This window comes from Podarcis pityusensis (genome assembly GCF_964106645.2).
Source record: "Podarcis pityusensis genome assembly, chromosome: 6".
Classification (NCBI taxonomy): Eukaryota; Metazoa; Chordata; class Lepidosauria; order Squamata; family Lacertidae; genus Podarcis; species Podarcis pityusensis.
The window spans coordinates 31,784,229-31,886,133 of record NC_138030.1 but is presented as its reverse complement, the minus strand read 5'-3'; the positions used below and the strand labels follow the sequence as shown (position 1 = coordinate 31,886,133).

The 101,905-nt window shown below is 42.4% G+C and overlaps 4 protein-coding genes across 23 annotated transcripts; 2 read left to right on the top strand and 2 right to left on the bottom strand.

Annotated features, from left to right (window-relative positions):
* The first annotated feature begins 10,813 nt into the window (after nucleotides 1-10,813).
* Nucleotides 10,814-20,910, top strand: LRIF1 (ligand dependent nuclear receptor interacting factor 1). 9 transcript variants are annotated; one of them, XM_081009827.1, is made up of 5 exons: nucleotides 10,814-11,008; nucleotides 14,232-14,392; nucleotides 15,315-16,797; nucleotides 18,264-18,509; nucleotides 20,350-20,910. In XM_081009827.1, the coding sequence occupies exons 3-5, from the start codon at nucleotides 15,463-15,465 to the stop codon at nucleotides 20,797-20,799; spliced, it is 2,031 nt and encodes a 676-aa protein (XP_080865953.1). In that variant the 5' UTR covers nucleotides 10,814-11,008; nucleotides 14,232-14,392; nucleotides 15,315-15,462; the 3' UTR covers nucleotides 20,800-20,910. The 9 variants fall into 9 exon arrangements, with proteins under 9 accessions (XP_080865953.1, XP_080865957.1, XP_080865956.1 ...); XM_081009825.1 differs by lacking the exon at nucleotides 10,814-11,008 and adding an exon at nucleotides 11,029-11,185; XM_081009829.1 differs by lacking the exon at nucleotides 10,814-11,008 and adding an exon at nucleotides 11,262-11,537.
* A 1,763-nt stretch (nucleotides 20,911-22,673) lies between these two features.
* On the bottom strand, nucleotides 22,674-38,964 carry DRAM2 (DNA damage regulated autophagy modulator 2). Of its 5 annotated transcripts, XM_081009909.1 has the most exons (9): nucleotides 38,837-38,956; nucleotides 37,754-37,880; nucleotides 33,483-33,640; nucleotides 31,023-31,090; nucleotides 30,058-30,197; nucleotides 29,044-29,221; nucleotides 27,556-27,638; nucleotides 25,493-25,585; nucleotides 22,674-23,373 (listed from the first exon to the last, which is right to left on the bottom strand). In XM_081009909.1, the coding sequence occupies exons 3-9, from the start codon at nucleotides 33,611-33,613 to the stop codon at nucleotides 23,266-23,268; spliced, it is 801 nt and encodes a 266-aa protein (XP_080866035.1). In that variant the 5' UTR covers nucleotides 33,614-33,640; nucleotides 37,754-37,880; nucleotides 38,837-38,956; the 3' UTR covers nucleotides 22,674-23,265. The 5 variants fall into 5 exon arrangements, with proteins under 5 accessions (XP_080866035.1, XP_080866033.1, XP_080866036.1 ...); XM_081009907.1 differs by lacking the exon at nucleotides 37,754-37,880 and having other exon boundaries at nucleotides 38,837-38,964; XM_081009910.1 differs by lacking the exons at nucleotides 37,754-37,880; nucleotides 38,837-38,956 and adding an exon at nucleotides 38,801-38,825.
* Nucleotides 38,965-39,023: 59 nt separating this feature from the next.
* CEPT1 (choline/ethanolamine phosphotransferase 1) lies at nucleotides 39,024-65,471 on the top strand. 8 transcript variants are annotated; one of them, XM_081009875.1, is made up of 9 exons: nucleotides 39,024-39,165; nucleotides 40,965-41,374; nucleotides 47,497-47,644; nucleotides 50,085-50,226; nucleotides 58,576-58,660; nucleotides 61,995-62,126; nucleotides 63,270-63,428; nucleotides 63,785-63,910; nucleotides 64,395-65,471. In XM_081009875.1, the coding sequence occupies exons 2-9, from the start codon at nucleotides 41,036-41,038 to the stop codon at nucleotides 64,512-64,514; spliced, it is 1,251 nt and encodes a 416-aa protein (XP_080866001.1). In that variant the 5' UTR covers nucleotides 39,024-39,165; nucleotides 40,965-41,035; the 3' UTR covers nucleotides 64,515-65,471. The 8 variants fall into 8 exon arrangements, with proteins under 8 accessions (XP_080866001.1, XP_080866003.1, XP_080866002.1 ...); XM_081009877.1 differs by having other exon boundaries at nucleotides 39,030-39,165; nucleotides 40,969-41,374; XM_081009876.1 differs by having other exon boundaries at nucleotides 39,165-39,295; nucleotides 40,969-41,374.
* A 2,224-nt stretch (nucleotides 65,472-67,695) lies between these two features.
* Nucleotides 67,696-101,542, bottom strand: DENND2D (DENN domain containing 2D). Its single transcript, XM_081009869.1, has 12 exons — nucleotides 101,337-101,542; nucleotides 94,425-94,606; nucleotides 90,123-90,235; nucleotides 88,637-88,706; nucleotides 80,905-80,982; nucleotides 80,236-80,376; nucleotides 73,104-73,252; nucleotides 72,361-72,538; nucleotides 71,297-71,338; nucleotides 70,129-70,213; nucleotides 68,771-69,010; nucleotides 67,696-68,204 (listed from the first exon to the last, which is right to left on the bottom strand). The coding sequence occupies exons 1-12, from the start codon at nucleotides 101,398-101,400 to the stop codon at nucleotides 68,143-68,145; spliced, it is 1,404 nt and encodes a 467-aa protein (XP_080865995.1). The 5' UTR covers nucleotides 101,401-101,542; the 3' UTR covers nucleotides 67,696-68,142.
* Between the last annotated feature and the right edge of the window lie 363 nt (nucleotides 101,543-101,905).

Here is a 101,905-nt window from a genome sequence, read left to right as displayed (position 1 = left end):
GTTTCTATAACCACCATATCAGTAGTTATAGAAATGCTTTTGTACAACACTAAAACATAAATCACCTTTTAAAAACTACAAGTAATCATTAAAGTGACTGGCTAATCAAGAAACAGTTGCTAATTAATTGCAGCAAGAAGGAAGGAAACCTAAAAAAAACACAAGCAACAGCAATTCATCTGTGGTGCTTGGGAGAAAGATTCTGCATATTAAGGAGATGTTTAAAAACGAAGCAGAAAACTAGATCATGAGGGATGAATTATGCACAGCTTGAAGAAGCTGAAAAGCAACACTATGAAGCAGACCTCAGCTGATATTCATCCGTACCCTTTCTGATCTACCATAAGCCTCTTGCACTCAATCACCAGTCTGTTCACCACTGCACACATTTGGGCCTAGTGTTCTTGGACCTCCAAGTTAGTGCCCCCCAATCTTGCCACTGTTCCCTTTTGTGTTCCACCCACTATTTTATAGCAAAGAGAGGGGTCAGCCCTTCAAGCATAAGGGGAGATGCGGGGTTCTCTAGAGTTGTCTGTGACAATAACCTCCCTTTAATAGGTGACCAGTTGTCGACTGAATTGGGAGAGGGAAGGATGTGTTGGTTCTACATCCACCAAATACTTCATTTCATCACCAATCCATCTGGAACACTTGCAACTACCCATGTAGAGACAAAAAGTATGGACAATGGCATTAATGGAAAAACTCACCAAGAATTAAAGTCATGTGCGGCAAACAGGAGGGACACGGGTGGTGCCTCCAGGCAATGGCGGAGTTCCTCCGATCGGGAGGAATTTGCTCCGCAGAAATTAGGGTCTGACCGCCACGGCGAAGGCGGAGACCCATTGAAATCACAGGCGGGAGAAGCCTGTGAACTTGGGATTCGGCTGGCACCCTTTGTGCCTCCCCTACTCGCGGGGAAACCCTGATTTGGGGATCTGGAGCGAAGTGGGGTGAGCGGCGCGGTGCTTCGAATTGACTGCTTCTTTCACGGAGTGAAGCCGCATCGCTGTTGCCGGAGAGCGCTGACTTTTTCCTGTGGACAATTGGATTTTAAACAACTACCCGTGAGTAGAACGGAAAATTAGATCCTTAAATTCATTAATTTGGCATCGAAACGGGAAGGTTCTAAACAGGAAGTCCGCCTTCCTTTTTTGTAAACAGATTGAAGCAAAGAAGTTGCAAGTTAAAGCCTTGGAAAGTTTATTTTTGTAAAGGATTAAATCTCCATCGGTTAAAACTATTAAACCCCCCTTGGAAGCAGGAGAAGAGGGGGAAAATTTTGGACCTAGTGAGCCTGCAGGAGAGAGTGAAAAACCAAATTACCACTGCTCCGAACCTGGAAACGGGCTGCCAGAAAGAGTGACGTTTTTTGACAGCTAGCTAAATAAGAGAAATATATTGTTTCCATTGTCCTCATCTGTGTTTAAAAAGTAGGAAAAGTAACTGAAAACTGAAACTAACTTTATAGTTTAAATTGTGTTTGAAAGGATTGATACAAGTGGAGACTGTTTCCCTCTAGAGGGAGCTTTTGAAACTTACAAGAGTGGAGCTGGGGTTTTTCCAGTTGCAAGATAAGAACTGTGTGAAATAGAGATTGACCTTGGACTTTAAGAATGTTGACAGAAGGAGCCTTAGTGACTGTATTATGTAAGATAAGCTATTCGTTGGAACAGCTCCACAAGAAGACGGACGCTATGAATACCAAACTTGAGAACTTGGGAGAAAAAGTGATTAATTTGGAACAAAAAGTGACCATTAATACAGAAATTGTTCAGGATTTGACACAGGAACCTACCTTGACAGGACAAACTGGGGAGAAGACGAAGGAGAATGTTGGTGTTGTTGAACCTAAAATAATACAAGTGGAAGCCCCAGTCTTACAGAGGCAAACTGAGGACTATAAGTGGAGGCCTTTTATGAATGAATATAGAAAAAGTCAGAATTTGAAGATTGGAATCCTGCTTGGATTGAAGAAGGAAGGTTGGATAGACTCTTTCATGCAGAGATTTACTGACCTTTGGGTCCTGAATCTGGGTCAGGAGGTGATTGGAGTTGTGGGGGTCTTTGGATCTGGAGGAGCCTTGAAACAATATTTGAGATATTGTATGGACACTGGTTTTAGCTGTGGAGAGTTGGTTGGTCTGTCAAGAGGGAATGGGGGCATGGTTGGGTCGCCCCCCCCCCAAGACCTGCGCTTCAGCATCAAAGAATATGAAGGAAAACTGCAGAAGGGACTTGGAAAAGATTTAAGAGCCTCGGACAGAAGATCTCCAGGTTGATGAACTATATGGAATGGACGGAAATGACTGGCAGAATCCGAGACCAGGGAGAAGAGGTGGTGGTAGAAGATTGGGAAAGTTTAAAGTTTATATATAGAAATATTGTAAATTTAATGAGTGTTAGAAAATTGTTGGAATGAAACTTTATGGCTTTAGCAGAAATGTTATAAGGAGTTAGGTATAAATAAGTATTTCAGTATTAATGGAAAATAAGGTACAAAATATGTTAAGATATTCATAATGATAAAAATAGAGAAAGATGGAAAGGAATTGCTGAAACAAGTAATAGAAGTGGAATACAAAAAGGGAGGTGAGAGGAGGTCGATGAAATAAGGGAATGAAAGATAGAGTAATGAAATGGTATGGTATATGTTTTTAAATTGTTGTTGTTTTGCTTTGTTTAGTTTAGTGTGTTAAGGTTGTGTTTTGTATTGTTTATTGTATTGTTTTTTCTTTTCTCTCTCTTTTTTTCTTCTCTGCTCTATTTTGTCTTTCTCTCTCGCCTATTTTCTTCTTTTTTCTTTTCTTGTAAGTTTTAAAAGCAATAAAGATTTTTTTTTTTTTTAAAAAAAGGAGGGACGCGGGTGGCGCTGTGGGTAAAACCTCAGCACCTAGGACTTGCTGATCGCATGGTCGGTGGTTTGAATCCCTGCGGCGGGGTGCGCTCCCGTCATTCGGTCCTAGTGCCTGCCAGCCTAGCAGTTCAAAAGCACCCCCGGGTGCAAGTAGATAAATAGGGACCGCTTACCAGCGGAAGGTAAACGGCGTTTCGTGTGCTGCGCTGGCTCCCCAGATGCAGCTTGTCACGCTGGCCACGTGACCCGGAAGTGTCTGCGGACAGCGCTGGCTCCCGGCCTCTAGAGTGAGATGAGCACACAACCCTAGAGTCTGTCAAGACTGGCCCGTATGGGCAGGGGTACCTTTACCTTTACCTTACGGCAAACAGGATTGAGATTATTTTATAGATATATGCTACTGTTTCATAACCTTTTCCACTAACATGGCACCCCCCACATTCACATGAGCATTTTTGTATTTAGCTGAAAATGTGGTTCAGTTCCTACTCTAGAGAGCAGGGGAAGGAGGGAGGGATGTTGGTATTCCACTTACCTATTCATACCATAGCAGTGCCTTTATTCTGATGTCAGTTTGAAAGCCTAATAAAGATATGTTTCAGTGAAAGAACAGAGGATGAAATATAGCCATGCAGTACTTTTAAGAGCTGTTGATTTTAGTCGGAGAGGTGTTCTTAACTTCCTTCATTGCAACACGAAAGCACCTAAAATGGCTGCTGTCAGAGCTGCTTCCAGATCCTAGCTCACAGAGGATCACGCTAGCCAGCGATCATTAAATAAAAGTCTTTATTGAGTTACAGTTTCCATTCTCAAGCTGCTGCGTGCAACTCTACGTCTCATGGTTAGATCGGCGAAGCCCCATCTGAGTCTCCGCCCCTTGTACACCAACTTAATATCCTAGCCTTGCTCCACCTTTTCCGCCTGACTGTTCTTCTCTGGGTCCCTCTGCCCCCCGGGGTCTCTTCCTTCCGGGATTCCTCTGACGCTGACGCTGACCCCCCTGACTCTTCTCCCTCCTTTCGGCGGGCTTTAGGACCTGGCTCCCTTTCCGGGCTGCCTACTGCGCCACCTTCCTGTGCATTTGAACTTGGCACGCGCGCCCAACCTTCCACCTTCCGTCTGACCGTTTCTTCGCTCCCCGATGGAGGTGTGGCCACTCCTGACTCGTGCCCTCCCCCCTGTTGTGAGCTGCCAGCGCTTGATCCCTGGCGCCCTTCCTCTTCCCTGCTCTCTGGCGGTGACGCTGGTCCTGATTTCCAACTGCTCCCCTCTGAGTCCCCTCTGGCTCTATCTTCCTGGGGTGTCCCCCTAGGCTCCCCCCTTGCCCTGGCCACTGGTGCTCCTTTCTGTGAATCTTCTGATTCACTGGAAAGACTCGGAGATCTCGGGTCGTCGTCATCACTCATCTTTTCTTCTGCCTCCTCTCCCTCGCTCTCTGTTTCCTCCCTTGCCCTTGCCTCTGCTCCTGAACCCCTGACAGCTGCATTTCCATGTCGCAATAAGCTAAGACACCTAGTTTATCTGGTTTGCTGTGAACAAACCGTGTGCTAGGGCAAAGAGCCTCTTTCCTTCTGCTTTGCTCTGAATGAGAAGCTTTCATTAATTCGGCTTCCCATGACATGTCAATCCAACATCCAGGTTTGTTGCTTCCAAATTAGCCAGGATCATAAACCAAACCCTGGCATGTTTGAGTGCAAAGGTTCTGTGTCAAAAATACTTATATCCTCCCACACCCTCTCAACCAATAATTCTCCTTCAATGAATGACAAAAGTGTATGCATTTTTTAAAAAAACCAAAAACAAATTCTCACACGTGAGGTGGAGGACTCTGCTTACTTCACTTTTGAGGTGGACAAAGGGTGTTCATGATTGATTTTCATTCCACAAATCATTGCTTCAGTGCCCAGCATTCAACAGCCTTCCTGTGTATCCTCAAAACCCCATAACATCCATTGATGTTTTCTGTTTTTTTACAATCGAGCAGTGTATAAAGTTTATGAAATAATTGTCATGAAATTCCACTTGATACTGATCCAGAGCAGAACTCTGACGTATAGATAGCAGAGTAAAAACTTAAACATGTTGCAGGATTCCCCCAAAAATAGACCAGAGGCAATTGTATTCCATCCAGCAGAGCTTCACTGCTATTGCAGGCAACATGAGCATAATGGTCACAGATCCAATACATTCAGGATTGGCACTGTCTATAAGAAATCCAGTTGCAGCAGACTTAAACTTACAATAACTTATAATAAGTCTAAACCTTAACACTAAGCATACTATATACAGAACACCACACCAGAGGAAAAGAGAGATAGAAAGAAAAAATGAAACCCAAGCTCCTTCTGGCCTCAATATTACAGTCAGCATGACCTTGACAGAAGAGATAACAGAACCAGTTTAAGGAAGCTTGAAGGAATATCCCAAACATGGACCTTCTCCTTGTTTCTTTCAAACAGAGAAGCTTCCAGAGCCCTCTTGAATTAATTAGACTAGGAAAGATCTCTACACATTAGTTCAATACTTTCTGTACTAAGAAATACAAACTGACAATAATAATGTTAGTCTTGTAATATTTTCTTTTGCTGCTAGTTCTGATCATTCATTCATTCATTTTATTTGTATGCTGCTTTTCCACAAAAATCGTGCTCAAAACGGCTTAACAAAGAAAATAGGAATACATTTCAAACACCACAAAATCAATTTGATAAAAACAAAACAACAGTAACCATAATAACAGTAACAATTTCATAATAATATACGGTAGTTAAAGCTATGGTTTTCCCAGTAGTGATGTATGGAAGTGAGAGCTGGACCATAAAGAAGGCTGATCACCGAAGAATTGATGCTTTTGAATTATGGTGCTGGAGGAGACTCTTGAGAGTCCCATGGACTGCAAGAAGATCAGACCTCTCCATTCTGAAGGAAATCAGCCCTGAGTGCTCACTGGAAGGACAGATCCTGAAGCTGAGGCTCCAATACTTTGGCCACCTCATAAGAAGAGAAGACGCCGTGGAAAAGACCCTGATGTTGGGAAAGATGGAGGGCACAAGGAGAAGGGGCGACTTGAGTTTGACCAAACTGCGGGAGGCTGTGGAAGACAGGAGTGCCTGGTGTGCTCTGGTCCATGAGGTCATGAAGAGTCGGACATGACTAAACAACAACAAATACCCAATAATAATAATAATAATAATAATAATAATAATAATAATATAAAAAAGCCACATTTCAAGACTATCAACAGAAGAAGATTAATTTAATTAATCCAAGAATAACACAGAAGCCTTATAAGAAGCTGCTGCAGCAGAAGGACTGAGCAACGTCGTGGGAGGGGTGTTTCCAGGACTAAGGTGAAACCGTGAAGCTCCCTTGTTAATTTTACCATTGGATGCTACATTTGCCGCCCTTTAAACATTTGACCAAATAACTAGTGGGTATCGGAAAATGTTCTCTTTTAACATATTTATTCAGCTTTTTTAGGACCCAGACACAGCCATAGATGCTTATCTTTTTTCAGGACTATGACTAGAGAATTAACCCATTCTGTGGGTTCTTCAATACAGTATTCTCTATTTTTTATATTTAGATTTTATTGAAACTTTTCAGTAGAGAAAGAGAATTAAAAGGTGAGGAAAAGTGAACACAAAACAAAATTAAACAAACAAAAAGAAAATTACTTGAAACTGGTATAATACAATCTGTAAATGTGTGTGTGTGTGTGTGTGTGTGTGTGTGTGTATGTATATGTATGTATATGTATAGAAGTATTACAATTATTCTAATTAGTATAACATCATTATGCTTTTCTGTAAATGGATTCCAAATATCCTTATATTTATCCATACACAATCTACGTCTACAAGCAATCTGTATGTTGCAAGTGTAGGAATATCCATCGTTCCAAGGGAGCCATGGTATTATCTTTCTAATGTATCAATATCAGTTTTCTAGCAGAAGCAAGGACGCAAAAAGTCCATTTATGTCAACCCACTGCCAAACCATATATAGTTGGTTTAGAACTTACATCTGACAGTTTTTAATTTACACCCAAAGTAATATTTATCTTAATACATTCCTCCAAAAATTTATAAGCATCGGACATTGCATAAAACGTATTTTTCAAAGCAGCATTTTCCTTAATTCACCTGCAGCAGATTGCTGTTACTGTTTCCAGTAACTAGTATTTGACAATAAGTAAGCTTGGTGATATAATTTCAATTTTGTAATGCCAAATCCTCCTTGTTTAATTTGTACTTGCATTTTTAATAACAATAAACTTGGGAGTTGAAGAAGCCCATAGGCATTTCCTTAATAAGGAGTTTATTTTTTAGAACTATTTTCTCAGAATATGAACTGGAATTCCTTTCAGAATATAGTTTAATCTGGGAATAATATTCATTTTGAGAACATTCACCCTTCCCCAAAGGGTAAGGGTTAGTTCCTCCCATCTATTAATATCTAAATAAAACTTTTTGATTATTTTATTAATATTACATAACTGCGTTATGTCATTTGGTATTAAAATACCTATATATTTAATGGATTTTGAACAAATATGGAATTTTGTTTTCTTAAAAGAGTAAGTGAGCACCTTTTCACCTATTGGCATCAATTCTGATTTAAGCCAGTTAATAGAGTAGCCAGTAAATTTGACCAAAAGTATATTGTTTGCCTCAGCCTTAGTATACTAGTGTGAGATTTTGTAATAAACAAAAGTACCTATATCTTCCACAAGTAAAACAAAATTATATTCAACTGAGTTGTGAACTGCTCTGCAAATCTCACTAAATTGTCTAATACCACAGGCCAAATGTTCTAAGCAGATATTAAACAAAAAGGGGGATAGGAAGCATCCTCATATAGTTCCTCTATATAGGGGAAAGGTTTTGGACATAATGCCATTTGCTTTAACTTGATGTAGGTATATCGTATGGTATCATGATCCAAGGGAAACCTGATTGGTTCAAAATTGGGAAAGGAGTACGACAAGGCTGTATATTGTCTCCCTGCTTATTTAACTTGTATGCAGAATTCATCATGTGAAAGGCTGGGCTGGATGAATCCCTAGCCGGAATTAAGATTGCCGGAAGAAATATCAACAACCTCAGAAATGGAGGCAGTGAGGCAGGGAGGCCATGGCACGACCCTTGGTGACATCAGGGGGGAGCCTATAGTTGGATTAGCATCAACAGGCTCCACCTACTGGTGAATAAACCCACGTGTTTTAGAGATCCAATGCCTAAGCCAATACCTTTTCACTGCTGTAATCAATAAAGTTGTGGCCTTTCCATGCCCATTAACCTTATATCACGTGTCCTTGTGTATTCATTTCACATCGCGGGGGTCGGGTCCTCGAACCACAAAGACTCTCCTCCCTGGAAGAGAGGGGAGTTGTTGTGGGCGGGAGCCCGAGCACCGCCCCTAGCAGGGGGCGGTTGCCCCCTGCCTCCACCTCACCTGGCTGGCGCCCACGCCCCCTCTGCAGGCATCCAACCAGGTGCCTCGGAGGGGGTGTGTTCAGCAGCCTTATGCTGCGGTGCCAGCCTCTCCCTGGCCTCATTCTTCGCCGTCGTCTCGTCGCGAGTCACCCACCCTCCACTCCCTTAGAGTTAGGGCTTAGGTCATTGGCCTTGCTATGGACCTTAGGTTGGTCGCCCTGGTTGTCCAGGGGGCCTGGTAGGAGTTTTTCCATTTGGCATTAGGCTTTTTGGTTTTTTCGCCTACCTCGTAGCAATCGTCACAACTTTTGTGTTATTGGTGGGTAGGTTAGGCATTGGAATAATGTGTTGTGGTGTGTCGAAGGGCTAGGTGTGGCCATCGCCTGCACCTTCAATTTTTGGGTATTACGTTAAAGGAATCTGGCGGTCGTGTGTTCTGTCCGATGCCTGCTTGGCGGGAGGCCATGGCACGACCCTCGGTGACATCAGGGGGAGCCTATAGTTGGATTAGCATCAACAGGCTCCACCTACTGGTGAATAAACCCATGTGTTTTAGAGATCCAATGCCTAAGCCAATACCTTTTCACTGCTGTAATCAATAAAGATGTGGCCTTTCCATGCCCATTAACCTTATATCACGTGTCCTTGTGTATTCATTTCACATCGCGGGGGTCAGGTCCTCGAACCACAATTAAGATTGCCGGAAGAAATATCAACAACCTCAGAAATGGAGGCAGTGAGAGATTTTACTTTCTTGGGCTCCATGATCACTGCAGATGGTGACAGCAGCCACGAAATTAAAAGACGCCTGCTTCTTGGGAGAAAAGCAGTGACAAACCTAGACAGCATCTTAAAAAGTAGAGACATCACCTTGCCAACAAAGGTCCGTATAGTAAAAGCTATGGTTTTCCCAGTAGTTATGTATGGAAGTGAGAGCTGGACCATAAAGAAGGCTGATCGCCGAAGAATTGATGCTTTTGAATTATGGTGCTGGAGGAGACTTTTGAGAGTCCCATGGACTGCAAGAAGAACAAACCTCTCCATTCTTAAGGAAATCAGCCCTGAGTGCTCACTGGAAGGACAGATCGTGAAGCTGAGGCTCCAATACTTTGGCCACCTCATGAGAAGAGAAGACTCCCTGGAAAAGACCCCGATGTTGGGAAAGATGGAGGACACAAGGAGAAGGGGACGACAGAGGATGAGATGGTTGGATAGTGTTCTCGAAGCTACCAACATGAGTTTGACCAAACCGCGCGAGGCAGTGGAAGACAGAAGTGCCTGGCGTGCTCTGGTCCATGGGGTCATGAAGAGTCGGACACGACTAAACAACAACAACAACACATAAAATGTTTATGAATTTTATCAAAAGTTTTTTCAGCATCTAATGATAAGATAACAAATTGGTGTCTATTTTTAATTCTATTAAATCTATTACTGGTCTAATATTGTATGATGTTTGCCTAGTTGTTTTTTTTATAAACCCTGCCTGATCATTTCTTATTATAGACAATATCAACTACATGTACCCTATTTGCCAACATTTTTGTTAAAATCTTTATATCAATGTTGATCATTTACAAAATGAGGAGTTTCTGTTAAAGGAAGCTCTCCCATGAGAGGTGTTTATTGTTCAGTTTTGTAGGCGACAAACCTATGCACACATATTTGGTAATAAATGCCATTTTCTTTCCTCTTGCCGCACTATTCATTTGTTATGGATACAAAAATATACAGCTATGTTTACCACCTGCAGGATCAGGACCAGAGCCAGATCAAGACCATAAGAGGTCCTGAGCACCAAAAAGCTTATGGTGCCTCTCAAATATAATTCAAAATAAAAACAACACTAAACCATAAAATAAGATTTTATTGGTTACATTTCATCCTCTTATTTCAGTTATATGAAACTAACATGGCAGGCTAAGGCTGTTTAAATCTCACCAGTTGTAATGTGGAGGGCAGTGAGGAATGAATAAATAGAAGTTGATTCATTCAACAGATAATTTTTGGTGTGAACTGGAGTTAATAGTACAATTAAGATGAATTTTGCAAATCATTGCTCACTGTTCAGAATGAAAAGATGAAGTAATGATTGTGCTATAATCATTTCCCCACTGGTCATGGGCCACTGCTTTGGACTTTATTTATTTATTTTCACCTTTGATGCTTGAAATAAAGACTAGGTAAGTTCAGTGACTACTAAAGCCTCTGAATGATGGGAACTCAAGGCACTGGGTTAAATCTGAACACATTATTTGTTAAAGAACTAATTAGCTGAGTTTAATTGAGTATACTTTATTATGAATCTTTTATACCAGAATGAGACACTTAAAAATTGAAATTTTACTCTTGTCAATTATGTCCATCTTATAGGTTCCTCAGCCTTAGTTAGACTTGAACCTAGAAACAAGGACACCAGGAGAAAGTAGCACAACACAGAGCCAACAGTTCTAGTTTTAAACTAATATCCCCCCAACAGGAAGTGCTAGCTGCAACCCGGAAGTCATTCTGGCGACTTCCCGGAAGCTGTAAACTGACACGCTCGGGCAAAAAACCTCCTACTTCCGGTGGCGCGTGGAAAGGAAGCAAGAAGGAACGTGGCGGAAGTTGATAGGGAAGAAAGCACCTGCTAGTGGTGCCTAGGAATAAGCGCACCGGAGACGGATCCAGTAGCCTCGACGGAAGCTCCCAGAAGCCGGAAGTACGTCACAAGGTTGGGCTCAGACTAATACACTAGCGGCGGGGGTAGGGGGAAGTTGACAACGGGGAAGCGACTGAGGCACTGGGTTTTCCTCGTCGTTATGTCCCGACTGCCTCAGGGGGCAGCTCAGAGCGAGGACAGGAAGGGCGAGGGGCACGAGGGGTCTGGAGCTTCCGCCGCCTCGCCCTGGTGAGTAGCGGGCTTCGCAGCTCCCGCAGGTCTGCCTTGTTTGGGGGGGGCGGGCGGCGGGTTAGAGCGCTTGGAAGTATCGGGTTCCGGAGCCTTTCGGCGGGGGAGGGGATGCCCGCGGCGGAGACGTGAAACTGAGGAGGGGAAACAAAGCCTTTGTTGCCGCGACGTCGTTGTCTGGCCCTCGCGCTGTAACTACCACAGCGCCGCGTAGCGTTGGGTTCTGGCACTGCGCGCTCTTGGATGCCCCCTGGCGGCTTCTTGCGCTTAAAACAGCTGAAGCAGGAAACCCGCCGCTCTTCCGCTTGCCTCGGTGAAAGCGCGACCAGCCTTTTTGGGTGGTTTCCCCCAGGTAAGAGTTACGGGGAAGGTTCTTGTCCTTCGCCACCAGACAGAAAGAGAGAGAGAGAGAGAGAGAATGAATGAATGAAGGAATGCGTGTGAGGCAGTAACAAGGCATCACAGGCTGTCAACCAAAATTGTGCCCTGCCCCAGCTCTGCTGGTAGTGGTTAAGCAAAATAATAGTGGATAAAAAATTTATCTTGACTTCAGTGGTGTCATAAAACAGGAGACTAGCCTCTGAAACTGGTTTCATTACCTTGCTCTGATTTCTTGTTTTGTTACACTGTTTCTATACCGCTTAATAGATAGAACGTATCTCTAAGCAGTATACACAAGAAGACTGAAATAACATTTTTTTAAAAAAACAAACAAACTATACTTAATTACAAAAATACAGTTGCCATATAACTGGTAGCATATCCACTGAGTCCTCTGGTCAGGAGGTGCTGTTGCTGGATGCCAGATCAGTCCATAATAAAACCATAATAAAACAATTTGATTGGGGATGAGCAGGCTCATCTGGCTTGCATTACCAAGACTTGGGTGAGTGAGTTGTGTGGACTGGACCTTACCCAGCTCTGTCCACCTGGATTTTCAGTACTGCTCCAAGCAGACCAAGCAGGGGGTCAAGGTTGGGGGAGTTACCCTTGTCTATAAGGACACCATCTCCTTGACCAGGGATGGCCAAGGAGATGGTTGGTGTTGGGATAGACAGATTGGTGATGCTGTTAGTCTACTGACTGCCCTGTTGCCCAGCAGTATCTCTGATGGGCTGGCTAAGGGTAGTCTCTGGGATATTGTTGGAAAACCCTAAAATGATAATTCATGGTGACTTCAGTATCCACATGGAGGCTGCTGTCAGGCAAGCTCAAGACTTCATGGCCTCTATTGCAGCCATGAATCTCTCTTAGATGGTTATCGGTCCAACACACCAGGTAGGGCACACCTTTGATGTGATCTTTATCCAAATGATATGAGGGATGGACTGAAGATAGGGTGTGTGCAATACACTCCACTGTCATGGTCATACCATTATATGGTTAAGTTTGGACTGACAATGGCAGTTCCCTGCCCTCCGTAAGGGTGGTGGGCCCATTTGAATACCCCACCCTTGGAGACTGATGGAACTGGATGTGTTCTGGAGTGCTCTGGGAGATTTTCCAGTGGAGAAAGCTGGTGATCCTATTGAAGCCCTGGTTTCGCTATGGAATGGTGAGATGAAATGGTTGACACAGTGGCTCATTTTGCAGCTCGTATCGTGTCCTCTACTAGCTGCCCAGCTCACACAGTCTAGAGGTGACTAACTCCCTGTATGGGGAAGGGACCTCTGGAACCCTTTGAGGCGAAAGTTGGTAAACTTTGGTGTGATATTGACTCTTCACTTGCTGCAGCTCTGGTTGTAGTACCCAGTGTTGCTATTGAGGATGTTTTGTGGGATCAGTGTTACCTTATGCAATCAGTTGATGTGGACAAGGTGCTGGTGGCAGTGCCTCTGACCATGTGCCACCTCAACTCCTGTCCCTCCTGGTTTATCAAATCTACCAGAGGGGGATGACTAGTTGGGTTCAGAGTGTGGTTAACGCTTGCTATGTGAGGGGGTGGTTCTTTCTGCCTTGAAAGAGGCAGTGGTGTGAGTCACTCATGTGACCACTCCTAACAAAACCAGCTCTGGCCCTTCCTTTCAGTGTTAGAAACTGGGATAGAAAAGCTAGGAGCCAAATGGCTTCTGGGACCTGGGTTATAGGCGCCAAAACAGAATGTCTAGTCATCATGGGGTGGGTGGGTTGGCAACACTTTTTATTTATTACTTTGAGAAGCATGAATTAATACGCAAGTCACATAAGTGACACATTTTTAGCAGAAAATGTGAACACATGTTTAATATAGTGTTTACAATAAAAATATTGGTACCATACTTTTCAAAACACTCTATACTCTTTATTGTTAAACTCCTTAACTTATTATCTTTTCTTAACATATACTTTGAGGCTTCAAAGCATAAACATTTCAGTAATCCTTGAGTGTCAGCCAGGTGCAAAAAATGGCACCCAGACTTTTTGAGGTGCTTGCAAATGGAAAACCTTTAGGCGCAAAATGTTCCTGGCGCCCTGCTAATTTCAAACCCTGAACTTCCTTTAGATTGGAACAGCTATCAGCCAATTGCCAATTCCTGTTTTGGGGGGAAGGTGCAGATCTGCACTGTTTGCCCATTTGCTACTGGGTAAAGTTCAAGGTGTTACTGTTAGTATATAAAGTTCTTAACAACTTGAGACCAATTTGCCTATGAGATCGCCTTGCCCTACATGTGTTTACTTGACCACTTTGATCCGTGGAATTGGTACTACTACAGGTGACAAATAATACCCGTTTCACATTTGTAAGGACTCTTTGGTGTGGCAGCGCCTACATTTTTTAACTCCCTGCCTATTGAGATCAAGCATGTGCCTTCACTATGCTATTTTCAGTGCCTGCTAAAAACATTCCTGTTTTGACACACTTACTCAGATGCTTAGAAAGCTGAAGTAATTTTAATTTGTTTTAGTATGTTAACTTACATTTTAAAATAGCATTGTAATTTGTTCTTGATTTGTGTTATCGTTTGTAATCTGCTTTGAGGTTGTTTTTAATCAAGTGGTGTATAGATTGTATTAAATAAATAAATAAACATTAGCCACCCCTCTACTCACACTTCTTTCTCCACAGTTCTGCCCCTTTCTCCTCCAGCTGCTTTATTGCACCATAGAGAGGGCTTGCTTTTATGGAGAGGCACCAAGGGAGATGGCATTTCCTCGGCTGCCCACAGTTGTGCCCCATTAAGCAGTCAGCTGCACTCTCCACACACAGCTTCAGGTTCAGAAGGTTTGGTGAGTTTCCCAGAGTCCCAAGGATGGAAAAAGGACACCTCACCAGCCCCGTTTTCTCTTCAGCCTCTTCCCCTTCTCCAGCTGCTTTCATTCCATTCTCTTGCTCTAGTAGTGCCTTGAAGATAACAGGGGCTTCTCAAGTGTGCAAGAACATTTTTTAAAATAATGACCTCCCAGTGTGTTTCAAGACGTGTTGTTCCTTAGGAGCACTTTTGAACAACTAGTTTGAACCTGTTATCTACACACTGTTGCAATTGACTGTTCAAGAGTGTCCCTGAGAATATATTGGATCCATAAATAGATCTTGAACACTTGGAGGTGGTCTTCCTTCTTTTTCCTGCAATTGATACCTTCCCATTTTTCTTTTCTGCCTCAAAAGTAAATGGCAAACTGAATGAGGCAGGTGAGCATCTTTCTTTGGAAAGGGGAGCCCTTCCTTTCTGCACCTTTTATTAGGGTGTGCTTTCCCCTGTTGCTTCAGTATTGTAGATTGAATGAGTGAATCTGTTAGGCTTGGTGTCTTTTTCTCGACAGATATTTATGTGCCTTCAGCAAGGGCACAGAGGGCAGAAATTATCCCATCTCTAGTAAGGAGCACCTTTTAATTTTTTTACCTGGCATGTAGCTGTATAAAGGCTTCCATTGGAAAAAAATCTGATGACCTTCAACAGCTAATTAGAGAGAAAGTGGTTCTCCTAGTGATCAGTGATGAAGCATGCCATGTTGTTATGACTATAAGCTAACAAATAACACAAATTACACTGGTTTTGCCTTCCAAATTAGCCAGGATGCTTTTCAGTTGGCTTTTCAGATAAGCCTCTGATATGTTCAGTGTAGATGTACCATTCACAGTACATAGTTTAATGCGAAATAATAATAGAGTATGAGTGATAGTTATTTACGTGACGTTTTCCTCTTCAAGTGTTGCAGGTCATATATACAAAGTAGTTCACACTACTGGTCTGGATGGAAAAAACCTTCTGGAATTGCTTCCACTTTCTAAACGTATAGGAAACATTGTGTCGTTGGTTCAGTCACCAGTCATATCTGATGCTAAAGGGGAAGACTCCATGTCTGGTCATAGTCATCTTAAGGACCTGTTTACAAATATAACTCCGTCTTCATTTGTTAAAGCTCCTGAACTTAATACAGCTACTCCTGGAAAATTAATTTTACCAAAGCCATTGGAAGAAATGGAAAATATGGAAGTAGCTCCTCTTGCAAAAGAGAACCCAACTACGCCATCAACTTCTACCATTCACAGCAGTTATCATTCAGCTGATAATTCCTGGGAAAAGGATGCACACAAGAGCAGTGCAGAATATGTACCTGTGAATAAAAAACTCCCAGTTACTGTGAAGAGTCCTGTAGTGCCCTCTGGACATCACCTCCAAATACCAGCGCACGCGGAAGTAAAATCTGTCCCAGCTTCTTTTTTGCCTCCAACAATTCAACAGAAGATACTGGCCACAGCAGCCTCAAATGCCTTTAGAACATGTGAAGTTACAAACGCATCAACTGTTATATATGTGTCGCCAGTAAATACAGTGAAAACACATTCAAAACCATTGCCAATTTTATGTCCACAGCCTGTCGGGGAAGTATCAAAATCTTTGGTGCTGACAATGGCACAAACAGCAGCCAGTAGTTCTGCCCTGGCAACGTCTGATAGCCTGGGAAACCAGTCATCTCCTATGAAGTGGGTTGTCGAAGAAAACCCACAATCAGCATCCTGCCTTGTTCCTGTAAAGTCGTCAAACAGCATGGCATCAAATATCTTAAAAACATTGGTTAATCCTGAAGATGGAACAAACAACCCTGCCAGTATTCTGCCTACTTGTTCGAACAACCTGAATGAAAGCCAAGCAAAAATGCCCTCGATTAATGATAATGCTCTGGTGATGTTCAATGGGAAGGTGTATTTACTGACTAAAAAAGAGTCCACTGTGACATCAGCAAGCAAATGTGGCAGCCAAGTATCACTCGGTGCTGAAACACATTTCAGAAAAAATGCATTACCTTTCATTAATTCAGCTGCAGATAGTACAATAACCAACCAAGTTGTCAATTTAGTATTGTCGAAGAACAAAGGAATTGCCCCTTATACAAAGGATCCAAAATCCAGTGAGAATATGAGACTTTTCCCACAGTCTGAAGTAAAGGATTTTAAAGTTACGTCTCCATCTCTCACACCACCACATGGGAATCTGCAAGTAAGCAGCACGAGCCAACCTGAGGCAGTGTCCACACCGGAAAGCATCCTAGCTGGAGGAAATGTTGCTAAAATATCAGTCACAAAAGAAAGGATAATGCATTGCTTACAGAAAATTATTCCTCCAAAAGTACCTGCTGCTGCTTTAAAGCCATCTACAAGCCATGGTACTTCTGAAGACCAAGATCAAAAGGTAACTTTCTCACTAGAGTAAATTGTACCAATGGTACAATTGTCTTTGATTTGAAGTGTCAGTTGCCTTAAATGAGTACTGTTACATAATTATTTTGATAGGGATGATTTTAGTAGGTTATCTGACAAGTGAGAGTAAAAAAAAATATGAAACTGGTTTTCATTGCCTGCTGCCTCAAGCCTTTCACTGAAAAGAAATAAAATCTGAACCATCAGCTGTTGTAAGGTTCTGTGTTTCTCCAGCAAAAAATACTTTGTTGATGTCTATAGTATTAAGATACAGAAGCACTGAAATAGAGCTACCATGCAAGCTACCAAGCTGTTGGGGCTAGGTCTACTGCTTGCCCTGGACAATTTTGATATTTAATCCAAAGGGGCAATGTTCTGACAGTTCGGAAGGGGTCCTGTTTGTTTACTTGGGGCAGTATTGAACTAAATAATTGTTCAAACACAAGGATTATGATAGTGTAACAGGACTTCCACCCCTCTCCTCCCAGTACATGTACCCTGCACTGTCCCCAGATCTGTTCTGGAAGGTTGTGGAAACCACTAAAATATATTTAAGAGGGGGAGCGCATTCTGTTACATTCAATACAACCCCATAGCTATTTATTATTTATACATATATATGTGGAAGGCAATTCACAAATACACCCCAAAGCAATTTACAGTCATATCCTTAAAAAGAGCTAACATAATTTTTAAAAGCACACAATAGACCTTTCCATCTAGCTGGAAAACCTTGTCAAAACAAAAATGCTTTCATTTGTTTTCAAAAAGTACAAATAGATGCACTGGAGAAGGAAGTTAAAAAGAAGTTAGTTTTCCTTAGGCTACAAACCAGCATTCACAAATAGCAAGTGTCCAAGGCTATCCAATTCTAGGGCTATCACTTACAGCAGGACTGGGGAACCTGTGGTCCTTCAGATGTTGGACTGCCATCATTCCCTGATGACTTGGCCATGCTGGCTGGGTCTATTATGAGCTGGAGTCCAACACCACCTGGAGTGTCACTGGCAGCTGTTAATGCATTAAGCTTCAGTATATGTTCCTTTGTAAACTTTTTTGGCCACAGACAATCTTCCAGGGGCCATATACCAGTGGCGGGCAGGTTCAGAGGTAAACTGAGTGGAACCAGAAGCAAAATGGGCTCAGTAACAGTTGTTACAGTAGTTACAGTCTCACCACATAAAAGCCAGAGGTTTCTACATGCAAACATTTCTCCATCCAGGTGAGCAGTAGGCATTATCATTGCTCAATTACATGTTCCTGCCAGACAAAACCACTCATGAAGGCTATGGAACAGGGCTAGTAAGGGGTCTGGCTTGAAGAGGAGCATGACTTGGGAGAGTCCAGAGTGCTGGATTGAGAGTCCTGGAGCCCCCCCAAAATTAAAGCTTTGTGTACAATACCCTTAATCATTGTGATGTTCTGGCAAGCTTATATAATGAACGTTTATTATTTCAGATGGAGAGGATACTTGCAGGTGTGGCTGCTCAGATCAAACAAAGGAAACAGAGAAAACTCTGTCTTGAGTTGAGAAAAAAATTTGGCCTGCATAGAGAAGAGAGAGTATATCTGCAGAGAATTCCTTTATCAGTTATTCTCAGAAAATCAGAAGTGACTGTGTGTTCCAACAATGTACACATGAGTGACTCTTGCAAATTGCCACTGGAAGTACCTATTAAACCTGGACCTGAGGAAGAGGAAGAGGTATGCGAAATGTTTATGTGTCTCACCATACCATTTTGTTGTTTGAATTATTTTCATATTCATCGGTATTGTTACTCAGTCATTGAAGCTTCTTGCAATGACTGGCTGAGCTATTGTTATGTCGCAGTGTTTTCAAAATATTCTAACTGCTGAGCAAGCAGACCAACTTCTGCTTGGTTTGGAATAAACTAATAGGTATAGAATGAGCCATGTGGACACGTAGTAAAGCAGAGAAAAATGAATGGAGAAGGGAGAATGAGTATGCTGTGTACAAAAAGAAAAAGAGGATCCTGAGAGGATGGGTGGAGTAAATTGGGAGAGGGAAAACAAGTCCAAGAAAGGTAGAGAAAATGAGAAAAGGTATTGTGAAAAATCTTCATGAGGCCCCAGCACTCAAAAGTAATTTCTATGATTATGTTACCTTGGGAAATATTTTGACATATATTTAAAAGCTACAGCTGGTGCAAAATGCAGCAGCTAGGTTGTTGATTACGACACTCCATCAACACCATAGAAAATATCGGTTGAGGGAGCTGCACAGGCTGCCAATATGCTAATAAGCGCGGTTCAAGGTTTTGTTGTTAGCATTTAAAGCCTTAAACAATTTGGGACCAGGGTATCTAAGGGATCAGGGTATCTAAGGGACCACCTTGCCCCAGAAATGTGCTTTTTTACAGGCGGTGACAATTTTGTGCGGGGTATTCTGTTCACAGCCCCCACATGCATCAGCGGAGCACATATAAGTGCTTCGTACCCCACCAGGTACATAAGGACCCGCATGTCGGCGATCACACATCAGCAGGACATGCCTAAAATGGTCATTACATTTACTAGAAACTGGACTTTTAGTGTTTTGGTTTCAACCCTCTGAAATCAGTTACTAGCTGAAATTAGACAGCCTAGTGTCATGATGTTTACAGTGGTACCTCAGGTTAAGTACTTAATTCGTTCTGGAGGTCCGTTCTTAACCTGAAACTGTTCTTAACCTGAAGCACCACTTTAGCTAATGGGGCCTCCTGCTGCTGCTGCGTCGCCGGAGCACACTTTCTGTTCTCATCCTGAAGCAAAGTTCTTAACCTGAAGCACTATTTCTGGGTTAGCAGTCTGTAACCTGAAGCGTATGTAACCTGAAGTGTATGTAACCTGAGGTACCACTGTAGTTGCCTACTTAAATCATTTTTAAGAAGCTGTTCTCTGAAGTCACTGGTTGAACAATAGTGTATCTGAATAAATAGCTTTATTGTTTTTAAATTTTTGGAAATATTTTAGAAGAAATGGCTTTAATGTTTTAGAATTTGTAGAGATTGTATTGTTATTTTTGGGAATGATTTGTTTTTAGAACTCATGTTTTATTCTGGTTTTTATATTGCACACTACTTGGATGGCTTTATGCTATGAAGTGGTTTATGAATTTGTTAATAAATAAAATAAAATAAAATAAAAACCCAAAATTGGTAAATGTTCAGTAGATTTTAGGAATGTAGATCAGAATTTTAGGAAAATCCAGCCCAGTATTGTCCAGGGATTGGTTGGGACTTTTTGCGTGCTCTACCTCTGAGCCGCAGTCCCTCCTGAGTAGGGCATATTCCACGATGCTAGGTGGATATTTTCATACAAACCTAACCCACTCCTTTTCCATTGATACTGAAAACTTTCATTGGCTATACTGTAGAGGTATATACAATCCCAAGGCATGGAATACATTGGTGGTAGTTAAGCAATTAGAATAGTTCAAGTTATAAAATAGCTTTGTGGACTATATATTTTATTTTTTTGAATTATTATAATGTCGCAATAATATAGTATTACCTAATATTCTTCTCTCCCCCACCCCTTACAGATAACTGAGGAACAGGAGGAAGAGTTGAATATAAAGAGGAAGGCAAAAATGCTACCAATACAAGAAAATACAAAGAAGCAGAAAACAGAAATACAATCTATACCAAAGCCAAATTTGAAATGTGGCAACTCAGACTCAGTAGTGGATAACCCGAGTAGCTCTTACACACAACCTGTATCAGAGCAAGGAAATCCTACAAGCATTCTGCAGTTCTCTGAAAAGGTGGACCCTCACTCAAATCTATGTGTTCAAAGTAATGAAGAGAACAAAATTTCAACTTCTGCTTTACACGACAGTGAACATGAAACTCCTTTAAGCAGAGATTTTTCATTTAACCCTCCAGATCTGGAAGAAACAATAAGAGATGAAAAAATAGCAAAGCTTAAACTCATGCTGAGGGAACGAGAGGCAGCACTAGAGGAAATTCGTAAAAAAATGCAGCAGACGTGACAAGCCTAGTCCTTACTTAGCCCCAAATTTTGCTGCAACCCCTTTGCAACTTAATGTTATTTCTTGTTTCTTGCATATAAAGCGAATAAAAAATCTAGTTTTTTATGTTTACATATTGAGTGCAAGTATAAACATTTTCAAGCCTAGGAACTTATGTAGCAGAGTATTGTTTGCAGAATGTGATACTTGTTAGTTCAATATATTCTCTCATTATTTCAGTAAATGCAGTTTATATTCTTGTTGTTTATTGAGGTTTCATAGAATGAAATGTAAATGATTTTTTTTCAGTTTTACGTTAAAAGGAACAGCTTAAGTTTGTTTCGGAAAAATGAAATTTGTTCTAGAAAAATTGCTAGTATTAACTTATTTGAATTGGGTACTCGGAATCAAATGTCAATGAATGGGGTAACAGTACTGAATTCGTCAAGTTTCTTTAGTGATAAAACAGTTTGATTGAATTTCCTTAAGTCAACTTGAAAAAAATCAACTCTTTAACTTCACCCAGTTCAGTTTTTAATTAGAGCAGGTGAGATCTGCAACAAAGTGGTGTGCTGTAATGATCGTATTCAGGATGCCTGACAGCCAGCCATGCTCTTTTCTGAGGTACCTCTCTCCCTTATTTGTAAAGCTCTTGCCCTCATTGAAGTGTATGTATCTTCTGGTTTAGTTTGAATAGAATACTTACTGGTCTAATTTGGTATGTTTTATATCATGTTGGAACATATTTGACGGTAAAAATGTATTCATCAAGGCACTGCATATGTAGATTTCTGCCACAAAATGTTCCAGTAGTGTTCTTGGTTTTTGTTTTTGTTTTGGCACTCTCAAAATTTGGCTGCATTTAAACCATTGGCCACAATGCCATATAGAATATGTTCCCTTAGCTAATTATTCTTGGTAATCCATTAATAACCAGCTACCTTGAATTGTATATGAATACAAGTGGTTTAAATGGTTTTGGTTGTCCTAAAATATATAGAAACGAGTTCATCTCATAACAATCTTTTGTTTTATTCAGTTGCCTACTGTTCAGTTCCCTCTTACTATGTAAGAGAAGACAGCCCCATCACCTGGGTTCCATTGACACTGGCGGTACCATAACCTTACTGTTTATGAAAACAAAATTTTAACTTGTCTGTCTTGTTGATACCAGTATGATCTCAGAATATGTGTGGGATATAGAAAATGTTTGTTCTTCTAAAAGACAAAGGGTTCTGATTTTTAAAATCCACTCAAGTTTAGAACAGACATATCCCAACTTGTCCTTCTCTCATAGAATTGTAGAGTTGGAAGGGTCATCTAGTCCAAACCCCTACAATGCAGGAATCTCAACTAAAGCATCCATGACAGATGGCCATCCAACCTCTGCTTAAAAACCTCCAAGGAGAAAGAATCTACCACCTTCCAAGGGAATCTGTTCCACTGTGGGAAAGTTCTTCTTGATGTTGGTATCTTCTTTCTTGTAACTTGAATCCATTGGTTCATGTTCTGGAGCAGGAAAAAGCAAGCTGGCTCTCTTACATAGTTTCTAAACATCATCCAAATTTTGTTAAGCTGCAGGAGAAGTGATACCATCAATTTTGGAAGGAAATTTCCACATGTTACTTAGCAAAGAGAAGGTTTCTGTTTGATTCAGAAATTCTACAAAGTAGTATGAAAATACAATTATGGGAGGAGCTGTGCAATGACTGTACCTCCTACGTCTCCCCCCTAACGTGGCAACCATGTTGTGGCTGGCACCCACAGAACTCTCAAAATTCCAGGTGTGCCCACTGGCCCAGAAAGGTGGTTGACCCCTAATTTAATCTCTACATGGAATTTTTTCAATCCCATCTCCTTTCATGAGTATGCAGAATTCATGGATTTCAGTCAGCAAACTTTAATCTGTATTTTATTATTCATTTTATAAAAATCTAGAAGAAATGTTGCAGGCTGCTACTGGCAGTATTACTTCATATTTCAGAATTGCATTGCTTTATGGCTTAATTAAAAATATTTTCACATAAGTGACAGATTTCATTAACAATCCTTCATCAATATTTGCATATAAAATGACACATTTTTACTGCTTGCACAGAATGTGCTAAATCTTAAAACACATTTATAGAGTTGTAGATGTGGTTGATGACAATGAGACAAAGTAGGCATCTATCTTGTTAGTTGCATATTATGACTGATGGCATAACTGAGTAAAAACCAACGGTGTCTATGCTCAAGAGCAATGGCACTTCACTTTACTTAGGTGACCCTCCAGGACAGATTTGGGGAGAGGATAGGGAAGTCCCATTGTGAGCAGAAGTGCACTCAGGCAACATTGGATTTTTAGACACAAAACCAACACAGGTTCATCAGATATTAAAAGCCAGTGTTTGATCCAAAGTTTCCCTTCTGACAGAAAAAGCCATTCTCTGATGGACGGATTCCACCTTTGGATCCAAATCATACTCATTCTCCATTGTTATCTTCTCATATATTCCCTGTGGTTGGCATTCCTTGGTCATCTGCTAGTAGCTGCTGTTGTGTATAATAAAGATTGTGCCCATGCAGCAGTGCTTCTGTACGCAAGGAGATTTTCTGAAGAAGGGAACAGTGGTGGAAAAGAATGAATAAGGTCTGTCAATCCATTTTCGCAGAGCAACAACCGCAACATCAAACAGTTCTCCACTAGATCTCCTTCACTAGGTGGTGATGGTGGAATTGATGGGTCTCACTGGTTTGGATTACTATTGGCTGTTGTTTTTTAATTCCATAGATGTGTGGTGGGATTTTTTTCGGCTCAATGGCTGCATTTCCTCATGGGGAACATTCCAGCAGCTGCATCCCAGTAATAGGTGGGCTAGAGGTAAAAGCGGGTAACAAATGGATATAACTCTTACCTATTTACGGTAGGCTACACTCCAGCTATACAAGCCCCACATCTCTCAATCCACATAAACCAGAGGAATTATCACAGTTTAATTATTATTATTACTGACACATTCTAGCAAGGCAAAAGAACTCAAGGAGGGTATTGAGTAGGGCTGTGACAAGGACTGGATAGAGAAGCCTTGAGAGCTGTATCTAACCTGCAGGGCTGAGGTTCCCCACCTAAGCTACAGATGTACCTGGAGAGATTTAGTTGAAACACTTAAACCAGGGGTGGGATACCTGTGGTCCTCCAGATGTTGCTGAACTCCCATAATATCTGACCTGTGGCCATGTTTGCTGGGGAGGATGGAAGTGGGGAGTCCAATGTCATCTGGACTTCCTACCTGGCTTAAATAGACATGAACAGCTATGGCAAGGCACTAAAGGTGTCCTAATCCTCAAAAAAGGGTGGTGGTGGGGAATCACACTTTTAAGGGGAAGGTAGGGTATAAATTCATCAAAAGAATAACATTCTGCAGTGCGTAGCAGAAATGAATTTTTAAATGGTTTTCCATCACTAAATCCAGTGATCCATGAGACATTTATAAAGAAAGGTTTCGTGCATTTCTTTGTAATTTGGTATTGGCTCATAAGCAAGGATTATACTAGGACCTAAGTGCCCATGCAAGTCAGCAGCTGGCCTCATTATTAGCATAAACTTGCCATTTATCAATGTATCCAAACCAACCTGAAGAAGACATAACAAACCGAAGACTATACATGGGAGCCTTGTTGCCAGAGTCCTTCATGTACACAGTCTTATCTAGAAGATTTACTACCTAGCTGTACTCTTGATCTCGGTTATATTGAATGGCAAATTGCAAGACTGCATACAGTGGTACCTCGCAAGACGAATGCCTCTCAAGACGAAAAACTCGCAAGACGAAAGAGTTTTTCGTTTTTTTAGTTGCATCGCGAGACGAATTTCCCTATGGTCTTGCTTCGCAAGACGGAAACCGGAAACGTCTTGCAAGTTTGTTTCCTTTTTCTTAAAACTGTTACAGTAATACAGGGTGCATTGCTTGAAGAGGTGCAGTTGCGACTTGACTTCGGGGGAGCAACTCATAGCACGCGGTGTGGTAGCCTTTTTTGAGGTTTTTGAAGATTTTTTTGAAAAAATTGAAACCGTGCTTCGCAAGACGAAAAAACTCGCAAGACGAAAAAACTCGCAGAACGAATTAATTTCGTCTTGCGAGGCACCACTGTATATTCTTGTCAAGTTCTTTGTGACTACATACATGCCTTGTGTGGATTTTATTTTGAGTCATACTACCAATTGCACTGGGACTTTCAGTGCATATTATACTTTCATTGTATACAGAGTTGTGTTTGTTTTCATAAGCAAGGGAGACAACGCAGACAAAATGTTGTTCTTCATGCTTAAAAACAGATTTCTGAAAAAGGTAATATTGCAAGGCCAGCAATAAAGTAAACTATGCTTGTATGAAGTGTTCTTTTTTCTCTTGTAGCTCAGAAAAACAGCCATTTTAATTTCTGTGCTCCATCTAGTGCACATACTGTCTTAATAGTGGCTATCTAGTGTGCATACTGTCTTTAACAGTGGCCAGTCATGTACGTCAAAAGAGGAAGTTTACAGATCAAAAGCCACAAGCTTTTAGCATGGGGTGATATTTACCTTACACGATTTGCCATGGAAATTCACATTTCATATTATCCCATGAAGTGCCTTCCTTGTTGTGTTAAGCCACCCCCCAAAACTTCAGGATGGTTAAGGATATCTATTATCGCTTAGAAGCTATTCAACTAAAAACTCGCATTGGTTTACCTGGAAGTCACGAATGTAAGTAAGGAAAAAGCTGAGGAAAGAGAAAGCCAAAGACCACTCAGAGACTGTGCTCATGATGTGAAAAGTGTAACCCTGTAGAAGACAAAAACAGATTTCTATGAGAATACATCTTAGTGGTGAAAGATCACTAATAGCAGTTAAGTGACTGTCAACAAGTAGTCAAAACAAGAGGGAAGTATCAGCATGCCCAGGGGAACCCTACAGATTGCAAAAAGGTATGAATTGTTTTTGAAAAGATGAACACTTAAGGGGGCAAACCCTATAAAATCAGCTCATGGATGACTAAGCATGCTCAGTAGGCATAGCCTTTAAAGTAATAGTTGGAAAAGAAAAATGGAACAGATGGGGATGAGTTGAATACTGTATTTAGAGGAAATTAGGATGGGGGGATGAAACCCTGAATGCAAACCACCCTTTTACAACTGGGGATAAACTGCAGCATTTTGTTGCAGGTTTCTCTTGTTCCTTCTAAAATAGTCTCATAGATAATAAGTGTATGGAAAGTGTTATGTACTGAGTTGAATAGGATCCAAACTGCAGCAGTCTGATTGGTCCTAGAACAATAGGATCCAAAATGCAGCAGTCTGATTGGTCCTAGAACAATAGGATTCAGAATGCAGCAGTCTGATTGGTCCTAGAACAATGCAGCAGTATGATTGGTTGGCAGGAACCACCCAATCATGCTCCAGATAGAAGTGAATCCACAACCTGATTGGCTTACAGTAGAATTCCGGAATTAGCCAATCATGTGCAGCCCATTGTGTAAATAATGTATATAAAGCAGATACTGTGAGGGGGCTTTCATTCATTCCTCCTCACCACTATGAGCTGAATAAAGAGCATGAAATCACTTTGCGACTCTGAGTATATTTCAGAAAGTGTGTTGAGGGCTGATTTTCCCATAGCCACCTATTTGGACAGTATACAGAATGGCAGTGAATGAGTTCTGATTTGCGCTCCATACATTTTTGTTTGGTTATTTCCAGGTTCAGAGGCAATAGGCCAGTGAATAACCATGTTAAGGAGGAATGCTACACAATCATCTAGTGCTATGTGAATGAGCCTAGGTTCCTCATTCATATAGCACTAGACACTAGCTTTTTCTTTCCCTTAACTATGGTTTGTCATTTCATCCAAAAAGCTAAGTAAGGTTTGTTAATACTAATTACAGTTAATTTCAAAATAAGCCTCCTTCAAATAAAGATATATCGTGTTAAAGCTAACCATAATGTAGTGAACCACAATTCACAGTTCAGACAAAAACAGGCCAGAGTTAAGGAAAGCAAAAGCCTCACTTTCATGTGAAAGAAAGGAAGGGAAACATGCAAGCCTAGGAGGAGGCTACACTTATTCATGTAGCATAATGGGAGGAAACCCTGTTTTAACAAGGCCAACTTTGACCCCCCTGGTGGGTAAAGTCTGGCTCGTGAGCTGGAGAATCTCCATCCCTGTGCTTAAACCATGGTTTAGCACTATAACTGAAGATGGTCAATGCCATTTGCTGAAGAGTAACTGGGGGCTATTACCTTTATACCCTGCTTGTGGGCATTCCACAGACATCTGGCCGACCCAACTGAGCTCTTCTTACACATTTCTCTAGACTGGACTGGCATGAAATGGGCCGCAATATTTATAGAAAATGTGAGAAACACTTGTCTCATACTATTTAGGGTTATGTTTGTTAATTTATGTGCTACTTTATCTGTGGGGGGGGGGGGAGCTAGCAAATTGGCAGAAGCTCAGGCAGGGCAACTGTCATGCAATCTGGTTTTTAACTTTCCAGGTACCTTCTGGTTCAAATAGTCAAGCCAACAGTGGGTTTTAAGCTCCCTACATCACCACTGCCTTACTTTTGTATGCCCTGGTAATTTTTTACTGTGACTACTTAGCTGTTTGTTTTTTAGGGTGTGTGTGTGTGTGTGTGTGTGTGTGTGTGTGTGTGTGCATAGCTCTTCCCCCCCCCCCCAATATATATATGCTACAATGCAGAGGACCAATTTCCATTATGTCTTCAATTTTTCTCCTAAGAATATGAAACTTACGTTCTCCTGGGGGTCCCAATGCAGCTTCTGTACTAAACCTGTTCCACACAGGCCACTGTACAAAATGACTGAAGAAATAAACACTTTTAGCAGGTTAAGGAACACCCATGAGGCATACGGAGCACCCTCACTTTACATTCATCCTTGCTTGCCTTTATTTGCTTTTTCTCTGATCTAGGAGCTCTCCGGTTTATTGGCTGACTCATATCAAGAAATAGAAGAGATATTATTTTTCCTGGTATGGATCTTCAGTTTTGCTGGTCTCTTCAGTTTGTCCATGTCCTTTAAAAATGTGATAACCATAAACTGACCAAATGCCTCAGGTGAGATTTAGGGAGCAGTCCAAATCCAAGATCTGCCAGGATGAGTGGAGTTTGGAACAGGTGTATCTCTGGGCTAAGCCTAAACTCAGCCGGCTGAAGACCCTCAGTTTGGCTCAACTGGAGAATACTCTTCCAGCCAGCACTGGAATGAGTCCTGAAAAAGTTGTGTTCTGTGGAGAAGCAGAAGACTTGCCTCTTTTCCAAATTCAGCTCAATCACATGATTTAACTGCTCAATGGTAATCTTACTTGCAAAAAGGGTGGTGGAAGACAAACTCTATTTAAAGACTTGTTTTCCCTCTTCAGGCTTGGGCTCACTCAGTCCTACTCCTGAATGGAGTTTGGAATAGGAGTGAATTAACAGCAGCATAATTTACCCCAGTGCAATTAACACTGGCTTCCGACAGGTTTGATTGCTCTCCCCATCAATGCCAAACAGAATATTTTTCTTACCTCTTGTGAAATGTATACCAATATAGTTGAAATTTAGAGACTCACAAATGGATTTCCTTTCAAATACCTCTTAACATCTGCTTTGCGCTTTCAGCATTTGAGAAACCATTCAACTTTATCTTAGTCATTTATTTACGAAATAGATTTGCATCCTAGTCCCTATGCAGAGAAGTATGAATACATTCAGCATGTTTTTGAATAGCAGCGGCAGATTGTGATGTGCAGGAAGGGAGGCTAACCATTTCTTTCTGTGCTGCAATCCCTATGAAAATCCCTATGCTTTATTTTTCCTGGGAGGGAGGCTGTAATTGGCACCAGTGGCATCAACGTAATGTTGTTATACAAATATATGATGCAGCGGCATTTCGAATCCTACATATACTTAAATAAGCATCACAGAACTGGGAAAGATGCATAAAAAGAACAAAAACTATCTGAGGGCTTGAGAACCTTCCATAGAAGGAAAGGCTAGAACATTTAAAACCTTTGGGTTAGGAAAAAAGTCAGCCGGAAGTAAAATACTGGACTAGATATACCTTTGGTCTGATCAAATAGGGCTCTTCTTATGTTCTTATACTAACACCCACTGAAGTCACAGAGACTTCCAAATAGAACATGGATGAGTTGAACTGCAGTCTTATGTTCACATTCTACTATTTGAATATAAATTATACATGTTTACTGTTTTAATGACATTTCACCACAAAGGATACTACTCACTATGCTCGATGTACACCACAGCAGAACTGTCAGTCTGATCCAAAAAATGCCCTTTCCATGAATCCCTGGTTGCATCTTGTAAGAAAGAACTGTTTGAACCAGAATGTAAATGGCTCCTATTCCAAACGTGAGACAGGCTCCGGTTACATGCATAGAAAATAAAGTGCTTTTCTGGAGGAAAAGAACACAGGTTTCAAAGCTGGTTTGACCAAGTAATATTTGAAAGCTGAACAATTCAGTCAATAAACTGAGACTTTAGAGGGGTGGCTCCCAAGGAGAGTTAACATTTTCAAAAAAATGTGGTTTGATAGCAAAATCATATACCTATTTCTTACATCTGTCTCCCAGACTTAATTCATGTTTTGTATTTTTTACACTTACAACATTTTTACCCTACTCTTTAGTGGAAAAGAATAGTTTACATGCTAGTTTTTCTCCAGGAAGCTCAAAGTAGCACACATGTGGTTTCCAGATAGTCTCTCACCCAACTACTGACAAGACTCAGATATGTCTAGCTTGAAGGTTGCTGGATTATGTGTGTCTAGAACTCTGATAGCACTTTAACCTCAACAACTCTTAGAAGGTTAGGCTGAGAGACTGCAACCAGCCCAAGGCCATCCAATAAGCTTTGTGCCTGAGCATTTCATTTCATTTCTTAAGACTTATTAGTCACTTGTCACCTGAATATCTCCAAGCGGCTTACAGCAAAAAAGGTAAGTTTTGCTTAACAAATCATGTGTAAATATTGAAATTCACACCAATAAAACAAAACAGCACTAATTGCTACCAAGTAAATGTACAGCAAGGTCATGGCAATCGTACAATTGTGGCCTGACAACCAAAGCCCAATTGTAAATACAAACCTATTATGAGATGAAAAATTGTGTTTCATGTGCATTCACTACCCAAATTTATGCTGGAAGGCAATCAGTAGGCAACTTCTCTGGAGAGAAAAAAAAAGCCTATCATATCCTATATTCCAAAACAATTAAAGATGAAGTACAAACCTGGAAGTTTGCAATGACGCAAAGCCCAAAGCAACTAACTGTTCCTAACACAAAGCCAGCTTTATTTAACCTGAAGATCTTGGGGTTGTCAGGATTCAAAGCATCAACTTGTTTGTATCGGACATACATGGTTGCCATGCCTGTGAAATAATCCAAATACAGCACAGTAAGACTATGGTATAAAAAACTGCCCTTGGAATAAGCCAAGTATAATTGGTGGCCACCTAAAACTAGCTGTCAGGTACTCAAAATACAATAGGAGGGAAGAAAGTCTGTGAATGCAGCCCTGAGGGCAGATGAATTTTACTTATATGACGTAGCCATGTTAGTATGTTGCAGCAAAAAGAAAATGGCATCTTTAAAAGACTTAACAAATTGATTAAGGTAGAAGCTTTCGTGGACCTGTTCACTTTGTTAGATGCATGAAGTATTCTCCTGAGCTATAGGGATATATTCACATGGTTTTGCAGGAGCAAAATTGTAAACAGTATGGACAGAAGGAAATGCAATGCAGGAAGCACAAAACAGTGATAATCATATATTAAGAGAGAGAATTCACAAACAGTTGTTTATAACAAACATCCTGGCATTGGTATGGCTATTAACTATGTAGTATCTCAAAACCCTTTGTCTTACACTTTAATGCATTTGTAAGTTTTTAAGCTGTCACAAGATTCTGTGTCATATACAATTACTTGTCTACTATGAGACAGGCAGATTTAGCAGGATTATTTATGGAATAATGAATAGTCAATAATCATATTGCCACCTGTATTTGCCATGGCAATCTTTAAGGACAGTTGTTGTGGTGTCCTTGTCTCACTTCCATCAGTGCACCTTTTCCACATGGCAAGGGCATCTCAATAGCTATGCTACAGATACAGAATTCCTTCCCTTTGGAGTCTCACAAAGCCTATGTCTAAGCATCTTTCAGAAGCCTAGGATTCTTTCCCCCCTGTACTTACCCAAAAGAGCGGCAATGTTTAACATTATCCCAAACAAACATCTTTCAGGGGGTGTTGTTCCTGTGTCACTGAAAGAAAAGCAATGTAAGATACAGTGACTCTAAAACTAACCAAATGCACAACTAAAAAATGGGAGACATTTAAATTTTTAAATACCAATTTGTAAGTATCAAGAATAAGCAGTAGATGGGGAAAAATACAACTATCAAAAGGGAAGCAACCAAAAACAAATCCATGCCCATGCAGTACTTGAGGCACAATTCATTTGGTTTTTGTATTATTTCAAAATGCATAGAGTAAGTTTTTAATGCTGGAAAATCTAGCACAATTATATTTATTAAAGGAACAAGTTTTTTAAAGACTTATAAAAGGTTGTTTGTCAAATATAGAGCCTTTTTATTTATTTATTTAATATAGCCAGCTATGCATGGCTAAAGTTTACCAATGTCTGACAAATTTTCTGACTCCAAGTCATTTAAGAATTTCAATACATGAATAATGGCAAAGTTCTAAAAAGCAAAGTGCAGTCTTATCAGGCTGCCTATATGCTATCTCTATGTATTCATCCAGAAACGTAGACCTTCACTCCCACCCCCTTGCAAATTATCTGCTAAAAATATTTGCTAGTAATCCTTTCTCTTGCTCACAGCATGCTGGATCTCTGATTTTTAACACTGCCCAGTGAATTACATAACGCAGGAGCAGGGAACCTCAGGCTGGCAGGCCAAATGTGGCCCTTGGAGCTCTCCCTAGGCCACAACACCTCACCGGCCTTGCTTCACACCCCAACAATTTTTGCCAGGCTAGGATGTGGCCATGTATTCTGATAACGCCTCTTGCTTTTCTGCATGGAGATACAGAGGGGTGTGTGAGTATGTGCAGAAACTAGCCTTTCATTGCTCAGCCTCTAGTTCTCCCTAACACTAGCATGTGGTCCTTGAAAGGTTGCCCAAAAGGGGATGCAGCCCCAGAACTGAAAAAAGGTTCCCTGACATCAGGCATGACAAGGCCTAGAAATGGATAGCTCAGTTGGTGAGAGCATGGTGTTGATAACACCAAGGTTACAGGTTCGATTCCTGTATGGGACAGCTGCATATTCCTGCATTGCAGGAGGTTGGACTAAATGATCCTCTGGATCCCATTCAACTCTGCATTTCTATGATTCTAAGGTTTATCTGCCACCCCAGACATACGGCATTACGAATAATGAAGCAAGGACCCTGAAAATATATGAAAGGGGAGAGTGTTCATATCAGCGATATTATTTTTCTTCATCTGAACACATTAGATTACCTTTTTCTATAGTACTAATATTATTTATTTATATTATTTATTCATCTTTATATTTATATGCCACATTTCCTCCATGGAGCTCATGGTGGAGTGCATGGTGCTCCCACTTCCTCATTTTATCCTCACAACCACACTGTGAGGTAGCGTAGGTTGAGAGGCAGTGACTCTGCAACACTTCCCCCACAACAGTTTTCTTGTAAAAATGTATACTTATCCAATGGCATTTAAAACTCTATATTTAATTAAAACAGTAAGAAGCTCTTATGGATGTTTGGTTACAAGGAATATATGCATCATAGGAAAGAGATCTAACTGACCTGCTCTAGGACCTGTAGCTGGCATGTTAATGGAGAAAATGGATAACTCGGATGCAGGTTTCTCCCTGCCTCTTGGTTTCCAGTGATCACAGCAGCTACACCCACATTGCCTGGGAATAGCCAAATAGGAATCTGTATCTTAGTCAAAATGTGTACGCGGTTTATTACAGCTGCAGATTCTTGCAGTCTCCTATAGTTAAAACATGGCTGCAGGCAAGTTATAACCTATAACCATTTATTGATTTTGCCATACTCCTCTGTAAGAAATTGGGAAGTATACAAACTTCACCGTCCAGCAAAGCCGAGGGGAGAGGAACAAGTTTTTCAGCATTCAAAATAAAAAAAATCCTTCCAGTAGCACCTTTAAGACCAACTAAGTTAGTTCTTGGTATGAGCTTTCGTGTGCAAGCACACTTCTTCAGATACCACTTCTTCAGATATACCTTTTTCAGCATTGTTAGATAGAAATGAAATAACTTTAAATTGGTATGCATATGCCTTTTTAAAAATTAGGAGTTCCACACCCCCCAAAGGGGGAGTGCTTTCCTATGCAGTGATCTTTTGTTATACTGTACAGTGGTACCTCTGGTTACAAACTTAATTCATTCTGGAGGTCCGTTCTTAAGCTGAAACCGTTCTTCTTCTGAAGGGCGCTTTCGCTAATGGGGCCTCCTGCCGTGCGCATGCTTCTGGTGCGCAATTTCTGTTCACATCCTGGGGCAAAGTTCACAACCAGGAGCAGCTACTTCCAGGTTAGCGGAGCTTGTAACCTGAAGTGTTTGTAACCAGAAGCGTCCATAACCAGAGGTACCGCTGTATGTAACAATGCAATAGTAAAAGTCTTACTGACCTGATGTAGGGCACCAAAGGGTCAACATGATGTAAGACGACTGCAGTAATGTATGAGAACACAAAGGAAGCAGATGTCCAAATAACGAGGGCAGAAGGCAAGATGCTCAGACCTTGCTGAAACCACCACATCTCAAAATCATCTTCCAAGTCCAAACACTGAAGAATGAAGAGATACCATTAACTATGTTTTCTCTTCCCCTTCCTTGCCATTGAAAGCAAACAATTCTTTTCGTATGCAGTCTTCTTTGTGTTTAGAAACACACCCAGGCAAACAATTTTACTGACTCAAGACCTTTGTCCCAAGAGATTAGCTTGTTTCACTTTCCGTGCCTGCACTGCAATACCAACACAAACCAGGAAACAGAAAGTTATTGCAATACAGAAGCTGAATGGAAACTAGAAAGCAGAAATGTATTTTGAATATGTGCAAGACTAATTTTTTTTTTTTTTAAAAGGAGATGGGGGCATGGGAAAGAAAGAATCTAATAAACAGTGTCAAATCTTCCTAGTTTTCTTGACTGTTTCATCTCTTGGCAGAGATATAAAAATGATCACTGTTTTACCAATTATGTGCAATATCGTAAAAGCATAAAAGAGATGGATGGCATGACAACAAATTCCACATACAGTGAAAAATAATCTTCTAATAAACAATGGGAACATATGAAAACCTGCATAACTGTTAAGAGGATTAAAAAAAACCAAATACCATGACTAAAGACTGGAACTAAACACATTAGAAAAGAGCAATTATTGTTTCCAAGAGAGGAGCAGGCTGATACTACTTGGAATAACCTGGGTCAATCTCCACCTAAAGTTGGAGAAAAATATGGGCATTGTAAAAGTGGGGTCCTTTTTTATCTAACTGTGAGCATAACGTCATGTTTACACAGTAACAACAGCAATCCCAGCCTTAGATATTGGTTTATCCAGCTAATGCTGCTCAGATTTCTGCTTAAAAATGGACAACACAGTGTAGGGGAGCATCATTGGGCTTGAAAAGAATGCAGCTTTTCCTTTCTACACTCCATTATTTGGTAATGTGCTGGAACCATCTAGCTTTACCCTTAATATTCTTCTGAATCTGTTCCAAGCTCTGAAACAGGGGTCGGCAACCTTTTTCAGCTGTGGGCCGGTCCACCGTCCCTCAGACCATGTGGTGGGCCGGACTATATTTTGAAAAAAATAATGAACAAATTCCTATGCCCCACAAATAACCCATAGATGCATTTTAAATAAAAGCACACATTCTACTCATGTAAAAACACCAGGCAGGCCCCACAAATAATCCAGAGGTGCATTTTAAATAAAAGGACACATTCTACTCATGTAAAAGCACACTGATTCCCAGGCCATCCACAGGCCAGGTTGAGAAGGCGATTGGGCCACATCTGGCCCATGGACCTTAGGTTGCCTACCCCTGCTCTAAAATTTTTTGTAAGAATATTAATTTTAATATTACCAGCATGCTGTTTTTATTTATCCAAGATAAGAATTTAAACAGGGAATCCAATTCATTCCTGTTTGAAGCCTTTCCACTGCTATGTATTTTTTAGAGTAAACGATGGTTGAATAGCACTGGACACTGCTAATTGATGGTAGGGACTATTTAACAAATGGGACTATTTAACATTTCTTAAGCATTAACAGTGGCGGGGGGGCTCTATATGGGCCTCTGACTATTCTCAGATACTGATACTTCTGCACAAAGGCTAAGTAATGCTTTTAGATGAGAAAAGCATATATTATTGGATTCCTCATATCCCGCAACAGCAGGTGTCCCACAGAAAAAGAGTTAACACATTCAGCACCAGAGACAGAGAACATTCAGAAGACCTGTAACATGGTTGTGCTTTCCTGGATTTCAAACCATAGATTGTAGGTAGATGTGTTCAATTTCCAAATTCATACAAGTACATGAAAATGTGGTACATGGCATTGTGGGCAGAATTCAGTTTGCTGAGAGCCTCACCTTTCATTTTAAAAAGTGTTTCCTTCCCTTGTGGTTGTAAAAATAGGACACAAAGTATGTGAGCAATACATGATGAGTCTCAGGTGGGTGGAGGAGTATTTCCGGGGGGGGGGGGGGGCAGAGATTTAATGCCTTGCATGGATCTTTACACTTCTCCATAAGAGGTCGAAGCGGACTACATTCTAATCTGAATAAATTATATAGATTAAAGAATTAAAGAGTTTAACACAGCCACAGAATTACTCTAATAGTGAACATGGAAATCTTCTCAGCGGCTATTCCAGCAGGTCACCAGTTATATAACTTTTAAAAATTAGTACTTTAATTTGTTTTCCCCTTCCCTTTCCACTCCTTTTCCTTTACTATCATGTCTACTGTAAACATTTGGGCAGTTTTTTAGTAAATGTGCATCACTTTAAAGTGTTAGAAGTTGTATAAATTATAAAGTAGTAACGGAAACAATTAGAACTTGGCTTAGGTCTTATCCTATCCCCCTATTTGCTTTTCATATCAGCACTCTACTTTGTCAGGGCCACTGACCCCAGGTTACAATGGTGAAACCTGCTCTTTGACTTTGATCTGATGCACCTATCTAAGGGCGGGAATATATTGCAAACACATAATATCCATAGCAAAACTTGAGAACTGCTTTCCAAAGGGAAAAACTAGATGCAGGAGAAAGATTTGAAGCAGAGAAATGGTGAGGTAAGGGGAAAGGGGCTGTTAAAACCTCTCTCTACCTACCAGTTATTCACTCCACACCAATCACCCTTCATTCAAAGCCACATTTCCTTCCCCCAGGTTTCCATACGCTTGCATGCAAAATGTAGCCAGGTCCTAAATATGGCAGTTTCTCTTTTAACCATCCTGTGAACTCCAACCACATAGCTTTGGATATTTTGTATTTTGAAAATACTAGGAATCCTGAGAGCTCACTGACAATTGGATCTATTGGGAACAGAACACAAATCCTCACTTTCCCACAATGGAAAATCCTCACATATCCTTAGGTATGGCATTCTAGTTTGGCAAATAAGCTCTCGCCCCTTTCTGCTGCCAACACTTGGACTCAAGAGCCTATTAATTCTATAAAGAGCAGGATGTCCATTCACAAAAATACTGGTCATACCACCTACCAAAAACACTTATCATCAGCTGGAACTGTCAAATGTAACTACAATTTCTACCATTGTGTGGTGAAAGATTTATTCTAGCTGGAGTACTTGATCATTACACTTGATATGCTGAAGCCACAGGAGTACTGTGCATGCTGTTTTTAGCTCACAAAGTCTAACTAGAAAGTAATCAGGGACCATAGCACAACTCTTTGGCTGCAGTGGATACTACTAAACTACTTCCCCATGCACCCCACAGCTTAGCAATACAACTCGTAAGGAAAACAGTTGTATGTAGGATGTAGCTTAAATCAACTACGGTATACACATAGCGCCAACCAGGATCAGATTCTCAGTGTCTATGATAAAACTCCCAATTCTGTTGGGTAAAGGAAAGTTTAGGGTATAGGAAAGTTTAGTTATTGGGAATAGCGACAGGATTTTATCATTTTAAACTGTTTATAAAGTTTCTATATTGAAGGCTTCTGGGGCTCCACATTGGGCATAAATTTGATAAAATAAATATTTTATTTTCCCTGAAATAAGTATGACACACACAACATAGAGTGGAGCTGCAGGTGTTAGTGCAGATTTCAAGATATGGGAGATACATTCTGATGAATGTGGATGTGTCCGACTCTATGAAAAAGGAAAATTAGGTGTTTCTGAAACTAGTTGCAGATAAAAAATACTGATGAACTCTGGCAGTAGGTCACATGCCATTCATGAGAAAGGGTTGCAACATTTGGGACATTTTCTTTTAGAGAAAGGCAAGTAAGAGGTGGCATGGTGGAGAGAGAAAAGTTTACTTCCTCATAACACTGGAATTTGTGGACATCCAGTGAAGCTGAAAGTTGGAAGATTCAGGGCAAAAGAAAAGAAGTACTGTACTTATTCATGTGGCACATAATTAAACTATGGAACTCACTCCCACAAGAGGCAGTGATGGCCGACAACTTGGATGGCTTTTAAAAAAGGATTGGACAAATTAATGGGGAATAAAGCTATCAATGGCTACCAACCACAATGCCTATGCTCTGCCTCCATGGTCAGAACAGTATCCTTCTGAGTACCAGTTGCTGCAAACTACAGGAGGGCAGAGTGCTCTTATGTTCAGGTCTTGCTTTTGAGTTTCCCACAGGCATATGGTTGGCCACCGTGAGAGAAAGTTTCTTTAGTTACCTCCCATTTTTCTTTCTTGTTGGAATCGTCTGCATTTGCACCTTCAATATTACACTTTTAAGAAACATCCATCCATTTTGGACTCTCTTCTCTTTGAGTATTTCAGACTATGGGATCTCACCTGCATCTTTAAGTTACAATGGATAAAAATTAAACTCCTTTTCAACATTAAAAGCTGCAGTATTTAAGCTGTATATCTATAGTAGGAAATTCGGTTTCTGAAAGTTCCATAGCTCCCAGATTTTAATTTAAACTGATGTTGCTACTATTTTACTCTTCCTCCTCAGCTATTTCATTGGTTCAAAACAAGAAAAAATGCTACAAGAAAAAAAAAGATTTGTGGCTTTCTAGTCAACAAAGACAGCTTCAAGCTGGACACAACTGCAGAACACAGCACAGAGCTAATGCCCTACCCTCTAAGAGTGCAAAGAAGGATTCTTCCCAGCACAGTCATTCGATTACAAAGCAGAGCCCAACTAATTTAGGAGACACAAAAAAAGCCTTCATTGGGACAAACAAAGGCATAGTCATAATGATAATTTCGTCTTCTCAAATGCAGGAAGTCATACCTCAAATGAGAACGTCTTAACGTTTGCATCAAAAAAAAGCTACCAGAAAGTTACCATTCTCGGGCAAAAGAAAAAAAACCCCTGAAAAATAAACACTCTTACCAGCCACCAGCTCTCTTTAGGCTGAGAAAGGGGACAACAGCAGTTGCTACCTCTCCCTCCACTTTCCCGACTCGTGTGCCTTTAACAGCTACCAGAAGTTCAACCGGGGGGGGGTATTCTGCGTATGGGGCTGTGTTTAATGGGGAAACTAAATCCGTTGAACGTCTGCCTGTCATACGGCTGTTAAAGCCACAGTCCTTCCCTCCCTCCCTCTCTCTCGGGGCGGGGAGAAGGTGCCCTTGGCACGGAAGAGTCGTTTTCATGCGACCCTCCTGAGGAGGAGGAGGAGGAGGAGGAAGGCGGGAGGCAGGCGCGCTCCCTTTCCCCGCCCGCGGCACCTGAGGTGACCCTGTCCCCCTCACGCCAAAGTACACACTTTGATATTCGACCCTCCAGGGAGGTGTTAATTTACCGTCTCGCTCTCTCCCTCATCTCGCTGCCCCAGCCGCCTCCTCTCTGAGGGGGGAGCAGCGAAAGGGCGGACGCGAGAGGAGGGAACGGGTCACGGGCGGGCGGGCGCGACGCTCCCTCCTCCCTCAGCCAACCCCCGCCTTCCCTTCCAGGCGCGTCCCTGGAGCCAGCCAAGCAGCCTGCCGCCGGCCCGCGCGCGCTCCCGCCGGCTCCCCGTTAGGAGCCTCTGCCCGCTCGCGCGCCCGTCCTAAGCAACCACCAACCCGGCCTTGTTTACGGCAGCCGCAAAAGGGACGTAAAAGCGCCGCCTGGGCGAAGAGGCTGGTTGAGGTAAATGCCGGGTGTTTTTCGGCGCGGTTCAGGGCGATGGTCTCTGTCGGGCGGGGGGCGGTGTTGGTGGTGGGAACTCGGGCTTCGACGGCGCCGGGTCTCCTCCGGGCCCAGCGGAGAGTTGGCTAACGTGAGTTCTCCCCCCACCTCAGCCACCGGGGTCCTTCGGCGAGTCGGACCGCGGGGGTCTCTTCTCGCTCCCTCAGCCTGCGGGGCATCTGCGCAGGGGATGGTGGGCGGGTGGCTTGCGCTAAGCGGACCCCGGAGGCTGCCCTTGCCGTTGGCTCCTCTCCCTAGCCGCCGCGCCTGGGAAGGTGCGTGGCTCCCGGTGCCAGAGAGCGAGAGAGACAGGAGGCTGGGCTGCCGCAGTTCGTGTCATGTCAGTCAGTCCTTGGAGCCGTGTAATCGGAGCGGGTGCCACTGCTGGGACAAGTCAAAACAACCACCCTCCGCGCTACAAACACACACGCAGGCATGCCACAGTTTGCGTCAGGTACAGGCGTGGCAGGCTCAGGACAAGGCTGCACCTAGTGTCTCGAGACCGCGGGAGGGTCAGCCTTGCATGGAGTCCAGAGCGTTAGCCCAGGTAGCGGCCCTTCAAGGTCTCAGGTATAGTTCTTTCAATCAGCCTCGCCGCCTGCTTCCCTTCAGCCGCTATGGCATCCCTGTTCTCTTTACAGGAGGCTTACATGCAAAGTATGTGCCCTGACAGTGAAAGAGTGGTGCTTTCACTTCCCTAAGGGCAGGTGTGGGATTTCCTCATCCCCTCCCCCCATCCTTGGAGTAATTTTTGCAGCCTGGTGACCAGAGAGGAGACTTTGGACTGGATCTTGGCACTGTGCTTTTTCTTTAGTTTGTGACTGTTGATACTGTATTGACTCAGTGCTTCTGACCTGCTTATTTAACTGAAGTGAATTATTAGCAAGGGTCTGGCAAGCTTCTGTTGTACTTTTAAAGGACAGATGATTTCTGGAACTCTAGGCAATCTGAGGGAGTTCAAGGAAAAAAATGCTTTCATTTTGTGTCATCCGTAAGACTTGAGTAAGATTTCTTCAGTTTTATCTCTTTATCTTCTATTTATTTTGCTGAATCCTGTAAAAGTTTTCTCCTTTCCTGTGCTTCTTGTCACTCTTTGCAAAACTACTTCTCATATTGCAGCAGATGGATGCTTTCTGCTTGTATTAATAGCAAGGAACAAATAAAAAGGTGTTCTTTGAAGTACAAACTTAAGTTTCAGTTAGAGAAATTGGCATGTCCAAATGCCCCCAATCAAAAAGAGACCATTTATTAAACTTGTTCCTTGTATTTACTCTCAGATAGTTCTAGTCCTTGTTCTATGTCCCTGTATATGTCCAGATTCTCCTAAAGTAGCTTTTAGTTGTGACAAATGGCTGCTAAATGCCATGTTGGTGGCCACAAACTAATAGCAAGTCTTGGCTGATCTGTTTTCTCTATCCCGAGCCAACTTGAAGAACAGCATAGCCTGGAACAGGCACTGTGGCCATGCTCACATGTCATTGTAAACTGTAAGCCATGGATTACCATGCATGAGCTGATTGCACATCCTTTGCTCACCCCAGCTGGGAAGAAACTAACCATGACTTCTGCTGTCTTCATTTTATGGTTCCTGTCTAATTGTAGTGGGGGCACTTTTTCTGTCACGTGAATCTCTGAGCACTGTTTGTTTTGTTTGTGAGTAGGCTTGGGCCTTCAAATATCTCATGTTTTGCTATGAAACACTCGAGACATTCCTGACAGCTTTCCACCTGTTACATTAATCTAAATACTTTATGTTCCAGATAGACCAGGATCTTGAGATACTTTACAACGGTTAAAATCTGTCAAATACAATATCAAGGCTAATAAATCCATGAGTGGGAATCGATCCGTGAAGAAACGATGTGGGGAATTGCAGTTGGAATCCCCTGTGCGCTATGGTCATGTTCCTTCAGCAGGATGTACATTAAGCAAACTGCTTCAATTGCCTACGCCACCTTTGACAAAACATCAGCTAAAACGGCTAGAAGAACACAAGTATCAAAGTGCTGGACGGTCCCTGCTTGAACCATTAATGCAAGGTTACTGGGAATGGTTAGTTAGAAGAGTACCAGCTTGGATTGCCCCTAATCTGATTACAATAGTTGGACTGATAATAAACATCTGCACAACCATAATATTAGTGTGTTATTGTCCGACAGCTACAGAGCAGGTAAGCTAAATATCTCTTAACGTTTCTTTGAGGAAGGGATTGTACTCCTGTTGAACGGCTCAGTATTATATTTACTTTGGTGTTCTGTTAACAGACATATCTGGAGTTTTATGTATGTAATTTTTGCTCTTAAAGGATCTAAATTATGTTTCTAAAATTCCCAATAATACTTTTGCACAATCCTTAATTATTTCAAAAAAAGATACATTGTTCATTTTCACAAAGGTTTTCATAATATCATGAGCACTATGCAATGCATGTTGACTGATGTGTGACAGAATGTGAGAATGATAGAAAGTTTAGCAGTGGAGCTCATAAAATTTGTAACAAGGGCAGAGATATCAAACATAAACATGAAAAATATGAAGAATATCAAAATGCCTCTCTCCCAAGGTCTGATACTACCAGGCTCTTGTCATTCTCTGAGATCTGGAGATTTAAAATGTTTTAAAATATATGTGGGGGGAAGCAAAAGTTGAGCTGTTTATTGTTGGAATTCAGCTATCAAATATTGGAGGACTCTGCACACATCACACCATTGCAATAGATCTCTTTTCCTTAATTCAAGAAGCTTTCTGTAGTACACGATCTCAGTTTTCCTTCCATCTGTACTGCTGTGAAATATATATGTAATAAGCTCTAAGTGACTCAGCACCCTACTAATGAAACTTGCTTATGCTGAGATACTTGTTTTTCTGCCTTTACTTATGTAGTGTTTAGCAGCTGCTTAGCAGGATTCCTGCTTGAAAACTTATATGTGAAAGGGATTACTACTGATCTGTATTGTGCTTCGCCAGGCACCTATGTATATCTATATAGATAAAGTGAAGATTATATAAATTTTTGAATAAATAAAATATAAATAGCATGTTAAAAATAGAATCTTAAGGTTTGAAAGCATCATCAAGTATTACCTAATTAATCTCTCTTCTTCTAAGAAAGGAGCAGGTTCACCTTAAGTTTCTTGACAGATGCCTGCACATAATGGAGATTCCCCAACTTCTCAAGTAGTTAGTTCAGTGACTGTTCCAAATATTAGGGAATTCTAATTATACCTTCCCGTATTTTGACTCTAATCAATAGGTAAATAATCCCCCCCTTCCTTCCCTTCCTGCATCTTGGTTCTTTCCTAGGATAACCATACTTTCTTCTTTTTACTCTTCTGGCAATTGATCATTTTTATAGCTCTTCACTGGATCTTTTCCAATTTTTGCACATGGTACTCCAAATGAGGCCTTATATCAGGGTGGAAAACCTCCATCCTGTGAGCCTAATCTGGCCCACCAGACCTCCCCATTTGGCCTGCCACACCATTTTGGCCAAGGCATGCCCAGCTGCCTTGACTTCATATACAGTGCTACCTCCGGTTACAACTTAATTTGTTCCAGAGGTCCATTCTTAACATGAAACCGTTCTTAACCTGAGGCGCTCTTTCGCTAATAGGGAGTCCCGCTGCACATGCGCCTACAGTGCGTGACTTCCACTCACATCCTGGGGCAAAGTTCGCTTCCAGGAGCACCTATTTCCGGGTTAGCGGAGCTCATTACCTGAAGCGTTCGCAAGGAGGATGGTATGTAACCAGAGGTATTACTGTACGGTGTCAGGTGTGGGAAGGTAAAAAGGTGGTTGGGTTGGGCCAAAGGTAGCTTTTGAAGCACCACTGTTAGTTGGTTGTCAGGACTTCAAGCACAACCTCAGCAGTTTTGCAAGCCTCTTTGCAATCCTCAGCTCTGCTAGGAATCCCAATGATCAGCTGGTCATCAGCACTTTGAAGAGCTCTGTGCAGTGCATTAAAGTCCCAACAATCAGCTGATTGTCAGGGCTTCAAAGCCCCGTATCACTCAACATCATTGTAACATCAGGTGCTTGAGAGGTGGGCAGCCCCACCCATGTGTCAAATTTGGCCCATGAGTTAGAAGAGATAAGAAACTGGCCCATTATCTGGATGCAGTTTCCCACCCCTGTTGTTGTTGTTCATTACATGTATTACTTACCCTTCATGAGCATGTCCCAGTGTGGGTTACAACAATTTTAAATTCAGTGTTATAACTGTTAAAATTGATTACAATCAAAGGCATAAAGTGGGCCCTGAAAACACCCATTTCAAGTATCAAAGGCCAGGGTAAAGAGGTGAGTCTTCGGCATTTGCTGGAAGCTATATAGTGAAAAAGCCAGTTTCACCTCTGTGAGGAGGGAATTTCACAACAGAATTCTCTTTTCCAGGCCGCCACCACCCTGAACTTCTGAGAGGTAGAACTACTAAGATGGTCCTTTCTGCTGATCTTCACATTTGGGGTGAGGGGGTGTCTGTAGAGAATGAGGCAGTCTTTAAGATATTTGAGTCCTAAGTCACTTAGGGCCTATAGGCTCAACAGAACAATATTATTGCCTATGGCAGGGGTGAGGAACCTCAGACCCAGAGTCTAAGAGAGGAATTCAGCGTAGCACTAAGCAGATTGCTCCATCAGCGCAAGCGTTACTATTTTCCTGATAGAATGAACTGTCTTCTTCCCACATGTGCTGTTCTGGGGTTTTTTCCAACCCTCCCCCAACACCTGTTTGTGGGGCCATGGGGGGAGGATAGGGGGCTTCTGCTTATGGGACTATTTAGTGAAACTGAGCCATAGATATTGCTCTCCAGGCCTCTATCTGCAGCCCATGGGACTCTCCACAGACCACCCAGTCTTCCTAGGCCACACTTCTTAAAGGCTTTGCCTAACACTTCTTCATGTGTTTTTGTCTGGTTGAAATGTGACCTTAAACTGTGATGACACCTCTTGCTTGCCTGGATGAAGGGATGACTTGCTTTGCATGGTTGAAAGGAAGAAAGTTAAGAGTCACTTTACTCTGCCCCCTTTTACTTCTGGACCCTTGTACAGCTTGGCATGTGCTCCCCCGAAATATTCCCCGTGAGGTAATGCAGGCTTTGGACTAAAAAAGGTTCTCCATCTCTGGTTTACATAGTCTTTGAGGAATTGCTTCAGTAATAAAAGTAAGCATTTCATTGTCTCTTTTGATTTCAGGTCAGATTGTTGACTTGTGCTAATTTTGTTTTTGTTAGTTACCAAAAAATCTTTAGTAATGCTACTGCTTGTCTAGATCTTGTTTTCAAAACTCACACTTTTCTCTATTATAGCTTCCTTCCCTTTGAATTTTGAATTTTTGCAACAAGTGTTGGCAATCCATCCTAATCTGTGGTTTTTTGTGTATTTGCTGTCCACTTCTTCATCCAGATAATTAATGAGGGCACAGGGCAGCACTGTGGCCTTTGCATAACTCCACTTAATACTTCTTTCTTATATTTAATCTGTCCATTAAGTACTACATCTACCTTTTAGTATTATTGAGTATTTCCAGTTGCTGCTCATCCAGACAAGAGCAAAATTAGGAGTACAAATAGTCATAAGATTTTGGGGATCAGTACTTCTGGACCTGCACTGTACAAGTAAAAGATCCCATGGATCTGGCATTTTAGAAGAACCACTTTATTCATAAGCACAGTTAAACTCTGCTATCAATAGAGGCATTTTCCTCCTGACAACAATCCAGTGTGAGTGTTGTACTTTGTATCAGACTCTCAGAACACAATTGGGAAGGCCTTGAGACACATCCTTTATCTTGTAATTCTTGTTTCCCTAAATATTTAAGGTACTTCTTGGAAACCCCATATATGCTGAAGTTACTTAGTTACATCTGTCTTGTTTATTTATTTCATATGTCTTCCTCATACTCATTTCATAAATATACATGTGTGATTCAATGTCACCTTCTAAACAATGAGCAAGAATGCTGCTTTACTACTACTACTACTAAGTTATTCTCAAGTAGTACAAGTATGTAAGATAGTACTTTGCAAACATCCAGCTGATTAGCAATCCTTGAGAAGTACAAGTTGAAATATATTGAGTTACAGTTAAAATCCTGCCTCAGCTCTTTGAGTAACTATCTGTATATACACCCTGAGACATGCACAGAGTTGTTTCTGTAAGACAGGGAAAGAATATTTACTTAGGCTTCTGATGATGTTTAAATAGAGGGGGAGGAGAAAAATAGAGCAGAGAAATTATAGTTCGAGGCGACATTTTAGGGGAAGTGTCATAGAAATATATAAAATGACTAGCAATAGTATTTATTACAAAATTGAGATTAATTGATACAGACTTAGGCATTGTTGCTCATCAAGGCATTAAAAATCTAGATCAGCATTTATGATATACTGCTGTATTGCAGAGCACTGTTTTGGTTTTCCTTTTGAGAGTGGGATTGATGGCTGGATCAGCATATTTTTTGCATAATATTGTTACGGCAGTATACAACTTATATTTTATGATCACCCAGTAAAGCAGACAGGCTTCATACCTTATAAGAAATTATTATTTCTTTGTGTAAAACCAAAAAATGGCAAAAAACAGAAAAAATATTCACCAAAACCCAAATCACTCATATCTATATAGCAAAGGTTTGTTGAAATTTTCTCCCCTTTACTGCAGTTATCTTAAATACACATTGGTAGTTAAATGTTAACTATTTCAAGAATGGGTGCCAGTTTGTTTCTAGGGTGGTATGCAATAATAAAATGCAGGAATCAAACATTCCCACTTGACATGGGGCCTTTGAAATTTCTATGCATTTTTGAAAATGTATTGAAATAGTGATTTAGATTATTTGAGGCTTTGGCCCAAATGAGCTCTGAAAATTTCCCCATTCCTTTGTGTATCTTAAGCATGGCCAGAGATTGCCTTTTTACATTCTTGGCAAGTAGGATGCAGTGTTTCTAGTCCTGGTAAGAATCACCTATAGGAAAGCTAATGTAGTGCTCAAAGCTGGAGAAGTAATTGTGTGAACAAGTTATTTACTGAGGGCTTTATATAGTATTGACATTTTAAAAATCTAAGAAATTTGGGAAGTAGCCTAATCCTAGACATTGTAAATGTTTGGTAAAAATGTGTGCCATAGAATCTGTGCTAAGGGTAAATTTTGAGAGAATTTGTTTCTTTCCAGTATGTTACATAAACTGTAAAACTAAGACAATAACAGTGCATAGTTTGTTATTATTTTATTTATGTGGCACCTTATACGCAAAGATATTAAAGTGATTTACATAGTAAATAAATATGAAAAACTTACAAGTGATCAAACATTCCCACAAAGTTGCCAAAGTACACATGTCCTGCTATAAAACTATTACAAGCCATCACAATAACACTGCAAGCAGCTAAAAAACCACCCACTGAGAGTGAGTAAGAGACAGATGTCAACACTCAAGTGTTTGGGTGTATAAAACAAAGTCACCACCTGGTGCAGAAAATATTTTGGGAAAGTCTGTGGCTCAGTGGTGGAGCTTTCATTTTGCATGCAAAAAGTTACAGGTTCAATATGTGGCATAGCCAGGTAGGGCTGGCAGAGACCCCTGTCTAAAAATAATGCAGACCTACTGCCAGTCAGTGTAGATAGTGCTGTGCTAGATGGACCAATGGTCTGACTTGGCATAAGGCAGCTTCTTATGTTCCTGTGTTATGCTTGGAGCCAGGTATGCTTTTCTGGGATGAATGTACCAGAGATCCATTACAGAATTAGGACTTGTTGGACTTTGAGACTTATTCTCAGGTATCCTGCACAATACATGGGTATTTGGGAGTGGGACCTATTGAGCAGAGTAAAACTAGCTTCATGTGTCAGATTAAACTGTAAGAGTACTTGAGGCAAACCATGTCATCACAGCTAGGTTTTCCACACTCCAGAAAAGTGGGAATATTTATAACCTTTTACAGATACAGTGGTACCTCGGGTTAAGTACTTAATTTGTTCTAGAGGTCCATTCTTAACCTGAAACTGTTCTTAACCTGAAGCACCACTTTAGCTAATGGGGTTTCCCGCTGCTGCCGCGCTGCCGGAGCACAATTTCTGTTCTCATCCTGAAGCAAAGTTCTTAACCTGAGGTACTATTTCTGGGTTAGCAGAGTCTGTAACCTGAAGCGTCTGTAACCTGAAGCGTATGTAACCCGAGGTACCACTGTAGTTAAAACTGGGAATAAATTTGCAGCATGGGAGAACCACATCTGATTTAAGACCCTGTAAACTTTTTATTGACATTAACTGCAGTCACATACTTTCTCTCTTAGGCACCTGCTTGGGCATATATTGCATGTGCTTGTGGCCTTTTCATATACCAGTCTTTGGATGCTATAGACGGGAAGCAAGCGAGAAGAACCAATAGTAGTAGCCCTTTGGGAGAACTTTTTGACCATGGCTGTGATTCACTGTCCACAGGTATTATGTCATATATTACTGAAATATAAGGGTCTGTTAAGTGGTTTATACTTTGAAGGATACTTGGGATACTGAACTGCTGCTGGGAAGTTTCTGCCTTTGCACATGAGTCTGGGAATGTTCTGATCAGTTCACATTGAGTTCATGAAACAGTGTACCCTGACAGAAAGAAAAACTTTTGGCGCTCTGGCAGAATGAAAATAATGTACTCTGATTGTATAATCCTGTGCCATCTTTCAAGGTTTAGCTAGTACGTTTAATACAGAATCAAAATTTCACTAGGTGATTTTAATTTCTTAGTAAATAGTTTAAATTCTTATTTTAAAATGACAGTAAATCTGAAGTATTAAAATATTTGAAATATGATTGGGCATTTAGATTTTTAATCTACCCCCTGTCCAGATTCTTTGAACAAAGATGCAATAAAGTAGAGCTGAGTACCTTAAACTATAGTTAAAAGAAGTGATGGTTTAATGTGAGAGTGCAGCATGCTTGCACATACCACTGAAATCACAGGCACTTCACCCCTGCACCTGCCATGTTGCTGGAAAGCAGACCATACATAGTCTGGTTTAGTCTTGCATCCAAACCTGGACTCATGAATCCTTCCCACCCCACAAAAAAACCCCACAAACCATAAGTGGTTAGCATACCTTGGTTTTTCCACGTGTTTGGAGAGAAACAAACCACAAGCCCAGGTTCTGGGGTAATGCATTCTATGCCACTCTGTGGTTTGTTTCCTGGCTGGAGCACTTAGGATGCTACACATTCACATTAAACAATAGCTTATTTGAATTATGGTTCAATGTGATGTGCAAACTGATCTGAGTCTTTTAGTTTCATTCTCACTTCATTATTGTTGAAAAGCACCATGGTTTTCCAGTTCCCCTGGAATTTCAAACAAATCCTAGACATCAGAAGGGAGTTTATGAAAGATTATAAGGTTGTTTAATAAGATGCCAGAAATTGAGTTAGCCTACATGCTACAACTCAGGGAAGCTCCTGAGCCTCAGGAACAAAGGCTTTGTGCAATCCCTCAACTTGTCCAACCAAACTTGAAGCCAAGTGCACCTTAGGCAGAGTCTCTCTGAGCTCTTACCTGTGTCCATGTGATGGACCTCCCTTAGTCTCAGCCCTGTTCCTGTAGGTGGAAAGGACTTACAGAGATTATATGTCGAAACACTGCTTTGCTTTAACTTGGTCCAGTCCCATTCACACATGGTCAGTGATTGCAAGTGCCTAAGACTCAGAAGCTTCACAAACTGTCCTGTAGGCTAGCTCAGGGATTGCACAATTCCTTGAAGCCCCCAAAGTAGCTTTAACAGGTTTTTTAAAAACATTATCTAAGATGTGACTAGTGTGCAAAATTTGGGTACAAAGCACACACACACACACTGAAACTGTATGTGTAATTTTCTTAGCTGTTGGACCATTTTGTCAAACTCACTGAACATCCAAATTTTGACATGAAAATTGAAATTGTGATATTTTAGCACAGTTTTGCTGTAAGTTGGATGTTAAATATAAAATAGAATAAAACTTTTAGTTAAGAAATAATGTTTAGTAAAACATTATTTAGCACCCCTAAACCTACTAAACAGAATAAAACATGAAGAACCTCTGATAAAAACACTAAACAGTCTCATCCAGTTGCAACCAAAATTAGCTGTGCTGCTTAAAGTGATGCTTAATGCTATGATACATTAAGTACCAGTAGTTGAGTTCCTGTCTAACAACCTGTGTACTAAGTACTTTGCTACAAAAGGGCAGCAAAGTGAGCAAAGCTATTTCAAATACTGCTTCATCAATTTCACGCTCCTTTACCTTGATTAGGGGAAGCAGGAGGAATTATAACACAAGAAAAGGAAACAAATGTGCTTAATCCTAATAGTCAGATTTCTCCTCTTTCCTATTATGTTTGCAGAATTACAGTATCAATCTAACAATTCTGGATCTGCTGTAGTGCCACATTAACTTAACCATAACAGAATTGGGCTGCCCAGTGGTTATGAAATGTTACTTACCATGCAGTTGTCTTATGTGTGTCCGCTTGGAAGTAAATCTCACTCCATTCAATGAGACTTACTCCCAGACAAGTGTGTTTAAAATTTGCAATCTAAATCATGCAGTTATTAAAACTCAATGGTAATTTTATTTTCATATTTAAAATGTGTAACAGTATAAATTCTGATGGAACTGAGAACCCACCAGCTTTCTCTAGTTTAGTTACTTTGACTGTTGAAATTTGTTTCTGACTATACTTTATGCATATATTTGATCTTGAATCTTAAAATTCTTATGACCATGCATCAAAAATACAGAGCAGTAAGTAAAAGAGAGTGCCAACTGCGTACTACAGACTATTGAACACATTTGTTTGTTCATTCTTTGCTTTTGAAATCTGTAATCTATGCTCATTTTAACTGATTTTTTTCTGCAGTGTTTGTGGTTTTGGGAACGTGTATTGCTGTGCAGCTGGGGACAAATCCTGACTGGATGTTCTTTTGCTGTTTTGCTGGAACGTTCATGTTTTACTGCGCACACTGGCAGACATATGTCTCTGGAACATTGCGCTTTGGAATGTAAGTAAACCACCTAAGAGAGAAACCTAATATTGCCAAACATTACACTGCTAAGTGATTAAGTCAGTCAGAAGAAACATGCAAATCTGTAATCTATGGAAGAGTATATTGAAGCAATGTTTTGGCCTAAACAAAAGTAGTGCTAATTAAATTGTTCTTTCAGTTAGGCACCTTTTCATCATAGTGAATAATCAGGTTGAAAATAATCAGATGCAGAGGCACCAACTTGCACCAGAGATTGGGGCAGTGTCACACACATGATGTCAGGAGGCGGCTCAGCATGGTGCTGAGTGCAGTGCAGCTTCAGTGGCCAGTGGCTCCTCTCTCTCATGTGGCCTCTTTCCGTGGGAGGAGGAGGAGCTGGCCACTGAAGTGTGCCATGCTCGGTTCCACGCTCGGTCTCCTCCACCCTCTCAAAATTGGGGCCCCCAAAATAGCTCGGCCTCCATGGTGTCCCTGATCATAGAGTTTATTAACAGCACAGATTGATTAGGAATAGTGTAGGAATTAGAGACATAATTAGGTGCCATAATTAGCTGTTTTTTCCATTTTAGACCACAGTCCAAACTCCCTCCTCTGGTTAGCAGGGCTTTGTTAAGCCGTGGAGCAACTTTTGCACCTGCTGCTCATGGTGGCCATCGTGGATGGTGGGGGCAGGGAGGGGGAGAACTTTAAAAATTATTTTTAACCTCTCTTGCAAGCCTAAGCTCATTCTGAGTTTTGGCCCACCAGACGTTCCCTGCAACTGTTGGCTACTCGGGTATACTCTTCCTTTGTGATTTCCCCTTTCTTCCATTTCTTATACATGGCCTTCTTAAAACTGAGTTCATCTGTAAGCTCCTTATACAGCCATACTGGTTTCTTTAGATGCCTCCCGCTTTACCTGCTTTGGTATGCAGATACAGGCCAGAGGAGAGGGAAGAAATGAGTGGGAAAGTTTAATGGAGTGCGCTGGAGTTCAGTGTTGCATAAAAACATTGCAACACTAGCTTTGAAGGGCAAAAGTAATTCAAGCAAACAAGAGTGTTGGGTAAACTTTAAAAAAAATGGGGAAAGGAAGGACAGTTGCCAGGATTAATCCCTTCTGTCTCTCAAAATTACAGTGGTGTGTTAATTACTTAATATTAAAATTAGTGCCTCAGAAGGGCATTGCTTTCTTGGAGCATTAATAATATCATACATCCAGTAGAAAATAGACAAATGTAGGCCATTCAATTGCTAGTATAGAAGCTAAAGTTTCTCTCAGGCTGAAGTGAGAGTTTCTCTCAGGCTGAAGTGTTGCAGCCTAACTTTCTTTCTGCAAATTCTAAGATATGCTTATTGGAATCTGTGTATATGTCTATTTTTTCTATTGCCCACCCTTCTCCAAACTCAAGATAAATGTTATGTAGCTGTTTTATGCAGTGATTTCATGCAATTGTCTTTGACCCACAATTCTGGATTTTGGTGAGCTCACTGAACTCCAGCTTAGGGAGTCACTAGGCTGTCACTGGGTTAGTTAGTGCATATCATGAAATGAAACCCAAGCTTGAGTGTAACACGAGGTGAGACATAAGCTTAGCAGCTTTGCTGGCAAAAAGAACTACATAATATTAAATAACACATCTTTAAATATATGCTATACATTTACATTTTTACAGTTTGAAATGTACACTAATTAACCAAGTTTGTTTTATTTGACAAAGCAAGAAAGAACAAGCATTCTGTTCTGTAACCTTTAAGAAAATGTGTTATACACTTCGAAAAATATGATTAGTTCATTTCAATCTGGTAGACTGTGCTAGTTCAGCTAGCTTTGTTTCATTAGGTCTTCTCTTTTATTTAAATGCAAATGTTTTATTATAATGGCCTAAAAATGGACTTGAGTAGCTGCGCTGAGTATAACTAATGCTGACTATTACCCAAATGTTTAAACACAGCATTCAAAAAATCAGATGCATTGCTTAGATTGCAATAATTGTTTACTTTGCATGTTGAATGCTGTCGTTATTTTTTAAAATGTTCCTTTCTTTAGCTTTACCTGTCATGGAATGTTTCTCCTTTCCTAAATACAATTCACGTTTTAGTGCCTATTTTTAATATAGTGGTTACAGATCACTAGTTAAGGATTTAGCAGGTTTAAAAGGCAAAAAAAAAGAAAAAAGTATTGTTTCTTCCTAAGTTATAAATTTACTGACTAATCAAATCAGAACATGCAAATTATTGTCCACACCCATCTCAAGGGTAGGAAGCTTGTTTAGCAATAAGTGACCTGACATCTTCTCGCATTCGGCTTTTCTGTCTCCTATCCTCATTGCGGTGCTACAAGGTATAATGCTAGTGTCACCAGTTACCATTCATACAATTTGAAGAGTACATTTTTACTAGATTCAAAGCTTCATAGGTAATGTTAAAGCAGGAATGATAGTTGGGGGGAACAAGCCTTAACAATACATGGTGACCGAAACTTTAGCTAAATTTGAAAGTAGACTGTCAGCCTTAACGTGGAATATTTTAATAAATATAAAATAGATGCACAGCCCCCTTACATTCTTCTTACTGCTTTATTTACAAAGAGACCAGTGTAAGTGCTTAAAGAATCTAGTGTGAGTAAAGCTTCCTTCTTATAGCTGCTTTTCCTGAGTACAGTGGTACCTCAGTTTCTGAACTTAATGTGTTCTGGAAGTCCGTTCTTAAACCAAGGTGTGCTTTTCCTAATGAGGCCTCCCGCCACCGGTGCCCTTCCATTGTTCGGCTTCCGTTCGTAGACCAAGGTAAAGTTTGCAAGCCAGAATGCTACTTCCGGTTTTGCGGAATTCATAAACCGAATAGTTCGTAAACAAGACTGTTCGTAAACTGAGGTACCACTGTAAAAGCAAAGTTTACACACAAGTTTAAGTAACATGATTGTAAACATATTATCTTTATTTGCATTCATTGGGTTAAAATATTACTGTTACAACTGACATAATATTTAGTTTCAAATTTCATTGTATTCAGTATTGTTATTGAAAATGTAAATCTTTAATTTCAATTTCTGTGGTGTTTGCCTAGTAATTTGTATTTGAATTATGTATGCTTTTATAATATTTTCAGACTCCTTATGAGTACAGTCCAAATCCATTAAACTCAATGGGCACTTTACCATTGACGTCAGTAGGATTGAATAGAATTGTATGGGATGTGGATTTACTACTGCTTTTCATTTCTCTCTATAATTGTAATTGCAACTGTCATAACATTCTGAAGGAGATTACCCTGATTTAAAGTCTGTATCCTTAATTGTGTGTGAAAATCTGTTCTTATGGAACTATTAAGCTGAAGATTTCTAAGCAAGCTGTTTTTAAATGTTTCTTTCCCTCACACATAGATTTGATGTTACAGAGTCTGAACTCTGTCTTGCAATAATTCAGCTTCTCACAGGAACTCTGGGACCTGGGTTCTGGAATAACACGGTAACAGATACAAATCAGTGTTACCCAATGAACAATGGCATGAAATCTCTAGAAGCAGCACCTTTTTGTCATGCACAGAGTAACTGCAAAAATGCCAATTGTTTTCCTGGTGATATTTCATGGACATTTGTTTTAAAGGCAACTCATAATGACTGAATGAAAAATAAAAACTCACTCAGATTATCGAACTTTTCCGCCCCTGTTTACTTTAAAACAAAACAAAAAAAGCTTTGTTTTGAAACTCTGGTGTTTTCTCCCTTATTGGCTACTGTAAAATATACAGAACTGACTTCACCTCTTTGAAGAGCAGAATGCCAGAGTGGTGGAACCATCTCTGTACATAAGGTCTGGATTAATTTTGTTGGAACACCTTTGGAATATTTCCTCCCTTTTTTGCTAGAAACCTTTCCACCAGGAAAAAGAATTGTTTACATAGTTAGCTATCGTGAAATATATTGATGTTAGAAAAGTATTTTTACAGGGCAATCCTAACCATTTCTACTCAGAAGTAAGTCTTACTGAATTCAGTGGGACTTATTCTCAGGTAAGTGGGGTTAGGATTGCAGTTTTAGTCATGTTTTAGAGTTCCTTGCCCTCACGCTTAGGAAAGAGCGCTATAGGATCTTTCCTAACCATCTTTGTAATAGTGATGTAATTTCCTCATAAACCGAAGTTCCATTGCCAGCTTCCCTTTACCTAGATATTAGGAAAGTAAATTCAAGCTCTTAGAAGGGGTTTTGAGCTTTCTGTTGCTTGGTAGAATCCCGTATGAATATGTTATTTCTTCAAGATGACATAATTCTAAGAAAGCAACTAAACTTGGGTCTTCTGAATCTCTCAATATCTTGCTTAACTTTGCTGTCCTTTTCTTGCACCTCTTTCTATTAATATTATATGTGAAAGCAAAAGTCATTTCACACAGAAAGATTGCTGGAACAACCTTTCTCAGTCTAATTTGTACCTGTTGCCAAGTAGCATATGGGTGTTGTTTTTTTCAGTACTTGCTAAACTTAGGGATTGAAGTCTGTTTCACTCCTGATACCGTCAAGCGGGGTTGGGTTGGGGAGTCCCATTCCAAACAAGACTCTCAGGCACATGGGCATGGGAGCTAGCTGTACTCTGTTCATACCGAAAGGAAATACTGATTACCTTGGTCAAGCATAACTGGCATATTGTATGAAGCAGCATAAAGTTTGGATGACTTGGTGTGGGGCAAAAAACAAGCTGCAGAACAGACTGCTGGTAAGTTTGAAACAGAGAGTCAGCTGTGCCGGCATGTAGTATCAGTAAGGCGGGGGGGGGGGGATAGCATTTATATCATGCTTTCAGCTGTTCAAATGCATACATGGGGTCTGTAATCCTTATAGCAACAATGTAAGGTCCTGAGGAGGACAGATGCTGGGGCATAGTAGCTTCGCTGAAACCTTGTAGTGAGTAGTGGTTGAGGTGGCATTTGAACTGAAGACCTCCTGGTTTGAGGGATGCTCATACCGTAATAAAACTCAACAGGACCCTGAATATTTTTTTCACGAGTTTTACAACTAACTTGCCCCAACTCTGTGGAGCGGCTGTCATTTTTATTTCTATTTTCATATATGCATCTGATCAGATTTTCTTAAAAAAGCAAGACAAAATGAGTACATGGCGAAATGAGGACTGAGGTAGAATGGCTCCTGGAGTTGCACATAACTGACTGAGCATTTTGTGGTAAATAAGCTGCACCCGTGAAAACTATTAGACAGAAGGTGTCCCACTTGGTTTCAGAGTATGCACCACCACGTGGTCTTTCGCAGGTGCAATCTTTTAAAATTCCCCATCTCAGTCTAATAGAGCTGCGTTCCACTAAATAGAAAGATTTAAAAGCTTGCACCCATGAAAATAGTTTTGGAGGGAAACCCAATGCCCACCTGAACACCCTTGGGTTGGCAGCATTCTTTGTAGGGGCTACCTGCCCCCGTTGATTTTTACACATACTGCCATCAAAGACACAGGCATTAGAAAGGCCTGCAACTCTCCCTGACCCTGGCTACCCTTGACAGCTTTGTGCAGCCAGGAGATACCGTATTTTTTGCTCTATAAGACTCACTTTTTCCCTCCTAAAAAGTAAGGGGAAATGTGTGTGCATCTTATGGAGCGAATGCAGGCTGCGCAGCTATCACAGAAGCCAGAACAGCAAGAGGGATTGCTGCTTTTCACTCCGCAGCTCTTTCTGTTCTGGCTTCTGAGATTCAGAATATTTTTTTTCTTGTTTTCCTCCTCCAAAAACTAGGTGCGTCTTGTGGTCTGGTGCGACTTAGAGAGCGAAAAATATGGGTATATATATCCCAGTGGGACTTCTTCTAGTTGTACAAAGTTGTCATTTAGTAGGTGGTGTGTGTGTGTTGGGAGTAAGCTAGAAATTCTGACTCAGATTTTATCAGAACCAAAGAATAAGTTGGTGATTTGCAGTATGTGCCTCTTTCAGGCCAGTAATATGGCCTGCAAGTTCATATCTGAACCTGTGCCTGGTGAGTTTAACTGGCACCTCAGCTTTGTACATTTAATGTAAAAAAGTTGAGATCTCACATCTTAGATTTTAAAGATGTAAATGATGCATTTAATACCTTCAAACATAAAATAATGGTTAATAAAATCTGAATTAAAGCAAAAATAGTAAATTGAAATGCAGACATTATTTCTTTCACAAAGTCAATTTATAATAGGGATCCTCCCTGACACAAACATAATTGATAGTGCAAGTGTGGTCCTGAAATGCTGATCATATGTGGGACATAACATGGATTTAACACAGTTTGTAAGTATTTGAAGGGAGTGTTTTGAAAATGTTATAGTCTCTCATTGTAAGACTTCATATGTTAATCTATTATATTTTCTCACAAACCCATCCTGTTCCCACTTTCAGATATTTCTTCCTCTTCTGTACTCTCTCTGCTGCCTCAGTTTTCTCTTTGACTAACAGTGTGATTTACACAAGTTTGCTTAATCCAGTTCTTCTCTGTTCTTGGTGTATATTTCCCCCCCTGCCATCATAGATGAAACTAATTAAAGTTTCTGAACCAGTAATTGCATCTGCCACAACAGAGTATTAAATGTTATGTTAGCAGTGATTTGAGGCCAAACATTTGTTAGAAGTTATGAGCCATACACTTAACCAAGTGCCTTCAGAAATTATGTAACTCATGCTGGGTGTGAAGACACTTTCCTTTGTAATTGGCCCTTGGATGCGGGCACATCCACATTTGGCTTTGGAACTTGAACCTATGTAGATTGTAGGTATAAAGTACATATAAACAGAAGCATTTCATTTCTAGTGCTAAGGTCTACATTATGTTTCTCTTGTGAAAATAAGGGAGTGCATTGGTGTCCATTAGTAATGCCTGTGGAAAAGAAAGAGAGTAGAAAGCATGTGGCAAATTAAGAAACCATGATTTATTTATTTTTCTTTATATTATGTACATACAATTATATACTTTATCATTATACAAATGGAGTATGTACACATATGCAACTTTTTTATTACTCTCTGTGAATTCAGCAGCATTCCTTCTCATTCATGAAAGACAAGGCAGGATTATCTGAAATTAAACTTTTATTGTGACTCATGGAAGAATCTTAATCCATCAAACAGAAAGTCAGCACTGTCAGCTTTGTTGGCATTGCTCACCTTTGAGAAGAGGGGAGGGTACCCAGGAATGTGCCCTCACTTTCTAACATGGTCACCTGCTTAGCAGGACCACTGTAGTCCACAGCCAACCATGGCCTCTTAGCTAATGAATCTGCATAATTAACAATAAATGGTGAAAACATGTATGCTGCATGCAGTCTTTACATCGTTATATGGGGCTACTCTGAGTATGGCTTATTCATACTACCCATAAGTGTCAGTTGGCCTATTAAGGAAGACCCAAACCCCACAAACTTCAGAGTTGCAACCAAGTGCCCTTCAAAAGAACAGCACTAGCTAAGACTAGTAGAAAACAGTGGTGTTGATGGTTCACTGAAGGTGTAACACTGCCAAGCTCTTCACCATGGTTAAGATATTGGTAGCAAGCTGCAGGCTTGCACCCTTCCTCCCTTCTCCGGTGCAAATCCCCCTTACCTTATTTGCCTTAACCAATTTGGTGCTACTCAGGGATGCTTCTTAACCAGGGTTTGCAAACCTGCTTCAAACCCTGGTTAGCGTTAACCATGGTCACTGCCCGAAGGTATCACATTTAACCATGGGAAAAAATAAAGAGGGAAGATTTATTATTGAGAGGTGAGGGTCCTAATGTCTTATCCATGGTTAGGAGACTGGTAGCAGTATATCAGTTCCATGCCTACGTGAATAGCAGGACAGAATGAAAGGAGAAAGATTGTGATGAGGGCAAACATTTTTTTCAAGAAAGTAAGACTCGGAATTCTTTTTTTTGGTGGGCAAGGTTTAATGCTTACATTTCTGCAACTGCTTATGGTTAGCTGAAAGAAGTAAACAAGTTCCAACTTTTCCTTTTGGCCACACTCCTAGACAGTCATGGTGTAGGTAGGAGAGAAGCAGAGGTGCAGCCAGAGGGGTTTTGAAAACCTGTCCAGCAGCCAGTCATCGGTGGAATGGGAAATCTATCTTGCACTTAAAACCAGTTTGCCTATACAGCCAGTTGATTGACTTCACTAGAAACCTTTAAAACACCTCTGGCTATGTATGTTTGACACATGCCTGCTCTAGAACTGTCTAGAATTGCGACCCCTAACTAGATCTCCATTTTCTGTGCTGTGATGTTAACAAACAGCGGTACAGCAAGAGTATATCAAGAAAACATTTTCTCCATTGTTTTGTTTTACCTTGTGCATGATAGAGGAGCGCTGCCATGCTTGCAGATGGATTATAATTGGCTTTGAGTAATTGTGCTTTTTTGGCTTTTTTGTACCTAATCAGAATTGATGTGACTGAAGTTCAAGTCTTCATAATAACCATGCATTTACTGGCAGTGATTGGAGGACCAACATTTTGGCAAGCGATGGTAATTCTGTTCATCTTGTATATCACATGTAACTTACATTGTTTATTTTCCCCAACCCATTTTGTTAATACATTTAGAACAGTATCTCTTTCCTTTTTGTTGGAGAGACCTTCCCATTTTGGCCATACTGCACTGGTTCATCCCACAAGATATTTAAAGCATCATTCTTTTGTATTATGTGCTGCCATTTAGGCAGAGGGAGCCCAACACATACTCATTAAGGAGAAACTTGGTCTGTTGGTTGAACAAAGCATTCACATCTTGATGGACAGTTCACAAATCTGCTAAATTTGGAAAGGGAGGACTATTGCAACTGGATGCAGATCCTGAGCGTAAATGCGATGGCAGTGGTAAATCTTTGGTAACTATGTCCGACTAAATAATTTTTTAAGATGATTTGGCTGCCATAGTTGCTTGAGCATGCTATATGTATGTCTACTAAAATATAAAAATTTGGTCCATAACATAGCTGTGTGTGTCTTGTTTTGTAAGCTATCTTAAAATCAAAAGCTAATTTGCTGCAAATCAAATTTCTGCTACAATCTAATTATACAATAAATAAATAAATAATGTGGAACTTGCAAAATGTGAGTTAATGTTAATGTGAGTTACACTCAAAAGGAAGTGGTGTGTCAAGAAAAGCCTGGTTAAATGTAAGCCTAGCTTTCTTTGAAGTATAAAACACATAAAAGTATTTTGAAGTCTGCTCTGAAAATTTAATATGGTGCTATTTATATACACAGTGGGTTTTTTTATATTTTCTTGACAACTGCTGCTTATTTTGGTGGTTTCTTATACTGGGGAAAAAAACACAACTCCACTTGTATAGAGGAAAATGTATCATTAAAATGTTTGCTTATTATTTCAATTGCACATGTACTCAATCATTCCACTTTTCTCTCTAGGGCCTTTCTGTGGCACTTCAGCATTTGCCCAATAGTTTCACAAGACAATAGAGCAATATTCTGTTCACAGCTGATGGAAGAGAGACAGAAGGCGGGGGGGGGGGGGAGGGAGCTGATACTATACTGCTGTTACCTTCTATGCCTTTTGTTAACCTTGCTACTTAGGTATGCAGCTCAGCAAGGGAGATGGAAAGTGCACAGCCTCCCAAAGAGTAGATGAATGCCTGCATAAATGTTTATGACATGATGGGAGAGAGATAGTTATGCTGTTCCTCACCACTTTTAAAAAAAAAAATTAAAAAGCACTTCTTTTTAAAGCTGCAGTGGTGGTGTGTGCAGCCATTATAGAATCAAAAAATGATTTGTTTACAGAGTTGCTTGTTAATAGGAAAATTTGGCTGATTGTCATTAATTGACTCATAGAATTGTAGAGTTTGAAGGGACCACGAGGGTCATCTAGTCTAGCCCCCTGCAATACAGGAATCTTTCACCCAGTATGTGGCTTGAACCCATGGCCCTGAGATTAAGTTTCATGCTGTACCAACTGTGCGATCCCAGGTCTTGGCTTAGTTTGGATGATTGTTCAAGTCATCATAAAACATGGTTTATGAAGCTGTGAAGCAGTATTTACTTAATTTAATTAATTGTTAAATTTCTATACTACCCTTCACCCAAAGATCACAGGGCAGTTGACAATATAAAAACACAAAAATACATACCAAACAAACAACAATAATCCCCCACACCACATTTTAAAAGGCCATAGATGGTTTAATTAGCCAAAAGCCTGTATTAGGGTTGAGTGTCCCACTCCTTCCCCTATTGTGTGCCAGCATTGGTGTGAAGTTGCTGTTACACTCAAACTGTGGGACTTTGATTTAATGCCAAAGGGCGTGGGATGTCCTGCTCCCCACTGATTTGTCAAATGGCTTTTGCAGCACCATCTGTGTGTGCGTATGTTGCCAGTGTGACAAGACCACCCTCTAGTGTCTGCCACTGACAAGGAACTAATGGCCACTGGGATGTTGCACCCCCTGCCTGCCAGGAAGAAGACATGGCAAGGGGAAGATCAGCCTGGTTCCATCCATTAGCCAAGGAAACAGCTGTTCCAGGAAATTTGTTCCCCACCTCTTACGCTTAAAGAGAACACTGCTACAACTGTCAGTTGTCCTGGGACTTGTGAGAGCATCCATCAGCTTACTAGGCTGTGTATGTGTGAGCTTGGGTGGATTTGCTTTATTACCCCTTACTTGTAAACTGTCTTGAGAATCATTTGATTGAAAGGTGAGGTATAATCTTCAAATTAAATAACAAGCCCCTTTTGTTTCTTTACAGTTCTCTTGGTTTTGTTAAGTTCATATCACTGTTTTTCAAGTACTGTTCTTAGTTCAAATTTCAGGGGAAGAGTTTCAGAATAATACCGTAGAGTAAGTGCAACATCCCTACCAGCTGTAGTTTGGTGGTGGTGAGGATTTTGCAAATTAATTATATAAAACAGATTGACGGTGGCTGTTCAGAATTGACAAAAGGAAGTTCTTTTTCCACATAATGCTGTTTTGCCTAGGGGATTGAATGCCACAAGATCCAGTGATGACCACAGGCATAAGTGCCTTAAAAACAGAATTTGATAAATTCATGGAGGGTTGATCAACAATGACGGTTATGCATGATAATGGAACCATCATTTTTCAGGGACAGTATACCTTTGTCAGATGCTGGAGACAAACAACAAGGAATGTCGTCACCCTATTGTTTAGCTTTACGAGCATCCCAAGAACATCTCTCTGGCCACTGTCCAGGGTACAGAAATTGACCATGTTTTCACCCAGCACTGCAGCCCCGTGTGCTTATTTTTCTATTTGCTTTTCTTCATTTCTAAGCTCTTAACATGAAAATTTGAAATATATTGAAATGTCCTTTCCTAATTCTGGCCTCTATGTGACTTCCAATTTCTTTATTCATATTATTTAATGTATATCTCACCTCCCCTATAGGAACTCAAGGGGATGTGCAGGTTCGCCCCCTTTTTTCCTTCAGAACAACTTTGTAAGGTAGAGTAGGGTGAGAGTAGAGTGGGGATTTGAACCCTGCTCCTGCCAGTGGCAGGTCAACATTAACTACCACACCATACTTCATGGATCCTGGTTTCTGACCACCTCAGAATGGAAACCTAAATACTGACTCCTATGTCCATTCAGTACTGTCTGCTCTCCCCAGGAATAAGTTCTCAAATACTGATATTTCTCCTGTGTGTCATCATGGATACAGGTCTTCAGCTTTCTGAAAGGTAATGTGTGAAAGAATATTGTACCCCCTGTTCTTCCTAGGTAGTTCCCAAATACTAGATTTGGAAAAGTGGAATGTTTGAGTTTACTTGAAATCTAGAATTCTTTAAACTGTGTCCATATTTTTCTTCCTCTCCTGTTAAGATTCCAGTGCTAAACATCCCAGTGAAAATACTTCCAGCTCTTTGTACTGTAGCAGGAACCATATTCTCCTGTACAAACTACTTTGGTGTGATCTTCACAGGTGGTGTGGGCAAAAATGGATCAACTATAGCAGTGAGTTTTTCTTTACGTTTTGGGTAACTCAGTCTCCCTTTTCCCCTGCCAGTCTTTAGAATGCTATATGTCTTTGAGTGGACTCGTTTTATTGGTATGGTCTTCTACTTTGCATACTGGCGTAAGGAACACAGTTGGAAAGGAGTTTGGCCGTAGAGTCCTGTTGCCTATCAAAACCTCTTTCTCTGTGCTCAGTACAGAAGCCAAGCAAGCTGCTGATGGAAGATATTGGCAACTTTTCCCATTGGCAACTTGCTGAGAAAGGGAGCCCCCTTTCTCAGTGGCTGGCAAAGATCATCATGTATGAATGTGTGAAAATTGAGAAGTGTGTGTGTATGGAATGTGGGCAGGATGTTTGTGTCATCAGCCCTGCTGACCACTGACATGGAGACCCCAAGTTACCCTTGAGGGAAGGGAGCCCTCGAGTTAAAAAATATTCCCTCTCCCAGTCTAAATGAAACATGCAAATGCTTCAGGGGCTTTGGAAATGAGGAAATTTCTTTTTTTAAAAAAAAATCTGACCCAGAAGTCCTATAATTTTCTGACATCATTTTTATTTTTGTTTGCCTGCTGGTTGTTTTAGGGTAGATTCATAGATTTCACATGGTAAATGGTTCTCCATTTTTCACCGATGATGAAATAACCATGTCTCTGATCTACCACACTTATTTTCAGATTTTAGTACAAATGTGGATCTTCAATAAATGTGTTTGTGGGTTTTGCATTTTAAACTAAGATGGTTGACTTTTTAGTATGTAGTGATAGACATTGTTTTTGTTTTGTCATCCAGATGAAAATATCTGGGCCACTTGTGCTTTAAAAATTCATCTGCTCACATCTGTTAGGCTAGAACTTGGTAAGAATTGCATTTCATCAAGCTGTTTTGTGACTGAAATTGCACTTAGGCCGGGCATGCAGCACTAAGTTCACCATGCCTGCTTTTCTGTTAGAGACTCCAACCACACAGCCAGGTGACATCCTTCTCTACACTTCCTTACTGCCAGCTGAGTGGATTAAAGAAGGTAGCGTTAGAATGTTACAAAAGGACAGTCAGCCAGCCTCCAGTTGTTCTGGAGATAGCATGTTGAGATACTCGTTTCTGTAATATGCCCTTGATAAATACAAAGCTCTTTCTCTGTGTAGGGAACAAGTGTCCTTTCACCATTTCTCCACATTGGATCCGTCATTGCGTTAGCTGCTATGATCTACAAGAAATCTGCTGTGCAACTCTTTGAAAAGCATCCTTGCCTCTACATACTGACTTTTGGTTTTGTTTCTGCTAAAATAACTAACAAACTGGTGGTAAGTTAGAGAATTTATTTTATGAGGTGTCCCATAAATACAAACAAAGCACTTAACTCTTATTATTTGCTGGTCTCATATGGTATACTTTGTTGTGAAAGGTTTACTTTCTTTCTCCAGCTGCAAACAACGATTTTCCAAACTTCTTTCAAATACTGCATTTATGAAAGCTGTATAGTGGTATATGTAATGATACGCCTCATTTGCTTCCAACAGAGTATGCCCTGGGAAATTGGTGATAGCCCAAGCTATAAAGAGAAATCAGAATTCAGTTGTTTACCCCTCCCCTCCAATATTAAATTATTCAGTATAGATGCTGAAATAGAATATTTATGAGTTTTAATTTTTCCCAACAGGTTGCACATATGACCAAGAGTGAGATGCATCTGCATGACACAGCATTCATAGGCCCAGCACTCTTGTTTCTGGACCAATATTTTAATAGCTTTATTGATGAGTATATTGTACTTTGGATTGCCCTGGTAAGTATTTCCTTATTTTTCTGGGCATGAAAAATATCCTTGTGTGTTCTTTCACGTTAATGTAAGCAACTTTAGTTTTGCAGCAGTCTAACGAAAAAGAGGGAATGGTACAGAAAAAATCTGGGCAGCATAGATAAGTTTCCAAGCAGTTGTTTTATTCTTGCATGCTGGCATACATTTGGGGGTTTTGTTTTGGATTTGATTTTTAATCTTGTTTTATATTTAGTTTATTGTACATAACCTAGAGAATTCATTATGAGGAGTCGAATATCAATGAATAGGGAATATATACCTGCGGCTGGAGATTGGGGAAGGCTGCTTTAGAGTTTAGAAAAAGCCTTTTGTTTCAGAAAGACAAGGATAATTCTACACTTAACTGAAGAGAGGAACCCATTGCATAGAGAATGGATACAAAATTTGCAGAACAAATTATTTCTGAGCCTTTATGTTTGGATGTCACATGTAACTTCTGTTCTTCTTCCAGATCTTTTCCCTTTTTGATTTGCTCCGATACTGTGTCAGTGTTTGCAATCAGATCGCTTCCCACCTTCACATCCATGTCTTCAGGATCAAGACCTTTTCCACATATTCTAATCATCATTAGTTAACTTGGTCACTGACACAATAAGAAATAACTCACAACTGTTTTCTACAGGAGAGATTACAAACATACTGAGGAGACTATGAAAACTGGAGCAGATAGGAACAAATCTAATTTATAATAATGTTGTATAACTTCTACTCTTTGTTACTCCTTAGCTAGCCTCCTCCAACAAAAGGGGAATCCCAAGCACTCTCCAGTCAAACATGCATATTGCCTGCTCTGCTGGTTGTGTGCCCAGGAAAGCATGCAGAGAGTAAAGCTTTGTCTTTGTAATTACCTTGACTACACGGCATAAACTCTTGGGGAAATGGATTCCCAATAACAGAGTACTCTAATACAGTGTGATTACAAGCTGTAAGACAATTTGCTTTCTAATTTTAAGAAATCATCTATTAGTAAAAAAACCTCACTTAGTACCCACTCAAAAAATAATAAATAAGAGTTGAGCTTGTGAAACACAGTTCCCCCACTAGCTTTTGTGGCTGGAATGTCTTTGACTTTTGAGTCTGGACTGTGATCTCATTATTCACCTGTTACTGATACCAGAGGTAGATTTTTAAGAATCCAAAACGACACTTAGGCACAGCACTGTCACTGGAAACCAGGCATTTAAAGTGCCATCTTTGCAAGCAATCCACTGTGGCTGGGCAGTCTCTGTTCATTTCAGTTGGGTGGTGTGTGTCTGCTGAATTCAAGTTGCTCAGCTGCTGTGCTTGTTGAACTGCACCTTTTATCTTTAAAATTCTACCCCCGGTACCCTGTGATGTGGGGGTGAGCGTCCGCATGCGGTAGTGTGGTTATCTCGGTTTATTTTATTTTTTAAAAAATAAACATTTAAAGAATTTATTTCTGTTTTCTTCAGTGGAAAGTCTATACAAAATTTACAGTTACTTTTTTTGTATAAAATTTATGCAAAAATTTATTTCTGCTCTTTAATAAAGAAGAAAATTCTCATAACTGTGACCATCCTTATGTTTATTTTGAGCCATTCTGTGGAATATTTATTTGGACTGATAAAAGTGCATTCCTGCTGTCAAAGCGACTCCATGTTTTGCACATAAAATATTTAGTTTCTCCTAGCAAAGGCTTCTTGCGAAGCAACTGGGACAAGCCTTGGCACAAGGAAGAGCACTGAGCGTTCTGAAGGCTAAAGGTGGCTGAGGGGCCTCAGGAACAAGGAATGGTGGCTCCAAGTGCAAAAATGGAGGTATGCCAGTGGGGCAATATTGCTGGAAGTCCTCTGGCCTGCCTGTGGAAAGCTCCATCAGGTTGAGGTTCTGCAGGCAGAATAGGTGCAACAGGATGTGCACAGCACATATCAGGGATGAAGGGCACAGGGATACCATATCCTAAGTCCCAGCGAACTGATAGGGCAAAGTATTTAGGGGCTGGCAGCTCCTCCCAGCACACTGGTAAATACAGGTAGTATTTACTCTTTAGTCATATAAATACTGGTAAATACAGGTAAATCTCAGCAATTCTGAATTCCACTCCTTTGGTAGCAGCAAAGGCACTTGCTGGTTTAACCAGGGGGGAACTAATGAAGCAGACTATGAGGGAAACTTCAGGAAGAGATACCCTCTGAAGTAAGTAGATGTTTCAAAAGAATCTATTCTTGTGACTGAGCCTTGGCACTAGAAGGTGAATGCTAGACTGAATATATAGCTGGAGTAGGAACAAAGAGGGCTTTTGGCAGAGTTGTTGTCACCAATGCTTCTAAGAGTGCATCTGCTGGTTGACTAGTCCCTGAGTTCAAATGAAGCAGGCACCAGCAGCCTTTCCCTTTGGTACATGTGGCAGATTGCCACCCTTTCCCCATTGCCCTTCTTTTCTCCTATATGAACAAGAATTTAGATGAACACCATTGTGGAACCTGAAGAGTGAGGCACACACTCCACAGCTGAGATTATGTAGGTTCCAGTGGCATTGTGAATATACTGCATTGCATTTCACAGCAGCAATTGAGTCCATAGCAACTGAGCACAGAAGTCAGGTAAGACGAACTGCAATAGCACTTCCAGTTGTTCCACCTGTAGTTAAATAGGTTGGTATGCTGCCTTTCAAAGTGGTTTAATCCTTACCTTTGTACATGAGAAGCACTTCCTCAAAGAAGATTTAACTCTTATACTCGGACTCTACAAGTTAGTGATTAAGGACTGAAATTTTAGAAGTGGATTCTCAATATATTTGTCTCTAAAAAGAAAACAGATATTTAAAATACAAAGGCAAGTCTTAGAATAAACAGTGTAGGAATCTGCAGATGTTTTAAAACAAGAGTTAACTGGAATTCATTGAAACCTTAGAATACCAGGCCAACTGGGAAAATGTAACTTTTTTGATTTAAAACATTTCACTATTTGTTCACTTATGGTGTCACATCACAGCAGCCTTTGCTATCCGTTGACCTCATTGTATGGTTAAGCTGCCATAGTCCTTCAAATAGCATTCAACTAAAAGTCCTTCAAATAGCATTCAGCGGCTTTATTGTTCCCATTGGAACAATCTCCAGCTCAATCACATGCCAACCCCAATTTATAATTCATATTTTATGTGCCAGGTGAAAGGGTCCCTTTAAAAAAGAAAAGGATGCTTTGAACTAGCACCTCTCTATTGTGTGGTTCAACAGGATTAGGCTGCTTATTCCCCTTCATGGTGTCAATATGAGATAGCATGAAGTTTGCTTTTTAAATCCCTGTCTCACTTCCACATTTTCATTTTTTTTATTCCTTTCAAATCAGTTTGATAACCTTCCTTTCATTCCTTTGCATGCTACTACTTGCCACCACACCCCTTGAGTATTATTATTATTTAGTTGCTTTACTCATAAAAATGTCAAAGCAATTTACAAACACAATGCACACACTAAAACCAATGACAATTACCACAGTCATGAAAGTCTAAACAAAACAAATCCATCTATACAAATAAAAGACAAGTTCTGCAGATCCTGCCCCACCAAATACTTAGAAATCCTTTAAACTAAGGGCCAAAAGCCCTAGGTAAGAAGGAAAATTCAATACGTTTTTTTCCCTTAAGAAAAAATATATGGAACAAGTGGAGCCATTGCTACCTGGCTGAGTGCAGAAACACAACTTTACAAAAATGGAAATAAGAGCAATGAAAAACAGAAGTTTGATTCCAACAAAAGGATGCCATTAGAAGCAAACACTGCATGAAACAATTGATTTGGAAACCATTTAATGAAAACAGAAACGTTTCCAATTAATAAAATTTTTCTCATCACTTGCTATACAATCTTTGTCATTATTAACCATCCCACATCTCCTTCATTTGACTGAATTTCTAGAGTCCTGTTTTGACCAAGATGATCACTTGGTTCATTTCAGTTTCATGCTGCCGTTTTCTTAAAGAACTGCAGTCCTACTTCCAAGCTGGGCTGTTAAATGCAGCCAAATTTTAACTATATAATAGAAAAGCTCTGTAGTGCCAGTCTTGAAAAGGAAAAGAAGATTAAAAAGTAGAGCTTGAAGCCAAGCTGGCCTCTCATGAGAACCAGCGTATCCAATGATGTTGTTGTTCTTCCTAGGAAGTTATCTTTGTCCAAACAGGCAATTACTTTAGGCACAGACCTGTCCATCTGCTGGTGAGCAATCCTGAGAGCCCAAATTCAGGAGAGTCTCCTTTGCTTCTTTTGTTCTTCATATTCATTTAACCTCTTCTGAAAATATCCTGTGAATAAGAAACAAAATGCACCAATCACTACATATGGATTTCCCCACCTAAAGGATCTTGACATCCGCTTCCACATTGCAGTAAAATGTTAGGAACATAAGAAGTTGCCTTAAGATCCATCTAAATGCTGTCTTCATTGACAGGCAGCAGTTCTGTCTGAGGGTGAGGAGCAGTGAATCAGTGGGGCAGTAAACCCCAAGAACAAGGGGATTGGGGTACTAGGACCCAGAAACCTAAATGTTCAGCGAAATCTGGGTAGATGAGTTCCACAACAGATGTGCCACAATTATTTATTTGTTGCAGGGGATCCAGCTATCAGAAGAACACTGGTGGGCATAATATTCATTTTTGCAGCATTCAAACTTGGATGATTTCTCAGTGGGAAATGCCCCCCCCCCCCGCTGCACCTAGCTCTCAACTGTGATAAGTAATTATGTATGGATTGTGGTTGTGAGAAAGACGGAACTCCCAATTTATTCAGCCTGAAATGTGAGTCCTCGTATCCAAACTATATTTATAAGGACTGTTTAAAGGAAGAATGCTTTCACTTATACCAGTTTTACCTTCAACACTCTTCTTGTTCCTTTCTGCTTCTTGAATAAATAAGGAGAACATCTGTGTCTTCACAAACTTTTTCAGAAACTTGCGACTGGTCTTGGAGGTGAGGGCCTTGCAGAACGACCTCTCCTGGAAGCTGCCCTGACCATTCTTGCCCCATTTGATGTGTGCCGGATAGTGGCCAATTGTTTTGACGAAAAACTGCACAAAGGCGTCTGAAACACGCGTGTTGAGTTCCTCAGATGCTTGGGGGTAGGGAGAGAAAATGAGATAATGTACAGTTCAGGTCTAGCACAAATGTTGCTCCTTTCCCAAGCCTCAGGATACAGGACCAGACGGCCTTTTCGTCTGCCTGCCTCTCTTGTGTGTTTTCTTGCATGGAATCAGCCAGTACTTAACATGGATGCACACAAATGGTTCAATATGTGCCCATTTATTATTGATTGCGTCTATATACCCCTTAATCCTTAGCATTTCTAAGAGGTGTACATAAAAATAAACCATGCAGAGAATAAAACAGTAAAGAGACACCATAAAGCTGAAGCCTGCTAGAATAAGGAAGTCTTTGTTGTGTACCTGAAGATCAGCATGAAGGGCACCTGCCTAATCTCAGCCAGGTGGGAGTTCCACAGGTTTGGACCCACAACACAGAGTGCCCCATTTCTGGTGGTTACAAGCTATATTTCTGAGCCATGGGGAACAAACAACACAGACTCCCCGAAGATCTCAGCGATCGGGCAGGGATACAAGGGATCAGGCGGTCCTTAAGATATCCTGGACTCAAGCTGTTAAGGGTCTTGCAGATTAATAGAAGAAGCTTGATGACATATACAAATACACAGACCCCAGGGAACAGACATTACTCATCCTTGCTGAGTTCTTCAGAGTTCTCAGACTTTAATCTCTAATAGGGATTATGGAGAATTCACGTGAACATAGGTACTCTTCACTCTTACAGCCCCTTTAATCAAAGAGCTTTAAAGCTCTGCAAACTCATTTTCTTAATGAGGAAATGTCTACCACTTATACACAGTGGAGGCAGTATGGCGTATTAACTCATCAATTAACTGTGGCATCCTTAAGTCATAAAACCCAATCCTCTAGCATTAAATTGCTAAGGAGCCGCTGCCATGGAAACATAGGGCTCCAAAGGGAAGATCTACCTGCACCACTAGCTTGCATATAATCTGTAATGGCAGAAAGAGCTAGAGATGCAAAATCGTCTCCTCCATCTTTGGAAAGAAGGATCTCCTATCTGAGCTTATCTGTCCAAGGACAGCCATTTTGGAACCCTTCCTTAATCACATTTCTCAAATAGCTCTGTTTTATGTATATAAAGGGAGACGGAGACAGGCAGGCTTACTTTGTACGTTGTTGTTCATCGTGGGCAGGGAGGACAGCATCTCGCTTTGTAGCTTGGCAGGCAAAATCTCTTCTTCGTCACCAACCTGCAGAATTATTAACAGGGAAGTTTAGACAACAGCCGGCCACTGAAAAGCAGCAGATGTGAGGACAAGGGGCTGCCACTCAAAAACAACCCCTTTCTGATGGCACTTTCAGGTCTGCAGGGCTATAAACACGTCTTGCCACTAGCTCCTCCAAGACACATTCTGCACAATGTACAGACAGATGTAATTTATATGTGTCAGGGAACTGCCATCGGCACAGAGGTGAGAGATAGAGGGGGAATTGTGTTACAGTAAGCCTCCGAAAATCTTGCGAAGCAGTTCCTCTTCTGGTGAGGAGGAAAGCCCCACCTCCAGTGGAGAAGAGGTGCAAGGACCAGAGGATGCTAGAATGAGCCTTAACACCGCACCTGAGCAAGCTGGAGAGGAGGGAAGCAAGCCCCTGCCAACGCCCATCATGCGCAGTAGCTTGAGGCGCAGGGAGGGGCAGAAAAGGCTGGGGGTGACGAAACGTTTATGTTGGGGGAGGTACAAGAACAGACCACTCCCGGATTCTGCTAGCGATTGAGCCAGACATGAACTTATGACACTCTTCACTGTAAATAGTTTGCACCAAAATAAAGCCTGTAAAAGACAGGTCGGAGTCCTGCCTGGTTACTCTCGAGCAACCACAACAGCATCTGACAGCATGGATATGCAGTCTCTCATTAGCTATCAACAGGAGCCATCCCATGGCATCAGAGAGGGTACTAAGGAGAACAGAAAGATTATCTCACAAGGAAACCAAGAAACAGGTAGCATGACAACCTGGGAGCTGGATTTGCCATCAGATTATACTGGCCTAGCCTGGCAGAGTGAAGACTGTCTAAATGATCCCAGGGTATTGTCTGAAAGCACATGGTCTAGTAATGTTTTGGAGGCTAGGCAGGTCTGAGTTCGGTTAAAATGCTATTTCTATTCCAAACAATTCCAATACTTAATGATACACGATGTCTGAAAGATTGGCAAAAAGATCTGTCTAGGTTTATTTTACGGGAGAAGAAACCATGGATAAAACATTAGACTCTTATTGACATAAAAGACAGTGGAGACCCAAGGATAATGTTGGATTTGGATCGAACTTACCAATTTTAAGAAATTTCCTTTGCACAGATCAACAAGGAGCACCTAAAAAGGTAAAAATAAAATAAGATTCAGCTTTATTTATCCAGAACTACTTTAAGAATGAGCAAACTATCCAGAGAATGTTCAAAATTGGAGGGATGGAAGAATGCAGGGGATTCAGAAGGCAGTGGCTTCAACCTGCCCAGTAATCATGGGAGTTTTAATTTTTATTATTTGCATTGATTAATCATTTTATACAAAATAAAAAGTCCCAAAGCAACTTGACAAGATATAAATACAACAAATAAAAGCAGTTCAAAACCAGAAAAGTGTGGAACAATGAACAATAGAAAATATATGAAACAGACATTCAGTAGAATATTGTAAGTCTTACCCAACCTGCTAAAATATGAACAGCACTGTAAAAGGCAAATTAATTATCAAAAGCTTGAGCACACAAAAAAGTCTCAGCCTGGCACCTAAAGACTGACAAAGACGGTGTCAGGCACATCTCCCCAAGCAGAATATCCCGCAGACTGCACTGGGGGGCACCACTGAAAAGGCCCGTTCTTGTGTGGCCACACTCTGTACCTACTACTGGCAAGGCACATGGGGAAAAGCATCTGATGAAGACCAGAGGATCCGGGCTAGTTCATATGGAGAGAAGTAGTCCTTGAGGATTTTGTTGTTTTGGGTTTCTTTGGTTTATTTCAAGGTTTTGATGCAAGTTCCTTTGAGAGGTTTGAGTCAGGCCAAAAGGTGTAAACTGACACCATCATAAAATTAAACCAGGAGCCAAAGTGAAATATTTGCACACACAAAAAATATAGGCATACTGCAGTTGGATGAACAACCAACATTGATTTTATGAGAGCCAAATGACCATGCCAAGCCTTTAAGATGACATGGAACTGGATATGAAGGTGGAAGTGATGAAGAATAGCTGCGTTCCCAGCAGGAGGACATAGGCGGACACCACAAATGCCCATCTTGGGTGCTGCAATTGCCCCCAGTACAGAGTCATGTTTTGCTCTCCTGTCATTCAATGCCACTTTCCCCTTACTTAGAGACATGAAGGACAGTACCTCTTCCATGGGTTGCTCCTGAACCTCGTCTAGGTAGCGCTTCTGGATCCCAACCATGAAGGGTGTGGGGCAGCAGACGGTGCTGAGAAGCTGCTCTGGAACCACCGGGATGTACGTATGGGCCCAGATGAAGGGGTAAAGAAGAGCTGCAGCTGCATGGATGCACTTGGAAAGGGAGCTGAAAAGGGAGTCATAATGCTGATGAGATTATTACAGTGGTACCTCGGGTTACGTACTTAATTCGTTCCGGAGATCTGTTCTTAACCTGAAACTGTTCTTAACCTGAAGCACCACTTTAGCCACTGCTGCGCTGCCACATGATTTCTGTTCTCATCCTGAAGCAAAATTCTTAACCTGAGGTACTATTTCTGGGTTAGCGGAGTCTGTAACCTGCAGCGTCTGTAACCTGAAGCGTCTGTAACCTGCAGCGTATGTAACCCAAGGTACCACTGTACTGAGAAACACTCAGAAAGGTTAAGTGCGCACCAGGCCAAAATCAATTGAACATGGCGCACAAATACCCTTATTTCATTACTTTCATTTCACGCCAGTAGAGAGGGCCAAACAAAGTGGCTAGATGGGCCACATTCAGTCATCCTCCACTCCAATCTACGCCAACAGGGAAATAAATTCTGACTAATCACTACACTTCCTGACAGTACAAGCAACAAAGTCACCCCACTGATTTCAGTGGGGCTGAAGCGCAATTAGTTTTCGGCCTAGACTGAAGCCAAGAAATTCACCTGAGTTCCTCGGCCAGGAATACTATCCGTCGTTCCAGCACTGCAGAGGCAAATATCTGGAGGATCTTCTCGGGACTGAGGCACTGAAAGAGGGCCTGAAATTCCACGTGTTCCAAGTGAGAGTCCAGAGGCCGTGTCAGCTCAATATGCTGTGAGGAAGAAAGCAAGACATAGCAGAATGACTATGTTCATCTATGTAGACAGGAGTGGGTACATTTTGTATCATAGGCTTAGCAAAAAACACTCCCCGTTTCCCCCGCACACTATCTCCAGCTACTCAATGAAGAGGAATCATTATGATCAACTAAAATTACTGCCCTAGAATTCAACCTAAATGCCCTTTTTGAATGTAACACTAAATTATGATTTTGCATTATGTGCACAAGTAGCATCAAGCCTTGGGCGTGAGTTCTACGTTACATCTGAACTCGGGAGAACTAAGGCTTGTTCAAATAGGCCAAGAATCTGATTTATTATCCAGATTCGTTCTCAGTTAGTTTAAACAAACCGGAGTCCCCATGAGTTTGGACACATGGCTTAAATGTTTCTTATCTCCTTGTAGCTACACCAGGGAAGAGAGAGAAGGAACGGCACTTGAGCTCCAGGCTTGCTGCTGCTTGTAGCCTCCTGTCTTAGACAACAGTTTCATATATTTTATTTACTTCCATACTATAATGCTAATTTTCGCCTGCAGAGGGCAGTGTGCAAACATTCCTGCTATACCAGTGGCACCGCAAGAATCATGTGTCTGAAAATCCACAAGCTGAGACAGCCAACAAGCCAGGGCCATATGCATACACCTTACACCTGCCAGGATACATTTAATAGGTAAAACAAGAGCAAGCTGTGCACAAAGGGTGGGCCTCAACCGCTTGCAGTTTCGTGAGGCAGAGCGCAGGCTTAAAAGAGCATCTCCCAAGTGGAATGGAACTGGTGTGAATGGGGTAGGCTGGGCTAACACCTCTTCCACTCCCTTTGCTTGCCATGAAGGATGGTGGAGAAACTTGATCCAGTTTGCGTTTCAAACTGAATTTGCCAAATTTGAGCTTTCTGAAGCAAAATGCAAAAAAGCACAGCTGTCATTCAAAATTCGAACTGACCTGAATTTGGAGCTGCAGTGATCCCAAGAATGCACATATTGTTGGGAAAATGTGCATTAGAAATCTTTGTGAAAATACCATACAATAGTCCATTATATTTGGGGAAATTGTTTGCAACAATGTGCACATTATTCAAAACCGTGTGTGTGTGTTTATTGGGAGAAATTAAACAAAAAAGCTGACTAATGTTCCCAAGGATTTAAATAATAATAATAATTACAATTTGCTGCAGAAATGCGGAGAACTGAATTTCAGATCGGAAAAATGAGAAACTGAGAACCCAAAATGACATATCCTTCCACAGGCTACTTGCCATTCAGCAACATCAGTCAATGTCCAGAGGCAGCCCATCGGCCATCATCACTGACTGGAGAGCAGAGAGACAGCCAGGAAGCAAGGAGGACTGTGCCAACTTTGGCTGCAATCACATGCACACACTTACTTTTGAGTATGTCCCATTAAAACCAGTGGAATGCACATCTATTTCCTCCTCTTAAGCCTGTCATTTGCACATAATCCTTTATTTCAAAAGGCAACAGTGGTGCAACAGCTTCGGTAACCTTTGGACTTTCCATACTGCAAGTGACTCACTACAGCGAAGGCAGAGAAGCAAATCCTTGATTCCAGGCAGAACTAACTATTCTTGTTTATTTTGCAAGCTTAGGGTGGAATGCAGTGTAGTCCTAACAAGATCATTTCATGGGCGCAGGCATTTCTGCAACATTCCCCTCTCTCCTCTCCTGCACCGTTCTGGGGGTTCCCCTGACCCTCCAGAGCAGACCTGGGGGAGATGGGAGGGTGGGGGTGCAGAGGGAGGCAAGGGCGGGCAAAGTTCTGCCGTGCTACTGACAGTCCTTGTGCTGGCTTCTGCTAGCAGGACTGGGTAGTTAAAACCCAGATCTTAATTTTAGCTGCCCACTAAAAACAAGAGAGACTATGGCCTGCTCAAAAGTGGCAGAAATGTGGAATGAGGTGTTCTCTGAGATCTCTTTGACAACTAAACTAACTATTAAGCCATCATTCCACCTGACACTTTTGAACCTGTATATGGAAACAGAACAGGGTCTGAAAAGCAAGTAATTTATTTCTCATCTCTTAACAGCAGCCTAGGGCTCTATTACCAAATCCTGGAAGTCCTTCAGTCTTAATAATTTGGATTGCTGGTACTTTAAAGTTTGGCAAATTGCCCTCCTTGAAAAGATATCTCATAAACTACAAGCATCTAAAGGGCAGAGCGGGAATGAGCTCTTTTTGTTACATGGCATGGTTTTACTTCTTAAATGAATACTGAGGTACATGATCGCTCGCTGTCATCAGCATGTGCAAACATATGGTGCATCTAAGATGTTATAGAAGCTTTATTCTCAATAATGATGGAATTCACAGGTGGAGAATAGTTTGTTTTTCCATATCTTTATTATGGGCAAAGGGAATTGTTGCAGGAGTTAATACTTCATTACCCCTCTGAGGCCGTGCTGTATCTTTGTACTTTTGTCCTTTCAGGCTGCGATGCTTTATGGGGTTATATGTTTTATTCTTTTTATTTCTTTTGCTCCTTTTTTGGACTAACAAATCGATAATTTTTTTTTTGTTAAAATAAAACAAAATACAAAATAGACCATAGTAATCCCAGCCAAAGCGGCCTATAACTCTGTTGGGCCAGAAAATAGCCGCATCGACTCAGAACAGCTTTTTGACAATTTGCACAGAGAAGACAAATTTGTGTGGTAGGTCCAAAAGTACATACTATATACACCATACAGGACTTGCTGTAGGTTTGCCTGCCCTTCCATTGCCATTCTGTTTCCTCCTGACATTGCACTGTGCAGCAGGCAGATGCTCTGCTTGCCCTGTGAGAATCAGTAGATCTCTGAATACCAGTTGCTATGAGCTCCAGGTATGGAGACTGTTGCTGTGCTCAGCCCCTGCTTTCCCACAGGGATCTGTTTAGGCATTATGAGACCAGGAGGCTGGAGTAGGTGGGCCTTTTCCCACTTCTCATGCTTTAAATTATCTGGTTTTAAAATTTATTTTCAAAGCACAATGAAGTTTATTCCATTTGTTCCCCCTTTCTCGTTTTTAAAAAGCAGAATCATTCTTTAAAACATTTCACAACTATTCCTGTAATGGGGTGAGAAAATGTCGTTTAGTGACAATAACGTCGTTTCAGCCACTCCGTCTTGCCCTAGGGTCAGCTTCCACTACAAAGATGAGAAACTGGCTCTTTCCTGAGCAAAGTCTGCAATGCAAACACAAGGAACTGGTTTCCTGAGCAAAATCCTGCAGAGGAGGTTTATACATGTGCACAAAAACCAGCAAGGGCACTTCCACAAGGGTGTGACTGCTGAAATAATCAGTTTTCTGTGCGCAGTTTCTCCTTCTCTATAAAAGTCAAGCTGAAAAGTGTCTGGTGGAAACATACTGCTTTGCCCATTTAAGGATAATGAAAAGACGCTGATGCTTTTGAGGAAAATGCAGGCTGCACTCACTATCTAACTCTTCCAGCTGCCTTAAACATTGAGCAAGCCAGGAAATCATACCAGAATTTCATTCTCTGGCAGCTGAAAGAAACAAACTTTTGACATCATAACAGGAAGTCAAAACTCACTAGCACAGAGCACAGAAAGGCAAGTGACGCTTTGTGGCCGAGGACCTAACTAATATTTCTAAGTAAGAGGACCTCTCCCTAGGGAGGAAACTTGCTATGGGCTAGAAGAGATGCCAGACACATTAGAGGGCAGGTCACTTACACCTTTCATGGTTGCATCAAAGAGGAAATTTGGGTAGGTGCTGTTGTCATGTCCTAGTATGGCAGGAGGGAATCTACGTCAGCCCAAATCTGTGCAAATATTAAAATGGACACAAGTCCTGTCCTCCACTGTATCTGGCGACTTTTTACAAAGTAGAAAACCACATTCCCATCCCATTGTAGAGAATTTCTTGCACTATGATTCAGCATGCCAATATCAATCCAAACCACTCATGCTGTTATGATCAGACAAGCAATACTAATGGGGCAGGTAGATGCAGAAGCAGTCACAGATTTTGGATTTCTAATACAGTGGTACCTCAGGTTAAGTACTTAATTCATTCCGGAGGTCCGTACTTAACCTGAAACTGTTCTTAACTTGAGGCACCACTTTAGCTAATGGGGGCTCTTGCTGCCGCCGCGCCGCCGGAGCACGATTTCTGTTCTCATCCTGAAGCAAAGTTCTTAACCTGAAGCACTATTTCTGGGTTAGTGGAGTCTGTAACCTGAAGCGTATATGTAACCTGAGGTACCACTGTAGTTATAAAGGACAGGGTGTTTTTGGCAGGTACGACTGTAATAAAAACTACACCTACCGTATTTTTCGGACCATAGGACGCACTTTTTCCCCTCCAAAAATGAAGGGGAAATGTGTGTGCGTCCTATGGAGCGAATGCAGACTCCTCGGCTTCAGCGATAGCAATGCGAAGCCTCCGAAGCCTGCGCTCCGGAGGCTTCGCGTTGCTTCCGCTGAAGCCAGGAGAGTCTGCTCTTTGAGGCTGGCGGTGGGGGAAAGCAGCGCTTCCCCCATCGCCAGCCCCAGAGGATGGGGGGCAGCGAGAAGGCGCGCGACGCCTTGCCGCTACCCTCCAACCCGGCTTCGAGGCTGGCGGTGGGGAAAGCAGCGCTTCCCCCATCGCCAGCCCCAGAGGATGGGGGGCAGCGAGAAGGCGCGCGACGCCTTGCCGCTACCCTCCAACCCGGCTTCGAGGCTGGCGGTGGGGAAAGCAGCGCTTCCCCCATCGCCAGCCCCAGAGGATGGGGGGCAGCGGGAAGGCGCGCGACGCCTTGCCGCTACCCTCCAACCCGGCTTCGAGGCTGGCGGTGGGGAAAGCAGCGCTTCCCCCATCGCCAGCCCCAGAGGATGGGGGGCAGCGGGAAGGCGCGCGACGCCTTGCCGCTACCCTCCAACCCGGCTTCGAGGCTGGCGGTGGGGAAAGCAGCGCTTCCCCCATCGCCAGCCCCAGAGGATGGGGGGCAGCGGGAAGGCGCGCGACGCCTTGCCGCTACCCTCCAACCCGGCTTCGAGGCTGGCGGTGGGGAAAGCAGCGCTTCCCCCATCGCCAGCCCCAGAGGATGGGGGGCAGCGGGAAGGCGCGCGACGCCCTCCCGCTACTCTCCAACCCTCCTGCGGGCTTTTGCGGGAGATGGGGGAATTCCCCCACCTCCCGCAAAAGCAGGCAAAAGCCGCGCGCTCTTTAAAGGGGCTCCGCGGCTTTTCTAGGAGGTGGGGGAATTCCCCCACCTCCTAGAAAAGCCCGCAGGAGCCACGCACCCTTTAAAGAGCGAGCGGCTCTTGGGGGCTTTTCCCCAAGGAGGGAGAAGGGACTGACTGGCCGAGTCAGTCCCTTCTCCCTCCTGCGGGCTTTTGGGGGAGATGGGGGAATTCCCCCACCTCCCGCAAAAGCCCGCAAAAGCCTCGTGCTCTTTAAAGGGGCTCCGCGGCTTCTGCTGGCTTTTCTAGGAGGTGGGGGAATTCCCCCACCTCCTAGAAAAGCCTGCAGGAGCCGCGCACCCTTTAAAGAGCGCATCCGCTCTTGGGGGCTTTTCCCCGAGGAGGGAGAAGGGACTGACTGGCCGTTTCAGTCCCTTCTCCCTCCTGGTCGAAAAGCCCGCAGGAGTCGCGCGGGGCTCCTGTGGGCTTTTGCGGGAGGTTGGGGAATTCCGCCACCTCCCGCAAAAGCAGGGAGAAGGTCTTGGAGTAGCGGACAGGCTGCGTGCAGCCTGTCCGCTGCTCCCAAAGCTGCGGGGGGGAAATCATATTTTTTTCCTTGATTTCCCCCCCTGAAAACTAGGTGCGTCCTATGGGCCGGTGCGTCCTATAGTCCGAAAAATACGGTACATAAATTCCCTCTCCTATGCAACTGTTAATAGCCTAGGAATCTTTTCTTGTCCTCCTGAATGACAGCAGTGGAGCACACTCTTTGCGTACAGATTCAATCCCTCACCTGTCCAGGTGGAATGAAGGTCAGGTAGTATGTGACATGAAAGGCCTATTTCTGAGATCCTAGAGCAGCAGTGGGAAACCTGTCGCCCTTCCTATCAGCCCAGATTATTGACCATGCTGGAGGCAGCTGATGGGAGTTGGAGCCCAACAACATCAAGAGGAGCACAAGTTCCCCACCCCAGTCCTAGAGAACCACTTTCAGTCAGAACAAACAACAGTCAAATAGCCTGACCTGGTATAGGGTACTTTCCAATGTTCCTGACTGTGGGCACGTAAGCCTCTCAAGGCACACGCTGGACAATTCATATGTCTAATCTTCCCATGTCAATTGAGTTTTCTTCCCCTGCCTCCTATCTCAACTGCAGTGTGCTTGCAGTGGAGAAGTCATCAGTTTTGTTAGTCATACCACTTTCTGAAGTGAAAAATTGTGGTTTGTGTCCATGACTAACAACTCATGTGGTCCATGGGTTTCAAGATGATAAAATCCAGGCAGACACATATAAACAAAAGTTAGCCACATAAAGGCTCACTTCAAATGCAGTACAGATGTATGTTTTGTGATGCTAACCATAGTTAAGTGAGCAACCCATTTTTAGTTTCCAGGTGTACAACAGGCAAACCATGGCTTAGAGCTTCTTGACCAGTCCCTTCCATCTATCCACCATTCCTTTTCCTAAATTCACTGCCATCTCCATTGTGCAGTAGTCTCTTCAGGAGGAAGCGTGGCCCATAAAGTGGTTTGTCAATGCTCTGTGAATTGTGATGTAATGCGAAACCATAGTTAGCTCAAACTGCAACTTGCAGACCAGCTTCAAACCATGGCTTCAGCACCTGGTTTATCCCCAAGAACTATGTTTTTGGGGCAGGTTTGGGTTCAGATGTTAACATGAAACTGTGACATTCAGACCATGGTTTCAAGTTAACACCTGAACCCAGGCAGAGAGTGTTTTGTGATCACCAGCTCCTGCCTTATTGCACTCCCTGCTGAACTACCATTACTGACTTATTTACTAGTCATGATAGAACCAGCTGAGGTTATTATCAGCAGCTACAAACCTCTGTCCCTGAGTCGGGGATGAAGCTTTTAATGGTGACCGTTCTTCCTGGTGCTGGAAAAGGGGATTCCCGTAGACCTTGCATAAAGGGATAGATGACAGCTGCAGAGATCTGCCGCCTTTTCTCCACCTCATCCAAAATCTAATGGGGAAAAAGAAGGGTATCAGTCGCTTGACAGCCACTCCGAATCTGCTCGCACCCCTCCAGGGACTTACCAAAGAAAGAGAATTCTCAGCAAGGAAGCCACATTATGATGCACAAGACTTAATTTTGCTTCTTTCATCTTCGACATCTTGGTGCCAACTCCTCTTGTAAACTGCCTTTCCTCTAAGGGCATCTCATCCTCCCAACCACTCTGCAGGACTGGGAAGCTTGAGTGGCAGCACTTCCCATGCCTAGGTTACTGTACCACACTGGCTCTTAATTTTAATAATGATGTGCAGAGCACATTTCCACTGATCAATAGGTTTGGGATTACAAGGCATGTCATCTAGGTGAGATGGAGCCTCTTTCTTTGTACTGGTTCCTCATAAGGGGAATACCAGAAGTTGGTAGATTTAACCATGGAATAACGAAACAAGCAATTCTGAGCCAAATCTATTTTTCTGTATGTGCTGAAGAGTAAAAGGGATGACTGGGGTGCGGGGAGAGATAGTCCAGAACTCCTACCTTTGAAAACAGGCCAAAACAACCCAAGCAGCTTACAATGCAGTAAACCTCTGGAAGACGTGCACCTCGTCCAGATGGCTGAAAAAATCATTTTGCACAAAGGTTAACCACCACAAAATGTCATGTTCAAACTGCATGTTTATAGTATGCAAATACACAAAAACATTCCTATAGCAACAAGAAGAGGTGGCTTAAGTCACTAAACACAACTTTCAAGGCCCCTAAACTGAATTGTTGGTTATGGAGTGGTGAAAGCAAAAATACAGGGCTATTTGCAACAAGCCCCTTTGGGGTGGGATGTATTTCTTCTTTTCTGCAGCAGATGGAACACATTTTGTCATCTAGGATAAGGACAGAAAGAAAGCCCCGAACACTAGACCAGTTTGAACGCCCTCCTGCTCTCTCTCAAGATCAAGAAGACACCAGCTTAACTCACTGAACACAGAAGAAAGGTGAATTCTGGATGACCCAGTTTTGTGAAAATCACCCACGGAACTTGAAAATTGGGTTTAGCAACAGGAAGCAATGCAGTTTCACTATGCCAACAGAGGGGGAGAGGGGAATCTCCTGGTTTTTTTATAAGCTAACTAAACAGTTTATTTCTAAATTTAGCCGAGTCCTGATTAAGTCACAGTGCGCATTTCCATGAAGCATCCTCATGACACAAAATGAGCCTCAAGTGATTTCCTCCCCCCCCCTTACCCACAGCCTGAGACATGAGAATTTAGTAGATGTGAAATAAACCGGATGGTGAACAGATGGTTAAGCTCTTTGTCACCATAGAAAACAACCTAAGCTGTGGAGGGACCAAGTATAAACAGCTCTGCATGGATGAATATTGACTGGGCAGAAGGCATCTGCGTGGTGTTTCCTTTGGAGCTCTGACATGCTGAGGCTGAAGCCCCAAACCCACCTATTGCGGAGCAAGCTGCATTAAGTTAATTAACTTCTGAGTAAAACGTGCATAGGACTTGTGCTGCCAAGTGAGAGCAAACTGTCACTGCATGTAGGACATAGCATCTGGACACAACCATGGCAGGTTTCCTGGTAGTCCACATGACAAATCAATAGAAATCAGCATGCAAGTCCAGGGCACTGCTATGAGATACCTACTTTTGGGGGCTGGAGAGGCAGGGGCGACAATGCTTCCTGAACTTCCGGTTTCACACTAAAGCACTGAAACAGGCACAAGGAAAGCTTCCCTGGGCACATGCCCTGGTTCTGAGTCTGGAGTTTCCTCAGAACACAGGTAGGAGCAATGATGGCATGACTCAAAGTGAGTCATACAAGAGCCTTACAGAATGTGAATATACAGATTTAAAGGGTGGCATGGGCTGGTGGTCGGAGTGAAGCATTTCCCTCACCTACAAACCTCTCCTAAAGCCCCCCTTCAGCCACTTTTCTCCCTATGTGTGTGGAATGGGTTATATGTGGACACAGAATACCACTGGGAGGGGTAAAATGGCTTTTTAAAAAGGCGGAAAGGAGGCAGAAGCTCAGCCCCCTTCTATGGTATGTTTTAAAGAACCACACACCCAGTTGTGGGGGTTTGTTGGTGGACACCCCCCTTATGTCATGCCCTGTTTGGCCTCAAGACAATTCCTTCTTTATGGTCACACATCCAACAGCCTCCCCCTTCTTCTGAATCACTACATTTGAAGTATTTCCCACCCCCACCCCTCAAACTGTCCCTTCAGCTGTTTGGGATTTTTCTTTGTAAATATTTCTATTGAGTGGTTTTCTGAACATACAAATAGCAAACATCAACATCAAACAGAACCACAGAATATCTGCTACAATAGTGTTCACTGTGAAGTCCTGTAGATTAACTTAAAGAATCTCTCCACAGGTCTCCATGGGTTGATGGAGGAATTATGGGATGACTAGTTCTGTTAACATATGAAATAAAGCAAAAACCCGTCAAAGTCAGCTTTTCTTTCTTTTCTTTTTTCTTTACCTTTCAAGGCCTTCAGTCTTCCTGTTGACTTTTCAACTAAGCAGCAATTGAAATATTTGCCCTGAAAGATGTGTATGTGTTTCTCTCTCCTCTCCCCTCCCCTGCCTAACATCAAAGCTTTATCAGCTGGAAAGTTGTGCCCTGTAATTATTATGCAGAAATTCTTATGCACACAACACTTTCTCATTTGTCCTCACGAAGTGTTATGGTGTGGGTGCATGCCAAGCGAGAAAACCAGGTTTCCGAGGAGCCAAGTATTTGTGTCACAGGAAGTGAAAGGAGGTACTTCTGCCTAAAGCTTCAACATCACTGTACGGATGCAAAAACTGAGACACAGCCAGTACATTGCCCAAGAATCATAGAATTGTAGAGTTGGAAGGAACCCTAAGGATCATCTAGTCCAACCCCCTGCAATGCAAGAATATGCAGCTGTCCCATATGGGGATCGAACCTGCAACCTTGGCATTATCAGCACCACGCTCTAACCAACTGAGCTACCCAGGACTATAGTTCATCTTTCCAACTGAGATCCTCTGGGGGAAGGATCTGAACCAGATCACCAACCTTCAACTAGGCAACAATGGGTTCTTCAGCCACAGCAAATGAAACAGCCACATTTGGTTCATTAAGAGAGGGGTTGCAGGCTGTTCCGGGATTTTAAAATTTATTGTTTATATGAGATATTGTATCGATTGGCTTTGTGTGAGTGTGTGTTACAATCTCCTTGGTGTGGGTCTGTATCCTAAGAGGTAGGGCACAAACACATTCATTCATTCAGTAAATTACTTCTTAAGAATGTACAAGATAATCTGAATGTCGGACATTATCACGACAAATACTGATTCCCAATCTGTGATAGTTTTCCAATTCAGCTTCCAATCACACATAAGAAATCAATTTGCTTTAAAGTGAGTCTAGATTCCACGTGCACAAAAATGCTATTATTAACAAATAACTGGAACTGTTTGACATGCAGAAATAAAAGTACATAGCGTGCCTCATATGTTAACCAGAACATCTTCAGAACAGTATAGAATACAGGGCTGGTCTTGTCATTAGAGGAAGGAAACTGCCTCAGGGCTTAGAGCTGTGGCAAGGTGATTAAAGAGCTGTGTGTGCCATGTGGCCTGGCCTGCATCCCCTCAGCTAATTTGCAGTCTTCAGGTGCAGGGAAGGAGTTGAAGGAAGATTCAACTGCCAACCTGGAATGGGCATGTATGCCATGCTGACTTGTAGTTTGCCTCAGGCAGCAAAATCTCTTGGTCCAGCCCTGATCTACGACATGCACAGTTTGCAGCCAGTTTTCATTGTACTTCTAAGAGCAATGAAATCAGACTGTAAGCTTTGAATGTTGCATATCTTGTCAAAAGAGCAAACAATCCAAACAAAGGTGTTGGCTACACTAGCGAACAGAATGCCGACATGTAAACTTCTGAGAACATACAAACTCACTTCTGAATCAGACTGCTATGAATCAGTTTGTAGGGGAATTAAACTAGTAGACTGTGTTGTTTTCGGCTAACTGGAAACAAGCAAAGAGAAAGCTCTTATCATCTACATCTCCCATTTACAGGTGGATATTAAGAATATTCAAAATAAACTGAAAGGCAAAGGAAGAAAGGCAGTGCAGAATGTCTAACAGGTTAATTTAAGATATGAATATTCCAGTTCACCACCTCAAATTTAAGGAAGTGCACAAAAGAGGCTTCCTCAAAGAGGTCACAAAGTTTACGTGAAAGTGAAAATGAGGACAAAAAACAACTGTCCCTGCAGAACAGAAAGAGACAACAGACACTCTCTTGTGTTGAAAAAGGAACACATCACAATGAATGATGGTTGTTCAGTCTAAGGCTGAACAGTGGGTGGAGGTAGCTGTGAAGACCCCCATTTCATCTGTACAAAGAGTAGTCAAGAGGCCTTTTCTGGCCTTATTCACAGCAGCTCTTACTTGAGGACTCACTGCTTCCCACCCCCGCCCTCCGGGACTTGGAGTCTCACATCTTTCAAAAGCCTGTCCCTTTGTTATCATCTGAGTTAAAGAACAAGTGATCAAGGCTCTGATTTCCTGTCCTACTTTCTGGCTGCTCTGTATCTTCAGCAGGAATAGAGAAACTGTGGCACTGGAGGTTATGTGCAGCCTTCGTTCTGACTTCATGTGGGTAGCAAGTGGGGAAACAGGAGGGGAGGATGGGGGGGGGGAGTGGGAGCGCACTTGTGCCCATGCTCCATCTACATTTGCCTCAGGCCTCCCCCCATCACTGGCATGATCCAGATTGGGCCAATGCCAAAATCACCACCACACCGCCAAGGTTTCCCTTCAACTTACGTAGGGAGTGCTCCAGAAATGGTCACTGTTGCAACCAAGAGCAGCCAGTGCCATGGAGGTGCACTCTTGAACTGGCACCACTTAACTGGATGGGGGGGGCAGGCAGCAGTGAAATCCGGGCTGTGGGAGTGCCAGCTGCAGTAGCAGGAGCCCTGATGGAGGAAGATTCAACAGCCAACCTGGAATGGGCATATATGCCCTGATGGAGCCATCATGCTCACACAACCCCAATCTCACCACCCCCCTGACTTGTCTCTATAATGTCCAGGTGAACGACAGTGATTCTGGTATCAGGAAGGTGTCTCCTCCCATTGCCTCCCTCTTTCTCTGCTCTTACCTTATCTGCTGCTAGGGAAAAATCCCACCTTGTGTATGGATTTTAAAAAAACAAACTAATACTTTAGTCACCTCGACTTGTTCACCCCTGATCAGAAATACGTAGCTGCCTGAACCAGCAGTCTCTGCTGGTCCTCTCTGCTTCCCCCTCTATGTCTGTCTTGTCTATTCAGGCTGTATATCCTTCAAGCTAATTATTTATATTTTGATCCCAGTGTGTGTTTGTCCAACTCTTTGCACAACAAAGCCCCCCCTACCCTCCCACTGTTCCCTTGAAGGAACAAACATAATAAACATAAAGCCGCAAGCAACTCAAGGGCAACTGTGCTGTGATTGATACAAACACTTAAAAAAAAAAAAAGATCAGTTGTTGTTTCATTTATCTGAGAAATTGCCCCAGAATTTGCATCAGATTGCCTTGGAATGTAAGCCTAGATGTCTCCAGAGGCAAAGGGCCTTGACTATGATCCAAGTGTCCTTTGTAACATACAGTGCAGAGCTCTGGCTGGTCATTTTTGATTTCTGCAGAAATGGAGTGGATCCAAGTCACTCAAAAAGAAGGCTGTTTTCCTCCCCTCTCAAAACTCTTAGCCACAACCAGGACCTAAATGTGATTGTGGATTCTTGCTTTTTGTTTTTCCTATTTTATTTGGAAGAGGTGATCTGAGGATTGTTGTTGTTGTTGTTGTTGTTGTTGTTGCTGTTATTCCCCACCCATCTGGCTGGGTTGCCCCAGCCTCTCTCCAACACAAGAGTTCTACCTTTTTAGAGGTCCAACACTAGGTACACACACCAAAGATGCTTACACAGTCACATATTTTTAAAGCTAAAGGCACTAATGACATAGCTCAGAACAGCCTTTGCCAGTCAGGTGCCCTCAATGTGTTTTGGACTACAACTCCCACCAGCCCCAGCCAAATAGGTTGGGGAAGGCTGCCCTACATAATGGTAGGGACATAACAAATGCTCCATTCTAAGCATGGATTCTATGGACCGTATTTTTCGCTCTATACGACGCACCCAACCATAAGACGTACCTAGTTTTAGAGGAGGAGAACAAGAAAAAAAATATTCTCTCCCTCTCTGTGCAGCGCCTCTCCAACAAAGTGGGAGGAGAAATGGAAGGGGCTCCGTTTCTCCTGCCGCTTCGCTGAAGGGGCACTGCGCAGAGAGGGAAACCTGTGCAGCGCCTCTCCAGCGAAGCAAAGCCAGGAGAGCAAGAGGGATCGGTACGCACCGATCCCTCTTGCTCTCCTGGCTTCAGTGAAAGCTGTGCAGCCCGCATTCGCTCCATAAGACGCACACACATTTCCCCATACTTTTTAGGAGGGGGAAAGTGCATCTTATAGAGCGAAAAATATGGTAAGTGTTCACCAGGGCTGGGACCCCACGAGACCCTTTACCATTATTATTTATTTGTAAATGTAATTTTAAAAAACAGTGGGTGTTTTTACTCATGTGGAAAGAGCTGCTTGCACACGAGGGGAAGGGGAACCTTCTTTTCCACCTCCGCAAAAGAACAGCCTTATCAACTTTTAAGTTGATAAAGGACTGTGGTAAGGGCAAGGGGCATGCTAGGCACTCTGCAGTAGCAGACAGTTGTCCCATGATGCATTTTATAAAAGTCGTAACACTATGCTTGGATAAGGGCACCTATTTTGCAATGGTCTGTTCATATAAAAATAAGGTTGTGAATTGCCCTGGGATCTTTGGATGAAGGGCAGTATACAATATATTATATTATATTATTATTATTATTATTATTATTATTATTATTATGCCTGTGATGGAGAAGGAACCCAGATCTTTGGCAGTCTAGCCCACTCTCCTACTGCCATCACTACTATTATTACTAATTTGAGTTGTTTTTATCATTTGAAATAAGTACATGACTTTCATTCTGCCTTTCTCCTCTAACGTGTAAGTTCTTTTTTATACCTGACAATGCTCTTTCATTAAAGCTCTGTATGTTTTGGGGAAGAATCTGGTGGTTTTCATAGAATCCCTGCCAAATCCAGCAATAGCCCAGTGCTGACAAGGACTTGACAAGTTCTCATGCCCTGGAGAGGCCCCAGTTCCTTCATCCAACACCCTGCTGCAGAGTCAAGAATTTCCATCACACTCTCTGCCCTTGCCTGCACTGCTAGGCTTCAGAAACAAAAATCCCATTACAGCTAAACTAATGCATTTGTCCATCGTATTCTCTCTGGGAGCTCCACATGCTGAATTTATCAACATTGTTTTCTGATAGTGAATTTAGGACTAAATGAAATCTGAGGGCCTAAATCACATCTTTAGAAAGAAGTACAAAGTAGTGCATCACTATAGATACGATCAAGGATGAATAAGCTGACCGGCTGGTATGTATTATCCAGACCTTGCAAAACCTTTTTGGTCCCAGTCAATTCAAGCCAGTTGTTTTGTACAAGAGCAACTTATGGTCATTGGGTGGGAAGATGGGATTGCTGTAGTGGTGCCTAGGGATCCTCTCCTCCTTGCCAGATGCCCAGTCCAAGATACAATCCATTTGACTATGAACACTTGGTATTGGGCATCTGGCACAGAACAGGGATCCTGCTGTTGTCATAACCACCTCCCTCCCTGAGTGAGCAGTGAGATTGTCTTGGGCATGGCATTGGGGACTCCTTAAAGAACAGTACTAGGGTACTGCAATTTCAACATTGAGACCTCCTTAACAAGCGCAGATCACGATTCATGGCCACCTTGGATCCAAAATATGCAACAGGGCAACACTGGATCATGTTTCCTGTACTGACCAAGATTAGCGTGATCAGTGTGTTTTGTGCTTAGAGAGGGGGGTGCAGTTTAAACTGGTAAACACCCAAGCACAGATTTGGCACTTCAGTAAGGACTGGGGCTAAGGCACTGGATTCATACATGTATTAGCAACTTCCTTCTTTTGTAAGTCTTACAACTATTGGTCAATATGAAAAACTATGCCTATTCTGGCATACTACAAACTCAGTGCGGGGTTGGGCCTGACTGCAAAAACTGCATGAGCTCCTTGGATTAGCCAGCCCCACTCCCCTCCCAGGGCCTAAACAACAAACTAAAAGGAACATTTAAAAAATAGTAGTAAAAGAAATATTCACCAACAGTCGCCTGCAGTAGCCAATCTTCCTACTTCCATCAACATTGGTGAGAACAAAAGAAAAGGTTTCACTGTAAAAAAAGAATAAAAGACTTAAGAGTTTTACCAGTCTGCTAACTATTGTATGGGGGGAAAGCAGAACAAATCGGCTACTTAAATGAAGATTTGGGAAGCAGGCTGCAATCCTCACCCAACTTAGCTGTGAGTAAAACCTACTGAATTCAATAGGGCTTACTTATGAGCAGACAAGATTAATTAGTCTCTGAATGTTTCAGGGCTCAGCAAATACAGTCTTCAGGTAATAACTCAGGAACCTTACGATCCATGTGTCAGAGAGATTCTATGACTGGCCCAAACATGTGGAAAACATGCCCCGCTCCCCCAGAAGTGCCTTCACACCACTCAGCAGAAGATAAGAGTGTATTCTTTTTCCTGCTCGGTTGGCAACATTTTTGGGAGCAAACAGATCATCTAAACCATTTCTTGCAAGCATAAACTCCGATTTTGCACTGCAGCCTCACTCTTCTGACACATAAGCTGAGCAGTGGCATGGAAAGCAGGAGGTTTTTTTAATGAAAAGTGATTCCAATGAACCTGTTAACTACAAGAATGAAACCAGCAAAGCAGTATTCCCCTGAAGATCTTGAAGTTATACACGCAAACTGGGTAACATACAAAGGTCACGTTTTCAAGGCAATTACGGGTGTTACCAGCTTCCCTTAGCAAACTGCACTGCAACAGGCAAGCATTACTACCCCTTCCTGTGAAGGGAAGTGAAAGATAACAAAGGCTTACTCAAAACTAGGGCAGTCAGATGCAGAAGTTGTGTAGAAGGGGAAAAAATGAGCAGGTACTCAGAACTAAACTTTTACATTTGTTATGTGTGGCCAGTGCATTTCAGAGGCAGGGGAAACCCTAAGATTTTTATCACACTGAAAAATGTAGCATCTGTTTTTGTCTTAAGGGAGGACTATCATGATTTTAAGTCATCCGAGAGAATGGTAAGAGATTGTGCAAAAATAATCAATTATCACAATCTGCAGAGAGAGATTACAATGACAGTTTAACACCAGCCCTTTGCAAAAACAAAACAAAACACTCTCCGCACTCAACAGATGCTAGCTAAACTAGAAACAGGATTATAAAGCATCATTATAAAGGTCCACCGATTATGAGCAGGTGGTTTTACAGAATTTCGAAAAGGTTTTGCTCACAAACATACAATTTGAAGTACACACCATATAGTTAAAGCTGTATCGTGGAAACTAGCTTCTTAAGGGTGGCTGAGAACCGTAGTTCCATGAGGGATAAACTAGAGTTCCCAGTACTCTTTGGGAGAGGCCAAATGTTTTAAATGTGGTTTAAACGTATATCATGTGTATGTAGCACTACGTTTTTGCCCCTTGGTGTCTATTTTGCTTTCCTAATCTCTTGTGGGACAATACAGCGCTAGTCCCTTGCTGACTCACAAGTCGCACGGCGCTTACCTGTTAAACTCTGTGAGCGGTGCCCATTCATTGCCATCAGGAAAGCAGAAAAGGGGAATGGCCTGCAGCAACCTTTCCTCCTCTTCACGCTGTCCCCTCATCAAGTTCTCACGCTGAAATTAGAAAAAAAGCAAAAAAAGAGATGAAAGAAGTTATCCCATGATACTTAGGAGATTTCTGTTGAAATATGAAGTGCCTAGCTTGCTTACTTTCTTACTTGATTCATTGCATTTTCATTCCACTTTTTTCTCCAAGAAGCTCAAGGTGGCACGCACAGGTCACCCTTCCTCATATAATTCCCCAAACTGCCCTGTGTGGTAGGTTAGGCTGAGAGGCAGTGACTGGCTCAAGGTCACCCAGTAAGCTTCATGGGAGAGTGAACCTTGGTCATCCAGGCCTTAGTCTGACACTCAAACAACTACACCACACTGGCTCACTTGCTATGGGGTATAAGAGTCCACACAGAAGATCTGAGCTGCTCCCGAGGTCAATTCTGACAGATGCATATGACCGCCAGTCTTATAAGGTGACATACCACCATTCTCAAGTAACATTTGTCTGCATTCTATAAGACTGAAGATCATATGTAACTGTAAGAAAGGACTTTGAAAGTCCTCAGTCCTTATGTGTGGATCATCATTTTTGTATTTGTAAGTACAGTATTACACTGCCAAAAATAGGATTACCACGGTAAGGATTTATAAGAGAATATATACGAAGCATGGGACGCGGGTGGCGCTGTGGGTAAAACCTCAGCACCTAGGGCTTGCCGATCGCATGGTCGGCGGTTCGAATCCCCGCTGTGGGGTGAGCTCCCTTCGTTCGGTCCCAGCTCCTGCCCACCTAGCAGTTCGAAAGCAACCCTAAAAAGTGCAAGTAGATAAATAGGTACCGCTTTATAGCGGGAAGGTAAACGGCGTTTCCGTGTGCTGCGCTGGTGCCGGCTCGCCAGAGCAGCTTTGTCACGCTGGCCACATGACCCGGAAGTGTCTCCGGACAGCGCTGGCCCCCGGCCTCTTAAGTGAGATGGGCGCAGAACCCTAGAGTCGGACACGACTGGCCCGTACGGGCAGGGGTACCTTTACCTTTACCTATATACGAAGCACACTGCACCGTTAACATGGCAGCCTGTTCTTTGGTTCACACACCGGACTGAGAAGCTGGCAAGGCCGGTGTGGCATGATGGGATCACCCCCCCCGACCCCTTACTCTCATTTTGTGACAAGCGTTTAAAGATCAGACCACCTGACTCGGGGGGGGGGGAATAAGGCAAAAACTGGCAAGGATTGGCTATCTAGAGGTTGACTGAGGTGGAGGTCCTTAACCAAATATCCTATTGTACCCTCAGGAAACAGGCTTCCTCCTGCCAAGTGGTCAGATTGCAAATGAAGGGAAAGACCTCTGCTGGAGTTCCAGGAAAGCCACTGTCAGTCAAAGAAGACAATAGCGGCTCAATGATCTGACTCAGCATAAGACAGCTTTACATAGCCATACTGGGCTGCCATATTTTGAAGAGCAAAATACCCCTACTATATGTAGGCTACAGAAGCTGTAATATATTGCTGAGGGGGGCAGGAGAAGAGAAGAGGAAAGCAAGTCTTCAGCCACCAGTTATGTCTAGGTCTCATCCAGAATGCATAGCTAGAGACATTTTGGCAAACTTAAAAAAATCCACCCAGACAGAAATTTTACCCCTGAAAGAGAGGATGTGTCCTGGAAAAAGAAGATACATGGCAAATACATACTGAAGATGTTTCTATGACTGAGATGACAGGAACCTAGCAGCAGATAGTACTTTGCAGAGGAAAACAGTTGCTGGCTAGCGAAATGAAGAGGGGTCTAGTTTGCAAGTGATGTTTGGTGATTTCACTGAAAGTCTCTTGAGCAAGGCAGTACTTGAGCTCATGGCACCTGCACAGATTTCTGCATAAAGTTCAACATGGGCCTAAAGCAGAAGGTCACATATTAAATTCACATACTACACTGAGCAGTGGATTGTGTCACTACACAGCCTGCAGGACACATGCATGAAATAACTTTAAAAAGAAAATCTGAGTCTGAAGCAATTCTGTACTTTTCCTCTCCATGCAGACCGAGTGGTGAGAAGGTATGCCCAGATAAAATGAAAGTGCTGCAGTGTGAAATCATGCTGCATGAAGCGAAGCCACAAAGGAACATGGTTTTATTCTGCTTTTAAAAGAAACGCTGAGGCACAGACTTTCGGAACGGCTGTTGCATCTTGTACAACAATAAGAGTAACAAGCCTCTTTCTGTGATCACTTTGCAAAGACCGGCCACCCCACTCAGTGACAAGGATTTCAGCCTCACATGAGTTTTTTCAATCAGGCAGAACTACTTTAGTAAAACGCGACACTAGATCAAGACAGCTTGGGATTCTGTGGAAGACCCCTGCATTTCTCTAGAGGTCAGGGTGCTTCATTTAGATATAATGTAGCACTGAATCCTGGTCCAGCAGTGCTAGATAAAGTCAGGTAAAGAATACACAAGCCATCTCCTTAAATACAACTCCACACATATGAACTGGAAATTATTTCATTGAGATGCTTAGGCTTACAGCAGGGGTGAGTAACCTCAGGCCAGAGGCCAGTAGACCCGTTTGGCCCTCAGAGCTCTCCTCAGGCCTCCGCCCACAGGCCATATACTCCCCGGGTGCCATTGCCTGGCTGCAATGTGTCCCTTGAACTGTGACATGCCTCTTGCATACCTGGAAGGAGCATGGAAAGATGCATGAGGTGTGTGAGCAGAAACCTCTGACACGTACATGGATGGAATGTAACATACAGCACAAAATTAAGAGTCACATCTATTGCTCTGCCTGCTTTTGCCTCAAGGGAATGTAGTCCCTGAGCTGAAGATGTTTTCCCCCACCCCCTCATCTTCTAGGATATGATTTTAACCCAGAGGTTAGTGCGGAAGTGCCAACACACTTGGGACATTTGCTGTGTGCTCTTTTCACTGCTCCCACACCTGCCTAGACCAGCCTTCCCCAATGTCCTTGCTGGCTGAGGCTGATGTGCATTGTAAACCAAAACATCTGGAGGCACCAGCTAGGAAGGTGGGCCTAGGAGACGTCATTTCTGTCCTAGCTTAGTGACTTAGGGAGTAAGTCCACGTCTGATCGATGCCATTGCAGGCTGCAGGTAAGGGCTTACAAGACAGAATGTGCCTCCACAATAATAATAAGTAAATTTCTTCAGATACTAATCTAGAACTCTTCTTCCTGACATTCAGCTTTGCTACATGGAGGGATTTATTTATTTTGGTACGGAGGAACAGTCACTCATTTGAGCTCCAACCCCTGCGGTCTGAAGTGGAACAGCCCAGACACAGGCCCCAGTCAGCGCTAGGTCTAAAAGATATGTAAGATATATGTAGGCTGCAACAAAGATGGCTTGCCCTGCAGATGGCCTAGGATTATATTCCACAGCCACAGAGACCACTTATGTTGATATTCTTTCTCATGCCTTCTTGACACGCTGGGCCTGATGTTCCTTCCTCACTCCATCAGCAGCATCCCTCCTACTTTCACAATTACCAAGGGAGCACTTTCCTTGGCACAACTCCAATGGATAGAGAGAAGATACACCATGAAGCAAAACACTGAGGGACACTTCAAAAGAGAAAGATTGCTGCAGGCACTGGTTTTTGTTAGCAGGATTTTCTGCATTTCTTAAGATAAATCAATTCTACTGGAGTTTTACAGACAGGCAAAATTTTGCAATGCAGGCAAAATTCTGTGGAACTGGAGAGGAAGGCAGGCAAAGAGAATCTAAAAGATGTAGGATCCAAATCAGCATTTTTTTTTCAGCACCCCCCTCCCCTGCCTTCACATTTTCAGGGAATGCTTGGGCCTGCCGTCATGAATTGCAACAGCAAAAGTGGCCCAACATTCCAGTTTCCCTCTGTTTTGAAGCAATCTCTGTTTTGTTTTGTTTTAAAAACCATACTGCACTCCAACTTGTGTGTTTTCATTTCAGCTTCTGAAATGATACACACATACACTTGCAGGGGCATAGGCTCATCTCAAAACAACACAGAGGTTGGAGTACAGCAGCCTTCTCCTCATACTTGACCTTTGGCCCTGGTCACTGAGACTGATGGGAACTGTAGTCCAAAACATACACAGAGCACCAGGTTAGGGAAGGCTGAAGCAGAACCGACCATCATGGCACTGCTTTGCTTCAAGCATTCATCCCTCCAAAGTGTAATATCTGAGGAGCGTTCCTCACTAATGCACTCCAGTTTTGTCATCTGGCAAAAGAATCACGGTGGGTATCTCACCTTTGGAAACTGATAGGTAATCTTGGGCTCGTAATCTCCTTTAGCATTCTTTTTGAGCGAGACCACAACCAAATATTCAAAGAACAAGTGTCCTGCAGAGCTGGGGAAGCTGCTTCTTTCTCCTGGTCTCTCGCCAATATCAGGTTTGCTTTCAGTAGGGTGTGCATCCCGGGATTCATCTGCTGCACAAGATGACATTGACACAAAAACAAGAATTAGGCCTTACAGAAAGATTTGAGGGACACATAACCATTTCTGAAAAAACCAAATAGATGATGGCCCGTGCACAAGGAAAGTGGTCTGGGCGCACAGTCACAGCCCTGAAAACAAATGCCTCAGGAGACAGTGAATTTGTGTTCAACTGCTTTAGAATGTATCTTCCAGGGTGTTCATTGGTGGAAGCTGGGCCATGGCTATCAGTGGTGGCTGGTGCTCATTGGAACTGGTGGGGAGGAAGGTGGGGAGACCAGCAGTAGCTGGAACCACAGCCAATGACAGGCAGAGATACCTCCTGACTGGTGTAAGTAAGAAGTAGGGCCAGCTCACCCATGATGGAAGGTGAGGCAACCACCTTGGGCAGCAGAATGCACAGGGGCAGCAGATCCGGCCTCCAAGGAATGTATTATCCACTGCTGCCGCCACAGCAGCAGCGCAACTCTTGGAAGTGGGAACTGCCACCTCCTCAGCCAGTGTGGTGTAGTGGTTAAGAGCGGTGGACTCGTAATCTGGTGAACCGGGTTCGATTCCCCGCTCCTCCACATGTAGCTGCTGGGTGACCTTGGGCTAGTCACACTTCTTTGAAGTCTCTCAGCCCTACTCACCTCACAGAGTGTTTGTTGTGGGGGAGGAAGGGAAAGGAGATTGTTAGCTGCTTTGAGACTCCTTCGGGTAGGATAAAGCAGGATATCAAATCCAAACTCCTCTTCTTCTCAGCAGCCTTATGGCAAATAGGGGGCGCTGCTGGTCTCCTCCCATCCTTGCTCCTAATGTATAATTTTGTTTTCCCCTTGTTCTGGATGTAAATCTTCACACACCCCTTTTTTCCTGGCTGGTGTGTGTGTGTCTGTGTGTGCCATTTTGTGGTTCGCCTCAGGTGCCAAAATGTCTTGGGCCAGCCCTGCAAAAAGGCAGGCGGGGGCGGGAGCTACTTGGCTCCACTCGCCCTAATGGACCAGACCCCTCTGAGGCTACTGACTATACCCACAATGCCACTGGTCAAGGCCCCCCATGGTCCACATCTTTGGCACCAATGAGAAAAGGGGCTCTATGCATATACAACTATATTTTTGTATACATCTTCCCTCACAAAAACCCTGTGAGGTAAAATAGGTTAAAATACAGTGACTAACCCAAGGTCACCCAGTGAGTTACATGGCTGAGTCAGGGTAAAATGAGGAGGGGGAGAAGCATTGAGCTTCTTGGAGGAAAGGTGGAATAATGGAAAAATAAAAGTGTTCACCATGCCAGAGATGCCTAAGGGGCAAAAAGTATGATCAGCACATCCCAGAATGCTACTAGGATCAGGAGCCAAATTCAGCGGAGTAAGATTATGCAAACAGCCACAAAAATGCTAACCTTTGAACAAACAGAATGGGGCATGATCCAGCATAAATATGAGAGTAAGGCTACAGTTCTAAGACTAGTTACTGATTAAGCCCCAAGGTACTTCATTAGACTTTATGCTCAAGCTGTAAATCCCCCACAAGATTTGCTATGTCTGGATCCTTCCCTTAGCTAGCTTATTAAGCAATGATCATTGACCCATCAAATGCACACTTACCTGCCTTGTAAAGAACCTTATGTTTTCTGAAATGGGGGGGGGGGGAGCCCACACTAGAAGACTCTTTCCGTACTTTGGAGAAGAGCCCATAACTTCCCATCCCTTGGTAAATTCATGCAAGCTGTAGCTTGAACCAAAGAAATCTCAAATTCAGTCTTACAACAGGACCTGCTTCTTTCCTCAGAAACGGTTACAGGACGTGGAACGTCCCAGGGTTGCCACAAAGCACTTGTCAGGTGACTTGCGCAATTGTTTTCAATGCTACCGGATCTTGAGGTTTTACAGCTTTCTCTGCACAGGTGTTTGGTTGCTGCACAGAGGAGTGAGTCTTTCTTTCTTTCTTTGACTGATTGATTGCAGCAGGAAAGTTTAGATGGCTTGAGCCCAAGCCCCAAAAAGAGAAAAATCACAATTGCATCAGAAAGATTGGGTGGAGGAATAAAGAATTAACACCACCCAGGAAGTAAATTCACTTGAATGCACCCAGAAAGGAAACGGGGCAAACAGAAAGCCTGCGTCATTTGTTACAACAGGTTTGGCAGCAATTCTGCAGCTAGGGATCGGTTTTGGTTAATTTCAGAATCTGATTTTGGCTGCTGCTACAGCAGGTTTTCCCCCACCTGCCTAAACAGCAGCAAGTTCAAGGAACTTATAGGCGGCTGTTTGCACAGGAGGAAAACAAATCGGGCCTTTGTTCCACACTGGGGAATTGTGCTTGTTGCAATCACCCACTGAGACCACTAAATGCTAGCATTAGACAGGATTGTTCTCCTATGAGAACAAGTAACTGGCTCAAAGACAGGCTGGATTAAGACCTTCAGAGGCCCTAAGCACTTAAAAGATGTTGGTGCCCTCAGTTACCAGATTCTGATTCTGTTGTATTCCCAGGATTAATGTATATCATTAACCTCTACTATTACTATTGCATTATTATTTTTATTGTTTATATCTATTTCATTTATTGTGGGAGCCTTTTTGTGCAACCTGGTTCAGCTGCACCATTTAGTCCAGGGTAAATCCACCAATGACAAATTTCTGTGGTGCCCCCCGCCTTTAAGGATTACACCCTTAAAAGTTTTATTCCTGCTTCTTAAGACCTGCCTGAACTGTACCTTTACTGTGCATTTATTGCAAATGAATGTCACATACATTCCCCTTTGGGGGACCTTCTACTGATCAAAATAAAAATTTAAAAATCCAAATTATTTCGCTTCTATGTAGGGAGTCATCACTAGCACAATTCTAGACTTAACCGTTTTATGGTGGTAATGTGTATTGCTTTGCTTGCTTCCATTTGTAATAAGCCTGCCCTGCTGCATTTTGAGGCCCTTCTTCCTGTTCTGCTGAGGCGTCCTGGGTGCCTACGCTAACAGTGCCACTAGGTGCAACTCAGTCACACCTGCTTCACCACCGTGCCATCTCCCCAACATTAGCTTCAGTAATAAGGTAACTGTGAGCAATAGACTGCAACAAAGGAAATGTTTTCTCTCCACCCTCCCTTGGTAAGTTTGCAAGGCTTTCTTGTCTCTGCAGTTCCTGAACCACCAAAAATGTGGGAAAAGTTTGGCTGTTTTCCAATATAGATTCATTGGGCTTTTGCACAGCAAGTTTTTTTGGGGGGAGGGGGGTTGATACAAACAGAGGGCTTCTGGTGCTTCTTGCTACACCAGCCCCATCAACAACCCGGCTGGTTTAGAGCCAAGTTACACACTGTGCTAAAACACTTCACTTGAGTGTTACATGAATTTAGCAGCCACCAACTGGGGCTCACCACACCTTTGCAAAACAACCTCAGAAATGCTTTATTTATACACAGTTTCCTAATAATGGAATGGTTCTCTTTCCTGGAATGGAAAGGATCTGCACCACGAGGCCAAAATAAACGGAACCGATTTGCAGGTAAAAACATACACCCAATTTTCATAGTGCCCATCTGGTGAGGGCTGGATTAGGGATTAGTCTCCATTTATGATGGCATAAGATGCAAAGCAGCTTGCTCCAATTGGTGCATTCGGCAGTCTGGGGAGCAAAGGTGAAGATCTCTAAGCAGAAGGTATGTAGGGAGAATCCTTTCCGTGTTTGCCTTAGGCAGGTGACTCTGCAGATAATGAGGTGATGAGTGCCTATTATAGAGCATGGGATGTATGTGGGTATGCAGAAGGAACAGCTGCTGAATAGAGTTACTGTTCTTCCAGCGTAACTGCCAGGGAGAGTTTACCAAGCTGGTTTCTAAGCTGATATTTAGACAAGTCGGTACCTTATCCCTATAGAAATAAGCCTAACACACAGCATTTGAAATCTTGGGGCAGACTGGGAATCTTCGTGACCACAAGAGAACATAAAGTTGAGTGGCAGTTAAGCCCCCTTGCCCCCAGCTACCCTAGGTTGGTGTGTCTGGACAGGCATGAGATAGTTTCATACATGACATGGTGGCAAGTTGTCCGTCAATATGGACTTCTCAGTGAGTGTACCTGTATGATTGCAAGTGCTTGCAAACATGCATTAAGGCTTTTATGGAGCTCTGCACATAGCATGTGGCTGAATTTGGAAGACAGACATTTTATTCCTCTTTAAAAAGATGCAAAATGTTCGTAGCTGTGATCTTTTATGTGGCTGTGATCATCTTTTTCCTTCAAGGAGACAGAGGGTTGTAGCCGGTGCTTGTCTACTCTGAGTAGATCCACTGAATTTAACATTTCCATTACTTTTAATAGTAAAAGTAGAACTCAGTTAGCTCCAATCCAGAAGATATTATTCTCCAGCCAAATATGTCAATATAAATCCCAAACAAGTCATGGGGAATCGGTGTTGTTCCGGGTATTGTTTTATTACAGCACCCATCATCCCTGGCCATGGCTATGTGCTGGCTGACCTGAAGGGGGCTCGGAATCCAAGACTATCGGTACAGCCAAAGGTTTTCAGGCTTTTTTCAATAGTGTTTCCAATGTATGTGATTACACTTAAATGTGTGGTGCCTTGGAACGTAAATTGGGACTTGCCTGTTTTTAAACGATGGCACTTGCTCCTGTAGGAGGAAGAAATGGCCACCAACTTGACTGGCTTTAAAAGAGTCTTAGACAAACTTATGAAGGGTAAGGCTATCAATGGCTACGAGCCATGGTGGCTATGCACTGCTTCCATGGTTGGAGATAGTAATGCCAGGTGCGGGTGGGGAGAATGCTTTTGCAGGCTTCCCACAGGCATCTGGCTGGCCACTGTGAGAACAGGATGTTGGGCTAGAAGAAGAGGAGTTTGGATTTGATATCTCGCTTTATCACTACCTGAAAGAGTCTCAAAGCGGCTAACATTCTCCTTTCCCTTCCTCCCCCACAACAAACACTCTGTGAGGTAAGTGGGGCTGAGAGACTTCAAAGAAGTGTGGCTAGCCCAAGGTCACCCAGCAGCTGCATGTGGAGGAGCGGGGAAGCGAACCTGGTTCCCCAGATTACAAGTCTATCGCTCTTAACAGTGGCTCTCAGATGAGCCACTGGCCAGATCCAGCAGGACTCTTATGTTCTGTCCTCTTTGCATAAACCTGGCAGCTGCACTGAACATGGGGGGGCAAGATGCAATCCCCCCCTTCTTCCCTTACTGGAAGTCTGTGTGATTTGAGGTTCTCATGAAGCACATTTTCATATGAAACATCTTTCGTGTGGTGGCGGGGAAGGTATGTTTCTGTTCCTCTTGTCACACAAAAACGTTTGCCAGCCAAGTAATTGTCAATAGCAGGCCTCTGAGAACCACTACAAGTATGAAACTGGAGTACTGACAGTGTAATTGTAAAATGGATGCAACAACTGGAAAAATCAACGACAGTTGCCAACTTGCAGCCACACAATAAACTTTAGCAAAAGTTGTGGCCTTGTGGTTTTTGACTTTCTTCTTTATTCTGTACTCAAATGTTTATCTCATCAGTCTAGGGTAAAGTGTGCATAAAAATGCATGTATTTGTGAAAATAGCAAACCCCAAAAGCATTATATTAGAGGAAAGCGCTTTGCAAAAATGTGTGTATTAAGAGAAATTTACATTAAAATGCTGGCAAATTTTTGTTTGTTTGATTTTTTTAAAAAATGCTAATTGGTGGAGAATTTAAGATTGGGAAACCAGAATTAACAGATCCATTAATCCCTCCTTACCACACAGTTTAGAGAGCCTCTATTCGTATTCTGTATTACAACCACTAATCTGCATTAGTTAGTACTTCCTCCAGAAGTATATATTCTAAAAAGGCTACCTTTAAAAATCATTTGCAATGATAACTTGGCAGGCTGTGCTTTTGTTCTCTGCTTTAATTAACCCAGAACAACAAAAGCCATCTGCTCTGGTACTTCCAATTATAAATATAATTAGATTCCTGTCCTCACAAGCATGCATAGTAGTGCTCTTAAAAAAAACACCCGCCTCCTATTTTATTATCCCATTATTAGCATCAGGGGAATAAGAAGCAACTAGCCCATTTTACGTAATTTTGTCTACACCCCTTGACGGCGAAAACGAGCCTGAGGCTGCAATCCTACGCGCACTTGAAAGCAGCAGCGACGACTAAAGAAAACACGCTGCAAATGCGTCGTTAAGGGAGCTGTGCGTTTCCGTGTTGTCTTTTTAAAAAAGCACTCCAACAAGGGATCGCCCTTCCTTGGGATTCCCACTCTTTCCCGGGGTCATTCCCGAAATGCCCATAGTAGTTACACCCATTTCCCCACACAGCGTATGCTTCAACGGCGCTTTCTCTCTCCCTCCCCAGAGCTAAGCACGCGTGGGGACTTTCCGACTCCTGGAGAGCCAGCCCGGGATTCTCCAGGCGTCCGGGAACAGCGCTGGCTGGGCTGCCCCCCGGGGCGGGCCTCGCTCGGCCTGTTCCTGGAAGCTTTGGCGGCGAAGTTCACGCTGGCAGCGGCAGTGGACCCCCACCCCTCATTTCATACGCGGGCGCGGGCTCAGATAACCGGGGGGGGGGGGTGTCGGGCGCGCGCTTTGCTTTCTGCTACCGGGGAGACCTGTTGCCTCCGAAAGACGCGCGCGGGAGGCAGGCGCCGAGGAGACCCGGAACTGGCGCCAGGCTGACGGGCGGCCGGACAGGGGTTGCCGGGTGGGGAAGCCCGGGCAGGGGCGCCGCCGCGGCTCTGCTCACCTCTCCTGGACGACCTCCGGCGCAGGCTGTTTCGGAAGAAGCGCACGAAGCTTTCCCCCGCCATGCCGCGCCGCCGCGCGCACTCCCCAGGCGGCCGGTCCGCCCTCTGCTTCTTCGGCGGGCGATCAGCTTCTGCCCAGCGCCTCCTCCTCCTCCTCCTCTGCCGCCTGGCGCGCTTTCGCTTTCAGCGCCGCCGCACACCTGAGAGGCGCGCAAGGAGCCGGTGCCGCGCGGAGAGGGAGGCGGCGCCCCGTCGCTCCCCAGCGGACGAGAGCGGAGCAGCCAAGGGAGCCGCATCCCCTGGAGGCCGCAGGGAGAGCACCTGAGCAGAGGTGGGGTGGACCCTGCTCGGATTGGTTAGTTGGCCGGCCAGGGCCTTCCTGTAGGCAAAGGGCGCAGTCCAAAGCCACGCGACGTGTACGCGCGCGCTCGTGGGTGTCTTTTGCTGCCCGGAGACGGGGCGCTTGTCTCGTCTTGGCATTATTTCTAAACCGTTTTGCCAACGGTGTTCAGAGTTTCTTAATAACGCGCAGGCTTGCGAAGAAACTATGAGCAAGGTGGTTCTGCAA

Bases quoted from the DNA above. Each gene is read 5' to 3' on its own strand.
- DRAM2 (XM_081009907.1), bottom strand. From the start codon at position 33,613: ATGTGGTGGTTTCAGCAAGGTCTGAGCATCTTGCCTTCTGCCCTCGTT. The intron at 31,091-33,482 runs GTCAGTAAGACT...CTTTTCTTTCAG, and splicing joins CCTTTGGTGCCCTACATCAG to TGACACAGGAACAACACCCC. The intron at 25,586-27,555 runs GTAAGTTTCATA...TGTCTTCTACAG, and splicing joins ATTGGGACCCCCAGGAGAAC to GGTTACACTTTTCACATCAT.
- DENND2D (XM_081009869.1), bottom strand. From the start codon at position 101,400: ATGGCGGGGGAAAGCTTCGTGCGCTTCTTCCGAAACAGCCTGCGCCGG. The intron at 88,707-90,122 runs GTAAGCGCCGTG...CTTTTTTTACAG, and splicing joins CCGCTCACAGAGTTTAACAG to TGAAACCTTTTCTTTTGTTC. The intron at 68,205-68,770 runs GTAAAACTGGTA...TCTTATTCACAG, and splicing joins GAACAAGAAGAGTGTTGAAG to GATATTTTCAGAAGAGGTTA.
- CEPT1 (XM_081009875.1), top strand. From the start codon at position 41,036: ATGAGTGGGAATCGATCCGTGAAGAAACGATGTGGGGAATTGCAGTTG. The intron at 50,227-58,575 runs GTAAGTAAACCA...GTACCTAATCAG, and splicing joins GGAACATTGCGCTTTGGAAT to AATTGATGTGACTGAAGTTC. The intron at 58,661-61,994 runs GTAATTCTGTTC...TCTCCTGTTAAG, and splicing joins CAACATTTTGGCAAGCGATG to ATTCCAGTGCTAAACATCCC.
- LRIF1 (XM_081009824.1), top strand. From the start codon at position 11,097: ATGTCCCGACTGCCTCAGGGGGCAGCTCAGAGCGAGGACAGGAAGGGC. The intron at 11,186-15,314 runs GTGAGTAGCGGG...TTCCTCTTCAAG, and splicing joins GCTTCCGCCGCCTCGCCCTG to TGTTGCAGGTCATATATACA. The intron at 18,510-20,349 runs GTATGCGAAATG...CACCCCTTACAG, and splicing joins GACCTGAGGAAGAGGAAGAG to ATAACTGAGGAACAGGAGGA.